This window comes from Staurois parvus, unplaced genomic scaffold, assembly GCF_062004578.1.
Source record: "Staurois parvus isolate SC_StPar_1 unplaced genomic scaffold, SC_StPar_1.0 ptg000058l, whole genome shotgun sequence".
NCBI classification, from domain to species: domain Eukaryota; kingdom Metazoa; phylum Chordata; class Amphibia; order Anura; family Ranidae; genus Staurois; species Staurois parvus.
In genome coordinates, this window is record NW_028317854.1 from 6,065,720 (window position 1) to 6,183,844 (window position 118,125).

Consider the following 118,125-nt stretch of genomic DNA (forward strand, 5'->3'; position numbering starts at 1 on the left):
CCTTAATATTTGCCCAAATAAATTTAGGCAAATAAACTTTTAGTCCTTCCAGGACTGGTGGGATAATGCTCCTCTATATAGTATTCCAGATAGATGTGAAGGCCTGCTCAGATCCTCCTATGATCTCCTCTTAATCCATACAAGTAGCCTCTCATAGATAGACATTTGGAAAATGTGTGAGAATCTCCTATTTCCCCTCCTGGGGACACCTCCTCCTCATATCCACCTTTCCTCAGTATTGGATATATAAATCAGATGGAGAAAAGAAAGACCATGGTGCCTTATCCTTTTAGGTAAGAGTAGTTTATTGCTATCAGATGCGGTGATACAGCAGTTTAAGGCACTTATCTGGTACAGGTATGCAGAGCTTGTAATTCACTCTGCCTTTCTGTCTGCCTCTGCTGGAATCGCCGAGCCTCTCCGATGCAACGTTGTGATGTCAGAGCCCCTCCCCTACGCGTTGCGTCACAGGGTCACGTGACTTCATCAGGGGGAAAATGATCTGGTAGCAATAAATTAGCACAATAATGGTTTGATTTATATATATTTATTTATATGTCACACTAATTAATTAATACATTTTTATTAATTATTATTTATTAGCTTATTTATTTTATTTATTTATATGAGTGACACACACTATATGATTAAGTATTTATAGTAGGAGCGCGGCATTATAAGTATATATAATTGATGCATGTGCAGTAGTTTGCGTTTGCATACATCTTATGCTAGTTGCTTTTTATAAGCAGGTTTTGTTGCATTTTTATGCACTAGAATGCATTTTAGGCCTAACTCACACCAGTGTGATTTTTCTTGTGTCTGTTGCCACGCTGCAGTGCACGACAATGAATATCTCATTATTCTCTAAGGTGCTGTTCACACAAATATTGCAACATGGTGCAGTGCAATTTTTAAAAGGTGCAGGTGCTCCTATCGGTGCAACATAGTGCATTTTGGCCTAATAGACTTCAAGGGGAATACATGAAAACACATGAAAAATGCAAGTACATGCAGGGTTTGTGTCTCCTCTAGCATGAATATGCATCAATAACAGAATTAATTGTGGTACTGGGAATTGCATGACTATGCAGCAGTACCAGTGTGAACCTAGGATTAATATTTATTAATTGATGAGAAATTTGTAGTTCTTTTGCCCACAAACTCCATCCAAGTCCCTTATCTTACAAGAAGGCATGGAATAAATTTTGGGGAAAAAAACCCTAGTCCAAAATGTGGTTAAAAAATGGTGTAATCGATTTTATAGAGCTGCTCAATTAGTCCAACACTACCAAATATTTTCTACAATTTATAGACCTGACTGGGTTGGGCTAGAGGCACAAGTGAGCTGTCCACACCCAAACGACCTCCTTTTATGGCTCTCTCCCAGGGAGCACAGAGCCATTTTGAGCCCTACATTGTCACACTCACTATACCTCTGGAACACAGCCTGCAAACTTTACCTCCTCAAGTCGCATCATATCTTAGTGGTCCCTTCTTTATTACCCCACAACAATTCACAGTAAAGATCTTTATAGAATAGCAGACTTTCTAGACCATGAGGGAATCAGACCATCCACCTGTTTTTTCCAGACCATGGAGATGCCTCCTTCAGAAACATTTTATCTCTGTTAAATTACCCATTATTGGACAGGATATGGGTGACATATTCTCGAGGACCTTTTATGAGAACAAATGTCTGAGGGGTCCTAGCACAAGGGGAGGCATCTCGGAACTGTATTCCTTATTTTCTGGCTCCGCCAGCACAGTTTCCTATTAGATAGCCTGAAAGGTGGACTTGGGGAAAGTAATAGAGGAGGAGTGGGCCCGATGGTGGATTATGGTGCACAAGGGAATTCTTAATACCACATTGATGGAAGTGAACTATAAAGTAGTATCCCATTGGCAAGACCAACTACTTATCCACCCATCAAAAAAAAAAAACTTCAACATTTTTAGCCTGTACAGAGATGCTTTCTTACCTCCTTGCCAGCGTTAGCTCCATGTGGAGACTGACCGGGTAGCTGGGAGGAAGTGATGCTACATGCTGCATGGCTTGTATGGCACCTGAATGGCTGGGAAACTCTTCTTCACAGATTGGATGAAGTTTGCAGAAGATGGCTTTGTCCCCAGCTAACATTATCCAATCCTGTCTGGGGAGAGTGACTCCGGGACCCAGAAGTGATGCTTTACAAAATGCTTCTGGGTCATTAACAGGAAAGAGTGATCAGTGAACAGGTGTTCGCTGATCTCCCTCCCTTCTACTAGAGGCATGCACCATGCAAGTCTGCTGATGGAAGCGCGGAGCCTGGGAAGCATGGCAGGCCACATGGGCGTGTGGTAGAGATCTGGGGGCTGCACAGCTATTGGATTATTTCCACCTGACACTCAGCCTGTCAGACTACACACACTCAATGAGATTAAAATTTGTGGCTGAGGCACCTTTTACCATCCCTCAACCACTTCACACTAAGCTACAAAGGCACTGTCACTGTAGTAGGATAGCGGGGGTTTTTACACAACATCCTACCGTTATTGCCATTCTACAGTGGCAGTGCCTTTGCAGCATAATGGGGAATGGTTGGGGGATAGTAAAAGTGTGCCTCAGCCACACATTTTTAATGTCCTTCAAACACAAGTATAAATAAGAACTAACAGGATGTATCTCACTGTGCTGATGTGGTTGCCAGCATTATCATGATGATGATCACACAGTATAGAAGGTGTTGTACATCTGTCTGTAAACAGCGTATGGCGGTATCTCTGTCTGTGCCTCAGAAAACAGAAATTGTGAGCTTGCCTGTGCACCAGGTTTCCATTGCTGTCTGTGCCCTCAGCCACCTCTCTGTTGAATCACCTCCCACTGCCAGGCTACAACCTCGCCTTCCACCCTCTGCAGCGGGGGAAGAGATAATCACTCTGCCAGTGAAAGAATCACTCCGCCACTGATCAGCATTCCAAAACTCAGTGCGGCTTTAGCTGACTGCGCTCGAAATGAAAGAAAAAGTGTCTCTAGCTCCTCACCTTCTGGGTTCCTCTGATGAACTGATGGGGTGCAGGGAAAATATAATTAATGTTACAGCAGGGCCAGTTGTATTGCCCTATCAGCAGTCCTGGCGGCAGTGTGCCCTAGGCGGCTGTCTAGTTTGCCTAGTGGTAGCGCCAGCCCTGCCCACTGGTACTTAGTCCCAGCGAGGTTAGCTAAAATCTACCCAGATGTCTCTCCCCTCTGCTGTCAGGGATGTAGGCACGAGGGCTAGCTATTACCTAGCTCACAGGTCTAGAGATTTTGGATCAGGACATTCAACCTTCTCTATTCGGTAACTGGGGTAATGTACCTAAAAACGTTAATACAGCACTATTTAACTACCTCTCAGGATGAGATTCCTGGACATCTTAGAACCCTCTCCTTTTTTATTTTCTTGGCCGCTAAAATAACAATAGCACAAGTGTGGAAATCCCCTACTGTTAATCTTCACTGTCCAAACACAAAATATCCTGGATTATACTTTATGAAATATTGGTTAGTATTCTACAGGATAAACAAACTAGTTTTGAAAAAGTCTGGAACCCCTGGATCAGATATCTTCAATCTCCTATGTGACTGGTGGTGCCCTTGGGGTTGGTGGGATCCACTCTTTTCTTTTTTTTTCCTTTTTTCTCTTTTTTTCTTTTTTTCTTCCATCTTCTTGTACCTTTTCTAGTGTTATATTGGGTGCAGGTTCTTGGGTCCTTATACGCTAAGGCCAACTTGACTGATATATGAAATCATGGTGCCCCAAATTCTGGCAATCAGAGTTTTGTATTGAATTATCATATTTTACCCTTCCCCTCCTCTTAGGGTTGAAGATACTGTTTGAACAGAGGACTGAATTTAAAGACACCCTGAAAATCAAACTGTAAAAATGATGCAGTAGGCTAGTCCATTATGCTGAAATTTCATTGCAGCAACTCAAAATGGTACTCAGTAGTCTGTATGGCCCCCATGTGCTTGTATGCATGCCTGACAACGTTGGAGTATGCTCCTAATGAGACGACGGATGGTGCCCTGGGGTATTTCCTCCCAGATCTGGACCAGGGCATTGCCCTGGTCCAGCAGGGCAGAAAGACTCGGACAAATGATGATGGGGTGATGTTGAAAAATGTAAAATTATGAATTTGGACGGCAAAAAAAAAACTAAAGGCAAGATAGTCATTAGGAAGGGTTACACTGGGAGAATCAGTGATACAAAAACATTTGGACCACATATTTAGTAATAGCATGCAATGCCAGGTGGCTACTAGCAAACAAGCTGAATTCACTCAGGAATTAAAAGGGGTAAATGTTGATATTTTTTGTTTCCTGTACAAAGCACTGGTTTGGCCTCAACTTGAGTATGCAGTCCAGCTTTGACCACCAATCTATGGAATGGGTGTCCAGAACTTTATACATTCGTTGACCTTTGGACCTCTCAAGATATTCTGTTTACACTTGACAACCACTCAAGATTCTCTAAGCAGGTAGGTGAGAATATGAAAATAAAGAAAAATAATTGATTAGTCTAATGTCATACAGTCAGTGGATCCACAAGAGTATCCAAAAGCCATGTTATTCAGTGGTGATCTTTGCTGCACACTGTGAATACTCTCCTCGTAGGGAAAAATGCTGATGGAAGAAGCTAAAATCAATTGGACAGGGTGGACTGAATATTTCATGCAATGTTCGGGTCAGCACTGCATGAACCAAAGTTAGGGGTTCTTGAAAAAGCATACCAAGAGTCACACTTTAAGAGTAGTTTTAAAAGGATGGACTACAAAATTATACCTAAATGCTTTCTGCTTGCAATTTCCATGAAACAATATACCAATAATAAACAGATGTTTGAGAGAGCTGCTGAAATCAAAATGCTAGGAGACTAGAAAAAAATTTAGAACTATAGTAGTATAAGTGCATTTCTAAAGTCACACTGCTTCACATTCTATGCTCTACACAGGTTCGCTTTGTGCACTGATATATGTCATATACAGTATCTCACAGAAGTGAGTACACCCCTCACATTTTTGTAAATATCTTATTATATTTTTTCATGTGACAACACTGAAGAAATGACACTTTGCTACAATGTAAAGTAGTGAGTGTACAGTTTGTATAACAGTGTAAATTTGCTGTCCCCTCAAAATAACTCAACACACAGCCATTAATGTCTAAACCGCTGGCAACAAAAGTGAGTACACCCTTGGGCCCAATTAGCCATTTTCCCTCCCCAGTGTCGTGTGACTCGTTAGTGTTACAAAGTCTCAGGTGTGAATGGGGAGCAGGTGTGTTAAATTTGGTGTTATCGCTCTCACTCTCTCATACTGGTCACTGGAAGTTCAACATGGCAAAGAACTCTCTGAGGATCTGAAAAAAAGAATTGTTGCTGTACATAAAGATGGCCTAGGCTATAAAAGATTGCCAAGACCCTGAAACTGAGCTGCAGCACGGTGGCCATGACCATACAGCGGTTTAACAAGACAGGTTCCACTCAGAACAGGCCTCGTCATGGGTGACCAAAGAAGTTGAGTGCACATGCTCAGCGTCATATCCAGAGGTTGTCTTTGGGAAATAGATGTATGGGTGCTGCCAGCATTGCTGCAGAGGTTGAAGGGGTGGGGGTTCAGCCTGTCGATGCTCAGACCATACGCCACACACTGCATCAAATTAGTCTGCATGGCTGTTGTCCCAGAAGGAAGCCTCTTCTAAAGATGATGCACAAGAAAACCTACAGAGTCCAAGATAAACTTATTTTGTTCAGATGGTGTCAAGCGTGTGTGGCAGAAACCAGGTGAGGAGTACAAAGATAAGTGTGTCTTGCCTACAGTCAAGCATGGTGGTGGGAGTGTCATGGTCTGGGCCTGCATGAGTGCTGCCGGCACTGGGCAGCTACAGTTCATTGAGGGAACCATGAATGCCAACATGTTCTGTGACATACTGAAGCAGGGCATGATCCCCTCCCTTCGGAGACTGGGCCGCAGGGCAGTATTCCAACATGATAACAACCCCAAACACACCTCCAAGACAACCACTGCCTTGCTAAAGAAGCTGAGGGTAAAGGTGATGGACTGGTCAAGCACGTCTCAAGACCTAAACCCTATTGAACATCTGTGAAGCATCCTCAAATGGAAGGTAACATCCACCAGCTCTGTGATGTCATCATGGAGGAGTGGAAGAGGACTCCAGTGGCAACCTGTGAAGCTCTGGTGAACTCCATGCCCAAGAGGGATAAGGCAGTGCTGGAAAATAATGGTGGCCACACAAAATATTGACACTTTGGGCCCAATTTGGACATTTTCACTTAGGGGTGTTCTCACTTTTGTTGCCAGCGGTTTAGGCATTAATGGCTCTGTGTTGAGTTATTTTGAAGGGACCGCAAATTTACACTGTTATACAAGCTGTACACTCACTACTTTACATTGTAGCAACGTGTCATTTCTTCAGTGCTGTCTTCACTGCTGTAGAGGCACTCACGGGTCTGGCAGAGGAGATCGATCAAAAACAGCAGTCTTTTTATTTTCAACGTTTCGATGAAACTCAGTCCATCTTTCTCAGGACCTTCTTGAGAAAGATGGACTGAGTTTCATCGAAACATTGACAATAAAAACACTGCTGTTTGTGATCTACCTACTCTGCAATACCCGTGAGTGCCTCTACACCTGTTTTGGATTTATATGGATTTCTTTGTGGGTGAGCACCTGGGCATTTACTTCAAATATAGAGTGTCGTCGCTACCTTTGGAACTATGTCATATACTTCACATCATTCCATTCTGTGCACTGTGCTGTTCATTCATAACTCCACACTATACAGTCTCCTGCCTTTATTGTTGTGGACCCTTCTGTGCCCAAGCAGGCACACATTTTTAGTCTATAAAAACCATCTGTCATGGGTAGAGCAGCTACAAAATGAATAATGGATGAAAGAAAGTGGTTCTGTTACTAAACTTTGGCCCAACTAAGCACTTTTTAGCCCCCGCTTATACTGTAACTATCTACTAAGAACTTGTGTTGTAAACCTTTTGATTCTTTCCTGAACTTTACTGAATATATGAAGAATAGTGATGGGCCGAACACCCCTGTGTTCGATGCACAGTTGAACGCTCATATCTAATGAGCATTCAACCGTGAACTTTGAACTCAATGCAAGTCTATGGGACTCGAAATTGTAAATTCAAAAGTGCCGACCTTGAAGGCTTATATGTAAGTTATTGGCCATAAAAAGGGTATGGGGGCTCAGGTACTGCCCTGTGGGACATGAATCTGAAAAAAAAAAATACAGTTTTTAAAGGACAGTAATTTTTCATTGTAAAAAAAAAAATACAATGAAAAATTCCTTTAATTAACATGCCTGGGGTCCCCTTAAAACTGCCTACAAAGTTGCACATCTGTACAATGTATAGAACCTGCTACAGCAGGACTGACTTTTTTTTTTTTTAAATGACATTTTTATTAAAAAAAATACCAACGTGGGGTCCCCCCGTAATCCTTACCAGACGTCAGTGACATCACCACTTACTCTGCCCAATTGTTTACATCTGACCGGCAACTGTCAGACCTGTCATTCATAGTGCTCGGCAGGTGCAGGCGGGTAAGCGGGCATTGGTTTTCTTTTTTTATTTTGGCGAGTCGGGGTCGTTGGGACAATGCCGGACGCTATGATTGGCGATGGTTTACATCGATGGGACCATATTGTTTTGTTTTTTGTTCAATTAAAGGAATTTTTCAAAAGTCTGCCGTCTTTATTTTTTCTAAATTTAACACTTTAGTGAATAGGAAGGGTTACTCATTTACAAGGGAGGGGGATGCATTAGGGTGCCCCCTTATTTAACCAGTTGCCGCCCAGCCACTGTAGAAATACGGCGGCAGGGCGGCACTGGCAGGCAAAACCACATTTTAAAACGTGTGTTTTGTAAACAAATAGGGGGCGCGTGCGAGGTGCGCCTCTGCCCTATCTGTCCCGCCGATCACCGCCGCGGATGTCAGTCGCCGGGTCACAGCCGGTCCTTAGCGGCAGTTTCCCAGCGATCGGCGGTAAACAGTGACAGAGAGCACAGCTGCAGTAGCTGTGCTGTCTGTCACTTCCTTGTCAGCTCGAGGTCGAGCTGATCGAGACAGAAGAGTTTCTCTCTCTCTCGATCAGCCTTGTCCCGTCCAGTACACACCCCCGCCCCCTAGTAAAACACTCCCCTCACTCAGATAACCCTTCCCTGCAAAATAAAGTTAACCCCTTCCTCCCCATTGCCATTAGTACAGTGTCAGTGTTTTTCTTTTTGCACTGATCACTGTATTAGTGTTGTTGGGGATGTCAGTGACCCCAAGTCAGTACCCCCCAATGTCAGAATGTCAACCGCAGTCCCGCAGTCCCACCATAAGTCGCTGGTCGCTGCCATAAGTCACTGATCGCCGCCATAATTCACTGATCACCGCCATTATTAGTATAAAAAAAAACCTAAAAATCCCAGTATCTTTCCCGCCATTTGTAAACGCTATAACTTTCACGTAAACCAATTAATTTACACGTATTGTTTTTTTTTTTAGCAAAGACATGTCGCAGAATGCATTTTGGCAGAAATTTATGACTAAATTTTATTTTTGCATTTTTTTTTACTGGACATGTTTTGTAGCATAAAGTCCAAAATATTGTTTTTTTTTCCTCAAAATTGTCAGCCTTTTTTTTTATAGCACAAAAAATAAAAACCGCACAGGCGATCAAATACCACCAAAAGAAAGCTCACATTGTGGGGAAAAAAAGGATGTAAATTTCATTTATGTACCATATTGCATGACCGCGCAATTGTCCGTTAAACTAGCGCAGCGCTATATAGCAGAAAAATGGCGTAAGTTGCAGTGTTTATACCATAGTTTGTAGACACTATAACTTCCACACAAAGCAATCAATATACACTTATTGGGATTTTTTTTACCAAAAACATGTAGCAGAATACATTTTGACCTAAATTTATAACCAACTTTGAGTTTACTATATATTTTTTATAGCTGAAAGTAAAAAATATTGTTTTTCTTCAAAATTTTTGGCCTTTTTTTGTTTATAGCGTGAAAAATAAAAAGCGCACAGATGATCAAATACCACCGAAAGAAAGCTCTATTTGTGTGAAAAAAAGGATGTAAATTTCGTTTGGGTGCAGCATTGCATGACCGCGCAATTATCAGTTGAATTAGTGCAGCGCCGAGTAGCAAAAAGAGGCCTGGTCATTAAGGGGGGTAAATCCTCTAGAGCTCAAGTGGTTAAAGGTGTACCCTGGTGCTAATGGCTCCCCTGCCCACAGACCCTCACAACCACTGGACTAGGGCTGTGGGGAAGAGGCCCTTGTCCCCATCAGCCCTTTCCTGCCCTGCCAGGCCTGTGCTCGGATCAAGGGTCTGGTAGGAATTTAGGGGGGACACCACAGTTTCCTCCCCATTTTTGAGGGGTGGGGTTCCCCTTAAAAGTCCTACCAGGCACTTTTAAAAAAACATTTTAAATTACTGTGGGGTCCCTCCTAACCTTTCTAGCAGACCTAAGGGGCCTGGTATGGATTGGGGGGACCCACGCTGTTTCTTTTTATTAATGTATTTTTTTTTTTGCTTTTTGTGTTTTTTTAATTATTATTATTTAGTTATTTATATTATGGGGAAGTATTCTCCCCTCTGTCTTTGGCATTGTCCAGCAACACATTGCATAAAGCTGCAGTATAAGCAGCCTTATATAGTGTGGGGCATTGACTTAACCATGAGCCATGACTGGCCAAAGTCACCATTTCTTTGGTCAATCATGGCTCTCACAGTGCATTGTGCTGTGATTGGCCAAAGCATTGCACCTGACCTCTGGTCAGGTGCATTACTTTGGCCAATCATGGCTCTCACAATGCACTGTGAAAGCACAGTGCATTTTTGGGAATTCAGTGGGCGAATAGCCCACTGAACTCCCTTACTGTTCATATGTTCGGCGAACACACGAATGGCCGATGTTCAAGTCGAACTTATGTTCAACTTGAACATCGGGCCCAACACTAATGAAGATCATACATTGCTTCTGATTCTTAAACCTTAAACGCAAATATAAAAGAAAATCGATTAAAGTAGATATATATTTTACAAACCCCATCATTTGTGTATTTAAGATAATTAATGTATTTTTTATTTATTACAGGTATTTATGCAGTGCCAAACATATATTATACATTTGTATCAGTCCCTGCCCTCAAGGAGCTTACAATCTAAAGTCCCTATCTCATCTTTATACATGCACATACAAGGGCCAATTTAGACAGGAGACAATTAACCTAGCATGTCTTTGGGGTGTGGGAGGAAACCCACACAGGCACAGGGAGAACATGCAAACACCATGCAGGCAGTGCCATGGTTGGGATTCAAACCAGCAACCATAGTGCTGCCAGGCAGAAGTGCTAACCACTTAGCCAGTGTGCTGCACATTTAGGTGTCCTTTTATCATGCAGTGGTAAATGACTGCTGCTCAGTTCTCTGGCATTCTCAGAGGATCAGTTCTCCTCTTAGTGCCTTTTTATGAAGCGGTGTAGATCGCTTCTCCTAATGAAGGGAGAAGCGATCTACAAACACTTTGAATTCTAGAAAACGTCTGCTTTTACTATAATCTCGCGAGATTACAATAAGAGATCAGTCAAACACTGTTTACTAAGCAGTGGTAAATTATCGCTGCCTCATTTGCGGTTCCCCCGATTCTCCACCTCTGGGCTGGAGAACCTGGAGGGAGAACACAGATCGCCAGTAAAGAGCTGACATCGCTCCTTCATACACTGGCCATCTGTGTGCTGAGATGATCAGTGCAGAACATGTTCTCCGCTGATCATCTGTGTTTCCTAAACCACTAATGATCTGGGATCAGCAACAGTCATTAGGATCGACACTGATCTCAGTTTCATAAAAGGACACCTTAGTGTAAATACCTGAATGTGGCTCCCTACACAATGAATTGGGAATGGCAGCATTAGGAACCAATCAAGTGTGCTGTATGGAAATATGCTGACAGGACAACATGCTGACAGGAGTAGACAGCAGGCTACTGAGCTCATCAGTCTTCTGTTGCTCCTTCAATGTCTAGTCACTAGCCAGGGTAGGGAGGTGACCAAGCTGTATTGCAGAACTGCAGTAGAGAAAAATCCAATAATCAGCCTGGTTGTGATGCCTGCTGATATGTCATATAGGGCTACATGAACATAAAATTCTGTCTCTGACAAAACTGCACCCATTTCTGTTATTTACCTTTGGATTTCATGCATGCCTGGAGTTTCGATGTAAATATTGACTGTTGCTTTATCTATAATTCATTTATTTAATCACAATGGTATCTTTTGGCATGTTGTAATGTTTTAGTTATAGAGGGTTTTCTAAATAAACATGTTTGTATATTTCCCTCACCTAGGGTCACCATCACATCTAGAAATGTAAACCTGTGGGCATTATAACTGGAAACTTCCCAAGTTTTCTTTTTATTATAAAATGTTCCTGCATTACAATGCTGTATCTTTAAAATACCCCTGAACTGTTTTTTTTCTTCCTTCACCAGTTCAACACACAATACGTAGGATTAATGTAGCATTCATACTATGCCAGGATCCCAGTGGCACTCCCTGCTCTTATTTACCAGTCATGACATGTAGCCAATACAACTCCATAATAAAGTACTTAGAGTCTGGTAAATCCTGCATTGCAGACACAGCAAGTGAACACATCACCCTATAAAATCAGTGCAGTACAGCATGTATTATGGTCTGTTTACTAGTATTTAGACTACTGTTCACCTTCCCTTAGGTCACACATGTTGCTGTAAGTACACAACAAGTACATGGCAGCTAAGTGCTAACAGCACATGTTAGGGCTTGGCTTTGCTGCTTGTATTCCATCCTGGATGAATAGCAATGTATTTTTGGCAAGTCACTTGCTTAGATCTGCAGTGTACAGAACACAAGCTCAGGGGATGATCACTCTGCCAGGCTGTGTGTATGCAGGATTCTGGGATCCTTGCTGTTAGTGTACATGGGAATACCATCAGGAGAACACTGTTGGGCCCAGCTTCATTAAAGGTAAGAGAAGTGTTATTATTCTGAAAGCAGCAATTGTCTTTATAGTCGTATTTCAAGCTAGCAACGAGCAGACTCAGGAGAAAGATGATTCTTCTACTGAGCATCAAATCTGTGCTATTTTCAATACTGCTATTGAAACTGCATTATGTAGTCTTGACTTTGACAACTAACAGCTAAATAGCTCCATACAAGAAAAAGAGAAACCTTCATTCAATTTTTACGTTTACTCCATAGCAAGGATACATATCTGTTTAAAGTGCCCTATTTTTTCCCAGACAGATTTGGAAGATTATGTAAGAGCTGCGTGTTTAATTTATTCCCATGCTTTATCTTTACTGTCCTCAATATAATGAAAGGTCTTAGTTTTTTTTGCCTTAGAACTACAATAAAATGTATAAGTATGATGAATATTAATTACAAATATATTTTGATTTTTAATGTATACATTTGTTAATCATGTAATAAAGGCTTGCTGGTCATCTACATAGCCACATTATTATTATTATTATAATACAGGATTTATGTTGCATCAACAGTTTGCGCAGCACTTTATAAAATGAAGGCAGACATTAAGGTTACAATACAATTTGGTACAAGAGGAAACAGAGGGGCCTGCTTGTTAGAGCTTACAATCTAGGAGTCATAAGCATTTTTAAAAAATAAGCAAAATCTTGCTGCATTATTTTTACTAGCATCCCAGGGCAGCAAGCAGGACTATTTGTAAAACAAGTGATGTTAGAGCTTCATCAGTGGAAAGCAAGAGAAATGTTAAGCTGAAAGCATATGCAGTATTTATTTATTACAGGTACTCTTATAGCACCATCACACAGCACTTTACATATATACAGTATATTGTACATTCACATTAGTCCCTGCCCTCAAAGAGCTTACAATCTAAGTACCCTGACTCACATTCTCTTATACTAGGGCCAATTTAGACAGCAGCCAATTAACCTACCAGCATGTCTTTGAAGCGTGGGAGGACACCCACAAAGGTACAGGCAAACTCCAGGCAGTTAGTGCCATGGTGGTTAGAATTCAAACCAACGAACCTAGTGCTGCCAGGCGGAAGTTCTAATTACTTAACCACTGTGCTTTCAATAACCCTAACACTGCCAGGCGGAAGTCCTAACCCCTCAACCACCGTGCTGCCAATAACCCTAATGCTGCCAGGCGGAAGTCCCAACCACTTAACCACTGTGCTGCCAATAACCCTAATGCTACCAGGCGGAAGTCCTAACCAATTAACCATTTTGCTGCCAATAACCTAATGCTCCAGATGGAAGTCCTAACCACTTAACCACTGTGCTGCCAATAACCATAATGTTGCCAGGCACAAGTCCTTACCACTTAACCACTGTGCTTCCAATAACCCTAGTGCTGCCAGGCGGAATTCCTAACCCCTTAACCAATGTGCTGCCAATAACCCTAATGCTGCCAGGTGGAAGTCCTAACCACTTAACCACTGTGCTGCCAACAACCCTAGTGCTGCCAGGCAGTATTCCTAACCCCTCAACCACTGTGCTGCCAATAACCCTAATGCTGCCAGGCGGAAGTCCTAACCACTTAACCACTGTGCTGCCAATAACCCTAATGCTGCCAGATGGAAGTCCTAACCCCTTAACCACTGTGCTGCCAATAACCCTAATGCTGCCAGGTGGAAGTCTTAACCACTGTGCTGCCAATAACCCTAATGCTGCCAGGCGGAAGTCTTAACCACTGTGCTGCCAATAACCCTAATGCTGCCAGGTGGAAGTCTTAACCACTGTGCTGCTAATAACCATAATGCTGCCAGGCGGAAGTTCTAACCCCTTAAACACTGTGCTGCCAATAACCCTAATGCTGCCAGGCAGAAGTCCTAACTACTTAACCACTGTGCTGCCAGGTAGAAGTCCTTACCCCTTAACCACTGTGCTGCCAATAACCCTAATGATGCCAGGTGAAAGCCCTAACCACTTAACCACTGTGCTGCCAATAAACCTAATGCTGCCAGGCAGAAGTGCTAACCACATATATTGAAGAAAAGCACAATGTGACCCAGTAATGTGTTTATTTAAATAAAATCACATTTTTTTTTGTTTATAACCAGTACCTGAAACAGGCTTTATAATTCTCCTGTAATCACCTGGGCAGTAGCACACAGATTGGGAGAAAAGGGCCACCACTAGGAATGGGGCAGAACAGTGGCTTAGTGTTTAGCACTTTTGGGATCCTCAATTTGAACCCTGGACAGGACACTATCTCCATGTTCTCCATGTGCTTGTGTGGGTTCCTTCTCACACTCCTAACACATGCTGGTAGGGTAATTGGCTCCTGTTTAAATTGGCTCTAGTATGATATTCTGTGGAGTGTTCCCGAGATGGCTGCCTCACCATCTGCTCCAACAGCAGACAAGAGGGAGACAAAAAAATGGTCTGTGTGTGTGTGTGTGTGGGGGGGGGGGGGGGGGGGTAGCAAAAGGAAGGGGAAACAGGGAAACAAAAGATGTATTTCCCTCCCGGCATCCCCTGTAGCTTTTTGGAGTTTATGATAGCAGTGGAGACCAAAATGTGAGAATAAAGCTGCACATTAACATTTCAGTTCAGCAGGAAACCAAATTTAAAGCGGAATTCCAGCTTACACCTAACTAGCCTTAAAACAGCTCCCCCCCCCTCCTGACACCTATGCTAACTAACTTGAGTAAGAAAGATGTATATACTTACCTATTTTCAGGCTGCCCTGGTCTGTGTGACGGGAGTCACTTTGGGTGGGTGGGTCCATGGAACCCAGCTCACTATGGAGAGGTGGGGAGACCCCTGTCTCAGCTCCCCATATCCCTCTTATGTGTACATCACCCTGTGCCTGTTAGGGGTACAGGGTGATCTGTCCTAATATTGTGTGAGCTTTGTCTCAGACTGTGTAGACATGTTTAGGAGATAGGTGGGGTGGGGGATGTTGATTGTTTAATGTTATGTGGCTGCATCCCATTGTTCTATTGCTTGTCTGGCTTGGGAGCAAACTATTATGGGATGTATGTGTTTATGTGTATTAGCTTAGTGGGGGGGGGGTGTCTCCAGCAGCCTTCCCTCCTGATGAGTCTGTCTGCTGGTGTGAAGTTTGAATACCTGTGTGTCTCTTGTTACTAAATGTAGATTGCCCCACCCTGTGTCATTATGCAGGGAGGGGGGATTGTCCCCTGAGTGTATATATCTTGTATCTGTGTTCAAATAAACTAGTCTACCTCTGGTTTACTTCAAATCTGGATTTTGGGGTAACAATAGCCAGATTCACTGGTCTCGTGTTCCAGAGCCTGAGAAGCAACTTCTTGACGGAGATACCCAGTCGTGGGTGTCTGGGGTCCGTTACAGTCTGGTGACGTGATCGGCTCCCCTGTGTCAGCCAGCACAGCTGCAGGGGAGAGGAGGGATTGCAAAAACAACTGGGCCATTGAAGGTGACATCTTGGTTCTAGGATTTACTAGCCATTGTCAGAGCCTTCTCCCCTCTCCCCTGCAGCCACCACTGCCTGACACAGGAAAGATCACATGACCGGCAGTCTGAAAATAGATAAGTATATACATCTTTCTTACACAGATTAGTTAACATAGCTGTTGGGAGGGGGTGAGGACATTTTTACGGCTAGTTAGGTGTAAGCTGGAATTCCACTTTAGTGTAGGTTCACACCTAAGCGTTTTGCAGTGCATTTTGCCTTTAGCAGAAATGCACTACAGTCCATTTAACATAATTTCCTATGAGACACGTTCACATCCCCACATTTTCACCCGGTGCATTTTTTGAAAAGGGTCAGGGACTTTTTTAAACACAAAACGCTGCGTTTTTGTTTCAATAGACTCCAATGGAGACGCTGCAGAAATGCATGCAGTTTGTTTTTCATACATTTTGTGTTTTAATCTGGCCAGCAACAAGTTGGAAATAAAATGCATCAAAAACGCATAAAAACTGCATGTGCAAAAACGCAAAACACCTCAAAAAACACTGCAAAAACGGATCAAACTTAAACTACGTAAGTGTGAACTTAGTACATACATGTCTGAGATGTGACATAAAGTGTTAGAATTAACATCGGGGGCGGCATAACTGCCAAGTGCTGTTTTTCATCTCAAATGGGTTACAAAGGATCTTGTTCATATTGATAGCGGCAGAGATTTTCAGGTATAATTCCATAGCGCATGCTAGTTTATTTTTAGCAAGGACTGAATATGTATGCACAGCTCACAAAAAGAAACAATGCAGTCAGTCAAAGTCCTTTTCAATGTACATTCAAAGGAAAAATCAAATTCAATGACGTTTGCTCTTAATCTATTTGGAGCCTTGTCTCAGCCCTGCAAAAGAACTCAAAGGTGGGAAGAGTTTAGCTTCATCCAAGTCAGATGATGCTGTATAACGGTGCTGTACATTGCTGTGAGTGGCAATTAGAGAGCCTTCCTTTGAGGCTGGATTAGCCTTAGTGTATTCTCAGAGAGACAAGAATGATGTAACATCCTTCCAGGAAATGATTTATGTAATATAACAGCTGCATAAACAAGCGTAGTCATCTATCAGAGCAGAAAATGGACACAATTATTTTATGATTTTTTTAATTATTAATTTTAGTAATTTTCACAAATTTTAATATAGTACTGCACTGGCAGAAAATTGCATTCACTGAGAAGCAAAAGACAACAAAATCCTGACCAAAATCGGTAAGTTACTGACAGAGGTTTCTGATCTGTGCCTTCTCTGTGTAAATATACAGTGAGGAACAGAAGTATTTGAACACCCTGCGATTTTGCAAGTTCTCCCACTTAGAAATCATGGAGGGGTCTGAAATTCACATTGTAGGTGTATTCCCTCTCTGAGAGACAGAATTTAAAAAACAAATTCAGGAAATCACATTGTATGATTTTTAAAGAATGTATTTGTCTTGCACTGCTGAACATACAGTAAGTATTTAAACACCTGAGAACATCAGTGTAAATATTTGGTACAGAAGCCTTTGTTTGCAATTACAGAGGTCAAACGTTTCCTGTAGTTCTTGACCAGGTTTGCACACACTGCAACAGGGATTTTGGCCCACTCCTCCACACAGATCTCCTCTAGATCTGTCAGGTTTCGGGGCTGTCGCTGAGCAACACGGAGTTTCAGCTCCCTCCAAAGATGTTCTATTGGATTTAGGTCTGGAGACTGGCTAGGCCACTCCAGAACCTTGATATGCTTCTTACGGAGCCACTCCTTGGTTATCCTGGCTGTGTCCTTCGGGTCGTTGTCATGTTGGAAGACCCAGCCACAACCCATCTTCAATGATCTGACTGAGGGAAGGAGGTTGTTGCTCAAAATCTCACAATAAATGGCCCCATTCATCCTCTCCTTAATACAGTGCAGTTGTCCTGTCCCCTTTGCAGAAAAGCACCCCCAAAGCATGATGTTACCACCCCCATGCTTCACAGTAGGGATGGTGTTCTTGGGATGCAACTCATCCTTCTTTTTCCTCCAAACACAACGAGTGAAGTTTAGACCAAAAAGTTCTACTTTGGTCTCATCTGACCACATGACTTTCTCCCATGCCTCCTCTGGATCATCCAGATGGTCATTGGCAAACTTCAGACGGGCCTGGACATGTGATGACTTGAGCAGGGGAACCTTCCGTGCAATGCATGATTTGAAACCATGACGGCGTAGTGTTCTACTGACAGTGACCTTTGAAACTGTGGTCCCAGCTCTCTTCATGTCATTGACCAGCTCCTCCCTTGTAGTTCTGGGCTGATTCCTCACCTTTCTTATCATCAGTGATACCCCACGAGGTGAGATCTTGCATGGAGCCCCAGTCCGAGGGAGACTGACAGTCATCTTTAGCCTCTTCCCTTTTCTAACAATTGCTCCAACAGTTGATCTATTTTCACCAAGCTGCTTCGCAATTGCCCCGTAGTCCTTTCCAGCCTTGTGGAGGTCCACAATTTTGTCTCTTGAGTCTTTTGACAGCTCTTTGGTCTTGCCCAATTGCCCCTTTGGTCTGACTGACTGTGTGGTGGACAGGTGTCTTTAAAGAGCTCAGACAGGTGCTACTAAGTTAGATTAATGAGTGGAGTAGAGGTGGACTTTTTAAAGGCACAGTAACAGGTCTTTGAGAGCCAGAATTCTTGCTGTTTATTAGGTGTTCAAATACTTATGTTCAGCAGTGCAAGACAAATACATTCTTTAAAAATCATACAATGTGATTTCCTGAATTTGTTTTTTATTCTGTCTCTCAGAGTGGGAATGCACCTACAATGTGAATTTCAGACCCCTCCATGATTTCTAAGTGGGAGAACTTGCAAAATCGCAGGGTGTTCAAATAATTCTGTTCCACACTGTATTTACATTCTTGACGCTGTGTTAGATGGAGGAAATGGTGCAAAAGCTGTATACCTGTCAGGATAGAAATATCAGAGTGGCCATTGCGCATTTGTTTTTGAAGGTGGAGCATCTGGGTTCATCCTTATCCGTCTGTTACTACTTAGATATAAATTCACTGCCTCCAACATACCAGGTTTCCCTAAACATTACTGGCTGCACTAGAAAAGTAAACAATACCCAACACAGAGTTGGGGATATAAAATAAATTCCCAAGTGCCACGTCCTAATAAAGCCAGTAATGATCGGCCAAGAGAAGAAGGCTAGAAATTTAGACTTTAGAGGCACTGCAACAAATTTCATTTAAATTGTTTCTTTATTGGATGTACACAATTACGCAACAGTACATAAAAGTTTTTATATATATTAGGAAGTCCTCTTTAGGACTGTCCACGACGTGGTCTATTCTTCTGGGATCCCCCTGTCGACTTGCATGGGCATTGGATGCCTTATCCTCGGTACGATGCCTGTGGTTTAAGGTATATTCAGAATATGTTAAATGATGAATGATGGACAAATCAGCATCTCATGTTATGTTATATCTATACTCACTTTTTTCTTATGTAGTAATGCCTTAAAAAGCGATATTCTCGCAAAACATGTTGAGTCACTATGGTTATTGACATCTGATTCATGTTCCCTGACACCCTTACCGGGATATTTTATATTTGTATGGATCAAGATTTTATATATCATTGAGATTTGTAACTGCATAGAATATACCACTCCAATGGGGGTCCTACATTCTTAGCAGATGTTTGTTATGTACTGTTGCGTAATTGTGTACATCCAATAAAGAAATTATTTTAATGAATATTGTTGCAGTGCCTCTAAAGTCCAAATTTCTGGCCTTCTTCTTTTGGTCGATCATTACTGGCTACACACTTGTCCTAAGTCAGTGACTTACCAAAAAGTACTAAGTATGAATTTTAATCACTAATGATGCCACCAGGAGGAGATCGTTCTTTGTATCCATCCATGGCATATATCTTTAGTTCCATACTGAATAAACTGTGAATGAAGCTTCATAACACCCTAACTTTGGCCTTAATGTGGTTTGGAACATGATTATTCTATTCTCAAGTCTTGGATGGTTCTTCTATATATATATCACCTCAATTCCCTCCTGGCTCTTCTACCATGGTATTTCTGTAAGCCGCATGGCTAATGTGTCCAGTTTGATTGCCTGTTACTTTGCCCCCCATGTTGGCGCCCCTGTATGGCCTTTTGTGAGTCCACATTGAGCCTACTGTGACTTTTTCTCCTGAAGAAAGGGATCATATCCGCAAAACATGTAGAGGAGCTAGTATCTCCCCTAGGGTTCTATCATCTCAGGGGTGTTAATGTGTAGCATTTGTGACTTAGGTATTCCATTATACCATGTTGTTAATTCATGTGTTTTTAAAAATGAATTCATGTAATTGTTAATATAATATGTGTAAGAACAAATATATTATTTTTATATTACTGTGTTGCTTATGGGTACTGAGATAGTCCATTTATTCCAATTTGGGCTAAATCTCACTAAGATACAGTATATATTAACATTTTGCAATTATGTAACTAGTTGGTTTACATAAAAACCTTAAACACATGATTAGGAAGATCATTCCTAGAGTTCAACTTTAAAACCTATCTCCAGGAAACCTACAAATTCTCCCATGCAGTGGTACAGCATCACACAATGCAAGTGTAGCACCCTCCTAGTTTAGCTAGGGGGAACTAGACCCTGATGGCTAGAGAGGAGCTGATTAGCAGCTCAGGTGATGTAGTCAGAGGGGTAAAATTGTGGTCAGGACTGAGAGACTCTGCAGGCCAGCCCCTCTGGAATTTCCCCCTGCTCTGAGTGCCTAGGAGGCAGTGGGTGGATCTGAGGAGTGGTTGGCTGCACTTTTTAGGGACCTCAGCCAATCCCCAACAGGAGGCTTGGCAAGAGACTGAGCTCCCTTAAAAGTGTTGAAACCTGCTCAGTAGCAGGAGTGTGTTGGTGGGAGAGGAGTAAGAAGCAGGAAGATGTGAGGCTAGAGGAAGAAGACTACCATGAGGCCTAGTGGGATGGGGCCTGCCTGCGAGCCTGGAGCTGAAAAGAAGGAAACCTCAGGACTCACTGGCCACATGAGAGAGGACCTCCTGTATGGCAGGAAAGGAGCTGCCCAGATGATAGGCCTGGTAGCAGCCATTCTGCAAGTGATACAGGAGACGATCTGAGTGAATACACCCGCACCCCCTGGGCAGATAAGGGAAGGAGCACTCTGGTGGGAAACCAGATTATCCCTCTGCTAGTGACTGTGCACCTTATTTAAGGGAACAGGAGCCCGATCCCCTGCTCTGTAAGAAAACCTTCAAATTGCTGGATGAAGAAAAGTTCATCTAGAGTCTGTGGTAGTACAGTTGGAGCTGCTGGCTAGCACTCCAACAGAGAGAAGAAGCAATGAATAGTTCTGGAAGTAGTCCTCAGACTTCAGTTCCCTTGAGCATCCTATACACCCCTTTACCCTATCCAAGTTGAATTCCCCTCAATAAAACAACCTAACCAATGCTCAAGGCCTGGTTTCTGTCTGTGGATGAAATCTGTGTGGAAAATGCTAACTGAATGGCTGTGCAGGACTATAGGGGGCCCAAATTCAACAGGAACCGCTACGGGGGTTAGTGCTACACAAGAATTATCTGCTTGTTTCTGTCTAGGGGGTTGAAAAAAAAGATTTACTTACTGTCTCCTCTGCTCCTTCAGACTCTACTGCACTGCTAGATTTGTCCCTGTAGTGTCATCAAGGACTATAGCCCTGCATTGGACATGAGGGTGCCATGGAACATGTGCTGAAATTGATTTTACTGTTCCCATAGACTTAACAAGCAGGGGAGTTTTTTTAGGTTTCCTGGAGTTGGGCTTTAACAATAAAATCTACTAATGCTGTGCTCAGGCAGCTTTAAGAGCCCTGTCACACTCACCTCTCGCGTAATCCTTCTGGAGCTTCGCCCGCCAGCCAATGAGGAGTGATGTTGCTTCCACGCACGTCACCCCTCCAATCCACAGGGGGTTTTGGTGTAATGTCAGGGGTCTAAACAAACCTCTGATGTTTCACCTTTGAGACAGAGAAAGGAGATTGAGGACACAACCTTCTCTGCAGCCTCAGCTGTTCAGAATGAATGGACAGGAATAGCTCTGTACAGATCTTTCTGCTTATTCACAAACCTAAGCATAGTAAACACAGTTTATTATGCTTCAGTTATGAATTAACAGAATCAGTGATCGATACTGATTACTGACTCTGTCCATTCAGAAAAGGAAGGGGCTGTCAAATGACATATTTACTGGCCCCTTCTCAGCTCTCCATTCTGACACATTCCCCGCAGCAGCCAATGGGATAGAGGAGGGGGGAACTCAGAAGCTCTGGCAGGGGAGTCAGGAGAGCACACAGGGGTCCAGGGGCAGCAAGACCTGGATAGGAGGGGCAACATGTAGAGAAACTAATTCCCTCCATTTTCCTTCCTCCTGAATGCCTGTGGGAGGGGGAGGAGAAGAGGTGGACTTTTAGCAGCTGCAGCAGGAAAAGGAAGGACATTGGTTCCTCTATATTGTGCTGCTCCTCCTATCCAGGTGTACAGGGAAACCACACAGGCCCCCTGAAGCATAGGCTTGGGTCACAATTGAGATCCCTGCAACCCATGTAGGTATGCCCCTGCTTTCCCCTGTAATGGGCCAATCATCTGTGGCAAGGGTTTTCCCCAACCCACAGCTGCATGTATACAAGAAGCACATACAGATGTGGCTTCGGGGCAAGCAATGTCCTCACCACAGATGATTGGCCCATTACAGGTGACAGCTTCTGGGTGGGCTCAGCCACATGGGTTTGGAAGCTCATTGGAAAATGCTTCAACCAGGGGTGGACTGACCATTCAAGCACTCGGACACTGCCCGAGGGCCCGGGGTCAGTAGGGGGCCCCATGAAATGCCCCTGGTACCTTTTTTATAGGCTTTTTTCAGTGTGGGCAAGGACACAGGGGCCCAATGATCCCCTATTGTCCGGGGGCCCCATGAGTTGTCAGTCCACCCCTGGCTCCAACTCATCAATACTGGGGAACATATGCGAGTGCAAGGAAGCTCTGATGCTACCAGGAAGTGTTGGATCTTTGCCTAGTCATAACAACATTTGAGTAGTGCTGAAGGACTGAAAGCTGCTGTAGATGCTCAGGCACCTTCATACCTATCAGCTGTTTTTTGGGGATTTTTGTATGTTGTCAGAACACTCAATTAACTGAATTTAATCTCTCTTGAGAAGAGGAGATTAAGGGGGATATGATCAACATGTATAAATACATCATTGGTTCATATAGTGAACTTGGTGCAGAGTTATTCATCCCGAGGTCATCACAGAGGACAAGGGGGCACTCTTTACGTCTGGAGAAAAAGAAATTTAATCTCCAAACACAGAAAGGTTCCTTCACAGTGAGAGCTGTGAAACTGGAATAGACTCCCTCAAGAGTTGGTTCTGGCCAGCTCAGTGGACTTCTTGAAAAAAGGCCTGGATTATTTCTTAGATACACATAATATAACTGGATACTAACATTTGTAGGTAAAGTTGATCCAGGGAATATCCAATTGCTTCCGGGGGATCAGGAAGGAATTTGTTTCCCTGCAGGAGAAAATTGGATCATGCTTTGCTGGATTGTTTTGCCTTCCTCTGGATCAACTGTGCGTGTAGGATTATAACTTTTTTTTTTAATGGTTGAACTGGATGGACTTTTGTCTTTTTTTCAGCCAGACTAACTATGTAACTGTGTAACAATACTTTACCACAAGGACAAGGATCTTTAAGAATATCAATATGTATATATCAGCATTTTAGCTTTGGAAATTGAGTCACTTTAAACACAAACCCAGCTGAGGTCTGCAAAGGAGGATTGAAAGTGCTGCAAAAAGCTCAAAAAGCAACAGTGCTTTATATTCTTGTCTTGTCACATATTGTCCCACACATTACATTGTTGACTAACACACTAACCTTTCAACATATATACCTAACATCTGATAAAAAGGTCACAAAGATACTACTTTGTTGCCACTCTGATCCTTGTGGGGAGGGGGATGACTCAACCACAGGAAAGACTGTCCTGACTTTGCTGGGCCTTATATTGCATGGTAAACTCATATCCTAGGTTATCCAAGTTCTCTTCAATGTCTGCAACTCCTATAATGGTGCACGTTTTCCTTACAAAGTCTGAATGAAGCAATGAAAATATGATAAAAAAGGTATATTTTAAGTCATGAGTAGATGGAAATTATTATAGTAAATATTACTGCAATAATGACACTTTTATCTGTTGTAGGTCCCTGAAGCAGCTTTCAACAATAATAGAAGATGACACTTGAAGAGGAATTACCAGATTGGCAGACCTCTCAAGAGTTTTATGAAAAGTATGAGCCCAAAGAGATCTTGGGGAGGTAAAGTAAATGGTTTTATGTATGAATGTTTTACGCATTCCCCATTCTAGCCAAGATGAATAATAAAAAATGTTTTTGCTTTAGATATACTTTAGGGTAAATTGCACTTATGTTTCAGCTTCAACATAGTTGCCGTATGTCATGTGTAGTATTAGCAGCTCACTCAGTGATCTCACCTGTTGCCTGATGCTGCTCTAATAAAGAAGGGACATTGCACTCTGCAGATATTTAGAGAGGCAAAAGACGAATGCATGATGAGCAGTTTCTGGAGCCTGATGCAGGAGTCAGAGCCAGTTCCATGTAAATAAATCAGCATGGCTTGCATAGAAGACTGTTTTTTGTCAAAAGGCCACAGAGGTCAAGGCACACGAAGCCAACATTTCAAAGGGTGATGGGCTTCTTGAATTTTTATAACCTTATTAAATGTCTTTGTTATGTAAATTGTTAGAAATAAAACAATACTAATATAACATTTAATTTTAGAGGCATTACACATACAAATATTTGATGTGAACGATCTATGTACTTTGCAAAGTGTTCAGGAAAGTTTTAGTAATGTGTTATGACCTTTTTGTATCCCTTGACCTTCCCATTTAGATTGTAAGCTCTTATGAGCAGGGCCCTCTGATTCCTCTTGTATTGAACTGTATTGTAACTATACTGTCTGCTCTCATGTTGTAAATCACTGCTCAGACTGTTGGTGCCATATAAATCCTGTATAATAATAATAACTGAATATATTTCTTTTATGTTAAAGTGTTACTAAACCCAGGACTCTGCATTCACTATATCTGGTCTCACACAGTACACAGAACATGGAAATGCAATTATTTTAGTAAATACAAACTGATAAATACCTTTTCTCATCAACAGTTAGAGCAGTCTTGTGACTTCTATCAGTGTTCAACAGAGCACTGGTTAAATCTTGTAGGAGGAGTTATCTTTCTGCTATAGGAGGATGCAAAACCCCTGACCCCTGCCTGGACAGTGTTGATTGGCCCTGTGCTGATCACATGCACTCTCCCAAGAAAAAAAAAAACCTCTCTATCAATACACACTAAACTGAGCATGTGCAGAATGGCTACTGTTTAGTCTATCTTATCAGGAGCTAAGACTGTGTACATTTGAATAAGAGGAGGAGCAGAGAAGTCAGGCTCAAACATCCTTTTTACACAATGCAGAGAATTAACCCCTTAGGTTCCACAGTGAGTATAACAAGCATGCCTTACTGCATATACAGACTGATTTTACTGTTGTGGGTTTAGTAACACTTTAAGTAAGTGTTACAATATAGCCTCAAATATCTATGGTCATAGGTAAGGTATAGTAAAACTGGCTTTTGGAGGTATAAAATTGACAAACAGACCCTTCAGTTATATAAATATATAGATATATCTTTGTTTTCATGTTTTATTAAATTGTATATTGGATATAATGCTTTTTTATAACTAAATTTCCATACTTCCTACAGAGGAGTTAGCAGTGTGGTGCGGCGATGCGTATATAAGCCATCCAGAGAGGATTTTGCTGTAAAGATTATAGACATCACTGGAGATCACTTGACGCAGCAAGAAATTGAAGAACTTCGAGAAGCTACTATTAAGGAAATTGAAATCCTGAGAAAAGTTTCAGATCATCCTAATGTCAGTGAGTATTGTTTAATTGTAAAAATCTGTCTACTACAGAAACCAACACTTCCTAATATCTCCTGATAAGTTAGTAATTGCAGGGTTTAACTTTATAACGAATACTGAATATGAATTTGAAATGTAAATATTAAAGTTGTAAATGTTACCTACTAAGACATAACTAACTGCTTTAGTTTTGATGGAGAACTCTACCAAAACCTCAGCTCAGCTGTAATGGTTGCCCTTTTCAAGTGTTTACAAACCTTTGTATATAAAAAAGGTGTTATCGTGATCAGTTACATGAATGAAAAGAAATGAACGTACCTAGCTATGCCTCTACATACCTTTACCACTTGCCCTCCAGAGCATTTACCCCCTTCCTGACCAGGCCATTTTTGCGATACAGTACTGTGTTATTTAACTGACAATTGCGCGGTCATGCGACGCTGTACATAAATGAAATGTATGTCCTTTTTTGTCCACAAATATAGCTTTCTTTCAGTGGTGTTTGATCACCTCTGCATTTTTTATATTTTGCACTATAAACAAAAAACATATTTTTGACTTTTTGCTATAAAACATATCCAATAAAAAAATGTAAAAACTCAAATTTCATCAAATTTCATTTGCGCCAAAATATATTCTGCTATATGTCTTTGCTAAAAAAAAAATCACAATATGTGTAAATTCATTGATTTACGTGAAAGTTATAGCATCTACAAATGGCGGTGTATATACTAGAATTTACATTTTTTCTATACTAGTAATGGCGGCGATCAGCGACTTATAGCAGGACTGTGGCAGGTATTCTGACACTGAGGGGGGAACTGAATAACTGCCACTGACATCCCCGGTGACACTAATACAGTGATCAGTGCTAATAGAATGCACTGACACTGTACTAATGACACTGGGCAGGAAGGGGTTAACATCTGGGGCGATCATAGGGTTAACTGTGTGCTGTTTTACTAGGGAGGCATGCTGTTTTGTATCTGTGTGCTGTGCAAAGCTGCATTCTCCCAAGTAAAACACACACAGCAGACAATGTAAAACACAGCACAGCACATTGTTAACCCTTTGAGCACCCCAGATGTTAACCCCTTCCTGAACAGTGTCATTAGTACAGTGTCAGTAGCTTTTTATTAGCACTGATCACTGTATTAGCGTCATTGGGATGTCAGTGGCACTTCCCACCCAGTGTCAGAATGCCCGCCACAGTCCCGCAGTCCTGCTATAAGTCACTGATCGCTGCCATTACTATTATGAAACAAAACAAAAAAAAATCCAGAATATATACAACCATTTGTAGACGCTATAACTCTCACGTAAAGCAATTAATTTACACTTATTGGGATTTTGTTTAGCAAAGACATATAGCAAAATACATTTTGGCCTAAATTTATGAAGAAATTTGTTTTTTAATATTTTTTATTGGATATGTTCTATAGCAGGGGTCTGCAACCTTTAAGACATAAAGAGCCACTTGGACCCGTTTCCGAGAGGGAAAAAAAGACTGGGAGCCGCAAAACCATTGCAACATTTAAAACAAATCCGACACTGCATATATTGCAAAAAGCGCTCTGGTCATGAAGGGGGTTTAAGGGCCCAGTAAGCAAAGGGTTAATCAGGGCCACAGTGTATCATCATAATCATAATCATAGCCTTAGGTCAGTGGTGGGCAACCTTTTTTTTCAACTGAGCCAAATCTCGCCAAAACCACGATTGAAATTTATTTTGAGAGAAACATTTTTAAAACTGAAAATACATCCCCCATATAGTAATTCATCCCCCATATAGTAATTCATCCCCCATAGTAATTCATCCCTCATAGTAATTCATCCCCCATATAGTAATTCATCCCCCATAGTAATTCATCCCCCATATAGTAATTCATCCCCCATAGTAATTCATCCCCCATATAGTAATTCACCCCCCATATAGTAATTCAGCCCCCCTATAGTAATTCATCCCCCATATAGTAATTCATCCCCCATATAGTAATTCATCCCCCATATAGTAATTAATCCCCCATAGTAATTCATCCCCCATAGTAATTCATCCCCCATATAGTAATTCATCCCCCATAGTAATTCATCCCCCATATAGTAATTCATCCCCCCTATAGTAATTCATCCCCCATATAGTAATTCATCCCCCATATAGTAATTCATCCCCCCCATAGTAATTCATCCCCCATATAGTAATTCATCCCCCATAGTAATTAATCCCCCATATAGTAATTCATCCCCCATAGTAATTCATCCCTCATAGTAATTCATCCCCCATATAGTAATTCATCCCCCATAGTAATTCATCCCCCATATAGTAATTCATCCCCCATAGTAATTCATCCCCCATATAGTAATTCACCCCCCATATAGTAATTCAGCCCCCCTATAGTAATTCATCCCCCATATAGTAATTCATCCCCCATATAGTAATTCATCCCCCATAGTAATTCATCCCCCATAGTAATTCATCCCTCATATAGTAATTCATCCCCCATAGTAATTCATCCCCCATATAGTAATTCATCCCCCATAGTAATTAATCCCCCATATAGTAATTCATCCCCCATATAGTAATTCATCCCCCATATAGTAATTCATCCCCCATAGTAATTCATCCCCCATATAGTAATTCATCCCCCATAGTAATTCATCCCCCATAGTAATTCATCCCCCATAGTAATTCATCCCCCATATAGTAATTCATCCCCCATAGTAATTCATCCCCCATATAGTAATTCATCCCCCATAGTAATTCATCCCCCATATAGTAATTCATCCCCCATATAGTAATTCATCCCCCCTATAGTAATTCATTGCCCATATTGTGTCAATTCACTTACCTTTGCTCCGCGCGTTCCTCTCGCTGTGTTCCTGTGCCGTTCTGGTCTTCAGGGCGGACTGTGAGAGGAGAGGAGTTCGTCACGCTGCCCCGCCTACATCCTGACAGCCAATGTTTGCCAGCGGGCGCCCGGCACACAGAAGAGCTGCATTAAAAGAGCCGCGGCTTGCCGACCCTATTGCCTGTCACCTGGTGGGCAGTGTGCTCCGGAGCCGCAGGAAAGGTGAAAAAGAGCCGCATGCGGCTCCGGAGCCGCGGGTTGCCGACACCCGTTCTATAGCAAAAAGTAAAAAAAATTTTTTTTTTTTATTTTTCAAAAATCTTTTTTTGTTTATAGCGCAAAGAATAAACAACACAGAGGTCATCAAATAAGAAAGCTCTATTTATGGGAAAGAAAATACATACATTTCATTTGTGTGCAGCGTTGCATGACTGTGCAATTGTCAGTTAAAGTAATGCAGCTCTGTATTGCAAAAAGTTACCTGGTCAGGAAGGGGGTAAATCCTCTGGAGGGCAAGTGGTTAAAACAGCACTGATTGTAATTAAAGATGAGCGAATCGAACCTGGCAAAGTGGAATTCGTTTCGAATATTAGGAAAAATTCGATTCGCGCCGAATCCGAATCCCGATCGGCCGATTTTCATCCCTTCTACAGCCGGCAAAAAGTGTCCCTGCAGAGAGCTCCGCTATTTCTGACAGTTCTCTGACAGTTCCTTCACATTTACAGCGGTTGAAACATTGTATCTATTTGTTTCCATTTAGGATACAGATGTTTTTATTCGGAAACAAATAGATACAATGTTTCAACCGCTGTAAATGTGAAGGAACTGTCAGAGAACTGTCAGAAATAGCGGAGCTCTCTGCAGATACACTTTTTGCTGGACTGGAATTCTTCTTCATCCTCATCCTACTTCTTCTTCTTCTTCTTCATCCTCATCCTACTTCTTCTTCTTCTTCTTCATCCTCATCCTTCTTCTTCTTCTTCTTCATCCTCATCCTACTTCTTCTTCTTCTTCTTCATCCTCATCCTACTTCTTCTTCTTCTTCTTCTTCATCCTCATCCTACTTCTTCTTCTTCTTCTTCTTCTTCATCCTCATCCTACTACTTCTTCTTCTTCATCCTCATCCTACTTCTTCTTCTTCTTCTTCTTCTTCTTCTTCATCCTCATCCTACTTCTTCTTCTTCTTCTTCATCCTCATCCTACTTCTTCTTCTTCTTCATCCTCATCCTACTTCTTCTTCTTCTTCTTCTTCATCCTCATCCTACTTCTTCTTCATCCTCATCCTACTTCTTCTTCTTCTTCTACTTCTTCTTCTTCATCCTCATCCTACTTCTTCTTCTTCTTCTTCTTCATCCTCATCCTACTTCTTCTTCTTCTACTTCTTCTTCTTCTTCTTCATCCTCATCCTTCTTCTTCTTCTTCATCCTCATCCTACTTCTTCTTCTTCTTCTTCATCCTCATCCTACTTCTTCTTCTTCTTCATCCTCATCCTACTTCTTCTTCTTCTTCTTCTTCATCCTCATCCTAGTTCTTCTTCTTCTTCATCCTCATCCTACTTCTTCTTCTTCTTCTTCATCCTCATCCTACTTCTTCTTCTTCTTCTTCTTCATCCTCATCCTACTTCTTCTTCTTCTTCTTCTTCCTCATCCTACTTCTTCTTCTTCTTCATCCTCATCCTACTTCTTCTTCTTCTTCTTCATCCTCATCCTACTTCTTCTTCTTCTTCTTCATCCTCATCCTTCTTCTTCTTCTTCTTCTTCTTCATCCTCATCCTACTTCTTCTTCTTCTTCTTCTTCTTCTTCATCCTCATCCTACTTCTTCTTCTTCTTCTTCTTCTTCATCCTCATCCTACTTCTTCTTCTTCTTCTTCTTCATCCTCATCCTACTTCTTCTTCATCCTCATCCTACTACTTCTTCTTCTTCTTCTTCTTCTTCATCCTCATCCTCTTCTTCTTCTTCTTCATCCTCATCCTCTTCTTCTTCTTCTTCTTCTTCCTCTTCCTCATCCTCTTCTTTTTCATCCTCTTCTTCCTCTTCTTCTTCTTCATCCTCTTCTTCATCCTCTTCCTCTTCTTCTTTTTCTTCTTTTTGTCTTCCTCTTGCAGGTCACTGCTCATGCGCAGATTTTTTATCGGCAAAAAATCGTCCGATTTGCCCACTATTGCCGCAGGTGCTGTATGGCCTCCCATTGCTGCTGCCTCCACCGCCACACTGTGGCTCCACACTCTGGTTTTGGCCCCGTGACTGCCCAAATGAGTGAAGTGTGCGGTGATTCTAAGATCGACGGCACTCATCTGCATGTCATACTGACTGACAGTATTATTTCTCTTCCCCAGCAGACTCCAAGGGCATTTAAATTAAAGGTACAGTGTTCTGCACTAATATAAAGGCTCTCTGAAGCCTAGAAACCCTTTTTATAAGTTAAATTCGCAGCGAATAAATTCGCATCGAATCGAATTTATTCCACAAATTCGGCGAATCAGCCGAATCGAATTTTTGAATAATTCGCTCATCTCTAATTGTAATAGATACACTTGCACATATTTTTTTAAAGGAAATCAGGAGGTAGTGTGCTCCAAACATCTAGTAGAACTAACAACAGTTCGTTGAATTTAGGCAGTTTCAGTTGCTTTTGTCAGTTTATGCAATCCCAGACAGACCCACTAATGCTTATACTGTATATATTTCTATATTCTGTGTATATACTGTATATATATATATATATATATATATATATATGCATTACTGTGCAAAAGTCTTAAGCAGGCTTTCAGAAATAGAAGTGTTCATAGTTTATTTTTAACAATTAACAAAATGGAAAGTAAATAAACAGAAGAGAAATCCACATCAAATCAACATTTGCTGTGATCACTCTTTGCCTTCAAAACAGCATCAATTCTTCAGTTTTTTTAGTACACTTGCACACAGTTTTTGAAGGAACTTGGCAGGTACGTTGTTCCAAACATCTTGTAGTACTAACCACAGATCTTCTGTGGATGGAGGCTGCCTCAAATCCTTCTGTCTCTTCACGTAATCCCATACTTGATGATGTTGAGATCAGGACTCTGTGGGGGCCAAACCATCACTTCCAGGACTCCTTGTTCTTCTTTACACTGAAGATAGTTCTTGGTGACATTGGCTGTATGATTGGGGTTGTCCCGCTGCAGAATAAATTTGGGGCCAATCACACACCTCCCTGTTGGTATAGCATGATGGATAAATATCTGCCAGTATTTCTCAGCATTGGGGAAACCATTGATCTTGACCAAGTCTCCAACTCAATTTGCAGAAATTCAGCCCCAGACTTGCAAGGAACCTCCACCATGCTTCACTGTTGCCTGTACACACTCATTATTGTATTTCTCTCCAGCCTTTTGCGAACAAACTGTCTTTTGCTACAGCCAAATATTTCAAAATTTGGCTCATCAGTTCAGAGCACCTGCTGCAATTTTTCTGCACCCCAGTTTCTATGTTTCTGTGCATAGGAAACAAGGCTAAGTGACTCAACTATGCAGGAAAACATAGGAATTGCGTTGCAGAAAATTGACAGCAGGTATTCTGGACTGATGAATCAAAATTTGAACAATTGGGCTGCAGGCATCCCATGCTGAGTCTCTTCTTTCCTCTCCTTGCAGTGATGACAGTTCAGGCTAGATGGCATCTGATCTATGTGATGGTGCTGACCAATCAAAAGTCCTCTCGCCAAAACTTTCCTTGCTGCAAGGAGAGGAAAGAGACTCAGCATAGGATGCCTGCAGCCCAATTTTTCAAATCCCCGATTGGCACTGATATCAGTATTGGTGCATCCCTACTTGAGAGCGATAAAATAATATGCCCCCATTTTCCAATTACTGAGTGCAATTTGGAGATTGGTTATGGATTACTAGGGATAAAGAGGTGTACTTTCGTTACACACCTTTTTGGGGTAACCATATATATAAAGAAGCAGCAAATTTGGAGGGATTTGAGCTCTGGAAACAATGTTTTTTGTTCAGTTTTGAGCAGTTGTATTTTAATGATTCGCATAAATAATTTCAGCAGCTACAGGAATAAAATCTTTTTTTAGCAGAATAGTGTTATGCAATAAGTTCCAAAGAGAAGATAACACCTATGAAATATTATAAGATCCCAGTGATGGAGGATGTGGTGTAGTCTTTCCTCCGCACACAACCTATCAATCCATAAAGATTTGATGAAATATCACCTGAAATGTTGACAGCAATAGTCTTGAGACATAGGTAATGTTTAAGAGGATGACTGGTCAGAGATATTAAGGGCAATTCTTTCTTTCTTGTTATCATGCTGCCAGAGAGTAAAGCCTCATATACATGTTAAGAATATTGGATGAATGATCGTCTGTTTTTTTGCATGCTGGTCTCAAATCAGAAACAAACCGGTTACTAAAATTCCAAAAATTCTCATTAGAATACAATTTCAGAAGTAATGTAATGCATTGTATTGTAATGCATTAAATCTCCAAGCATGTGCAGTTTTGGTCACTTAATTTTTTTCATGCAAATACTATACTAATTACACAAAATTTGTTCTGTTATCTTACAAGAAAATGTGCGCTTGTCCTTTTGGATATTTTCGCATGAACTGTCATGATTGGCTCTCAAAAGCTGTGTACTGAGGATCAGATATTGAATGATTGCTCCAAAAGCATTTTTTTCATCCGATTTTTTCATCATTTGTACAAGGCGTAATGCAGAAAATTTTTCATAATAGGACATATTTAACTCCCAATAGTCCTAATGGTACTAGATGTAGACAGGTCCCGCAAAACTTCATTTATCTTATCCAAAGATGTTCCAAGGTGGCAAGATATTGGAATATTATTATTTAACATTAATGATGTCTTTGAAAAGTATAAGTAGCGTAGTATGTAATCCTTATACTATACATGTATGGTGGGGCATCTAGAGCAGTGTTTCTCAGCCTTTGTTTAGTCAAGGCACCCCTTTCATTTACGCACAATCTTAAGGCACCCCATTCTAAAATGTAAAAAACGAATAGCTTGACATAATGCAGCAACAGCCACATACGTAGGACACCCAACGTTAGAGGTGATTTATTCTTCCAAAGCAAATACATCTTTGCACACTGGTACTGACTAGTATTCCAATGTTTCTCTTCTCCCTCACTCAGCTACTGTGACCCCACTGTTGATGGAGAAGGGCAGGGGAGGGGCAAACAAGGATACTGTGCAGGCACCCAAGGTGTTCCTTATCAACAGATGATGTCATTGGTTGTTAGAACACTGGCAGCTAGAAGGTTGTAATGGTGTAACCTTCAAACCTTTGACGAACGGAAATGACAACAAAAAGGCAAGTTTGATCCACTCACTGGCTTCTATACCTTTTTGTTGGGTAATTTGTAGACATTTTGCCAAGGCATCCATGAAGAAACCTTGAGGCTGAAAAAGGCTGATCTAGAGGTTCAAGAAAATCAAGCTTATCAAAGATTGGGGTTTAGGTGAATACTGTTTCTAGATGAAAAATTGGTTGCACAAAGGTAAGTTTTGGCACATCCATCGACAGCGAAGGAATGGCTGATGGCACACATCTGGAATTTGAATTTAGAGCAGTTTTCAGCATAAAGGAAGTTTTAAAGTATTTGTAAACCAATATTTTTTTCTTTAACAAACATGTTACATCTATTTGCTCTGTGCACCCCGATCTTCCTCTTCTCGGGTCCTCCACTGGTATTTCTGGCACCTCCCCCTGCCGAATGCCCACTCTAGCAAGCCGCATGTTATGGGGGCACTTGTGCGGGCTCACTCTCAAGCCAGCTGTGTGTGTCTCTAGACATACAGAGAGCGGCTCAGCCCTGCCCCCCGCTGTCTCCTCACTGGCTGTGGTTGACAGCAGCTGTCTTGGAGCCTATGAGGAGGGAGAGACCTGAGGGAGACTCTGCTCTACTGCACAGTATAAGTGGTAAAAAACCTTCATCCTTTAGAATCACTTTATCACAACCACACAATTGGTTTTAAAGTGTTACTAAACCCACAACAGTAAAATCAATCTGTATATGCAGTAAAGCATGCTTGTTATACTCACTTGTGTAAAAAGGCTGTTTGATCCTTACTTCTCTGTTCCTCCCCTTTTTCAAGCATCCACCACTTATCTCCAGACTGATACGTAGGCATGTACATGCTCAGTTTGGTGTATATTGCTAGAGAGGTTTTTTTTTTCTTGGGAGAGTGCATGTGATAGGCACAGGGCCAATCAGCACAGAGGTCAGGGGATTTCCTTCCTCCTAGAGCAGAAAGAAAACTCCTAAAAGCTTTAGCTAGTGCTGGGCTGGACACTGATAGAAGTCACAAGACTGCTCTAGCTTCTGATGAGAAAAGGTATTTAGCAGTTTATATTTACTAAAATAATTGCATTTCCATTTTCTGTGTATTGTGGGAGACCAGATATGCAGATGGATGCAGGAAGATTTGGGTAGAATGGCTTCAGGGATTTGGTTTTGTACTGAATTAATGAGAATATAAACGATGTTACAATTTTGAGAATGCTGGTGTAATATTTTGTCTGGGATATGTGGTTTTATGTTTCTTTTTTCAGGTCAAAGTGATGGAATGGATTAGAATGTATAATATTTTTGGGTTTAGTTTGGTATTTTTGTTTTCTATTATTTTGAATGTGGTTTATTTTGTGTCGAGATGCTTTTCTATGGTATATGTGTTTGTTGGAAAAATGTTTTTTAAAATCTGGATTAACAAAAAGGAATAACTAATTACAGTGACTCAACCCTGGGTTGGCCTAACCCAAAGCTTCTGTTAGACATAGTGAGGCTCAAGCCAGATCGCTACTGATTTGCTGTCTTTTCAGATAATATATAGTGCCCAGGAAACCCTTTGTCATGAATTAAAGATGGATAGTTACTAAAACGGGTGCAGTCAGAATCCGGTGCAGCAGTGCAAGGTAGCCAATCAGCTTCTGACTTCAGCTTGTTCAGTTAGGCTTTGAGAATAAAACCTGGAACCTGATTGGTTTTCATGCAGAGGTGCACCAGATTTTGCATGGCCCAATTTGAGTAAATCTCTAAAATAATTATCATTATTATTATTATTATACAGTATTTATAAAGCGCCAATAGTTTGCTTAGCGCTGTACATTACAAACGGGACAGAACATGTGACAGAACAACAACAATACAATGCAAAACATGAGGGGATTGAGGGCCCTGCTCTTTCGAGCTTACAATCTAGAAGGGACGGGATGGTGGTACAGGAGGAGATAGCTGTGGGGGATGGAGTGGTAGGAAGAGTGGAGGAGGTCTGCAAGTTAGCAGGGGGTGGGGTAGGCTTCCCTGAAGAGGTGGGTTTTCAGGGTACGCCTAAAGGAGAGGAGAGTAGGTGATAATCTGATGGGTTGGGGCAGGGAGTTCCAGAGGATGGGCGACACCCTGGAGAAGTCCTGGAGGCGGGCATGGGAGGAGGAGACCAGGGAACTAGAGAGAAGGAGGTCTTGTGAGGAGCGGAGGTGCGTGCTGGGCGGTACTTGGATATTAGGTCAGTGATGTAGTACGGGGCAGTATGGTGGACAGCTTTGTACGTCAGTGTTAGGATTTTGAATTTGATCCGTTGCGCAATCGGAAGCCAGTGGAGGGATTGGCAGAGGGGGGTGGCGGAAATGGAGCGGTTGGAAAGGTGAATGAGTCTGGCAGCCGTATTCAGGATCGACTGAAGCGGGGATAGCCAGCGGCGAGGCAGGCCAGTGAGGAGGGAGTTGCAGTAGTCGAGTCGTGATATGATGAGGGAGTGGATGAGCTGTTTAGTGGTTTCTGGAGTTAGGAACTCACGTATTTTGGCGATGTTGCGGAGGTGGAGTCTGCACGAGTTTGTTAAAGATTGGACTTGGGGCTGGAAGGATAGGTTGGAGTCCAGAATGACACCAAGTACTCTGGCCTGCGGGGCGGGTTTGATGGTGGCGTTGTTGGATGTGATGGAGAAGTCAATGGGGGGTGGTGTCCGGGCTGGGGGGAAGACCAGAAACTCGGTTTTGGAGAGGTTCAGTTTAAGGAAGTGGAGCGACATCCAGTCTGATATGTCGCTCAGTAGGTGTGTGATTCGGGTGGAGACCGAGGGGGTGAGGTGGGGGGTTGAGAGATAGATTTGTGTGTCGTCGACATATAGGTGGTAGTTGAAGCCGTGAGAGTGTATGAGTTGGCCAAGGGAGGAGGTGTAGATGGAGAAGAGAAGGGGCCTGAGGACGAAGCCTTGAGGGACCCCAACAGAGAGGGGGAGTGAGGGGGAGGTGGTAGCATTATAGGTATCATTAACTAAACTAAAAAAAAAAGGAAATCCTTCCAAATACTTATTGTAATGTGTCTGTGTACTTTGATTGAATCTAACAAATTCATTTATAACTTAGTTTCCTATTCTTTAGTTTCATAGTGTCACTGCACCATTGCCACCATATTGTGCATTCCCCCTTCTGCTGTATAAGTAAGCCATGTGTACACACGGCTTATTGGGAACACTATTCTTTGAGTACTGCAGACAAAGGTGGAGCTAAGCCAAAGCAGGTCACAAGTCCCCTGATCCTAGTTTTTTCAGGTCTTCCCCCCAGGCCGAACAAAGTGGATTGGAACTGTCAGCCAAAGATCTGGTCCATCCAAAGGCATTGATAGGTGGATCAGATTCTTGACTGACAGCTCAACTCTGCTTTACACAGCTTGGGATAAGGGACTGAAAAAAGCTTGCACAGGTGTCAAATTGGCAGCCCTCCAGCTATTGCCAAACTACAAGTCCCATGAGGCATTGCAAGATTGACAGTTACAAGCATGACTCCCAAAGGTAGAGGCATGATGGGACTTGTAGTTTCGCAACAGCTGGAGGGCCGCCAGTTTGACACCCCTGAGCATCACAGGACATATGACCTGCTCCAGCTTAGCCCCACCTCTACCACAGTCTTCTGCAGGGTAGAACAGAGAAAAGACATGACATCCACTGAAAAGAGGAAAAAAAAGGTATTTAGCAATACATTAAAAAAAGCATTTCCAATGTATATTGCTGGCTGCCAGTGTGCCCCATAACTTAGATGTGGGAGTGCTAGCAGGGTTTAGAATCACTTGAAAAATGTACATATAGTAAAAAAAAAGGATATAAAACTTTTCAAACTAAACTTACCTAAAACTTAAATTATTTCTGATGCCAAGATGTGCCAGGAATGTTCTTGAATGCCAACTCAGTGTACGTTTTAAAGAAAATTGCAAACAGGCAGGTAAGTTGGTGTTATTGCAGAAGAGACGTAATAATGTGTCCTCTGCAATAAAGAGCCTGTCCTACAAATCAAAATGATTTATGTTTGTACTTTAGTTCTGCTTTAATTCAGGGCCTACCCCCCTTTTCCTCCCACCTTCTTTTTGGTCTGTCCTTGTGACGGGCGGCCTCGGTAACCAACAGTAACGCATCGAAAATGTGATATTTGATTGACACCAAGGATGCCAATAAAGTTGTTTGGTGGTACATGTAAGCAGCTCTAGTTGTCAGCATTTATATGTGGTTTATGTAACCAGGTTTGTAGATTATACAAAGTGACATGACGGCTTTACAAACAAACTCCAGCACAGCAGTACACAATGTACATTTTATGTTAAGGTTGCTGTTTTCTGGGAACAAATGAAAAAAGACATTTATAATTCTTGTATAGGCTTCCTCATGAGGTCTGAACTGACAGCAGTTGTCATAGAGATCAATGGAAATCAGATCTCTAACTGAATCACTTTACAGTCATTTTGAAAACTTGTCACCTGATATTATAATAACAAAAGCCATGGAAACATGTTTATGGTCCCTTACAATTATTAAAACAATTTTCTACCCTTGGTACAATCAGCAAAACAGGTTTCAGAATTTACAAGCACTGTGGATATACAGTATATTTAAATACCCAGGGACAGTAAAATGCCTTAAATATTATGCAGCACAGTGGCTAAATGGTTAGCGCTTCCACCTGGCAGTACTAGGGTCCTTGGTTCAAATCCAAAACATGATACCACCTGCCTGGAGTTTGCATGTTCTCCCTGTGCCTGCGTGGGTTTCCTCCCACACTCCAAAGACATGCTGGTAGGTTAATTGGATCCTGTCTAAATTTGCCCTATTATGTGTATGTATGAATGTGAGTTATGGACTTTAGATTGTACACACCTTAGGGACTGATGTGAATGTACAACATATATATATCTAAAGTGTTGCGTAAATTTACGGTGCTATATAAGTACCTGTAATAAATAAATATAAGCAATTAAATTAAACTATTTTTTGTAACTGATAAATATAATTGTAGAGGCAAAGTAGAGCAGCTGCTGATTGCAATCCAACAGGTCCCAGATTTCAAATGAAGGAATCCAGTTTGTGTTAGAAGCACTTTAATGTCAACCAAATTGTTTGCTAAAAATTAATTAAATCTTCAGTTCAGTTATTTTTTTTTAAATCAGCGCAAGGGATGGTATTTACATTGAATGGGAAGTGTCCCTTGTGCTGGTGGCTGCTTTCTTTACTTTAAACTTCATCCCCATGCTCTCCCCTCCTCCATACCCCAGCAGCAATAATCTTTGGATACTGCAGTAGTTAATACAGCTGCTGGACCTGTCATAGGCACTTAGTCAAGAGTTTTCCACCTCCCTCCTCCATTCACAAAAGATGTACTATCAGCTCACTCAATTAACAGTGCTTTATGAAAGAAAGAAGTGGACCTTTCATTCACCATCCTGTCCTCCATTCATAGAGTGCTTGTCATTGCTGAAAGCTATAGTACAGCTTCTATAATTGGAGGAGCAGGGGTGGAAAGGGTGGCATAGTTGTCACTCTTAATAATAAGTGCTTATGACAGGTCCAGCAGCTCATATTAACCCTGTAACACTGAAAAATGACTTCTGCAGTGGCATGGGGGAGAGGGGGCAGAAGAATAAAGATATAAATGAAAAAAGCAGCCAACAGCACAAGGAACACTTCTCATTTAATGTAGGAACCATCCCTTAGCCTGGGTTCACAAATATGCGGTTTATCGCATGTGATTCGCACAGGAACTGCACCACATTCCTGTGCAAATCACATGCGATTTGTGTGCGGTATGATTGGAATCATACTTTTTGTATGGCTCTGATCGCACCGCACCCGCACCAAAAGGTGCAGGACCCTTTTTTTTGGTCCGCACTAGAATCGGATCATATGGGTATTCACACCTATGCGATCCGATTCTGAGCATTGCACCGTGTTTTGCAGACTGATTTCGGGGTGTTGTTAACATACACACCCGCAGCTGTTCGCATGAACTAGGTGCGATTCTGATGCGGAATTGACACAGAAAATGCAGAATTCTGTACCACATCATTGTGAACCCAGGCTTATGCTGATTTAAAAAAAAATTAATTAAACTTACAGTAGAACTAAAGGCAAAACTTGTTTTTTATTTAGGATAGAGCAATGGAGGGTTATAACCCGTCAGATCTTTTTTTCGCCATATGCATCCCATTTCGGAGATTTTCCTTCACTTCCTGTCCCATAGTCAAACAGAAAGTGAGAGGAAATCCCTACAAATTATGGAAATCCTACAGTGACCCCCAGATCACAAAAACTAGTGCCCCCCCCCCCATTGGAAGATTTTCCCTCTGTTTCTTTTCTGGGGACAGCGCAAATGTGGGATTTTATTTACTTTCCGGTTCAATAATAATGGTAAACAGGACAAATAGAGAGGGTGAATCTCCCTAATGGGAGCACAGACCGCAATACAAACCTATACACAGAGATGGATATTCAGAGCATGGCTGACGCATTTCAAGGGGGGATCCCCTCTTCCTCAGAGCCAGGCCATGCAAAGTTGGCTTTCAGCTGAATTAACTCTCAGGAAGATTGGATCCCCCTTGAAACGCATCATTTGTGCTCTGAATGTCCATCTCTGTGTATGGGATGCGCACAGTTCTCCAGACTATAGACCATTGAGGGTCATGACATGCTTGTTTTTACTTGGCATTATACATCTGTTACTTCCAAATAAAAGATTTGTGTGTGAGGTAATGCGCAAGGCTTGTGTGCCCTTTTCTCTTTCTTTTTCTTATCTTCCAGTGGCTTTTTGGGATTTCCCAGCCCTTAGAGGGCTGCACAGCTTTGCTAGACCGAATTGAGTTGAATACAATAATTCACGAAGATCTCTCCACGCATGCCAGATCCAGTCTTGAGAGCGCAGGAGGTTTTTATTCTTCCTATTAAGCAATAAAAACCTGACAGGTGTTCTAATCCCTCATCACTGTATCCAAAACAAAAAAAAGTTTTCCCTTTAGTTATACTTTACGTTTAATATGCAGGTTCAGCAACTCAACTGATTTGTGCTGGGAAACCCAATAGCCATAATATCTGGGTGTCCATATGCTATAACAAGGAGAGTTAGGAAGGGAGTTATGTAAACTCCTGCATCTCCAGAATTACTTCTTCTATTGGTCTTGCTGATCTTATTCTTGCCATATATACAGCACCGTCTAGCTGCAAGAGTAAGAGAAGAGGCACATCCTATTCTTTTTGGGATGGGTTGCAATTGCAAGAGGTGAAAATGTTCCTTATGTATGACTAATATTCCCCATTAGTGCAGTGAAAAATGACAAATCCACACAAGTGCTGTTTACTGCGCTCTTCCTTGAAGTATTATTTCTAAGAGTGCCTTTAGAGCAAGAAGGAACACTATAGAAATTCCGTTTGCTTTATTAAATACAGCTGTTATTACTTAATAGCAAACATCAGAAAAACTGTTAATAAGATTCCTCTTATTGAAATCTCTGGAATCTTTGCTATACACATCAGATGCAGAGAGGTTTTTTAGAAGTAGGGCTGATCAACAATGTTCTGGATGCTGCAGAGAATTATTCTGCATGGTTGCATCCTACATGAGTGGATTTTACTGAAGTATTAATTTACACTTCCAGCCTCAGTAAAAACAAGTTACTTTGAGCTTCATGTATTTTTCCAAAATGCAAATGTTCTTCTGTAGAATACAGACTATCACCCCTTTCCGCTCTGAAATATGTATGTAGAGGCAAAGCTACAGAAAGTAATGGTAGCATTAAAGGGCACGTAAACCCTAACAATGAACTTCTCTTGTTTGCTCACTCTTGGTCAGTAAATATACCATTAAAAGTGTTTTGTTATATTTATTCAATATGTGAAAAAATATGGTTGATCCTGCCAGAAATCCAGATCTGTCTTAGAAACAGAGAAAAGCGACAACGGAAAAAAGAACAAGTGGTCCACAGAATGTGCCCATTTTTTTTATTTTATTCATACGCAGTGCTACTCCCATAGGAATACTTTCCAGGTCCTCCTCAGTTCCTTTGCCCCACAGCCAGGCACATAAGCTCATTCACACATTTCACAAATTAGCAGTCTAGAGGTGTTGTTTTATTTTTTGAGAATTTGGATAGGGATGAGGGCAATTAGTGTAATACTCCAAAAATAGGAACTATGTACATTGAGGACTTTATCTATTCTTCAGGATAAGCTACGTTGGAGTCCTTGCTTGAATCAAACAGTGGACTTCAGCTCTAAGGCAGTAGTAAAAGTTGAAGTAGTAGCAGTAACTTCTTTAGGGCCCCAGAGCAGTTTCCCTTTAAGAAGTAGGTCAGATGGACAAAGCTCTTCGGAACACCAGGCGGTGTTCCCTTTTCTAGACTTGCAGCTTACTTTCTAGCACCCGAGGGGGTTAAGCAGAAGTCTCTGAGATCCTTTAGGGATGTCTCTACTCACAAGAGCAACTGGATGCCTTCCTCTGTGATACCAGACCAGATCTTCAGTAGGCAGCCCCTCAGCCAGCATAGCAGAACCTGGTTCTCAGTATTCAGGCCCTCAGGTCACCCACCTAAGGCCGCATGGCAGTAGATGCCTGCGAGCACAACGTGCCCTCTCCCAAGCTGGATCAGTCCTAAATAGGAAAGAACCAAAAGCCCTGTGTGCTCACTGAATATATATAGTTACCCAGCATGCTTTAGAGCCCATCACTCTGGGATAGGCTGAGGCTATATCAATATTCATGCTGCCATCTGCATAACTCCACACCTATCATCCAGAAAGTCTACAGTTTCCTGGATACAGAGGAAGCTAGGCAGGCTAGCAGCAGCTGAGCACGCAGAGCAGACCTAACCAAATGATCACAGCTCAATCAGTACAGTGAGTTAAAGTTGAGTTCCAGCTAAAAAAAATAAAAATAAAAGTCAGCAGCTACAAAAACTGTAGCTGTTGACTTTTAAAATACAGTTACTTATCTGTCCCTTGGTCCAGTGGTGTCTTCACCACTGCTGATTTCACCGGCTGTCTTCTCTCCCTGGCAACTTCAGTATGGGCACAGGGCTGTGACAGCTTGCGGCTTTAAAAGCCAGGTGCCCACTGCGCATGCATGAGAAGCGCTGCACTTTGTGAATGGCCCTGTAGTCTTCTGGAACCTGTCATGTGTCCCTGAAGACTACAGGGAGGGAAGGGCGGAGGACAACTTTCGCTTCTTTTCGCCTTAGGTGATGGCAGCAGAAGTGGGAGCAGGTACCTGTCAAATTTGAGTACCCGCTTCCCAAAGGTGCCAATTCTAATGGGAGTGGGAGACAAAGGCTTAAAGTGGAACTACCCCTTTTGGGTGGAGCTCCGCTTTAACTATGCTTTTTACTAACATATATTTACAGCTACTCTGACTACAGAGTGACAACTAAATTTACTTATTAAAAATACAACAAATTCTATCTATCTAAACCTAGCACCTACAAAGGAGGGTGCTACACATTATTTGCTTTGTTTCGAACTTTTTTGTATAGATCAAAAAAGTAAAAAAAGCACAAAACATGTATAAAAAACCCCCAAAAAACAAAAACAGGTAAACTCTATGGACCTCCTGTTGTTTTTTATGCTGTCTTGTGTCCTGTGTACTCTTCAGTGTAATCTCAATCACTGGTATCAACCTGACACAGCTCACCTCTGTACACTACAGATGAGGGGAGGAGTAGGTGTCCTGTAGTTCTAATAATACACTTCCTTGCTAGGGTGACAACGCTGTTTCTCCGTTTATACAGTACAGTGAGTGAGCGTTGTCACTGTAGGACAGGAAGTGTGTTATTGACAGAATCACCAAGAGAAATTAAAAAAAAAATGAGAAAGAAAACTAATGCCGTTATCCCATCTAAATGCTGATAAGCCACAATATACAATTTTATACACAATTTTTTACTTGGGTATGGATACACTTGTGTAGAGCCTGAAATTATTCAAGGCTCTGCTTTTGCAGAGTATATATATGCAGTTATATTGGGTGCATGATACAATTATCTACAAGCTAGGATAAAATGACTTTATTTACAGCTAATTACTGCATATTCACAAATGTACTATGTTAGAGCCTGTGCAAATGGATGTTAGTCCTCCAGGCTTCCCCCCATGGCAGAATTGCATGTTGACCCTTGACATGAGTGTGTTCTATTTGCTTTAAGTTCCAGAACCTTGAGATAATGACTTTCTGCTTATACTTTGGAAAACAAAGATTAAAACCACAGATGGCTAATCTTTTTACAGACTTGTTAACGTAAATTTGGTAATATTTGTAGGATGCCTGCAAGCAATCATGCAGGAGATATCAGCATCACATAAACAAACAGAAGAGGTTATCCTTTGACAAATTTTAGCTATTTCAAAAGAGTAGATTTCATGACTGGGTTTGTGCCATATATGTGTTGATTAGTAATTTAGCTTTCGTGCAACTTAATCTGGCTGACTGTCATTCAGTGTAGGAAATGCACTTTCAGTTTTGGGTAAAATTTTCAAGTGATTTGACAATCACTTACCTATGTCATTTAATATTTGAATTCCGCCATGCATGTGATATTAGAGCATTAACCTCATATTGATTAAAACTCTCTGAAATTTAAGCCAGCCTTCCCAGAATAGCTATTCCCACAAGTGTAAAAATATCAAACACATGTAATGATGGAGTTGTTTGTTTTTTTCTTTGTCTTAGTCCAGCTGAAGGACAGCTATGAATCCCACACATTCTTCTTTCTGGTATTTGACCTGTAAGTACAATATTTTGTTATTTGTATTGTGCAATGATTACCATTTCATGTATATTGCTTTTATTTCATGTGTTAAATTGGCAGCTTAATTGTGAAAATGATACATTTTAGGGACTTGTCCACTAATCCGTGTATGTAGTTTAGAAATTGAGGGGAATTTATTTCTGACCCCATTATACATCTTTGTGCTGCATAGGTAAAATGATTCTACTAGTTATATAGATTAAAATGATAATCCCACAACTGCTCAACTAGTTTATGAACTATAAATAAGTGTAACTCCAGCCAAAAGTTTCTTGTTGAATTTTGGATGGTTTTGGCAGGGTTAGAACCTTTGCCAGGTATACTGGATGGAATACCCCCACAGGCATGCAAACAGCAGTAAAAACATGATGCAAATAAAAAGAACATCTGCACAAGAGGGTTTATTAAAGGCAGCAAACACCAGCAATTTTTATAGTATGGGCAACACAGTGGATAAGTGGTTAGCACTTCCGCCTGGCAGTACTAGGGTTGTTGGTTCAAATCCCAACCATGGCACCACCTGCCTGGTGTTTGCATGTTCTCCCTGTGCCTGCGTGGGTTTCCTCTGGGTACTCTGGTTTCCTCCCATACTCCAAAGACATGCTGGTAGGTTAATTGGCTTCTGTCTAAATTGGCCCTAGTATGTGTATGTATGAATGTGAGTTAGTGACCTTAGATTGTATGCCCCTTGAGGGTTAGGGACTGATGTGAATGTACAATATATATGTAAAGCACTGTGTAAATTGATGGCGCTATATAAGTACCTGAAATAAATAGCATACCTTCAAAGAACTAAGCAAAAATGGCAACTTCCCAATTTTTTAAACTAGCTTTTAGAGTGGGGGTTGAGTCCAAACTTTCTAAACAAAGGGCCAGTTTACTGTCCTTCAGACATAAGGGGTGTTGGAATGTGGTCAATGGGAGTGAAAATGGCCCAGCATCAGTGCAAGTCTCAGGCTTGGAGGTCCATTGGAGTAAATACATTACACAGCTCTTGTGGTCAGAAGGCGGAGAAAAAGTGTCTCATTATTGGTAATGGTGGGACCCATAGTGCCCCGTCATTGGTATCAGTGGGAGGAATAGTGCCCCGTAATTGCTATCAGTGGTGGGAATAGTGCCCCATCTTTGGTGTTAGTGGGAGGATTAGTACCCCATCACTGGTATCAGTGGAAGGAATAGTGCCCCTTCATTGCTATCAGTGGTGGGAATAGTGCCCCATCTTTGGTGTTATTGGGAGGAATAATGCCCCATTGTTGTTGTCAGTAGAAAAAATAGTGCTTTATCTTTGGTGTCAGTGAAAGGAATAGTGCCCCGTATCAGTTGACAAAAGAGGCCAGAAAAAGGCACGCAAAGTGCCACATCTGGCCGGCAGGCTACAGTTTGTTTTAGAGACATTGTGTAACCAGTGTACACACGGTGAAGGACGCAGCCTCCATTTTGTTAAGAGTATCCATGTTATTCCCTCATTCCTCCCCCCTCCCTCTCTGAGAGGCACAGTGACATATGGCAGCGTGTGTGTGTGTGTGTGGTAAAAGTGTCACAGGCCAGAGCCAGCAGGGGGGCTATGAGCTATAGGACCCCCAAGGGAGCCGGGGCCTCGCTGTCCAAAGAACCTGTAAAATGTAACACCTCGTATAAGATAAGGCAAGCTTTCCCAGGAGTTCAAAGAACATTCCAAGGAAACACGACCAGATAACATTTGTTAAAATCCATTTTTCCCCTATGTCTCATATCTTGGAATATGAGAGACTTAAATAAAAACCAGACATATCGTCAGATTGGCTAAGAGGAGACGAACACTTTGGTAGGTCACTCGCCTTGTCTCGAATACATAGGAAAGCCGAAAAGTAGATTGCCTGAACCGTTCGATGTGTAATAATTTCATAATTCATATCTAATCAATCCTCAGACGTGTCTGCATAATAATCTACCCTTGGGTGGAATGCCACTTGTGCAGATGGAAAGTTATGGGCCAAAATATGAGTTAGGAGAGATTTTGGCTCTAGTTGAGGTATCCGGCCAGACCTCCATGCCCTAAACGGGGTATTGGTCCTTGACTTCAGAGACGCCCCCTGCTGGGGAACTACAAAATGGGCTGTCAGGCCTAAGAGAGCAAAGTTGAAGATGTCTCCCATTTTAACATCAGTACCACCTGGGGAGACCCGTGCCCTTTCACTCTGAAACTTGGATCTGCTAAACCAGGACTTTGGCAAGTACCTTAACCCTTTCACCTCTCTCTGATATCTCTTTGCTGTGCTGTTGGTCTCTGTATATTTATATATATATTGGTTACATCTTTGTTCTGTAAATATTTTATTGCACCCCCTTTTTGACTTTTCAGTAATAAATCTTTCTTTCTGAAAGTGTTGAACTGTTTCTATAGCTCTTAATTGCACTTTACGAATTCCTGCCTCTAAAGAGAACCCTACTGTGTTTGTTTAACCCTCTGTATAACCGGCCTGCAATGACCATGTTATACAGACGATTACCTCAACCATTATAGTGTTATTGCGGATATCACTGAGTTTCCTCTTTCTCTGTACAAAAAGGAGGTGGTGGCAGTGTGAAGGGTTAATTGCGTAATTAACCTGACCCAGTAACATTCACTCAGGCTGCCGGTACATCGATTGTGGTCCAGTTAGCTGGAAAATCGTTGTGCAGGGTGTGGTATTGTTACGCACGTGATAGCGCGATTTTTGATTGGCTAGTCCTGCAGTCACGAGTTTGGTGAGAAGGGCCACGGTCTGACACCGCGGTCGTCACATACTGGTGACAGCAATCGTGGGATTGTCGCATATTGGTGGCAGCGATCTCGCGTTCTTGACACATGGAAGGGCTTCGCACAGAACAAACATAACAAACATTTTCCCAGCAAACTTACCAACTAGCCAGTCCAACCTCTCAAAAAAACAAAACAATTTACACTTCTAACAATTTGTTTAATAGCTACTAATAATTGTTAGTAGTAGTTAATAATATTTTGTTAATAAAACACAGGTTTTAGTTACACAGCATTTGCCTAAATGACCTTTTTGTTTCAGCCTCATTCATACAGACATACTTAAGCATGCTCCTGGGAGGGCCATGTTAGACAGCCATGCAGGTGTGCGTCCCTAAATGCAGACAGTGTTCATTCAGGACAATGCACCCACATGGCTGTCAAATTGAGAACAGTGGCTATGTCCATGCATCTGGTGCATGTGCATCCCTGTGTGAGTAAACATGGCCCTGCACAGGCTGTATACTATTGTACACCCTGTGTGAATGAGGCCTAAATCATAGGTTCCCAGTCAGGTATGGTTGCTGCTCTGTAACATATAACAAGGTAGATGTTGGCTGGTTTTCATAATGTCAGCTTATGTTTGCCTTAACAGTAAAAACATGACATTGTTTCCAACTCTTCTGCATTTGGTTGCAAAAATTCTACTTTTATTGCTGTATATGTCCCCAATAAGTAGACACCCTATTTAAGGTATTACGGTCACTAAGACAGAATGGGAGGAAAATACTCTTCATTGCCAACACAAATAGCAATAAATATCAGAGAGATCTTAATCCTTCCCTACGCTATGCAAACCTAAAAGGAAAAATGTTAAAACTTTAATATTTGCTGAAATTAAAACTTACGCATATTGAGAAACACGTGAACCCTTAAGACCGTCACCAAATCAACAGGTCAAAGATCAGGGCCAGGAAATGCATGGTCTATTGCAATGTGTGTAAGTATAATATAAGAATAGATAAAAACTGTCATTTGATGTTTCTTGGATATTACAATAACTATTCACTCTGTTATATCTGACACGTTTAGATCACACTGTCCAAACACTCATCCAGCATGATGTTAAGGAACACAAGAAATCTTTGGGACTTTACACATCAGCTGATGAATGAGAAGATTATGAATGTGATTCTAATGAGCTTACAATATTGGTCCATTGCCAGATTACTCTGTATGATTCTTTGCAAGTCATTCTAAGCATTGTTGAGTACAGTATCTGCCATCTTCCTTATGCAACAGTTGCCCTCACAGATCTCTGAGTGACAGACATTTCAGCTCGGATGTCCTTGTACCCTTTACTGTGACCAGTTAAAATTATCACGGGATGTTTATTTTTACTTTCTGTTCAGCCAGACAGCTAGGATGCAACTGAGAACATCCAAGAAGGTCCAAGCACATTTAGATCCTGACATTTTAGATAGGTCTTTATTAAATAACACCAGAGACTGGTCTGTGATAATAAATCACAAGGATCGATGAAAAAACTACAATAAATATTGGAATCCAATTTCTTTTATTTTCTTGAATATTGTAACAATAGAGAGCAATTGAGTACTGTCCTTGATACTTTTTTTGTACTAACATCCAAATTTCCAGGACAAGGTTTTGTGGTGTGTCCTTTCTTCAAGGTCCATGCAGTACTAATAAACACAATTTTAGCAGAATGTTAGGTAGGAAATATATACATTCTCGGAGCACATTTGTAACACAATTATGCATACAACACATGATGCATACAAATGAAAACTGTTGACCTTATGGAGCTTACAGCTCTTGCCAAAAGTTTTGAGACTGACACAAATAATAATATACCTGCAAGGAAACACGTGCAGTCATTATTGCTTTTGCACAAAAAGGGATTCATAGGCAAGGATATTGCTTCTTCTAAGATTGCTCCTAAATTGACCATTTTTCGGATCATCAAGAAATTCAAGGAAAACAAAGAAGCCACTTCTCTCCAAGAAAAACATCAGGGACAGACTGATACTCTCCAAAATGTACAGGGATTGGACTGCTGAGGACTGGGATAAAGTCATTTTCTCTGATGAGTAATTTCTCTGATGAATCCCCTTTCCGATTGTTTGGGGCATCCGGAAAAAACCTAGTCCAGAGAAGAAAAGGTGAGTGTTACCATCAGTGTCATGCCACAGTAAAGCATCCTGAGACCATTCATGTGTGGGGTTGCTTCCAGTAGTGTATTTAGGTTTTGTGCTGCCCTAGGCAACACAAAAATCGTTTGCCCCCACGGACACCGACCAGCATCACCCCTCCTTCCCACTCCCACAGAGAGAACCTGACAATGCTGACATTGACCAACAACACCCCTGGCGAAAAAGACACTCATCTGCACAGCTCTCCAGGAATGAGAGTCAGGCTCTACATACACCATCAAGCAGCTCGCAGCCTCTTTCAGATCCTGCCTGATTCCCATGGCAAGGGCGTCCCTTCTTTCACGTCCCTTCTTCTGGGGGGAGGTGCTGCCCCCCTGAAAACTGCTGAAAACTGCCGCCCTAGGTTGCGCCCCTGGTTGCTTCTCAGCCAAGGGAGTAGGCTCACTCCAAAGAACACATGCATGAATAAAGAATAGCACAAAAACATCCTTCGAGAGCAACGTCTCCCAACCATCCAAGAACAGTTTGGTGACGAAAAATTCCTTTTCCAGCATGATGGAGCACCTTGCCATAAGGCAAAAGTGATAACTAAGTGGCTTGGGGAACAAACCATCAAAGAGATAGAGAACTTGTGGTCAATCCTTAAGACGCGGGTGAACAAAAAAACCCCCCACAATAACTGACAATCTGCAAGCATTGATTCTGCAAGAATGGGCTGCCATCATTCAGGATGTGGCCCAGATGTTGACTGATAACATGCCAGGGCGAATTGCAGAGGTCTTGAAAAAGAAGGGTCAGCACTGCAAATATTGACTTTTTGCATAAACTTAATGTAATTGTCAATAAAAGCCTTTGACACTTATGGAATGCTTGTAATTATACTTCAGTATATCATAGTAACATCTGACAAAAAGATCTAAAAACACTGAAGCAGCAGACTTTGTGAAAATTAATATTTGTGTTATTCTCAAACCTTTTGACCAGGGCTGTATATAATTTTCTTTCTCCATGCTACACTTCTGTAAACAGCATTTTCTTAGCAGTTACTGTGCTTTGTCTACATTTAGCTCTTGCACTTCACTTGAAACAAGTTCTTCTGAAAGTAAATATGTTTATTAGTGTTTTATATGTATATATACTGTATGTATGTATGTATGTATGTATATGTATTTTATATATGTATTATTGTTTCAGAATGAGGAGAGGTGAACTATTTGACTACCTCACAGAACAAGTTACATTGAGTGAGAAGGAAACAAGGTAACTGTTCATGTTTACAATGTTGCCTGTATCAATTTACCAAAAAAAAAAAAACAGAACAAAAAAAACATAACTGCATTGATGTGGTGACAATAAAAAAATGTATATCCTTATGCTTCAAAAATAAGAATATACACAAATGAATGGCCCTGTAATCGATTTTTGTGTTTTATGCCTCCCTGTAACATCCTCCAAGAGCTTCTAAACCTCTTCTTTTCCCTCTGCCTGTCATTGGTTTGGATCAAGCCGTGCACACTAGTTGTGGTGCACTTCTCTATGCACGCTATAAATGCCATTATCCATAGTACATTTTGGAAGTGAGCAGGAGAGGGTGGCTACATTCCTACATACAGTGGGACAATAGAGAATGAATGTAGCCACCCTCTACACCTCTAACCTTTCTTAGTTAACCACTTCCCGTTGGCCCATGTATATAAACAGCCAGACGGGAGCAGTGCAGGAGCGAGTGGCCATTTATAAACGGCCTCCGCATTCACTGCCTCTGCGCGCTCCCTGGGAGTGCGCAGCACTGAAATCCGGTGTCCTCCGGACACAGCGGAACACCAATCACTGTACGGGACCTCTGTGTGAGGTCCCAATTCATGTGATCACTGTTTGGCCAATCAGTGATCACAGGAACAGTAGTAAACAAGATGTCACTTCCTGACATCATTGTTTACTACGTGTGAAATCTGTGAATGATCACAGAGGTCACATGGTACACAGCTATTCACAACAGCCTTGTATTATGTGACAAGCTGTGAACAATCACAGCTCTCACAGTATTTCTCAGTGGCTGCAAGAATGCATCCAGAGAGAAGGAGAAATTATTTCTTTTACAGCCTTTATGGGTGTAAAGCAATCAGTGTAAAAAAAGAAAAAAAAATCTGCATCACCCCCCACAAGTAATACAGTGCCACTATGGTGACACTGTACTGCTAGGGTGACGGTATGTTAAAAAAAAAAAAAAACCATAAATAATAATATAAAAAAAAAAATAAAAATGTAAAAAATGTTTGGAAAAATTATAATTTTTTAATGGTTATAAACTAATTTTGGTAATTTTTTTTTTACTAAAAATATAGATGAATATATTTTGGCCAAGATTTATGAAGAATGATTATAAAAAAATGTTTGGATTTTTCATTTATATAGAAAAAAAATTTAAATCCCAGTGGTGAATAAATACCACCAAAATAAAGTTTTATCTGTCTCAAAAAAATGCTAAAAAATTCATATGGGTACAGTGTTGCATGACCGCGCAATTGTCATTCAAAGTATGATAGCACTGAAAGCTGAAAATTGGCCTGGACAGGAAGGAGGTGAAAGTGTCCGGACTGGAAGTGGTTAAGAGTGCATACATTTACATTTTTTTTTCAACCCAGAGTTTAGTGTCACTATTAAGTATAACTGAAGGTAAAACGTTGTTTTTAGTTTTAGAACACCTGTCAGTTTTGTAGCATTGTCTGTTTCTCAATTTTCCCTCTATATTTGTCCATTATCCTTGAAAGAGCAAGAAAATACCAAATTTTAATTGGTCACCAGGATACATATAGATGGCAACTTTTCCAATGGGAAAAAAATATATATAGTAAATATACACGATTTTGCAGTTACTGGTAGGGGGGCTCTTGAATCCTGTACTCGCGTCCTTGGCTGTCAATAACCGGGTCCCGGCCGGTGATTCCACGCTGGCACCTGGCAATCTCCGAGGATTTCCGACGGAGGAGAGACCTGTATGTAAACAATACAATACAATAAAAGATGGAATCTCTTGGAGTTTTCCAGTCAGGCTTCATTTGGTATGTAAAATGCCTACAGTTATAGCAAGGGCATTATTCATGCAAGGGCATTAGTGTTTTTAGCTCAAGCAATTTTTCAGCCATTTCAGCAATGATGAGAAATAGGAGATGCAAAGTGAGAAAGTGAATGATTGTAATTAAAATATAGAGATATAGAAGTAGTATGGGAACTTTTAATAATCTGAATTACTATTCTTAATTTTTGGTGGTAGTGCAGGCTCAGCTCTCAGAAATAACTGTGTGTCCTGTTATTAAAGTATATGTGAATCCTCCCCTTGTAAAACAACCCATTCAGTTTAAAATAGAAATGAAAGGCAAAACATTTGTATACAGTATCTCTCTCTCTTTCTCTCACTCTCTCTCTCTCTATATACAGCGTGTAAAATAAGTATTGAACACGTCACCATTTTTCTCGGTAAATATATTTCTAAAGGTACTGTTGACATGAAGTTTTCACCACATGTTGGTAACAACATGCATATAGGCTTTCCATACATACAGAGAAACCAAAACAAATAAGTTCAGAAATTGAGTTATGTGTAATGAAATGGAATGACAAAGGGAAAAATATTGAACACGCTAACTGAAATTTATTTAATACTTCATACAAAATCTTTTGTTGGTAATGACAGCTTCAAGACACCTTATGTATGGAGAAGCTAGTCACATGCATTGCTCAGGTGTGATTTTGGCCCATTCTTCTGCAAAAACAGTCTTCAAATCTTGAAGGTTCAATGGACCTCTTCTATGAACTCTGATATTCAGTACTTTCCATAGACTTTTTATTGGATTCAAGTCATGTGATTGGATGGGCCATTCTAGCAGCTTTATTTTCTTTCTTTTAAACCAATTGAGAGTTTCCTTGGCTTTGTGTTTGGGATCATTGTCGTGTTGAAATGTCCACACTCATTTCATCTTCATCATCCTGGTAGATGACAGCAGATTTTTATCAAGAATGTCTTAGTACATTTTTCCATTCATCCTTTTCAAAGACATGGAGTTTGCCAGTACCGTATGCTGAAAAACAGCCCCACACCATCATGTTCCCACCTCCAGACTTCACTGTTGGTATGGAGTTTGGTGGGTGATATGCAGTGCCATATAACCTCCAAACATGGTGTGTATTATGGCATCCAAAGAGTTCAGTTTTGGTCTCATCTGACCAGACTATGTTGTCTCAGTATTTCACAGGTTTGTCTAAATGTTGTGCAGCAAACTTTAAACGAGGTTTAACATGCTTTTTCTTCAGTCTTACGTGGTGACCGTGCATGCAGGCCATGGTGGTTGAGTGCATTTCTTATTGTTTTCTTTAAAACAATTGTACCTACTAATTCCAGGTCTTTCTGAAGTTCTCCGCAAGTGGTCCTTGGCTCTTGGACAACTCTTCTGATAATTCTTTTCACTCCTTTGTCAGAAAGTTTGCAAGGAGCACCTGGTTGTGGCCAGTTTATGGTGAAATTATGTTCTTTCCACTTCTGGATTATGGCCCAAACAGTGCTCCCTGGAACATTCAGAAGTTTACAAATTTGTAGGTAACCAATGCCATCAGTATGTTTTGCAACAATAAGGTTGAGAAGGTCTTGAGAGAACTGAACCAGCTGATATTAATTTGCACTGGCAAGGCCAGGATTGATTTCTAATTACTGATAGATTTCAGCTGGTGTCTTGGCTTTCCATGCCTTTTTGCACCTTCCTTTCTTCATGTGTTCCATACTTTTTCCCCTGTGTCATTCCATTTTATTACTTTTTGTTACTGACATGTGGTGAAACTTTTGTCAATAGCACTCTTAGAAATATATTTACCTAGAAAGATGGCGACGTGTTCAATACTGATTTTACCTGATATATATATATATATATATATATATACTGTATATACAGTATCTCACAGAAGTGAGTACACCCCTCACATTTTTGTAAATATTTTATTATATCTTTTCACTGAAGAAATGACACTTTGCTACAATGTAAAGTAGTGAGTGTGCAGCTTGTATACCAGTGTAAATTTGCTGTCCCCTCAAAATAACTCAACACACAGCCATTAATGTCTAAACCGCTGGCAACAAAAGTTAGTACACCGGCACCCCAATTAGCCATTTTCCCTCCCTGGTGTCATGTGACTCGTTAGTGTTACAAGGTCTCAGGTGTGAATGGGGAGCAGGTGTGTTAAATTTGGTGTTATCACTCTCACTCTCTCATACTGTTCACTGGAAGTTCAACATGGCACCTCATGGCAAAGAAATCTCTGAGGATCTGAAAAAAAGAATTGTTGCTCTACATCAAGATGGCCTAGGCTATAAGAAGATTGCCAAGACCCTGAAACTGAGCTGCAGCACGGTGGCCAAGACCATACAGCAGTTTAACAGGACAGGTTCTACTCAGAACAGGCCTCGCCATGATCAACCAAAGAAGTTGAGTGCATGTGCTCAGTGTCATATCCAGAGGTTGTCTTTGGGAAATAGACGTATGAGTCAATCCATGCTAAACAGCATGCATAGAGGACCGTCGGTTACCAGCTATTATTTAGCAGCCATTGCTCCAGCAGTTGCTGCATACCTGAAGAATTTTCATACCAGCTCCAAATAAACAATCAACTTTTCTGGAGCAGTGGGGTGCCAACAGGGTCATCCATATTTCAAATTTCGAGATTCAAGCAATGTATAGCCAGCATAAAACTTTTCCACTGATAAGGTAAGTATACAAGTATATACCAACACACACAGCTAAAAGGTAAGGGCCCAGGATGGGCCCTGTCTGTCCTTTTTTCAGGTGGACCCGATCAAACCACCATTGTTCTCTATGGGGAAGTGAATGTAAATGGACATGTATTCGTTTACACCCGCCTGCATCTGATCCGCTAAAAACAGACTGATGGGGGATCCGTTCCGTCTAGCAAATCAGGATTACAGTTGGATGTAAATGGACAGGCAGTGTGTTTATATCTGACTCCCCATAGAAAATAGCACAAGTGGAGCAGACATGGACCTGTCATCTGCCTGCTCAGCAGGGATCAGCAGACAGATTCCCCTCTGAGCATTCAGAATCACTTGGCAGAGTCTGCCATTGTGAAAGGGCCCTAAGACTGAATTATTATAGTAGTTTCAGAGTGGAGGTTCAGGTTATTACAAATGCCTTTATCTGAGTGGTTCTCTTTGTATCCAAAAAAAATAGTAGATAATAGAGCTTGTAAAATTCTAACATTTTCCTTTATTGTCATTTCTGGCAGAAAGATAATGAGGGCCTTATTGGAAGTTGTCTCATTCATGCATTCCCAGAACATTGTTCACAGAGACCTCAAACCAGAGAACATCCTCCTGGATGACAACATGAACATAAAGCTGACAGATTTCGGCTTCTCCTGTCAAATACCTGAAGGACAGAAATTAAAAGGTAGACTATGTTCCATTCCTAGCAATCGCATGAATTATCCTCTGCTGAATCATTCCGACTACAGTGACAGAGGATGAAAATGAACAGTTACAGTGAAGGAAATAAGTATGTGATCCCCTGCTGATTTTGAATGTTTGCCCACTCACAAAGAAATGATCAGTCTAAAAATCGAACGGTAGGTGTCTTGTAACACTGAGAGACAGAATAGCAACAAAAAATTCAAAAGAAATGCATGTCTAACAAATCATACACTGATATGCATGTTCATGATGGAAATAAGTATTTGATCCCCTTCACAAAACATGACTTAGTACTTGGTGGCAAATGCCTTGTTGGCAATCACAGAGGTCAGACGTTTCCTGCAGTTGGCCACCAGGTTTGCACACATCTCAGGAGGGATTTTGGCCGACTCCTCTTGGCAGATCCTCTCCAAGTCATTAAGGTTTGGCGGATGATGTTTGGCAACTCGAACTTTCAGCTTCCTCCACAGATTTTCAGTCAGATTAAGATCTGGCTAGGCCACTCCAGGACTTTAATCTGCTTCTTCTTGAGCCACTCCTTACCTGCCTTGGCCATGTGTTTTGGGTCATTGTCATGCTGGAACACCCATCCACAACCCATTTTCAATGCCCTGGCTGAGGGAAGAAGGTTCTCACCCAAGATTTTACAGTACATTGCCCCGTCCATCTTCCCTTTGATGCGGTGCAGTTGTCCTGTCCCCTTAGCAGAAAAACACCCCCAAAGCAGAATGTTTCCACCATGTTTGACAGTTGGGATGGTGTTCTTGGGGTCATAGGCAGCATTCCTTCTCCTCCAAACACGGCGAGTTGAGTTGATGCCAAAGAGCTCGATTTTGGTCTCATCTGACCACAACACTTTCAACCAGTCCTCCTCTGCATCATTCAGATGTTCAGTGGCAAACTTCAGATGGGCCTGGACATGTGCTTTCTTGAGCAGAGGGACCTTGCGGGCACTGCAGGATTTCAATCCTTGTTGGCGTAGTGTGTTACTAATTGTTTTCTTGGTAACTGTGGTCTCAGCTGCCTGGAGATCATTGACAAGATCCTCATGTGTAGTTCTAGGATGATTCCTCACTGTTCTCACGATCATTGACACTCCACCAGGTGAGATCTTGCATGGTGCACCTGACCTAGGGAGACTGACAGTTGTTTTGTGTTTCTTCCATTTATGAATGATTGCACCAACTGTTGTCACCTTCTCACCAAGCTGCTTGGTGATAGTTTTGTAGCCCAGTCCAGCCTTGTGTAGGTCTACATTCTTGTCCCTGACATCCTTGGACAGCTCTTTGGTCTTTGCCATGGTGAAGAGTTTGGAATCTGATTGATTGATTGCTGCTGTGGACAGGTGTCTTTTATACAGGTAACAAAATTAGATTAGCAGCACTCCCTTTAAGAGACTGCTTCTAATCTCAGCTTGTTACCTGTATGAAAGACACCTGGTAGCCAGAAATCCTGCTGAATGATAGGGGATCAAATACTTATTTCCCTCATGAATATGCAAATCAGTGCATAATTTGTTAGACATGCATTTCTTTTGAATTTTTTGTTTCTATTCTGTCTCTCAGTGTTACAAGACACCTACCATTCGATTTTTAGACTGATCATTTCTTTGTGAGTGGGCAAACATTCAAAATCAGCAGGGGATCAATATTTATTTCCTTCACTGTATGTCTTGCCAAGTGCTGGGCTAGAGAAAGGTTTTCAGCGTGCATGATTCAGCAGTTGTTGTTAAATCGAGAAAGATTTAATTTCAATGACCTTGAGGTCTAATAACGCATTTTCAAAGACAGAAATAATTTTTCCTTATACAGCATCTATATATGGAGCTCAGTAAAAAGTACAGAACCTTTTTTTAAAATACACAAGAGAGATACATACAGTTGTTCTTGCTAGCACTGAAAATGTGGCTTCTTTCCTGTTAAATGTAGTTGTGTTTACTCCTAGGTAGGTATGCCAGAGAATCTGTGAGTACACAGTTTTTTCTTCGGTCTTTTAATTTTTTTTTTTTTTTTTTTTATGGAAGGTACAGACATCTTTTCTTCAGGCAAAAATGGATCTCTGTGCTTCCTCTTCAATCATTTAACCACAAGTTATCATATGCATATACCTTTTGGTGCTTTTTCATTTTAAATTAAAACATTTAAGCCAGGGGGCATCCAATCACTGTATATAGGTATACAGCCTTTAAAGATAAGTTCACCTTTGGAACATGTTACATGTTCCAGCTCCTGCCTCCTTTCCCTGTGACAGCGGGCAGGGGATCCTCTCCCCACAGCTGCTGTCAGAATTTAAAAGCATCACCGACATGCAGGGCCCCAGCCATACAGCAGCATCATTCATTCACAGAGCCCTGTGAATGAATGAACTACAAGTACCATCAGCTGCTGATGGCATGTAGTTCTCAATGAACTGTGAGGGCGCTGGTGAGCACTCTCGTAGTCCATTGATTCTTCTTGTCATTCAGTAACTGTCTGTCCATACAGAGGTACAGGCAGAAAGCTAACTGAAAGTCTGCAGGAGCCTGACATTGCACCCGTGATCTGCAGATTGTGGGTGCAATGCCTTAATGGCTGCAGTGTAAAAAAATAATAGATGCTATTTTATTTTTTATCTGCAAAAAGATGTAAATTTTTTTACATAAACATGAAATTGGCCTTTAAATGGACTAAAATGTAACTAAGGTAACAACAGTGTTGAAGAGAGTACGTATATTAGTCTTCAGATCAATCCCAAAGCAGTCCCTTAAAATTCTAGGCCCAGGCTTCACAGGTGACAACATTCATTATATACCAGCACTTAAAATGTATGAAAAATTTATGTAAAGTTAAATTTAAAAGCTAGGGACTTTACTGTTCCTGATAGTAAATATTTTGAATACTTTTATTTTTACAGTCACTCGAAGTACTCTGAAGTCTCCCTCCATGCACACTGGGCTTAAAAAAACTTTCCTGGGCAGAAAAGAAACATTCATATAGAGCATTTTTGTACACATGTTTAGGCGTGTTTAGGAGAGTTTAGCGTTTTTTTCAGCCAGAAAACTCCAATCAAAAACACAAACCACAAGTTTTTTTCTTCTCTGCCATTAAACGCTGAGCTTAGAATATGCCTTTAAATATCCCATTGTCACCCATTAAATGCTTAGTGGCATTTTGTCACGATTAGTGGCTTTTTCCCGAATTTTTCTGTGTTGCGATTTTTAGAGTTTTTTTTTTACCAAACAAAAAAAATTTTGGGGGGGTCAAAAAATGGCCAAAAACACCGCTTTGTGGTGTTTTACTGTGTTTTCCCACGTTTTTCAGCATTAGAGCATTTTTTACAGCTAAAAAACTCCTCTAGAAACCCACTAGTCCTGTTTTTTTTTCCAGCCAAAAATGTTGATTACAGTCTATGTATGCATGGACACATAGGATAGATAACATGCTGGGGGGTTTACTGTAAAAACGTCAAGTGTGCATGAGGACTAAACATCCCAATATGCATGGACACCTAGTTACTTCTGCAGGCAAAACACAAAACTCCTGCAGAAGCAGTGTTTTTTAATCCAGTGTGTATGGACCCTAAAGGGCCTATTGTTGGATATTGATCATGGATTTTAATCCAGTGTGTATGGACCCTAAAGGGCCTATTGTTGGATATTGATCATGGATTTTAATCCAGTGTGTATGGGCCCTAAAAGGCCTATTGTTAGATATTGATCATGGATTTTAATCCAGTGTGTATGGACCCTAAAGGGCCTATTGTTGGATATTGATCATGGATTTTAATCCAGTGTGTATAGACCCTAAAAGGCCTATAGTTGGATATTGATCATGGATTTTAATGCAGTGTGTATGGACCCTAAAGGGCCTATTGATCATGGATTTTAATCCAGTGTGTATGGACTCTAAAGGGCCTATTGCTAGATATTGATCATGGATTTTAATCCAGTATGTATGGACCCTAAAGGGCCTATTGTTGGATATTGATCAAGGATTTTAATAAAGTGTGTATGGACTCTAAAGGGCCTATTGTTAGATATTGATCATGGATTTTAATCCAGTGTGTATGGACCCTAAAGGGCCTATTGTTGGATATTGATCATGGATTTTAATCCAGTGTGTATGGACCCTAAAAGGCCTATAGTTGGATATTGATCATGGATTTTATTCCAGTGTGTAAGGACCCTAAAGGGCCTATTGATCATGGATTTTAATTCAGTGTGTATGGACTCTAAAGGGCCTATTGCTAGATATTGATCATGGATTTTAATCCAGTATGTATGGACCCTAAAGGGCCTATTGTTGGATATTGATCAAGGATTTTAATCCAGTGTGTATGGACTCTAAAGGGCCTATTGTTAGATATTGATCATGGATTTTAATCCAGTGTATAAGGACCATAAGGGGCCTATTGTTGGATATTGATCATGGATTTTAATCCAGTATGTATGGACCCTAAAGGGCCTATGGTTGGATATTGATCATGGCTTTTAATCCAATGTATATGGACTCTAAAGGGCCTATTCTTGGATATTGATCATGCGAAGTATAGGAGCAGATCCATGCTAGTGTGATTTTGTGGGACATACAAGATGTTGTGATGATGCACAGCATTCCTGCAGTCCCGTAGTCAACCAGTGTCAATACAATCCAATGGCATCCTGTGGAAGAGTGGAACACAGGGTGGAACCCAAGGAGCATGAAGGGGAACATAAGTACCTGCTCACAGCTACTGTAGATCATGGCACAGGCCAGACACTTCAACTGCAATGCCACTCAGCAGAAGAGTGTTAGAAAAGGGATGCTTGTGGTCACATGACCACTAGATTAAATGAATATGTTTGGTATTTTGCTGCTTTTTTGTAGTGTTTAAAAGGTTTACCTAATCTGAATCATATGTTATATGATGGTCTGTTATTTGCAGACTTCACATAGGGTTTAAGTGAGTGGTAGAGGTTCTGGTATTTTACACTTCAGTTACATGGTGGTGGCTCAGCACCAGGAGGGAGTATAGTAAAAGGAAATAGAGAAAAATGTTAAGGATAAGTGAACTCAATAATTGGAGATTTTGCTGTCAATGGAGTGTGGGAAATGGGATCCATAAGTAGATTATCTAAGAATAGATTAGGTCACGTGACATGGATGGAAGGGGAAAACAACTGCAGAGATGTAACAGAGGAAAAGTTTTCCTCTTGGGAGGACATGGTTGTTTTTTTGTGTTCCCCCAGGATATGTTGAGTGCCCCACCTCCTAAATGGAGATTTGGAAGATTGGAGTTGATTTGCTAAAAATGGAGAGTGTAAATTCTGGTACAGCTGTGCATGGTAGCCAGTCAGTTTATAACTTTGGCTTGTTCAATTAAGATTTGAAAAAAAAAAACCTGGAAACTGATTGGTTTCTTTGCAGAGTTGCACCAGATTTTGCACTCTCCAAATTCAGTAAATCAACCCCACTGTGTTTTTTGTAGCTGTCAGCACCTTGGAGAGGACAGTGTGTGTACCTGGGATTATTAATTTCTATCCAACTGAGCTAGAGTTGAAATGAGACCTTAACTTGAACCTACCTTCCTTACTTACTATTTTTGTGTAAAGTTTTTCTATTGCATGATTTGCATCCAGTTCTGCCAGGACAATCTTTTCCTGCTGAAAACACTTGGGGCATGTTCAGGGGCGGACAGACAACTCATGGGGCCCCCGGGCAATAGGGGATCATGGGGCCCCTGTGTCCTTGCCCAAACTCAAAAAAGCCTATGAAAAAGGTACCAGGGGCATCTCATGGGGCCCCCTACTGACCCCGGACCCTCGGGCAGTGCTCGAGTTTCCAAATGGTCAGTCCGCCCCTGGGCATGTTTCATGTAACTGGTGGAATCTGAAGCAAACCTATGTATTGGTTAGCACCCGCTGTGATGTTACCATAAGACTTGGGATGCGTATTTCCTGTATCTAATCGTGACTTGAGAAGAGCTGAAGGGAAAAGAACCCTCTGTCTGAGTTGCGTGACTTGGGATACATCTGAGACCCTTTTGTCTGTGTTCTAAGAAAGGTTTCTGACGCCTTGGAACTGAAAGAATGAATTTGGGTCGGTGTTTTACCCTTTTACATACTTTTAGTTTTTATAATTTAATCTAATTTCTACCTGCATCTTGCCTATAAATGTAATTTGCAAAGGGTACTGCTTTCGCTGATAATCAGGAATTTTAGATACATTGTCATCAAGCCTGAAAGCAATGCCTTTATATATTCTCTTCCTGCAGCAGCTGCTTCTGGCCACCTCTAAAGTCAGTTGCAGGTAAGACAAACTTTGTATTGGGATGAAAGACAAATCCCTCTCGTCTTCCCCATAGTTCTGGCTAGTGAAGGCCATAAGTATCTAGTGCAGGAAGAAAAGATGTAAACACACTGCTTCCAGGCTGAAATCACTTCCCATCTACATCACTTTTGTCTCCAGTATTACCTTGTTATATCACCATTACTTCAAGGGGGAATAGAGTTTTTTTGTTGATTCCTATGTCCTGTGTACCCAAAACACTTTGAAACATTTTCTTGTACTCTTCATTCTCACATTGTGGATATGCCATCCAATATGCATCCAACCAGATGGCCACTTCAGACCATCCATCACATAATAGCTGGCTGATTTGTTGATATTCCTAATCAGAGTTTGCCTTATAAAGGATGAAAAATCATACATGCTTGATTATAAAAGCATATATAGCTATTCACACACAGGAACTCACCTGTATTCTGTCTTTTATGATATGTGAATAGAGATAATCAACAGCTGAGCAGTGTTGGCTTCATAGGCACCTGGCCAGCTTTTAGACACAGTACTTTGATGGACTGAATAGTGGTGTCGTTTCCCAAAGGTATTCAACATACACATTCAAAGTAATTTACAATCATCAAACAAATCCATTTGTGCTAGTCCATTATATTCTGTATGATTATTCAGTTTAATACCGTATTAACTATCTTTGTTGTTGACTTTTGTATTTCAGAAATTTGTGGCACACCTGGATATTTGGCACCAGAAATAATCCAAACCTCTATGGATGAATACCACCCTGGATATGGTAAAGAGGTGGACATGTATGTTGCTGTTTAGGTTGCAATAAATGTAGCATTTTTCAAAATCTACTTCTCTGAAATGTGCATGTGTACAGGCAGGATAATGGCACTCCTCTTCTTGCCCTGCAGGTGGAGTAGTGGAGTTATAATGTACACACTACTGGCTGGATCACCACCATTTTGGCACAGAAAACAAATGCTAATGCTACGAATGATTATGAATGGGGACTACCAGTTTGGTTCTCCAGAATGGGATGATCGGTCAGACACGGTTAAAGATTTGGTATAGAATATGCTTACTCTCTTTTCACTGAGCTAAAATGACTTTTAAATGTCAGTACAGTCTTAATTTGTATTTATTTAACATGAACAAACGTTTTTTCTGTTTAGATTGCCCGACTATTAGTTGTGAATCCAGAGAGACGTCTTACAGCAGATGAGGCTCTAGCCCATCCATTCTTCCAACAATATGTAGTTGAAGAGGTTCGCCATTTTAGTCCATACAGGAAATTTAAGGTAAAAGATAAGTATTGTTTGGCATTTAATGTGATCTGTTATACAGTATGTGACTTGAAACCACACTGCTGTAGAGAAGACAGAGAAGTTTGGTTTTGATTGTCATCAACTATTCCCAAAAGTTCATGCATTTTTCTTGTATTTTCTGACATTTTATGAAAATCTGCTTACACCTGAGTATAGATAGTAGCTCTCAACAGTCAACCCCAGATGAATTTTGTATTGCCATTAATTTGGAAACAGAAAAATTAAGTTAAAATGTTTATTTGACTTATTAGTAAACTGCTGTGTGTCCAATTTCCTTTTTTATACAATATTCCTGTAAACAGTGAGATAGTATTTTGCTAATTGCACATTAAAGAGAAAACGAGCTCTGGAAGCTTTGCCTGAAAAGGGCAGACAGAGGACAAAGGACAAGTAACCAGTATTACCCTGTGGTCTCCCTGCAGATGAGCTTTTCCCCATTACTGACTTGCAATGCCTTGTTCTGCACTTTATGTTGAGGCATCCATCTTAGAAGCAGTAGCAGCAGAGTTTTGCTTCCTCATGTCAGAGTAAGGAGAACAGTGGGCAGGACAGTAGTAACATGACATTTCTTGGGGCCAATCAACCCCACCCCTCTGACGCCTCAGGAAAACCTCCTGCCAGAATAAAAGGGACTCCCCTCAGCCTAATGTTCCTCTTTTAGCCTCACTTGGGAGAACCTTTTCTGCATTGGATCCTGTGAGAATTGAAGATTCCCTATCTTACCACGTGGTTCATCTTTTGTAGGTGGAAGACTCACTGGCCGGAGGTCAATCTTTCATAGCAGGAGCACATTTGTGCCCGGGCTAGTTATACTGCGTAAATGGTGCATGTTGTGGAGTCTGGGAGGACTGTTGTGCTCAGTTTTGCTCTCTTCCTACTGTTTGTCTGTGCTTGTGTATGCTCCAGTTCCTGGGAGCTGTCTGCTACCCTCTCTGTCCTTCCTCAAAATGGCACCAATTCAGCTTTCAGTGGCATGTCACTTCCACCGAGAGTTGAGTGGCATTTCCTTTATTACAGGACACCAGGGAGCTGGCACTTGGAGGGGAAGTTATGCTCTCCAAGTGAGTGCCCTCTCTTTCTTAAAGGAGTCAGGGGTGGAGGCTGTTAGGGGATTGGAGAAGTGCTGCATCTGGCCACAAGTTAACAGGGGAATGCAGTGCTGGGCAAGTAATTGGCTAATCTTTTTAAGTCAAATTCATATTTTATCCTCAGATTCATTTCTTTTTGCAATGAGCTCTCGGAGGGCAGAGGCAGAGGCATGAAGATTTTACTCCAGGAAGGAGAGTGTCATCAGGATGCATTTACTACAGGAAAATAAAAAAATGAAGAGAGTGTTTAATGGTAGTATGCTTGCCTGCAAGGGGAAAGATTGGAAAGGAGAAAAGCATTAAGCTAAGACAAGGCATTCCTCTCCAGCTTCCTCCGGCCATCGTTCTACCTTGCAGCATTATGGAAGACACTGGTTGGATTTCTCCAGGAGTTAGTGTTCTGGTTGCCGTTCTCCCTGATAGTGTCATTCAAAGTCTTCCAGGAATTCTTTCACAAAGCCAGCTGCAGGTACCTGCTGGATGTGTGAAGCACCTGCTATGCCTGCAAAATTGGTTTGGGAGAGACGCTTTAAAGAAGCAGAAGTGGATAAGCTGCTGGAATCACAGCAAGTTAAAGAGTATATTTACCAAGCAGTGGAAGATAGTCTGAAGGAGGTTCCAGGAGGTTAGGTACTGCAGCTCAGGTGCAAGATTTTTATTCTTCCCCATAGCAGGGCCATGATGGGGTGGGGTCATTGTCAGAGGGGGAGGATCAGTCGGATGTCTATTCCTTTGATTTTTCCTTGGTGCCCTCTTTCATAACAGCAGTAAAACAGATTATTTCCAGGGAGGAGGATCCATCAGAACCTCTGCGGAAGGTGAGGAAGTACTTCCTTAATTTAAAAAAGGTTGCGTCTACCTTCCCTGTTATGTTTGAAATAAATAAATGATCAAGAAGGAATAGTCAAGACCTCACAAGAAAGTGGGCGTCCAGAACAGGATGTCAAAACTCTATCTTTTCAGGTGAGAGGATTCAGACACATGGGAAGGTACACTAAGGGTGCATGCATCTCTTCAGAGGTTAGCATGACATGTCACACTGCCCTTGGACAATTTGGTGGTTTTCCAAGAGGCAATGGACAGAAGATTAGATGCAGAATTAAAGAAGATCTACTTCACAGCTGGGGCAGCTTGTAAGCCTGCGGTAGCCTTAACATCAGTAGCCAGAGCTGTGAGGGCCTGGGTATCAACAATAGAGGAGATGAAGGATTGTCAGGGCTCGTTCCTTTTCAAAATGGAGGTGCTTAAGTTGGCAGCAGATTTTGTAGGGGAGGAAGCGGTGGACCTCATCTAATTGTCGGGTACTGTGATGGCTCATTCTGTGGCTCAAACACTGGATGGTTGGCTGTGCATCCAAGCAAGGGCTCTATACTGTATGTGGGCAAGATTCCTTTTTGGTAAAACCTGTGAAGAGGCTATTCACACAGTAACTGTTCCAAAGCTGCAAATGGATTATTCTGAAGGTCTGCCCACCCAGACTCCATAAGAGGAAGCCAGACTGTCTCTCTTCGCACGAGTCTGGGCAGAACAGATCTGGGACCCTAGGGCTACCTCGGTGGTAAGAAGAGGGTATTGTCTGGAATGGGAGCCCTATCGGCCGGAAAGTCATTTTATAAGGATGGATCTACCTGCCAGGAAGATGAAGATGTTTGGATTCATGTATTCAGAATCTGATAGCGGCAGAGATGGTGGTTTCAGTGCCCGAACAACGGAGTGGAGACGGTGTTTAATCCCCAATCTTTTTGGTGAAAAAGGCCTCTGAGAAATTAAGACTGGTACTGGATCTAAAGTATTTGAATATTTTAATCAAGCTAGCAACATTTTGAATGGAATCACTTCTAAGCTTTATTTCTTTTGGTCCAGGGACTGGATGTTGTTCATAGACCTGTTAGAATTGTATCTCCATGTGCCAATTCATCCAGCTTTTCATCGGTTTTGTAGATTTTCTGTCAGGGATGCTCACTACAAATTTGTCTCAGTTCATTGCTACAGATTTTTTCAAAGATTCTTATAGTGATTGAAGCCCTCCGTGTAGAAAATATAAGGATTTTCAATTATCTGGATGATGTCCTACTGCTTGCAGATTCCGGGCAGGAGTTATTTGCTCATCGGTCAAGGACTCTCAAAGTGCTCCAAGCCTTTGGTTGGATAGTCAATTTCAACAAGAGCCAGTAGACCTTCACAGAAGTATTCCTTCTGGAAAGGGAGATATCACTGTTGATCTCGACTATTCAAACTCTGAAGACAGTTCAGTCAGTTTCAGCTAGACACTGCATAGGGGTGCTAGGTCTTATGAACTCAGACACCTCCACAGTAATTTTTTCTCTAGCAGTAGGATAAACTATTCCTGAATCAGGAGATTATCTTTCCCCTATTTGTCAGACAGGCATTGACGTGGTGGACGAGGCCAGCCAGCTTCCATTATGGGGTGTTAGCTTTTGGTTACAGAGGTGATCATACTTACTGCTGATGCAAGCCTGAAGGGCTGGGGAGAGCACTGCCAAGATCAGACCGCCTGAGGAGGATGGAATGGGAGTCTTCAGAGTTTCGTCCAATTGCCTAGAGCTGATGGCCACAGGAGAACCATTGAAATGCTTTGCTTCACTGCCTCAGGGCCGTCATGTGATGCTCCAGATGGGCAACAGAATAGAGACGAGTTATACGGCGAATCAGGCCAGAACAAGGCGCATACCTTTGTTGCAGATTGCAGCACAGATCTTTTAAAGGGCAGAGTCCAATCTATTGCCTCTAACAGCATCTTACTTCCTGGGAATAGAAAAATTGCATGCGGACAAGCTGTGCTGCCGCTTTCTGGTTCAAAACATGTGGATATTGAACTGGAGAAATCTCATTCATCTGTTTGTGGAATGGGGTCTACCAGTGTTTTTCTCGCAAAGCTTTCAATGGGCAGAAATCGCACTGCACCTGAATCACATGGGAATCATGGTGTTAACTGGCCCTGAATAAAACTTGTTTCACAGAAAGAAGGTAATTTAAAATGAAAAGCTAAAACCTTAAAAACATCTGACTTCAGTGTTTCCTTGCAGTTGAAGTGCTGCAGAGGATGCCAACCAAGCGTAAAAAAGTAGGTTACTTTCCAAAACAGCTATATCTCACATATTTTTAGTTCTGATAAACTCTGAGATATTTACAAATATAGGAGAAACTGCAGTGTGTGCAGCAATTTCTGGACAGTGGTTTTACAGCATATACATATCTAAAATGTTGCCTATGTATGTCTTTCAAATTACATAAAATATATACACACAAATGCATACGTAAAAAGCACGATTCACATATTTGTCTCTGTAGGTGGTCTGCCTAACAGTTTTGGCCTCTGTGCGGATTTACCATTACTATCGTAGAGTGAAACCTGTTACTAAAGAAATTGTAGCAAGGGACCCATATGCAATTAAGCCCATACGGAAGATGATCGATGCTTGCGCATTCAGGATCTATGGACACTGGGTGAAGAAAGGAGAGCAGCAGAACCGAGCTGCACTCTTTGAAAATACAGCAAAAGCCATTCTATTATCACTGGCAGCAGAGTCCAGTTAATTATAACATTCTGCCTTTTGTCACGTAAACACAAAATTACATCAGTCTGTGTACCTATGGAATATGTGTGTGTATGTAAATATATTTATGAAACAAGTAATCAAATTTATAATAAATAAAATTATTTAAAATACTCCAGATATTAAAACAGTTTATTTTATTTTATAAGTGTGTACAGTATATATACAAAAACAAAAAAAGTATCATAGGAAACATTTAATCATTTAGAACTCTGAACTCCTGTCCAAACATTACTTTATATTTTTTTTAGCTTTGAACAGAGCAGGAAAGAGTTGAGTTCGAACATATGTTGGGTTTTTACTGCTTTGTTGTCTTAAAGCTTATTCTTAGTCTTGTACAGCTATACAGGCTCCTCTTCTGTACTGAAATTGATTAGTCTGATTAAACACTGTGAGCTGCTCAAGGTGTGCATTAGAAGCTGTAGCAGATTGAAGAGAGCCCCTCTCATTAATGAACTAAGTAATTTTTATATGTTAATCCAAATAATGTCCATGCAAACTTTAATGGAATACCCATTTATGTTTCTTTCCTGTGTTACAACATGACTACAAGTACTGTATATTGATGGAAGAGAATAATGGAAATGTACAGCTCAGTTGCTACAGGTCTCCTGGACTAGAACTTGGCAGTGAGAAGGATGCGATGTGACCAGTTTGTTCAATAGTACTGGCAGGTGTAGTTTTACAATGATAGCAGCATGTTCATGATTTTCTATATGTAGCTGGTATACAAAGAAAATTAAAGCTTCAGATACAATTAAGGTACATCATTATTTTGGGATACCAAAAGTTACCCTTGTCTGCTGACTGACATGTCTTTTAAAAGTAATGCACATAATTTACAGTCTAAAAATACTTAGGGAAACCAGTTTGATGGTTGATACATCCTATTTTCAAATGCTAGTGAAAAGATATTTTGCAAAACTGATGTTCATGATTCCTATAGATAATGAATTTGGTTTAGCTTAGTACCAACAGTTTTGACTGGACCATACATACCCTAGCAATTATTCTGTTCATCCCTTGTAGCTTAGGGTATCAAAAATTATCTCCTTATAATCACAATTCACAAAACTCATCTGATCATTACTGCTGGAGCTTATTCATTATGTAGGATCTGATACTGAAAAACATCTGCTACAGGTAATCGCAAGCACCTTGAGGACTTTTAGGGACTTGCACTTTATATTTTGATAACATGAGTACCCACAGAAACTGGCAATCCTGTATTTAGCTCAAAGCAGCAATTGGTTTTAATGCTCCCTTGTTCTACCACTGTTCTGCCACCACTAGTGAAGAAAACACTTGGTACTTCCAGGTATGGAGTATGTGGCTTTATGCCATTTCCTCACATGTGACGATGATGGTGCTTGGGTCAGGGGATTGGTTACACAGGGGGTGGGAAGACTGTTCTCAACCCTATATAAGCTCACAAGGCTCTCAACTTCAAGAAGTTATATGGAGAGACATGGGAGTGAAAGATAAGCACTTGCTACTGGAGGGTGTGACATTATTATTATACAGTATTTATAAAGCGCCAATAGTTCGCTCAGCGCTGTACATTACAAAGGGGGACAGAACATGTGACAGAACAATACCAATACAACGCAAAACATGAGGAGATCGAGGGCCCTGCTCTTTCGAGCTTACAATCTAGGAGATTAGCGTGAACTTGCTGTTTCGCCCTGTGTGGGTTAAGCAATGGTAGCAGCTTACTCTGGGGGCACTCAGCTGGGGAGAGGGGCCTGCAGCAGTGGCGGGGAACCCGAGAAGAGGAGGAAAGGGGCTGCTTTGTGTAAAACCAACATTTTAGGTATAGTTTTAGGTTAAGGTAACAGTATAGGTAAGTATGACATTTTTGTCATACTTACCTATACAATCACTTTAAATAGTTCCCGACCGTGCTATAGCCAAAAGACAGCCACAGCGTGGTCGGCTAGTTCTAGCCCTCGTCCATGGACGTCCTCCCAGAACCACACTCCCCTGCGCGCCATATGTGATTGCTGTGTCCTTCGGACACAGCTGATCACGACTAAGAAATGGGCCAATCACAGCCGCTTTTACCATGTGACCAGCTGTGTCCAATTACAGCTGATCACAGGGTAAATAGGAAATGCCAGTTATCGACAGTCCTCTGCTCACACTGACAGAGCGTGAGGAGTGGGGAGCTAGTAAGCGTCATTTTGCAGGGGGACATCTACACTGCTCATCAGTGCCGTTATGATCAGTGTAGCTCCATCAGTACGGCCAATAGTGCCCATCAGTTGAATCAGTGCCACCTATCAGTGCCCATTAGTGCTGCCTATCAGGGCCCATCAGTTCCACTCATCAGTGTCCCCTAACAGTGCCCATCAGTGCTGCCTAATAGTGTCCATCAGTGCAGCCTCATCAGTGCCACATATCAGCGTAGCCTATCAATGCCCATCAGGGACTCCTCATCAGTGCAGCCTATCAGTGTCCATCAGTGAAGGAGAAAAATTACTTATTTACAAAACTTTATAACGGAAACTAGGAAAAACTTTTTATTTTTCAAAATTTTTGTTTAGCAAAAAATAAAAACCCCAGTGGTGAATAAATACCACCAAAAAAAAAACCTCTATTTGTCTAAAAAAATGATACAAATTTAGTTTGGGTGCAGTGTTGCATGACTGCGCAATTGTCAATCAAAGTATGAGAGCGCTGAAAGCTGAAAATTGGTCTGGGCAGGAAGGGGGTAAAAGTGCCCGGTAGGCAAGTGGTTAAGCAATGCCGAAGCTAGCTGAATTCTGCTAACAGCTTGTTTAAAGCAACAGCCATTGAAACAGAAAGAATATCCCACGATGAAAAAATGCTTAATGTTATTAATCTCTTTCTCTTAGTATATACTGTACATTGCATGGGGCATGTGACATGCAGTGTATATCTGGGCTAATTCTTGGAATATCACAGGAGTTACATCACCACCACATTATGGCAAAAGCCCACACATGGTAGAATTTAATTCTGCTTTAAAGTGTAATTAAACTCAAAAACAAAAATGTATTATAGTGTAGCTTATCAATCATTGGATGTGGCAGCTGCTTTATTTTTCTTTCTGCAGGCTTTTATACCTTTATTTTCACCTGGTGATTGGCCAGTAACACACCACCTTGTCTTAGGGTGACTGCACTCACTCACTCAGTGGTGCATGTGCAACACACTCTGCATTCATGGCCCTTTGAATGTGCCATTAAAATGGAAGACCCAGTATACGAAGTGAGGCTTTGGAACCTCATATTGGTAAGTCAATACACTCTCAGATAGAAGAGCATTATTCATTCTGGACCTCCTCTATTTCCACCCATAGGTGAGCAAAATGATAACATTATATTCTTCTTCCTTAGGAAGAGACTGTATCCCTATGAAAGCAAGCAGTAACCACAATATTTCCTTAAAGGTCCTCTTTTCCATTTTCTTTTGGTTTGGTGACATCTTTGACACAGCGGAAACTCAGGTTATCTGAGGCAGAATCTGGTGTATTGCCCATCCTAAAAAATAAAACACCAGACAAAAGGAGAAATTGAAAAGTTAATAATTACAGTTAAATGAACAGTCACCATTTTAGTATGTTGACTACAAGTCTGTCACTTTGTAACCTGCACTAGAAGACTCAAGTCCTTACATGAAACTACTTGGATACACCAGGACAAACAGAGAGGGTCAGGGGTCTGTTCAGGGCCACACGAGAAACTGGGATTGAATATTGTGGATGGCAGAACTTAATTATACTCAATATTAATTTTGGACCTTGGAAGGTCCATTAGTACATAAACATATAGAAAACAAACACATGGTGCTAGGAATAATAGGTACAACTGCTCATGAAATAGGTCTCTATCAGAGAGGCGGCTGAGCTATGATTTTACCACTCGAACTGTAAAATAACAGCCGGATTGGACTGTTCACATGCCACGGTCACTGTATTTTTAACACAATACCACTTCTCAAACTCTCTCACTAAGTTCAATGGGGTTGGGCCACAACCACGTGCAATGCAAACAATTGAAGCACGGTAGTATGGCATTATAGGGTTAAATTAGAATGTGAGCATATAACATCTCCCCACCACCTATTGAATGCTCTCTGAAAAGAACTGTGACTGAAAGAAGAGAGCCTGAGATCAGTACAGTGGGGATTTCTGCACATCCTGATGTAGGAAACAGGTGCATGGCTCCTGGGTTTAGCTAACAAAGGAAGAACTTGGCTGGGTAGCAGAATGGCGAGACAGAGTGTCAGGACTTCTAGGCAAAGCTCTCCCACCAGAACTGAGCCTTTTCTCTGTACTGAGGCTTAGTTCTCTCCTTCCATTTCTTGCAGCTCTCTACACATCTGCCAGCATGCCTCTCTGAGCCTGTCAGCTTCCTCAGTAAGGAACCAGTCCTTAAGACTACCCCCCCCCCCCACTATATTGCCAAAAGTATCGGGACACTCCTCCAAATCATTAAGTTCAGGTGTTCCATTCACCTCCATGGCCACAAGTGTATAAAATGAAGCACCTAGGCATGCAGACTGCTTCTACAAACATTTGTGAAAGAATGGGTCGCTCTCGGGAGCTCAGTGAATAAAACCGTGGTACCATGATAGGTTGTCACTTGTGCAAAAAGTCCAATCGTGAAATTTCCTTACTACTAAATATTCCACGGTCAACTGTTAGTGGCATTATAACAAAATGGAAGCAACTGGGAACAACAGCGCCTCAGCCCCGAAGTGGTAAAATGACAGAATGGGGTCAGTGAATGCTGAAGTGCAGAGGTCGCCTACTGTCTGCAGAATCAATATCTAAAGACCTCCAAACTTTGTGTGGCTTTCAGATTATCACAACAGTGCATAGAGAGCTTCATGAAATGGGTTTTCATGCCCGAGCAGCTGCATCCAAGCCTTACATCACCAAGTGCAAATGTAAAGTGTCGGATGCAGTGGTGTAAAGCACGCCGCCACTAGACTCTTCTCTGTCTGGCAATCTGATGGACATGTCTAGGTTTGGCGGTTGCCAGAACAGTACTTGTCTGACTACATTGCGCCAAGTGTAAAGTTTGGTGGAGGGGGGATTATGGTATGAGGTTGTTTTTCAGGGGTTGTGCCCATTAGTTCCAGCGAAGGGTACTTTTAAGGCATCAGCATACCAAGAAAATTTTATGCTCCCAACTTTTTAGGAACAGTTTGTGGATGGCCCCTTCCTGTTCCAACATGACTGCGCTCCAGTGCACAAAGCAAGGTCCATAAAAACATGGATGAGTGAGTTTGGAGTGGAGGAACTTGACTGGTCTGCACAGAGTCCTGACCTCAACATGATAGAACACCTTTGGGATGAATTGGAGAGGAGACTGCCAGCTAGGCCTTCTCGTCCAACATCAGTGCCTGACCTCACAAATGCGCTTCTGGAAGAATGGTCAAACCTTGTCAACAACCTTCCCAGAAGAGTTTAACCTGTTATAGCTGCAAAGGGTGGGCCAACTCAATACTGAACCCTACGGACTAAGAGTGGGAGGCCATTAAAGTTCATGTGCGTGTAAAGGCAGGCATCCCAATACTTTTGGCAATATATTGTATATATAGACACAGTACAGTGCAAAAGTTTTGGGCAGGTGTGAAGAAATGCTGTAAAGTAAGAATGCTTTCAAAAATATATATTTTAATTGTTTATTTTTATCAATTTACAAAATACAAAGTGAGCGAACAGAAGAAGAATCTAAATCAAATCAATATTTGGTGTGACTACCCTTTGGCTTCAAACCAGCATCAATTCTTACACTTGTACACTTTGTTCATTTGCACAGTCAATAATTTTGTATGATCAGAGACAGGTGTAGGAATAACCAAATATACCAATCAGGTGCTAATGATCATCAATGTTCTATGTAGGTTGAAACACAGTCATTAACTGAAACAGAAACATATCTGTAGGAGCCCTAAAAGTGGGTGAAGAACAGCCAAACTCTGTTACTAAGGTGGGATTGTGGAAGACAGTTTCATGTCACCGGTCATACATTATGGCAAGACTGAGCACAGCAACAAGACACAAGGTAGTTATACTACATCAGTAAAGTCTCTGCCAGGCAAAGACTGCAAAGCAGACTGGGGTTTGAAGATGTGTTGTTCAAGCTCTTTTGAAGAAACACAAAAATACAGGTATTGTTGAGGACCGTAGACGCAGTGGTCAGCTAAGGAAACTTAATGCAGCAAATGAAAGACACATCATGCTTACTTTCCTTTGACATCAGAAGATGTCCAGCAGTGTCATCAACACAGAACTGGCGGAAACCAGTGGGATCCAGGCACATCCATCTACTGTCCGGAAAAGTCTGGCCAGAAGTGGTCTTCATGGAAGAACTGCGGCAAAAAAGCCATACCTCCGATGTGGAAACAAGGCTAAGTGACTCAACTATGCAAGAAAACACAGGGTCTGGGGTGCAGAAAAATAGCAGCAGGTGCTCTGGACTGATGAGTCAAAATGTGAGATATTTAGCTGTAGCAGGAGGCAGTTTGTTCATAAAGGTTTGGAGAGTGGTACAATAATAATTGTCTGCAGGCAACAGTGAAGCATGGTGGAGGTTCCTTGCAGGTTTGGGGCTGCATTTCAGCAAATGGAATTGGAGGTTTGGTCAGGATCAATGTTGTTCTCAATGCTGAAAAACACAGGCAGATACTTATCCACCATGCCATACAATCAGGGAGGTGTGTAATTGGCTCCAAATGTATTCTGCAGCGGGACAACAACCCCAAACACACAGCCAATGTCATTAAGAACTATCTTCAGTGTAAAGAAAAACAAGGTGTCCTGGAGTGATTATTTGGCCCCCACAAAGCCCTGATCTCAACATCATTGTGTCTGTCTGGAATTACATGAAGAGACAGACTGATTTGAGGCAGCCTACATCCACAAAAGATCTGTGGTTAGTCCTCTAAGATTTTTGGAACAACCTACCTGCCGAGTTCTGTCAAGAACTGTGTGCAAGTGTATTTAGAGGAATTGATGTTGTTTTGAAGGAAAGGGCGGTCACACCAGATATTGATATGATTTTGAATTCTGGTGTGCATTTGATTTCCATTTTGTTAATTGATAAAAAAATAAACTATTAACATTTCTGAAAGCATTCTTAACCACTTCCCGTCCGGCCCATGTATATAAACGGCCGGATGGGAGCAGTGCAGGAGCGGGTTGCCGTTCATAAATGGAGCCCCCCATTTTAGCGAGTGCGCGTCACCGCGATCCGGTGCCCGCTGTGACCGATCGCTGTATGGGACCTCTCTGTGAGGTCTCGATCATGTGATCACTGATTGGCCAATCAGTGATCACATGAATAGTAGTAAGCAAGATGTCACTTCTGACATCACTGCTTACTACGTGTGAAATCTGTGAATGATCACAGGTCACATGGTACAAGGCTATTCACAACAGCCTTGTACCATGTGACAAGCTGTGACCAATCACAGCTCTCACAGTATTTCTCAATGGCTGCTGAATGCAGACAGAGAGAAATAGAAATTATTGCTTTTACAACCTTTATGGGTGTAAAAGCAATCAGTGTAAAAAAAAAATCTTCATCACACCCCACAAGTAGTACAGTATCACTATGGTGACACTGTACTGCTAGGGTGACAGAATGTTAAAAAAAATAAAAACCATAAATAATAATATAAAAAAAAATAAAAATGTAAAAATATTTTTTGAAAAATTATAATTTTTGGTTATAAACTACTTTGGGTTATTTTTTTTTACTAAAAAGATAACTGAATAAATTTTGGCCAAGATTTATGAAGAAAGATTATTTATTTGCAAAATTTTATAAGAAAAACACTTCTTTTCTAAATTTTTGGACTCTTTCATTTATATAGCAAAAAAAATTAAATCCCAGTGGTGAATAAATGCTACCAAAATAAAGTTTTATCTGTTAAAAAAAAATGCAAAAAAATTTATATCGGTACAGTGTTGCATGACCGCGCAATTGTCATTCAAAGTGTGACAGTGCTGAAAGCTGGCCTGACAGGAGGGGGTACAGTTTGTGCATGTATATATATATATATATATATTACATTACATCGAGTTTATATAGCTCCAAAGGGTTTGCTCAGCGCTGTACAATGGGGGGGGGGGGCAATATATATATATATATACACATACACACACACACACACACGTTAGAGACCAAATGAAGTTTTGAAGCTGTGTCAATAATCTGTCCATTATGTCTGCTAGTATCTAGCAATTTAGCTACACTAATTTATGTGCCGCAATACGAGTCCAATGAAGATTACAGGTGTAATGCATTGATGCAGTATGGCTGCTGGGTTTTCCCGTGCCAAAAGGAGAGAGCAGCATGATGCATCAGTCTGTATGCACCTGGGTGATTTGAGTACAGAAATATGAAGTTTAAATATGTGGGACTGCATATTTTGTTGATTTCTTTTATGGGCTCTCCAGAGAAAGACATAGGATGGATATTTAAGAAGTGATATGTAATGTGATCTGACTGGGCCATGTAAACAGCATTTGTGTTCTCAATGTGCTCTCATTAAATGATTACCTTATAAGTTAACCTTTGGGAACATGTTACATGTTCCACCCATTTTTAGGGTGGAACATGTAACATGTTCCCACTCCTGCATCCTCCCCCTGATCCGCTGCCTCACTTTGACAGCAAGCCAGGGATCTTTTCCCCCTGAACTTGTAGTAACAATTTTAAAAAATTGCAGCCGATTGGGGCTCCACCTACAAGTCATTCATTCACAGAGTTCTGTGAATGGAAGAACTACAACTGCTTTCAGCCTTTATGGCTGATGGCTTGTAGTTTCAATGAACTACCAGGAAACTGATGAGTGCTCTAAGTAGTTCATTGATCCTTCCTGTCATACAATTTATGGACAGACAGTATACTGAGAGGGTCTGCAGGATCTAGGCATTGTACCCGTGATTTCATCAAGCTGAAATGTAAAAATAATAAATGCACTTTTTTTTTACCTGAAAATAAATGTGCATTTATTATTATTATTGTTTTTACAAAGGCAAACTTATCCTTTAAAGCATGAACTGTGAGGAGCATGATCATATCGAATCTGGATTTAAGAGCTTGCGCGGACACAAAAAAAGCTATTTTAAACAAATTGATTGTGACAACAGCGAATACACAATGTATAAAGTGTGAGTAATGTGATCATAATTTGTCAGAAGGAACAGTTAGTAAAATTATTTTTAGAGATATTGGAGCAGTGTCTAGACAAGCTAAGTAACTGTGGCTCCATTTTATAAAACCACCGGTTAGCTGAATATTGAAGGAGCCCCCTGCATGGAAAGGCAGATTCTGCTTAAGGATTTCACTTTCAGTGTTTTGCAATTACTTGTCAAATTCCATATGATCCAGAGCATGTAGACATAATGACATGAAAACTGATGGGCTTGATATCCAACATATTAAGAGATAAGGAAGTGTGAAGATCAAGGAAAGAATACATCTGTCCTTTCGATTTGAAGGAATACTTAATATATATCTGTAATCTCATAGTTGTATCAACAAAGAATGGACAATGTATCTTTGTATGTCTGCGCAGTAAGAATGACACAAGTATAACAAATGGATACAGTCCTGTGGAGGACACATGCATTTGTGGATTGTAACATTATTTTCAGCAGTACTATTACAGCCAGGTAGCATTTGTTTATGGGAAGAGGGCAAGGGGGACCCCATTATGTGGATTTTAATTACAGATCTATAATTGTTTTAGCGGTGGAGGGTTAACAAGTGTTTTTTAGATTTTGCAGTGATTTTTGGGTAAGATTTTCTTTAGTTCAGGAATGCAGGTTTACCCTTATTTTTCAGCCTTTTGTATTTATGATGTAATGAAAAGGGTATGCGTCACCCCAGAATAAGTCTTTTTTGATACGTGTAGAACTAATTATTAAATTTAATTCAAACTGAGATGAAGTAGTGGTGAGGTTTTTTATATATTGAGGAATATACAATACTTACCTAGTGGTAACACGTGCTTTATGATTGGCTGAACCATCTTCGGTGTCGATCCAGGAAGCCCCACGCAATACATACATAATCTGTCCACGCTGTGTACTAGCCCCTTTAGGTACTTTGTATTCTGTAGATGTCCATTCCCAGGTGTTTCCCAATATGTCATACAAACCTGACAAAGTAAAATATAACATCAGAAAACAGATTAATACTTCATGTTAGCAACAAAGGGTGGTAAAGCCTCTGAGATCAACAGCTGTGTTACCACAATGAACTTGTATCTCTATACATAATATCCATTTTCATCTTTGTTGGTAGAAGAAAATTATAAACAGGTCTGAGTAAGGTTACTTTACACTTGCAGTCACATCAATAGAAACACCTTGCCAGTGGCAGGTTCCCTAGAGGGGGCAGAGAAATATTTCACATTGGCTGAAATAATACAGCAGCTTCCTTGCAAACTAGAGGAAAAAACCTTGCTGGTTGTGTAACAACGCAGTACAGTTTCCATGTCCTCTCTAATGAGTTGGATTTAATGAGGAGGTCCCATATATGCTTTTGTAATTGGAGTATTACAGATCTCATGTCCTGTCTGTGTGTTTTCCTACCCTCTTTTGTATATCAATGCAGGCAGGTCTGAATCATGAAAAAATTAGATGAAACCTACATCCCTTTGTTCCCTACAAATTTCATCCACTATGTGGCATGATGCATGAATTAAGTGATCTGCATCACCAACAGAAAGTAAACACTTTCCTAAGATGCTGGGATGGTGAAATTCACAAATGCCCTTTCTTCCATCTCCCCAAGGAAAAGGAATGTGTAAGGAAACTAATTATTCAAACTATCAGGATTGTTGAGAATTCATTTGGATATTGAGGATTTAGGTAGATCTAAATAGCCATAAAATATTTTTACTGCATTAAATTTTCCTATAATTACAGTGTGATCATGCTGTAAATTATTCTGATTTGTGGATGAATCTGGTATTCTGCTTTATGTTTTAGCTAACAAGAGGCTAAGGGGAAGTGGGGCTCCTTTTAAATACAGTAAACTATTGCTGTTACTCAAACAATAACAAAAGTGCATAAGAATACTGTAAACACATCTGAAAACAACTATATGGGCTGGTTCATACCGGAATTGCAAGGGAACATGTGCATTCCCATGCAGTGACTTTTGAATGGGCTGCAAAATGCATTGGACTGTGGGAAAAAGTGTGCTTGTACTACTTTTTAAAAATGCACTGCTCCAAACTGCATGGTACCATGTGATCTGGTGCCCACAAACGCACTGTGTTTGCAATTTGCGTTTGGGGTGCCATTAACAATACACTGGCACACGCATGCAACTTGCAAGGGCAGTGCATACACTTGTGGTACAGGCAACACGCATAGAACGCACCTTTCCTGTATCACATTCTGATGTGAACCGAGCCTTACATTTGACAAATAAATAATATATATTTGTCTATTAACCCAAAATCTACAGTACTGATAAAGAAATACAGTGGGTATAGAAAAGAATCACCCCCCTTTAAAACAATTACATTTTGCTGCTTTGCAACCTGAAATGAAGACAGACACAGTTTTTGTTTTATCCAGCTGTATTTACCCGGTGAAACGTATAACATCCAACTGAAAGATATAATACCAACATGTCAGAAAGTAAAAAAAAACAACAAAAATTAAAAACAGAATCACTGAGTTGGAAAAAGGATTACCCCCCTCCTAAAAATGACTTACAGTGGAGTTCCACCTGGAAAAAAAAAATAAATAAAAGTCAGCAGCTACAAAAACTGCAGCTGCTGACTTTTAAAATACAGACACTTACCTGTCCCTCAGTCCAGCGGTGTCCTCACCACCGCTGGTTTCACCAGCCATCTTCTCTCCCTGGCGCCGGCATCTTCAGTGTGGGCACCTGGCTGTGACAGCTTGCGGCTTCACAGCCAGGTGCCCACTGCTCGTGCGCGAGAAGCGTTGCGCTTTGTGAATGGCCCCGTAGTCCTCTGGGACCTGTCACGTGTCCCAGAAGACTACGGGGAGGGAGAGAGGGAAGACAACTTCTGCTTCTGAAGTGGAAAGTATTTTATACAACAGAGACTCTCCCTGGATCAGGGCATCACTCCAAACTGGATGAAAGAGTCAGGAGGAAACTGGTCAGAGAGGCTACCAAGAGGACTACATCAACTCTGAAGCAGTTGCAGAAATTTATGACATGAGTGGTCATTGTGTGTATATGATAATATCACAAATTCTCCACAAATGTGGCTTGTATGGGAGGGATGCAAGGAAAAAGCCACTCCTCAAGAAAGGCCACATACAGTCACGACTAAGCTTTGCCAAAATGCACCTTGAAGATTCTGAGGCAACGTGCAAAAAGGTGTTATTGTCAGATGAGACTAAAACTGAATTACGCTGCTAAAAAAAAATAAAGGAACACTTTTTTAATCAGAGTATAGCATCAAGTCAGTTGAACTCCTGGGATATTGATCTGATCAGTTAAGTAGCAGAGGGGGTTGTTAATCAGTTTCAGCTGCTTTGGTGTTAATGAAATTAACAACAGGTGCACAAGATGGGCAACAATGAGATGACCCCCAAAACAGGAATGGTTTTACAGGTGGAGGCCACTGACATTTTATTTCCCTACTCATCTTTTCTGACTGTTTTTCACTAGTTTTGCATTTGGCTAGGGTCAGTGCCATTGCCAGAAGGTTTGCTGGATCTCCAAGAATCTCCAATGTATCTCCAGTCTCAAGAGCATAGAGGAGATTACAGGAGACAGGCAGTTACTCTAAGAGAGCTGGACCGAGCCATAGATCTGCTCCTTTGTGCAAGGAGGAACAGGTTGAGCATTACCAGAGCCCTACAAAATGACCTGCAGCAGGCCACTGATGTGAATGTCTCTGACCAATCAGAAACAGGCTTCATGAGGGTGGCCTGAGGGCCCGACGTCCTCCAGTGGGCCCAGTGCTCACTGCCCGGCACCATAGAGCTCAACTGGCATTTGCCATTGAACACCAGAATTGGTAGGTCAGCCATTGTCACCCTGTGCTTTTCACAGATGAGAGCAGGTTCACCCTGAGCACGTATGACATATGTGAGAGGGTCTGGAGAAGCTGTGGAGAATGTGATGCTGCCTGTTTGATTTTCAGGGTGTCTTTGAATTCAGTCCTCTGTAGGTTGATAATTTTCATTTCCATCAAACGATGGGGCATCCTTATGTTCCTAACACATTACCCAGTCCATATCAGTATAGATATCCAGCATGATATTTTTCCCCATTGAGATCTGATGTGTTTTCAAAGTGTTCCTTTAATTTTTTTGAGCAGTGTATTTGGCCTCAACACTAAACAAGATGTCTGGCGGAAATTCAATACAGCTCACCATCCAAATAACACCATTCCTACAGTAAACCATGGAGGTAGTAATATCATGTTATTAGTAGTTGAAGGAGAAAAAGGTGAATGTCCTAGTCACAGCCCAGACTTAAACCCCGTTGAAAATCTGTGGAATGACTTGAAGACTGCAGCCCACAAATGGTCACCATCAAAGTTAAATGAACAGGAGTAGTTCTGCAAAGAAGAGTGGGCAAATATTGCAAAGTCTAGATGTGCAAAGTTAGTAGAGACATATCCCAACAGACTAAAGTCTGGAATTAAAGCAAAAGGCGGTTCAACAAAATACTGACACAAGGGGGGATCCTTTTTCCAACTTAGTGATTCTGTTTTTGATTTTTTTTCTGATATGTTGGTGTTATATCTTTCACTTGGATGTAATATGTTGCGCTGAGTAAGTATAGCTGGCTAAAACAAAAACTGTGTCTGTCTTCATTTCAAGCTACACAGCAACAAAGTGTGATTATTTTAAAACGGGGTGATTCTTTTCTATACCCACTGTATAAAAATATAAAAGACTTCTTACCATAAGCATTCTGTGCAGGAAATGCTGTTACTGGAGAAACCCCATGATAACCATCCTCAGCTGAGTCTTGGCTGGGAAACTCCCCCTATAATAGAGAAGACTAGAAGCCTAAGTCTTTAGACATAGAATTTACACAAATTCAGTAAACTGTTTCTAGGTGCAGTAAACGTTGCTAGGACAATTACAGACGCAATGTTTCTTTCCATCTACAGGAATACACTTGCTCCCATCATCATTATCATACCTGTCATGTTAAAACCTGAACCACTCATGGCAATGGTCAATGAAACATTGCCTGTCCTCTCATGCAAAGTTCAAAACCAGCAGATGGATTTGGTGCACACACAGTCAACACTTTAATGCACATAAGCTTTCAACTGTATGAGCATTTCTGACAACTGGAAGAGCTTGTTATTAATTTGTGCTCAAGGCAAGAACAAGACATTACAACCAGACAGTAGACTACATTTTATGAAATGTAAATGCTGACTTTAAGAATTAACAATTCTTTTTCTGCCCAGTGCCAGCAAAAATTGCTGCAGGATACAAATATAAAAGCTCACAGAGGGCAGAGAACGGAATTTGAACTAGAGTGGAAAGAACTTAGCCTGACCCAAGTTTTCCTTTGGTAAATCAGCAAGCAAAGTAAAAATGTTTCGTGTGTGAAATGTTCACCCACAAGTTTCCAAGCTGACCTGGATAGACCAGTTTATACTTAAAAATATTATATTTTTACTTTTATCAGCTCATGCTGTGTAGACAGTGTAGTTTCTTGTTAACGTGGCACCCGGATCTACACTCACTTACTGTCCTTCCTGTAACAACCCCTTTCTATCACAGCTTTCTTATCAACACCTTCTCCTAAGCAACTCAATACATGACAGAAGAAAGAAAGATGAGATATATCCATTCTCTTCTTGCTATCCTCATTCTTTGCCTAATATAAAAATATCTTTCAGATCAGGAAAATAATTACCCTAGGCCAATGACTGCAGTCTGAAGGGCCATTATCATCTTGTCTCAATAAAGATTTTTTTCATGAGTATTTGCAATTTTAAAAAAATGTATTTTCTGGAAGAGGACAAATAGTGAGAATAAACAAGGTCACCGTTAAAATATGACATTACCTGCCAAAGATTGCTTCGATTTGCTTGAAATAGATTCCCCCATGGGTAGGTGTTGCCTGTCAGTAAAACACAGTGCCATATTTTTCAGTTTTTAATAGTGATACATTTTCTCCAAATGTTTTTTAAGTAATGTTAGACATTTTCTCATGTATATACACATACACACACACTAGAATGATGACATACTTTTAAGTCCCCCACGTGCAGCGAACTCCCACTCTTCTTCTGTAGGCAGTCTTTGCCCCCTCCACTTACAGAAGGCCTGTGCATCATTCCAGCTGACTTGCAGCACTGGGTATTCCAGCTTCTCCTTGATCCCTGAGCCTGGCCCTGCTGGCTGGAAAATAACATGAAAGAATATATGTAAGACATATGATTTAATGCTGCTTAAGTGTCTGGGCTTCAGCAAAATGACAGCCTCCAGCAAGAAAAAAACAGGAACAATGCTGGAGGCAATTTAGAGCACACACTAATTTTAGTAGCATAATTATTAACCACTTGACCTCCAGAAGGTTTTACCCCCTTTATGACCAGGGCATTTTTTTGCTATTTTAACTGGTAATTGCGTGGTCATGCAGCACTGTATGCAAATGAAATTTATATTATTTTTGTCCACACAAATAAAGCTTTCTTTTGGTGGTAATTGATCACTTGTGTTTTTTTATTTTTTATTATATAAATGAAAAAAGACTGAAAATGAAAAAAAAAAAAATTCTACTTTCTGTTATAAAACATATCCAATAAGTACACCTGGGTAATATATGTTATGGCTTGTGTAATACTACCCCTACAGAAGTTGTCTACTGGACATTTATTGTTTTTTATTTGTGTGTTTGGACTTTTGGAGTCACTAATTCCATTGATATTCCAACTATGTAAGATTTTGGTCAAGGTTTTAGTTTGCCTATATTATACATTTGATTGATGTTTTCTTGACTGATTGACATATATTTGCTGAAATTATTGTCTACTTTGTATTACTAGAAAATGTTAATAAAGATTGATTGCAAAAAAAAAAAAAAAAAAAACATATCCAATAAAATTTTATAAAATTAAATTTCATAAAAATTTCAGGCCGAAATGTATTCTGCTACATCGGTAAAACAAAACAAAAGAGCCCAGTAAGTGTATATTAATTGATTTGTGTGAAAGGTATAGTGTTCACAAACTATGGTATATAAACTGGACTGTGATAGGGTGACGGGCAAGCTGGCGCTACCACACGCTGGTTGAGAGGCTCGCTAACACTAATACAGTGATCAGTGAGATTACTGTACACTGACACTGTACTAGTGACACTGGCTGAGAAGGGGTTAACATCTAGGGGCAATAAAGGGGTTAACTGTGTGCATAACAAGTGTAAAATGTATATAATCTGTGCTGCTTTTACTTACTTGCTTTTCAGGCAGATGAAACAGTCAAATTGCTGTTTCTATGTATACAGACGTCTGTGTGTTTGTAAATACAGAACTCTGTGTGTGATTGGACACGGCCAATCAGCAGGTTTCAGCCAAAGTCATTGGCTAAAATCTGCTGCCAAACTCTTGCTGTGTTCAATCACAGCACAGGTCAGCTGGGGGGCACACATGTGCGCCCCAAACCCAGAAGAAGGTCGGTCACGTACATGTACGAGACTATACCTGTACCTGCCACCTGCTCGCAGTATATTTACTTTGAGCAGTCTTCAGGTGGTTAATTTGAAATGTATGTTTCTTGCATAATAAAATCATTTTTTAATCAAGTTGTTATGGGTATAGTTCCACTATATTACTATTACTAATGTACTAATGAACATTATTAAGGCTGCCCACGCCAATGAAATAATAAAATAATCTTTTTGGAAAACAAGAACTCATAAACCACTTTCTCTGAAAATGCCCCAGTGTGTATGTCCCAAACAATGTATAGTATAGCAATATACTGTAGATCATATCATAGGTGAAAAAAAGACATTGAAAGACAAAACATAGAGTTTTTATTTGTATGTGTGTTAGTAGACAACCCAAACACATTTTCAGAAAGCATTCTATTATTTTTTTTTAATCTTGAAAACATACCTTTGTATGTTGAAATGGTAGTGGAATAGGAACTCTGAGTAAACATTATAAAGAAAAAAAATGGTATTACAAAGAATTAAAGTGTGAAAAAACCCTGGAGAAAAACTAAATTTGAAGAAACTCCTACCTGACGCCAAAATGCCCTTTCTATAGGAAGCCACCATGGAGCAGACTATGGTAAAAAAAAAAAATAAAATAAAGGTCAGTAGTCAAATAAATTGGAAACCTACAATTTAAATTTGTGTGAGCTTAAAGCCTAAATTCATCTTTAGTAACTGTATACATCTGCATTTAGGGTATAACCCCCCCCATTCCCCCCAGCAGGAATTCTTCTCCCTGCACACGCTGTCATAATTAAAAAACAGAAAGCCTGTACAGAAGTACAGACAGAAAGCTGCAGGAACCTGACATTGTACCCGCAATCTGCTGATCGCAGGAGCATTGCAGGCTCTTGTGGCATAAAACAAATTCACATCTTTTTACCTGCAAAAACGTGCGCTTATTATTTTTGTAAAGATGACTTAGCCTTTAGTCACACCTGACTGTAGTAACAAGACAAAATAAAAACATAATTCCATATCATTACAACAAATCCCTAGTATTCCTTTTAATAACAGGTTTAACTAATATATGCATAGACAGTAAAGGTTATATGTCAAAAAGAACATTTTCATGTAAAATATGATTTACAGCAGTACAATCAGCAGCTCACATAGATAAACTGGATGAGACTAATGCTTGCAACACACAAGACCATTTGTGTAACCGTTACTCCTCTTTTACTTTATGTTCTCCACCCTAAATCCATACCCATGCTTCTAGGTGCATTAATGGTTTAAAACATAGAAATCCTAGAAAAGCTTTTCTAATTAGTCTGGCGGGCATGACAACATCAGGGATCCCATATGGCTCATAGTACTATTGTGTAAGGACCAGTATTAACCTATTTATCTGACATGGATTGCTCGGATCAAACTCTATTTCAGTTTTATTTAAGAATTTCTGGTGTGCTGACCGGTTCATGCATGTATGTCACACATCAATGCCAGCTGATTATTACTCCTGTGCACTATTGAGTGTGTTGGACGCATTACCCTAACCACCCACAAGATGTCACCATCCATATAATCACTATGGGACCATGCTCGTAGTTTTTAAACATTCACTTTTTATGCATTTTAATTTTTAATTTTTACGTTATATCTCTCATGTCCTAAGTTCACCACTAATTAATTGCATCACGAGCCGAGCACTAGTAAATTAAGAGAATTAAGAGAATCTGTGATGCCTCTGTGTCTGTTTAGGATGTCTTCTGGTATGTACACAGTGTGGCACCGAAAAAATGGCATCCGTGAACGCTCACAGCGCAAACGCGAATGCCTTCCCTACTTTGGAACTCTTGGAAAATGGCCGCGAGCGCTCACTGCGCATGCGCGAAAGTCCGTTCTCCGTCCATACTAAAATCACCGGTAAAATGGCCGCCAAGTCGCCAGTGCGCATGCGCGAACCGTAATTGGCGGCGCTAGATCGCTCAAAAGCGCGCCAATTACTTTTCTATAAAAGCAGTATCATTTATCACGGGCACACTCCCTCTGAGGAAGTGTTTTGCACACGAAACGCGTTAGGGAGGTGCCCTTGACCTGTGTATGCATACCACAAAGCCATCCTGATTGACACCCTGGTGGCCTGACCTTGCTTTGATGTAAGTTTTTTCCTCCAATTGTATCTGGTGTAAGTTTTTACTTAATAAACATACTACACTATCAGAGGCTTCTCTGGGTCTCATCTATGTTATGGGAGCCCGCTTTTGAAGGTTACGTCCATTTGGGAATGATGCATGATCACCCCCTCCCCCGCTGATGATCTCTCTGGTGGATGACTTACCCATATACCTGGATTGATGGCATCTGGTGGCCAAACCTGCAGATGACATCCTCCTAATACTACAAGTCCAGAGCACCAGGAGCGGGTCTTAATTGCTCCATGCGCATTGGTTGCGCTATCTGGTTAGTGCATTATTTGTACAAATCACGAGATCACAAGAGTCACGAATTTCTCTGAACATGAATTATTGGGACAATTGCACCTATCACTTTATCGCACCATGCAATATGGACTGAATTTGTCATGCAGTTATGCTGTTCATGTTCTGTTTTTTATGCTTGTTCATATTTAATTTCAAAAGCGCTGCATATTTATTTTTCATGTTTCTATCTGGGTCCCAAGGTTACCTTTTATGCTAGCTGCTTCATTTATGTACTCCCAGCGCTCTATTACCTACTTAAACATCAGGGATTTGCCAGTCAATAGCAAGAGGGCCAGTGTGGAGGTACAAGGAAGAGGGAATCAGAAACAGGGGTGTCACTTTTAATTCTGTAGTTCTAGGAAATCACTTTTAAAAAAATAGCCATTAACTTGTTTTGACCCTTGCTATAACTTTTGGTTATCAACTACCTAGAATAGCCATGATGCGATTTCTAGCTTTGCAAAGCCAACCTTGCTAGTTTAAGACGTTTTTTCTCTCTCTCTTTTTGCAGTATCTTCTAAATTTCCTACTTCGCTAAGTTTTACTAGGAAGCCTTAGTATTTAGTGACCACTTTTATTCACAGAAGTTACTTCAGGGTTCAGCAATGATTTAGTCTTACAACTTCAACGTTCAAAGTTTTTTTTTTTTTTTAATATCTTGGATGAGCTTGCAGTATGTTTCGACAAAATCTATGTTAAACATTAAATAGTCTATTTTCAGCATTTATTTCTGTTTGATGTATTTCCTGAAATTTTAATAGTGGAATTGGTGATGACTGCTATGGTGACCTATTCAACCTGTAATTTTGTAGCGTAGCATTAGTCTCTGTTCATTAGGGGATGATTAATAATATGGTCAATTGTGTGCAGTTGTGTGTGGATGTGCCTTGAGTTCGGTTGTTTTTAATGGTTTTTATGTATGTTTTTATGACTAGAATTGTGTACCAATTGTATTGGTTATTTATAATAGTGTTCATGAGAGTGCACTTAGACTTTGTTCTTGTTTTCCAAAATTTGAAATATAATGATATTCATGGGTCCAAAACATGCAAAAAAAAATACCTGCAACTTCTGAGTAACTTTTTTCTTTAGTTCATCTGTCACAAAATCTTCGAAGACAAAACTCCATCCAAATGTCTCTGCTTCTGACTTATACTTTGTTGCTCGTACATATTCCCTGGAAAAAATAAATTAAGTAAAAACACTTATTAGTACTATATACTAATATGGTAACATGGAATAAAGTGGATGTAAACCCTTACCTACACCCAATAAAGTGACTAACCTCAGGTGATACACAGAGGTGATATAAATCCTCCTACATAAGTTGTACCTGTTTATTTGCAGCCATTTGTCGTTTCAACCTTGTAAAACTCAGAGACGAAAATTATTTTTCACAGACTCACAAAGCAGGGGTCAAGGAGCTGCAGTTACACACTGTAAAAAAACTCTGAGTGCTGACTGGAGGGAAGGTATCACAACCTTCTTTAGACAGCACACAGGGACACAGCAGAGCTTTCAATCACAGGCTAAATATACAGGTCAATTTCCTGTCACCTTTTTTAGCTCTTGGTGTCAGGAAAACATGTCAGAAATAACTCATGCTGACAGCAGAGGAGCAAAGCAGCAGACAGACATGACACTGCTTTGAAGAGCTGCAAGTAAACACTATAGATAAATATGTACATTGTTCAGATTTCATGTCTGAGGTTTACAACCACTTAGAGAATAAATTCAACTTTCCCCATCTTCCCACTTGAGCTTGTAACAGTCATTATTGGTTGGTTATACTGCAAAAAACAAGTGCAGTCATAAGCAATAAGGATATTTTCAAAAGAAAGTGAGGTGGTAGTTGGGTGAAGCTTAGCTTCAAAGTCAGGGAAAGTCAAGCTCTTAGTAACAAAGTAAAACCATTTGAAGAAATGTGCATGAAGCAGGCTCTAGACTCCTATTCATGTATGCAATGTGGCAAGAATCAGAAGATTTGTGTGGTTAGAACTACACAACTGCTGTCATTCAGCCTGTAAAAACAAATGACAGTCTGACAGTGGTCACATCTGTCCATACATGGAGAGAATACCTGCGGTCAAGGACAGATGATCACCCTGGACATAGACAGTTTACTTACACAAGCTATCATTTGTCCCTATCTGCTGGTAAACACTACAAGTGCAATTACATGCGGACAGATGTGTTTGCTTTCAGCCTGTAATTCATTTGTACAAACTGTATAGCCGCAACTGTTTGCACACACTAGCAATTCCACTTGCAGGAAACTACTGCCTGGCCCTAATTGCACATGTGAATGGGGCCTTAGAAAGGACTTTTACCTTTTTTTCAGGACTTTTACCTTTAAAAAAAACTTTCATAGCCCATTTAAATTTTTGTAATAAGATATTTTCAAAACAAATCTCCCTAATACAGCTAGCCTTTATATCAGATTGTCACAATAAAATCCAAGCGCTGGCTGGCATTATCTTGCAGTGTTGAGGCTGATGTAAAAAGTTGCACCATCAAACACACATATAGAGAAAGAGTATGATTGTCATTTCTGCACACAAGATGGGGGAATGGCACTTCAAACATTAGCCAGGATGGTTTGTACATTAAATGATGCTTCTTTGTGTTATTTGCTCATGCAAAAAAAAGCTGAATTTGTTAAAATAAAACTGGACTCTGTTCATAAAAGTGACTTTTGCTGTCAGAGCTCTACTACATGTACCTGGCAGATAGCTTACAATAAACAAAGGGGTGTTGAAAAGTTAGCAAATATCTTAATCCATACACAAATGCTGTTTATGATCATCCCATCTGTAACAGATAGACTCTCAAATACCTTTTTTTCATCCAAAATGTACGTCCATGGAAAAATGCATGCCAGACAAATAGAGTGCTTAACATGGTTTAACAGGACACATCTAAAGACTTTCCAATCCAACCCTGTGACGGCATAGCAGTCTGCTATAACTGTTTTCTGTTCAAACTTACTCAGACAGCTACATGAGTGTGTAGGAATCATTTCAATCACTAAATTCACTGTATATCTATTTTATGAGCCTACTGTGTTGCATTCATGATCCATAATCCCCATGGCATTTTTGACAAACCTTCAACACAAGCAACACCTTAAAACTGTTACTTTCTAGGGTACCTCTCTCTAAATTATATATGCAAACATGAAAACAAACGTTGATAAACTAACCTGAAATCCTGGTTGGTGACTGGATACTTGTCAATGGCAAATGGATTCACCGTGACTTGCCTAGCTGGACCCTCTCCATCTTTACTGTCAGGAGCATTTGTTCCCATCTTGAACATTCCTCCATCGAGTTTAACCACTGAATCATGTTTTTCTTGTCCTGCAATGGCAAATCATATAAATGGCCTCAAAAAGAATTCAAAGCTCAACAACTTATTGACATATAAAAAAATTAGGTTCCTCAAGATTTTAGTAGCAGTCATGTACAAGTTCCTTTGAGCTTGTCAGTAATTAAATAACTATGATAAACCTAGCTATGGATACAAAACGATGAAAGCGGAACTGGAGTCAAAAATAAAAGAATGACAAGCCATTAAAAATTAAATAAAAAGCATTTTTGCTGCAATATTCACCTTTAATCTGAAGCTATGGCTCGCAGTACTTCTTTTCTAACACAACCCACTTCCTCTGCGCCAAGGATGTCATGTCCCAGTTCCCTTCCTATGACTGGACAGTCAGTGTCCTCCTATTAGTATGCTTCTTGTCAGCACATAAACGGATTGTCCCCTTCTGCTGCTTCTCACTCTTCTACTCTTACTGTCACTGTGCATGGAATTAATACCAAATCAAATCATCCCCCTAAAAAACAATTTATACTCACTCAGTGTTCCTACTAGATACACGCTGTGTGACCTACAAGGTGCTGTGGCAAACTCTCCACAGTACCTCACTTATTCTTTGCATATGTGGGAAAAATCCTATTCATTCCTATGGCAGGGCAATCTTACAGACAGCCTCTCCACAGGAATAAATGGGATTTTGCAGTTGGGACTGTGTGGTTTCCCATAGGCTGCACAGTGTTGGATCTGGAAGGAATGTATACAGGTGAGTATATGAGTTGGAAGTGGGTGGCAAATCACAAAAAAGTGCTTCAGGAAACACAGGCCCCTTTTACATGAGGGACGTTTTTCGGACCCTCCATGGAGGGGCAGGTGTAAATGGACATGTGTCCTCTTCCACCTGCCTACATCCAAGCCGATCTGCTAAAAACAGGCGGATGGGGATCTGTTCCCCTTCCGTCTAGTGGATCAGATGGCAGTTGAGTGTAAATGGACAGGTGGTCTGTTTACATCTGACCACCCATAGAAGAGAGTAGGCTGCGTCTGTGTCCACTCTGCATAAGCGGAGTGGACACAGACCAGCGGACAGATGCCATGCTAAGCAAGTGGACTCCTAGCATAGTCCATCCCATGTGGAAGGGGCCAACGGAAGAGACTGCATACTGGACCCTGCTGCCCAGAATCTTCCTGGGAAACGAACATTTCTGGGGGTGTAGATCTCTGTGGTCTCTTGTTCCTCACAGGTTCCTCGTTCTGACCTCACATCACTGCAGGGCACAGTAGTGACACGGAGGTCAAAGTGAAGAATTAAGGCGAGCTACAGGAGACCACAGAGATTGGCACTCCCAGATGTTTTGGTTTTCTTTCAAACTTTGAGGGACCATTTCTCTGCAGAGTGGTTTTGGGCATTGCAGGCGGCAGGAGGGGCCAGTTTTCAATTTCTTTTTAAAAGGTATGTGCTTTCCTGAAGGACCTTTAATATATGATAGGGTTTGTTTAAAGGGTTAGTTACCCTTTATCAAAAAACTGCTTATGCAGATAAGGGGTGTGTGTAGATAAAAACAAATAGTACAGCTTTGCCCAAAGTTAAATAATGTCCTTGTTATAGGTGTAGGCCATTTACATTCCTCCCGTAACTTGGCCAGAAAACTTCCAGAGATGGCATTAGCACATCATGTCTTGTTGCTAGGACACTCCCAGTGGTTTCTACTCATCCCCACCATCACAGGAGCAAGATACGTGTGGTCCACTATCACCTCTGCTGCAGCATCACTGAGCCCAGGGCTACTATAGGAGGGGAGAGTGACTGCATATAAGGGAGACTGAATTGGCTGGGAGTGTCTTAGCAATTATCCTAGCAACAAGGCAGATGATGCCATCTCTGAAAGTTTTCCGGTCAGGCTTCAAATGGTATGTAAATGGCACTTGTAGCAAGGACATTATTTAACTTTGGGCAATGATGTCAAACATTTGCACCAATATTTTGGCACATACTTGGGGCTTGGGATCCACTAGGTGACAAGTTAAAGCGGAACTATACTCACCTCCGATGCACTGTCCCGAAGCTCCCCGCCTGGCCGCTGACATCTTCAGATCCACTGTCAATGGCCAGGCAGAGGTGACTCCATTCCCACGCAGGAGTTCCGTCAAATTCGGCACTGCACGGCTCACTCTACAAGAGTGGACAGGCAAGTAAGTCGATTTAATGCAGAAATGACAAAGCATATCTCTTTTCCATTAAGCCCTGATTCACATTTATGTGGTCTGCGATTTGTGTGGGCATGAGAGCCCATTCATTTGAATGGACTCCCATGCCCTGGGACACGCAGGGAAAAAGTCCCTGCACTACTTGGGAAATCGCAGCCCACATGGGAACCTCTGTTCCCAGTATGGTTGTGAATTCCAGTGTGGGCGATGTGCCATTAGAATTAATGGCATCCATCTGCAGGTCCCGCATTTCTCTGTGTGGGTGGTGCAGCTGCAGGTATTTGTGCGGGTCACACAGCGGCACCATCCGCACAAATTTGAACCGAGGGTAAAAATCTTACCTGTCCACTCATTTTTAATTTTAGACCTAAGAGTCCATTTTTACTACCTGACATGGAAGGCATTAACAGGCATAGAAAATGGCCCTATTTTTATGGGTCAGTTTTTGACCACAATATACGGATACAGCCCCTGGGAAAAGAAGGTTTTATTATTGGAGTTAGTGATGATTGTGGGCGGCCCGTTATATACAGAACAATATTTGTCTTTCAAAACAACAAAATAACTGCAATGGACTGCTGCTTGTAGGAAGATGTCACCCTTCCCTGTTCTATGACGTGTGAAGTGAGGCACATGTATCGTACTCCCCCTACACAGTCCTGTGCTGTCCCCCCGTCTCACCCTGTGACAACACCAGGACACACAGGAGCACCAGCACTAGCTCCGAGCACTTCATCCTCCGGGAACATCAGCTCTGCTTCCTCCATACACGTGACCTCATATACACCCGGAAGCAGTTACCGGCTCCGCCATCTTGGAGAAGGGCACGGTGCCGCCGTCTTGCAGGAGGCAAGTGTTGGCAGATAAAGATAGAAGTATCCTTTTAGAATTAGGGGGTCATTCACACTGTAAAGTGTGTTGTATTGAGAGGAGTGTACGGGATTCCATGCGACGTAAATGATAAACTTTAGTTTAGCACAGACAGACTGCAGCATGCAGGACTTTTTATTCTATTTACAATTACAGTTGGGGGGGGGCTGTATAAGTAGGTGGATGTTTTTTAATTACCTCTTAAATTCCAAATTCAAAGTTCCACGTCCCGAAGTTTGGAGATAAAATATCCAAGCTCCAAATTACAAGGTCAGAATTCCAAACGTTTCGAATTCCAAGTTCCGCTATACAAGTTCCAAGTTCCAAATTCTGAATTCTAACTTGCAAATTCAAAGTTCCAAATTCCGAGTTCTGAATTCCAGTTCCAAATTCAAAGTTCCAAATTCCGAGTTCTGAATTCCAGTTCCAAGTTCTGAATTTTGAGTTCCAAATACCAAGTTTAAAATTCCGAGTTTTGAGTTCCAAGTTTCGAGTTCTAAGTTCCAAGTTTCGATCTCCAAGTTCCAAATTTAGAGTTCCAAATTCTCAGTTCCTAATTCCAAATTTTGAGCTCCGAGTTTCAAATTCTGAGTTCCAAATTCTGAATTCCAAGTTCCAAATTCTGAGTTCCGAGTTTCAAATTCTGAGTTCCAAATTCCAAGTTCTGAATTCCAAATTTCGAGTTCCAAATTCTGAGTTCTGCATTCTAAGTGCCAAATTTCGAGTTCCAAATTCTACGTTCCAAAAATTCCAAGCTCTGAATTCCAAATTCCAAGGTCTGAATTCTGAATTCCAAGTGCCAGATTCTGAGATCTGAATTCCAAATTCCGAGTTCCAATTCTGAATTCTGTGTTCCAAGTTTCAAAATCCAAGTTCTGAGTTCTGAAATCCTGAATTCCAAATTTTGAGTTCTAAACTTCAGTACTGCCTGCTGAACACGACCCATTCAAGTAAATAGAGTTACATCACAACCACCCTGCAATCTGTGCAATGCACATCATTGCAGTGCACTGGTGCATGCTTTTAGGAGTTAAAACAGATGGTGAGGAGGTGACATAACACCTACCAGCTATCTTTCAAACATCCTCTGATAACACTGTTCAACTGGTAAAAAGTTTTGGGCATAAAATTAGCTAATCTTACATAATTTTGGGGTGCTGAAAACGAAAATGACCCTAAAAAATGTTGATTGGCTCTAGTTTCCATGATATATTCACCCATCTAATGACGTAAGCCATTCAAAATTATGATGCAACTTCAGCTGCATATTGCGCAATTGATACTGGTGACCAATAGAAAATTGCATGTATACTGAGATGATGCAATATTAGCCTTTAATTGCATCACTTCACTGCATAAAAGCTGCAGTATCTGTAGCTGATTGTAGTTCGACAGCGTCTTTACATTTCGTTTTATGCTTATATAGGCTACTCAGTAATGCCTCGAACTTGTGTGAATAAAGCAGATAATTTCTGCTATATCTGCGGTGAAATAACTTTTATCTCACAAAAAAGGAGGATAACAGGAATGATTAAGAAAGCCTACAACTTGTATTTTGCCTGCAAGATAGGAGACCAGGACAAGAGCTGGGCACCACATATATGCTGCAATTCTTGTGGGACGGCACTGGAGCAATGGTTGAATGGAAAAAAGGCATCTATGCCTTTCGCTGTGCCAATGATTTGGAGAGAGCCAACAGATCATGTTAGTAATTGTTACTTTTGTATGGTGCCTCCAATTGTAAAAGGGCTAAATAAGAAGAAAAAGTTATCTGTGCACTATCCAAATATTCCATCGGCAATACGTCCAGTTCCTCATGGAGAGGGGCTACCAATTCCTAAAGCACCAGAATCCTTCGTGGTTGAGTCAAGTGAGGAAGAACCTGAAGCGTGTAGTCACGTGCAGTTGTAAGAGATAGCCCTTTCCTCGAATACAAGAGAAAAGCCAAGAGAAGCAAAACCGACACAAACTGAAGACAAAACTACTGAGAATCCTAAGTATTAAAATGATTCAACTTAGCTTATGGCTATAATTTTTCTTGGTAATCCTATGCAATATATTATGCCATTTAGGCTTTGTTATGTAGTCAATATCACTTGCTTTATATTTGTGGAAAGACATCTATCTATATAATTATTGTGCATTATGTAGTCATTACGCCCTATAGTAGAAAACTTTCCGTTTACAGAAAAACTAGAGCCAATTGACAAATTTCATTGTTATATTTGAACTCAGAATGTGAAATTCATTAAGAAATGGATCCTTTTGTTTCCAAAACTGGCAAAAAATAAAAATTTGTTGAACAGTGTAAGTGATTCAGCGCAGATCGCTCTTTAGAAGGCGCACATAAAAAACGTGCCAAAATTCACTGCACTGCAGCCACATTTTTATGTCCAATGTAGTGTGAATATGCCCTTAGAGATGAACATCAGTGAAAACCACGTTGTATATGTCAGGATATCCATGTCCTAAAGAAGCAGACAAGACCCCTGAAATGCATAGACATATGGGATATCCCAAAAGTTAGATTGTATACTGGAGGTTGATGTGTATCTTAAAAAGGCAGTCATGTTATACTTCTAAATGTGATGAGATTTTTACTGTAGATTGAAAGAAAGTTTGATGGACTTCCAGATTTTATGGAAATGATTGTGTATACAAAATAATAAATAATCTATGTTTTAATTGAGTAATAAAACAGTAATTTTTGCAAGTGTTGATTTACATGAAATCCTCTGTTTTTATTTGTTAACATTTGGCCATTTCATATATTGAAGTGACCAACATTGCAAAATAAATGAATCATAATAGGATCATCAAAATGTGATCTTAGTGTACATACATCTAAAATATTAAAATATTGTTGGAAAAAAAAAAAACATATGAAAAATTTGTTAAAAGGAAAAATGTCTCTTCTTGCTCTTAGCAAACAATCGGTTCCCGACGTTTGTTTCGGCAGTTTTCATGGTTTGAAAATAGATAGCTGACTCTGATTGTTTAGTATGGACATTTTCCTGTTGGTACACAATATCAGTCTCCAGATGACTAGTTCTGTTCCATACTCATTTATACCAGACCTAGTTAGTCACTTCCTTTTTTATAGTGTACATATATAGATACCGACTTGTGCAGCTGTATTACAGCATATTACAGAGTTACCAGATTGCCTCTGCTGATCAGCTGCTGTCTGTGGTCACAAATACCCCTAATTCTGTACCTACAGTACAAATGAAAATCTATTGGCTAAGAGAGACCAACCACATACAGTGGGGATCGAAAGTTTGGGCACCCCAGCTAAAAATTTGTATTAATGTGCATAAAGAAGCCAGGGAAAGATGGAAAAATCTCCAAAAGGCATCAAATTACAGATTAGACATTCTTATAATATGTCAACAAAAGTTAGATTTTATTTCCATCATTTACACTTTCAAAATAACAGAAAAACAAATGGCGTCTGCAAAAGTTTGGGCACCCTGCAGAATTTATAGCATGCACTGCCCCCTTTGCAAAGCTGAGACCTGCCAGTGTCATGGATTGTTCTCAATCATCGTCTGGGAAGACCAGGTTATGTCAATCTCAAAGGTTTTAAGTGCCCAGACTCATCTGACCTTGCCCCAACAATCAGCACCATGGGTTCTAATAAGCAGTTGTCTAGAAAACTGAAACTGAAAATAGTTGACGCTCACAAAGCTGGAGAAGGCTATAAGAAGATAGCAAAGCGTTTTCAGGTGTCAATATCCTCTGTTCGGAATGTAATTAAGAAATGGCAGTCATCAGGAACAGTGGAAGTTAAAGCAAGATCTGGAAGACCAAGAAAAATATCAGACAGAACAGCTCACAGGATTGTGAGAAAAACAATTCAACAACCCATGTTTGACTGCACGATCCCTCCAGAAAGATCTGGCAGACACTGGAGTTGTGGTACACTATTCCACTATAAAGAGATACTTGTACAAATATGGTCTTCATGGAAGAGTCATCAGAAGAAAACCTCTTCTACGTCCTCACCACAAAAATCATCGTTTGAACTTTGCAAATGAACATATAGACAAGCCTGATGCATTGTGGAAACAAGTTCTGTGGACCAATGAGGTTAAAATTGAACTTTTTGGCCGGAATGAGCAAAGGTACATTTGGAGAAGAAGGAGCACAGAATTTAATGAAAAGAACCTCTGTCCAACTGTTAAGCATGGGGTTGGATCAATCATGCTTTGGGGTTGTGTTGCAGCCAGTGGCAAAGGGAACATCTCACGAGTAGAAGGAAAAATGGATTCAATAAAATTTCAGCAAATTTTGGATGGTAACTTGATGCCATCTGTGAAAAAGCTGAAGTTAAAGAGAGGATGGCTTCTACAAATGGATAATGATCCTAAACACACCTCGAAATCCATGGGGGATTACATCAAGAGGCGTAAACTGAAGGTTTTGCCATGGCCTTCACAATCTCCTGATCTCAACATAATTGAAAATCTATGGATAGACCTTAAAAGAGCAGTTCGTGACAGACAGCCCAGAAATCTCAAAGAACTGGAAGACTTTTGTAAGGAAGAATGGGCAAAGATACCTCAAAGAAGAATTGAAAGACTCTTGGCTGGCTACAAAAAGCGTTTACAAGCTGTGATACTTGCCAAAGGGGGCAGTACAAGATATTAACTCTGCAGGGTGCCCAAACTTTTGCAGACGCCATTTTTTTGTTTTCTGTTATTTTGAAAGTGTAAATGATGGAAATAAAATCTAACTTTTGTTGACATATTATAAGAATGTCTAATCTGTAATTTGATGCCTTTTGGAGATTTTTCCATCTTTCCTTGGCTTCTTTATGCACATTAATACAAATTTTTAGCTGGGGTGCCCAAACTTTCGATCCCCACTGTATATAGAGTGCCCACATTCCAAAAGAATAATACAGAAAAAAACTGACCCTAGGGATTTTATGGCCACAGAGACAATATGTAAAAACAAAAGTATATAATAGTAATACAAATTCTCTAAGTTTATTAATCACATGTAAAATTCCAACAATAAAAAACAACATAAAACCAATGCCTATATTGTACAGAGGCTGTGTGTCACCTGCCCTCAAATGTGGTGAGCAATCTAATAGAGATTCCCCTATGTTTTTTATCAGTATAAAAATTGTGTGGCACTGTGAACGCAATGAATTTTGAGAAAAAATGTCTTCTTCTTCAGGGGTGTATTCCAGTCTCAAATCTACAAAACAATCACACTCAAAGTAAAGTAACAGGCTGTATGTGACACCCCGGTCACATCAAGCCTGACTTTGAAATCATGCGACTTACAGTGAAGTTGCACGATTACAAAGTTGGAGGAGTATGCCAATTTCAAATGCGATTTGCAAGACATCTGACACAGATGTCTATGGAAATCGCATGAAAAGTAGTGCATGTACTACTTTAGAAATCGGTGCAGCTCCAACCAAGTAGGAACTGCACCAATTTGATAGCTGTAATTGCGGACAAAAGGGTGCGACTTGGCATATGATTTGCAAGTTGCATGGCATGCAAATTGCATGCCAAGTTGCACCCAGTGCGACTGGGGTGTAAATAGTATTTCCTGACAGCTCCATGTCAGCACAGCTGGGTAAGGGCCCCCCCCCCCCATGCTTTCAGGACCTAATTTGAGCCCACCTGCAGCCTCAGTGTTCCTCTTTTTTTCCTCCCATGTGCAGGACCTAGGTGTGCTCCTCTACCTGGCTGGTCTAAGGCTGGCCATACATTATAGGATTATCTGGAGATTTTTGGTTTAGATTTACCAAAAACCATATAATAGGAGGACAAACCTAAACAACACTTTCAGTTGTATCCAATTAGGCAGGCCCTTGCACTACACAGTTGAAGGTAAATCTAAAGGAAATTGGGCAGAAAATTGGAAGATAATTGTATAATGTATGGCCAGCCTAAGTCCTGGTTCACACTACATGCGTTTCAATTGCACTTTTTCTGCACCCTAAATGCACAGAAAGTAAGTCATATGGTTGTCAATGTTATAGTTCACATCAGTGCTTGCAGTTCCAGTGCTTTCCGAATGAGGAAAAAAAGTAGAACAGGCTGCATTTTTTCTGTGCAGAACTGTACTGGAAAATGCACCAAAAACGCACTGGATCACATATGTCCCTATTTAAATTGAAGAAAAAGAGAGGAAAAAATGAACTGGAATGCATAAAAAACGCACTGTAACACATCAAAAACTAGTCAAAAAGCGCATACAAAAACGCATCCGGAACACATCTGGACTGCATTCCTATAGTGTGAAGCAGCCCTAAAGGGCTGGCTGTCCATCCATGTGTGTGGATTTTGGCTAGTGGTGCACTGAAATGAAAATTGGTGCCGAAACCGAAACCGAAACTTCAAAATGCACTTGGCCGACAACCAAAGCCGAAATGAGCAGTTTTTAAAAATGAATATATATTTTTTGAAAAAAAATACACTTTGGTTAAAAAAAACAATATATACCCCAATTTCTTGTAAAATATGAAAGAGGATTTTACGGCGAGTAAATAGATAACCAACATGTCACGCTTTAAAATTGTGCACGCTCGAGAAATGGCGTGAAACTGCAGTACTTAAAAATCTCTATGGGTGATGCTTTAAAAACTTCTACAGGTTAGCAGTATAAAGTTACAGAGGAGGTCTGGTGCTAGAATTATTGCTATTGCTCCGATGTTCGTGGCGATACCTTACGTGTGTGGTTTGAACACCATTTACACATATGGGCATGGCCTACGTATGCGTTCAGGGGCGACGGGGTTACTTTAAAATGTAAAAAAAAATTTTTTTTTAATGTTTTTGTTTTTTTGCACTGTTCCTTTAAAAAAAATGGTAATCACTTTTAATCTTATCACAAGAAATGCATTCATTCCTTGTGATAGGAATAATAGGTCCTCTTTATGGAGAGATATGGGGTCAATAAGACCCCTTATCTCTCCTCTGCAATGTAAAGCATTGGGTAAAAAAAAAGCATTAATCTAGTGCTTTCAAAAAGAAAAAAATGGCCGGAATGGGAAGTGACATCGCTCCTTCCTCCAAGGGCATAGAGATGTGTGGTGGCCATCTTTCCTTCACTCATCTCTATGCCCATCGCTGGGATCGATGGTTTCTCAGGTAAGGCTGAACTACCGAGCGGAAGCCAATGGCAGGCGACGGCGTGCAGGGTTTTTTCGGCACCTGTATCGGTGCTTTTTTTTATTTCAGCCTAAGGCCGAAAGGGGTGTTTTTGGCCGAAACGTTTCGACCACTGAAATTTCAGTGCATCCCTAGTTTCAGCTGGATGCAGTCCCTGGTGTACTGGCTAAATGACCCCTAATCCAGGGAGCCCCGCTGCTGGTCCTGGGGCAGCTTTTATGACGCCTAACAGCCTTATCAGTGGTCCACTGGGTCCATGTGAAGTGGGCAGCAGTGTCAGCAGAGTCTCTCCTAGACACGCACACCCATGCAGTTCCAGTGTTAGCAGTTGGATGCTGGAGGTTGGGTGAGCTAAATGTAAAGATACTTTGTATTCAAACGAATGCTGCATTTCTAGGTATTGTGCCTTGCTCCCTGCAGCCGCTGTGCATACCCTGAGTTCCTCCACAGATTGTACTCTGCATAACAGGTGCACAAAGTAATACTTTGTTCACACATGGTATTAACCTGTTGGCTTCTCATGTTTGCTTTACTATTGTGCTATTATGCCAACCCTCTCAAAAGACCAGCATTTCCAGAGAAAGTAGAGGAGACGCCTGTGGATGACTACTGTAGCCAGCATTTTCTGCTGGAATATAGCACATCATTTTATATTTTGTTTGTGGTTTCCAGTTTCTCAAAAAAAAAAAGGGTTTTTATGATGTCAACAATTCCCTTGGATGGTTTGTGTACATTGCAGAATATTGTTTTAATTCTGTTGCAGATTCCTACCTTTTTGTTGCTTTTCCTAACAAAACATTTTCATTATCTCCTGCTCTCTGGCAAGGCAAAGTTTGGTTCATTAACCACCTGGTGAAATCTGGCTGTGGTTGGAAACTGCAGTATCAATCTCCAACTATCAGTTGTTAACCCTTTATGGTTTGTTACTAAGCAAGCTATTTTCTACTTCATTACATTATTATTATTATTTTTGATTTTTATATGTTCTGGCATCAAGCAGTTTAATAGCCTTCCCAGGCAAAACAGCCTCTTCAGACTCTCCAAAGGGGAAGAGACGGGTGAACATGATAGTATGAATCTTACTTTGTTCAAACAATCAGAAATGAGGATGTTGACACCTAACATGTTGTGACATTAAACGAGTGGCCAGTACACTCAGAAGGAGTTGTTTCAACACACCCTGTGAAAGGGCTATGTGTTCTGGCAACTAGAACTCTCATAGTCATGCCAGGCAAGACAGCATCTTCAAACTCTATGAACAGGAAGCTGCAAACGAACATGACTGTATCCTGCTGGTTTAAGCAGTGAGGGATAGAGATGACACCTAAAAGGATGTCACATTCAATAAACACATTGTTAATAAATCTAAAGGAGTGGTTACCACTTACCCTTTGAAACGGTTATCTGCTTTAGCAATGAGTAGCGACCTAGCCTTCCCAGACGAAACAACCCTCTTCATAGTTTCCAAAGAGGATGATGCAGTTGAACATGACTGCATGAATACTGCTTTGTTCAAGCAACCAAGGATAAAGATGATGACACCTAACAGGTTGTTACATAATGCTAATACACTCTAAAGGAATATTGTTACTCACACTGTGAAAGGGGTTATATGTTCTATCAATGTGCAGTCTCCTAGCCTTCTAGACAAATAATCCTCCTCAGAATCTTCCAAAAGAAGATTCAGGTGAGCATAACTGTATGAGTCTTGCTGGTTCAAGCAACCAGGGATGAAGATGTTGACACCTAACAATTTATCACATTCATTGACCATGTGGTCAATACATTCTAAAGGAGTTGCGTCCACTCTCCTTGTGAAGGGGTCATACATTTTTCTGCCAGTCAGCAGTCTCAGAACCTTCTCAGTCAAATCAACCCTTGCCAGATTCATCCAAAGAACAGGTAGACGAACATGACTGTAGGATTCCTGCTTTGTTCAAGTAGACAGTGATTAAGATGATAGTGACCAAGTTGTCACAATTAATTAAGCATGTGGTCAAGCTACTCTAAAGGAATTTCTGAATTCATCTTCTGCAAGGGCCATCTATTTCTGGCAATGTCCAGTCTTCCTTTTAGGGCCAATATAACTGGTCTCAGAGCCTTCCCGAGCCAATCAATCCTCATCAGTCCCTTCTGAACAAAAAGATGAGGATGACCTTTGTCCAGGTTATTGATTCCTCCTTTTGTAAGGTTGATGAAATTCCTTTAAATAGAAGCAAAGCCATGGAAGTATTGCCTCCAGAGGACAGCTTGACAATTTCCTTATGGTGACTGAGTCAATTGCCTGTTCTACAAGATTGGAGCATGCTGTCACAGCAGGATGTCAAGGGTTTTGAATCACCCCTTTGGCTGGTGTGTCCCTTATGGGATTGGTCAGATACATGACTTTACCATTAGAAGATGTTGTGGCCTTCAGGGACGTACTCAATAACTGCATTGTTCTTGATCTTGGAAGGTGAAGTTTGAATTTATAGTGGTCATTGTGGCTACCTGCCTCAAGATGAATATTTGTTGAGTTAAAGGAGACTGAAGTTCAAGAGTCCGTTTCCATGCCCACTCCAGAAAAGGTAGCTTCTGCATTTCTGGCTGGGAGACAAAGAAAAAGCCAGCACATAATCCAAGAAGTCAGTGAAGAGCTTCATGTCAGGATGCTTTCTGGTATTTTGGGAATTGTGCCATCCATACATGTCTTATGGGAACTTGCTGGTTCCTCTTTGGACATAGGTACAGCTTTGGTGATGAACACATAGTCACTCAAGGCCGGCATTCCAGGACATATTTGGGAATTATTTCATCCTTCATGTCTCAGATCCAGCAGGTCAGGTAGGCTCAGTTGAACTCTCATCCCCTATCAAGTTGGGTTTCTGGACTGGTAGCAACCAGAGGGCCTAGGTCAGAAGACATGGATTACGCCTTGTAGGAAAGCGAGCCAAAACTTGTAGTTGGAGAAGCAGAATTTTCTGCAATGTCATTCCCATCTGACGACCTAGTGGCTGGTGGTATAGTAAGACACCAGCAAAGTAGGAGTTAAGAACTGAATTTCAGGCTCTCCTAGGCTTCATTGACCTTATTGAGGGTGGCCTTGTTCTTGTGAAGTTAGACAGCACAAAAACTGTGGCCTACATCTGGAAATAAGGGGGAACTTGGTGTCTCTTTCTTGAAGGAAGTTTTTCTCTGATTCTAAAGTTGGCCCAAGTCAATATCCTGCAGCTATCTGCTGCCTGTGTGTCGAAGAATCTTTAGGCAAACAATTTGTCCAGGACAATCCTGGATGACAATGAATGTCCCAGACTGCCGCAAGTCTTTGAGAACTAACATGCTTGGTAATCTCTTCCAGAAGTAGACCTGTTAACATCCTCAGGCAACACCAAGTTGCTTTCTATTCCAGGGTCCAGGATCCAAAAATAATCAGGGTGGAGGTGCTAATCGCAGAGTGGATCTCCAGGACAGCTTATGCCTTTTTGCTTCTCCTTCTGATTCTCAGCTTCTTGCTGAGGCTGTGGCAGGGGAAGGTGATAGTTCTGGTGGTGATCCCAGATTGGTTGAACGGGCCTTGGTACCTTATGCCCCTCCTGATGAGTGCCAAGGATCTGCTCCCTCTGCCGGTAAGATCGGGTTCTCCAAATTCACATTCGTCCAACATCTGACAGGCTCAAGCTCATGGCTTGGGTCTTGAGAGGCAGAAGCTAAATATCTTGGGTGCTCTGTAAAGGTTGTGAGTACATAAATTCACAAGATTGCTGCTGATCAAGGTTTTACACTGTGCTCTTCACAAGTCTGTCACATTCTGAAGTTTCTGTAGGCGGGACTTGATTTAGGTTTATGCGTAAGTATACTATGGGACCAAATTTCAACTATCTCTGCCTTCACCAGCATACAACGTGCATTCAACACTCAATTGTCCTTCAAGCTGCAACTTGGTTCAAACCTTCCTCAGGGATTGCTTGTGAAGTGGGATCTCCCATTGGTGTTGGACTTGTTTGCATCAGATGCCTTCATGCCTTCAAAGTGGCCCCTTGTGATAACTCTTGCTTTCCTGGTGGCAATTACATCAACCAGAAGAGTGTCTGTATTAGCGGCCCTGGGGTTTAAAGAACCCTTTCTTACGTTCATCCCGGATAGGGTGGTATTCATGCTGATGCTCAAGATCGTGTCTAAGTGGCCTTCAGAGTCCATATCACACAAAAAAATGTCCTTCCTACATCGCTCTTGGGGAGTACCCAAGAACTTAGCCCATCAGATGTGGGTCAAGCTTTAAAATTTAACATCAAGGCGACATCTGGCATCAGGAAGTCTGAGTACTTTTTTGTCATTCCAGGTGGAGTGTGTAATGATTTTATGGCTTCCAAGATTATTTTCTCCTGGTTGGTGAAGCTCATCTCCTTGGCCTACAAGTTGAAAGGGTTGGCTGTGCCAGGGGGATCACTTCACTGTACACCTGAAGGGTCTCGACCTTGTGAGCAGCAGCAGGCTGAGTGTTCCCAGACACTATCTGCAAGGCAGCTACGTGGGAGTCATTATATACGTTCATGGCTCATTACTGTATAGAACCAGTCTTAATGACAGTTGAGCTTGGCAGAGGCATCCTGGCTTTTGCTTTTTAGCCAGAATTGAGTTGTGTATAGCATTATACCTCCCCTGTGTGGCTAGTTAGTTCCCAGCTGTGCTGACATGGAGCGGTCAGGAAAATAGAAAATTGAATGACAGATACTTACCGTAATCTTCCTTTCCTGATGAGCTCCATGTCGGCACAATTCCCACCCAGCTTGGTAGGACTAGTTATCAGGATGCAGTCATCATGGCGTGCTATACTCACAGGCAATATCAAGGAACTGTGTTTACCTAATATCCTGCATTTGCGTAAAGATGGTATATATGTCAAGTCAGTCACCAACAGGGTGTCGAATGCGCCCCTACCAGGCCACACCACTTCCACATAGGCCGATAAGCCCCGGCTGCACAGAAAAGGGGGAGGAAGTACAAAGTAACAAAATGCCCATGTGAAGTGTCAAAAATGTGAGTAAAAAGGGGTAGTAACTATATATAAAGGGTGAACAAAATATTCTCACATCAACAGCTCTCTCTGATGCATATATTTCACTAGACAAAGGGCATAAGATTATGTGTAGATACCATGCAGGTAGGGAAGGAAGAAGTAGTTTTGAAGATTTGAGTCTTGGATATACCCCTGTTGAAGAGGATGACATTTTTTTCCTCAAAATGCATGCGGTTCACAGTGCCTCACGATTTCTATACTGATAAAAAAAAACATAGAGGTATCTCTATTAGATTGTTCACCCCATATGAGGGCAAGTGACACATGGTCTCTCTACAATATAGGCATTCGTTTGGATACAAAGCATTTTTACATTTAGCTCACCCAACCTCCATCATCCAACTGTAAACACTGGCACTGCACGAGTGTGCGTGCCTAGGGGAGACTCTGCTGACACCGCTGCCCACTTTACATGGACCCAGCGGACCCCAGTCAAGGCTGATAGCCGTGATAAAAGCTGCCCCGAGGACCAGAAGCAGGGCTTCCAGGATTAGGGGTCATTTCGCCGGTACACTATGGACTGCATCCAGCTGAAACCCAGATGCATGGATGGACAGCCAGCCCTTTAGACCAGCCAGGTAGAGGAGCACACCTAGGTCCTGCACATGGGAGTTAGGTCCTGGAAGCATGGGGGGGGGCAGGGCCCTTACACAGCTGTGCTGACATGGAGCTGTCAGGAAATACTATTTATATGCAGCCTGTTACTTTACTTTCAGTGTGATTGTTTTGTAGATTTCAGACTCTAATACACCCCTGAAGAAGAGGAAGACATTTTTTTCTCGAAATTCGTTGAGTTCACAGTGCCATGTGGTTTTTATACTGATAAAAACCATAGTGGAATCTCTATTAGATTGTTCTCCCCATTTGAGGGCAGGTGACACACTGCCTCTGTACAATATAGGCATTTTTTTATGCTAAACGAATAGATACCATATGGACCGCGCATGCAATGAAATATATGATTGTGATATTCAATACACATATATTATATAGATGATAATATTCAGTCCCAGTTCATGCAAATAAGGTGCAAAAGTGCTATATGCTTGATTGTGAACTCTGTTATAAAGTGACAGGTGCTCCACTGTGCCCCACATGGATTTGCACTCACCGTCATCGCATGCCCACCTATCTCTAGGATGGTCTTATGTGCTTTGTTTGGGACTATCCCAATGTGCTGCATAGTAATGATAACCAATAATCCTCCCTGGGAGGGGGTATGCAGCGTTGCTAGTGGTAACCGATGTTATATGACAGGATTTAAACAGCGCTGCTAAAGGTACCAGTGAAACTCCACAGGGGCTGTATCAGAATTTCTCCTCTCCACAGGCACTAAAGCAGGTATTAGCATAAAAATAGAGACAAAAAGGGACATCACATAGTGTAAAAGCATAAAACATTAAATATTGGGGAGAAAATGTAAAAATACAACTCACAAGCAAAGTGCCCATAACCTGGCACTCGGTGTATTCAGCCTTGTTGCGCGTGAATGGAAACAAGATGGCCACCGCATTCCAGCGTGCGTTCCAAAGGGAGGAAGTGACGTCAATGGAAGCCTCGAAAACCTCGACGCGTTTCGATCAATAGCTTGTCATCAGGAAGTGCGCCTTTTCTTACGTAGTGGGACTGAATAATATTATCAATATAATATATGTGTATTGAATATCACAATCATATATAGTTATATTTAATTGCACTAGGTTTATTGTATGCGCGGTACATATGGTATGTTCGTTTTTGTGTGTGTTCACAAATTAGGACTGCTGCTTAACCTCCCTGGAGGTATTCCCGAGTGTAGCTCGGGGTAAAGTTTCAGTACCACAAGCGGTAACCCCGAGCTACACTCGGGAATACCATGCACTTACTACACTTACCTTGTCCTGCGCTCCCGCGATGTCCCTCCTGCAGTGTCCCCGGCAATGTAATCCGGCGGATGCTGGCATCTGTCTTCTGGGTTCTGTCCCCTGCGAGCGTTGGGGCGTACGGGGGACGGAACGGCAGGAATTTTGAAAATGACAAAAAGTGACATTCACTAAAATCACATAGTAAAACGTTACTGTATCAAACCATTTCACATACATTTTGTCCCTAGTGCTTTGTCCTGTGCCCTACCTGCATTTTTACTGTTCTTATTGCCTGGAAACTGAGAAACGTCCATGGCGTCCAAAAAGCGTCCCTTTAGGTCAAAAGCGGTTTCAGACCAGCTAGAGAACAGCGATAGTAAATTAGAACCACTTGCAGAATTGAGTGATAATGATTCGTGGGGAAATTCGTCATCAGACACTGAAAACGATTTTGCGACTTTGCTCAGTGATGTGCGAACTTGGCGCTCTATTTCAAATTTCAGTGTTTTTGGTTTGATTATATTATTGAATAAAATTTATTATTATTATATTTATATTATATTATTATTTTTTATGATTATTTATTAAATTATAATTTATGATTTCGTGTTTCAAGTTTTATCCTACCCAGGATGTTTACTAGACTCTTGTTCGGACAGATTTCAGTGAGTTATTCCTAAGAATTACAGGCCTACAATATAAAACGCCAAATTTCCATGCAAAATGGTACCGCTTTCAGCACCAAAAATCTGAAATAATCATACCGCCAGGGAGGTTAAACACTGTTTATTTGTATTAAGATTTTATTCATAAGTGCAGCAGTATTTCCTTCATTGGTTTTATGCTGTTTAATATTGTTGGAATTTTAGATGTGAAATAACACTGGATAATGTTTATTACTCTTATATACTTGTGTTACATATTGTCTCTCTGCCCACAAAACCCCTGAGGGTCAGTATTTCTTCTGTAAAGAAATACATTGATTATACTGTACCTGCATACATCCAAATGAGATATCACGTTTTGAAGATTAGTGGATTAGATTAGTTACCTTGTATATTTGTACCTTGCAGTAGCACACTAATTATTTAAATGTGACATGGTATTGTGTTGAAGAGGTTGGTTACATAAAAAGAAGTTGGGGAAAAATGGGAAATATGGTATAAAGTGATGAAAGGAAAAATACAATATTTAGTCAGAACAGAGAGAAGCAGAAATAGCAGAAGGTTCACAGAGATACTTAGGCATCTATATTAACTGTCTTGGTGGTCACAATTTGTCCTATGGCACATGCAAGACACAATGGCCTTGATTCACTGAGATGTGAGTGTATTAGCAGAGACTGACCATTCAGGCAGACTCCGGTCAATCAATCAGTGGTCTGACCAGCGTCTAGCAAGCTCATTAACGAGCATCTACTGACTACTTTGCCATTAGTGAATGTGGTATCCCGTCTGGCACATTTTTAGGTGCAATACCGGATATATTCGCTAGATGGCGCACAAGCGCGGGCTTTATTAACATTGGCGTTTTTCTGATAGAAAATTCTAATACAGCTGTACTATTACATTCTGAAAATTCTCTTTTGCTATTTTTTTTTTTTGGCTGTTTTTCCAAAATGATCAGGAAAGTATTGCATTTACTAATGAATGTCATACATTTTATTTTCAAATTTTTCACACTTATATCTCAAATAATTTATATACTTCTAATTTCCCAATATAGTTATATATCTTCATTCTCTTTAATCACATAACTATTCTATGTTAAAGACAAGTGCAGCGCTATAAATGCATGTGATCAATAATGAACGCATGTAAAAACCAAAAAGTGCAAAGAATTGCAATAATGATGTAAACTGGTAAATCGTGCTAAAATAAGTTCATAGAATCATTCCTGAATAATGGAATGTCCTTCGTGTGAGAGTACCAACTCAGAGAGTGCCTATGAATGGCACGTGTGGTCTCTCCGTGACGGACAGTAGTGCATGAACTTGTGAAAGGTAAACCACCCTTGGGACTGGTCTACACTCACCAGAAAAAAAGTATTAATGTGCATGGGTTATACACATCTGGGGGTGCAGTGGTATGCTGGCAGCTATGGGTTAGTCATCCAGCTCCATCCATCCATCCATCAGGGTGGGTGCCCAAATGGTCCTGGGGAGGAATTAGCTCAGCCACAGGAGCCAGAAAGGTGCTCAATAGTGTAGTACACTGTCACAGGGGTGGATGACCTTTCACGAGTTCATGCACTACTGTTCGTGGTTATATTTATCTTGTGTAATACCATTTTACTAGTCTATATCATTTGACCAGCGCTCGCTTTATCATTTTTAAACAATGTAACTATTCTACATTATAGCTCAAACTGTGTTTCCCACAGTGGTTTAGTGGTTAGAGCTCAGAACTTACAGCACTTGGGTCATGGGTTCTAATCCCAGTCTTGGCAACATCCCAAAAAAATGGAGATCAATTTTCTGGGTTGTGGCAGGAATATTGATCAATCAATTATGATTTTGCCTAGTGACTAGAAAGTGGATGAATGTTACTTGCATACTGTTCTTCTGCCAATTAGGTCATGTGCAAGTTTCATGCCGTGTATATTTCATTGTAACTTTTTTCTCTTTTAAATCTGTCTCCTTATACAACTTGACCCCCTCCCCCACCCCATCATCACCTGTCCCATATGCAAATCTATGGATCACCGCCCCACTCTTTAACTATCTATTTAACTGATCAAGTGAATGTGTCTCATTTTCTATCAGCTACAGCTCAGATCTCACATTATTATACAATTGCTGATTGTATCTCACCACTAGTCTGATTGAATTCACAATTCCTGGTCAGTCCTGTTCCCTGACCTCTAATAACCTTTAGGGCCAGTTCACACTACATGTGTTTCAGTTGCTTTTTCAGCATCACAAACGCACAGAAAGAAGGTTATATGGTTGTCAATGTCATAGTTCACATCAGCGCTGCATTGTTTCTGCACAGAACTGTACTGGAACACATTGAAACGTCCTTGAATGTACTAAAACGCACATGTCCCTAACTACATTGAATACAAAGAAAATAGAAAAAAATAAGTGGAAGGGATACAAAAATGCAATGTAAACATGTCCAAAACGCATCCAAAATGTACTGGAACACACTAAACATGCATGCCAAAAGGGCATGAAAAAAACCCATCAGGAACACATCTAGACTGTTTCTATAGTGTGAACCAGCCCTTAGGACTTGTTCACACCATTGGTGGTGCAGAAACGCATGCAAGAACACACATTTTCCAGCACAGCAAAGAAATGCAATGCCCTATGTAGATGTGCGCAGGTACCATGATGAAAACGTTGTTGCACCTACACACGTCTATTAAAAACAGCCCCATTCACAGCCACAAATACGCATGGCACCACACTACTGTGCGGTTAGGTGCGACACACTTGGAAAATAACATAAAAATAAGCCAACATGGCTAAAACATATCTTGAAAATATGGGGACTCTGATATCCGGCGACAGTCCGTTCACGAACGAGAAGCAATTCTGCACCCTAAAACCAACATAGAGGAAAGGGATGGTCAAATTGCTGTGCTGCTTCCAAACCACCTCTGGCATGCCAGGGTCATTATGCAGGTCCTCGATGCCAGTTCTTGCCTGCGGCCACAAAATATCCACTGGCCACGAGTGAAGGTGAGTGGAGGACGTGAAGGTGGATTTCTACCAGCTTCAACCGCAAGCAGTACCACTCCTGAAAAATGAGAGCAAATAATCATTGACACGTCATCATGACAGTCAATTCTCAGTGCAGGCTATCTAGAGTGTCTTTCCTTTTTAACCATTTCAAGAGTTCAAGGAAACATTCTTGGAGCATCTACTGTGTTTGGAAAGGCCAAAGGTCCCCCCCTCCCCCAGGCACACTAATGCTTATGCAGGCCATAGACGGGGAGAAAAACAGCCGATTTTTCTTTTAAAAAATGAAAAATCGGTTGTTCAAGCGGCCGACGTTACCAGCAATGGTAAAAAAAAAAAATCGGCCGATTTTCATCCCGTCTACAGCCGGCAAAAAGTGTCCCTGCAGAGAGCTCCGCTATTTCTTTGACAGTTCTTTGACATTTATAGCGGTTGCAACAATGTATTTGTATCCATTTCGGATACAGATGTTTTTATTCGGAAACAAATAGATACAATGTTGCAACCGCTGTAAATGTCAAGGAACTGTCAAAGAAATAGCGGAGCTCTCTGCAGGGACACTTTTTGCCATACTGGAATTCCTCTCATTTTTCATCCTTCTTCTTCCTCTTCTTCTTCATCATCATCCTCTTCTTCCTCTTCATCATCTTCTTCTTCTTCTTCATCATCATCATCCTCTTCTTCATCATCTTCATCATCATCATCCTCTTCTTCTTTTTCTTCTTTTTGTCTTCCTCTTGCAGGTCACTGCTCATGTGCAGATTTTTTATCAGTAAAAAAATTGGCCGATTTGCCCATCATTGCCGCGAAAATCGGCCGATCGGCAAATTCGGCCGTTTTTTTCCAACTTTACCGAAAAAAAAAATCTGCCAAAATACCGAAAAATGGCCGAACAAATAGCCCACTAACGATCCGAAAATCGGCCGATTTTATTTTCGGCCGAAAAATCGGCCGATTTTCGACCCATCTATGGCCTGCATAAGATATGGTGTGGCCCTAGGGTCAATGTGTGTTTAGAATACTTCCAAAATGCACATACAAAAACACTCCATCCAAATGCATGTTGCATTTCTATAGCATGTTAAACAAAAGAATAACGCACTTCCATAATGTTAACATGCGCAAGTAAAAATAGACAAAATCCACATCCTTTTATTCTGGCTTCACATACATGCATTGTGGTCTAACACCGCACTCCTGGGCAAATCACATGCAATTTGTGTGCGTTGCAATTAGAGACAAACATTTTGCACACCTCAAATTGCACCACATCCGGGCCAAAAATGTGCAGGACCCTTTTTCAGGGTATGCACATGGGTGTGAATAGGCATGCCATCCAATTTGGCAAATCGCAATACGCTTTGTGTACCAATATTGGTGTGTTGGTAACTTCACCTAGAAAGCCGCAGCAGGTGGCATGAAGGGGTTGCGGTTGTGATGCGGTGCAGCGCTTGCACAGAAAACACTGCAAATTTCACATCGCATCTGTGTGACACCAGAATGTGCCAATATGTGGCTTGACAAAGCACAGTGGTCAGTGCAGATTATTTTCAATCCATGTTTTTTTACACTTTTCATTCACTGGTTTAACTCAGGTGATCGTTAATCACAATTATCTCCGGAGATCACATGCAGCCCCTCAACCATCTACACATATCTCTGGAAATCTATACAGATCTCCTTGAAAAAATGTCTCCTCTCCTCTTCGGAAAACAATTGTCCTCCACCTCATAAACAGGGGGACAGAGAAGACTTCTCCTTGATAACTAAAATCAGATGAATTATCTGTGCTTAATAAACATACACCAATACTGCAAATGCATTGTACTGTCCAAGGCATTGCACACTAACGCATTGCACACTAGAAATGTCAAATGCGTTAGTGTGTACAGTGCATGAGTGTAAAATGCTTTAGTGCACACTGCAGTGTACAACGCATTGCACACTGTAATACTCTGTACAAAGTAATACCGTGTACACCCACACATTGTAGACTGTAATGCACTGTACACTGTCATGCAGGCTGGAGCTACGCATTGCACACTGTGATACGCTGTCCACTGTCATGCAGAATCCAGCAACGCATTGCACACTGTTATACCATGTACACCAACACATTGTAGAATGTAATGCATTATACGCAGTATACATGTCCAGATATTCAAAGATTAGCCATGAAGGCCTAGCTGGTTACCTATTTGGCGACCGCAGATAGCCGAATAACGCTACACTGCATCCAGGCAGCTCTGGGAGGGTGTCATATGACATCCTGGCAGAACGCGCTCTCCGTGATTGCTGTGTCCTAAGGACACAGCTGATCACGTGATGTGGTAAAGACCAATCACAGCGGCTTTTTACCATGTGATCAGCCATGTCCAATGACACGCTGATCACCGGGAAATGCATTTGCCGGGTCTTGGCTGCACTTTCATCATGATGTCAGAATGTGTGGAAAGTACTGCCGAGAACCAGCAGTTATCAAAGCAGGGGTCGGCCCCGATGATCAGTGCCCACCAGTGCCACCCAACAGTTCCGCCCACCTGTGGCCAGCAGTGCCGCCTCATCAACGCACATCAGTGTTGCTAAATTACCAGTTTACCAAATGTTATAATATAAACAGACTTTTATTCATTATGAGCTATTTTGTGGTTTATCGAGCAAAAAGTAAAACTCACAGCAGCAAGTCAATACCACCCAAAGAAAGCTCTATTTGTCTGAAAAAACTGATACAAATTTAAGATGGGTACAATGTGGCATGACCGCACAATTGTCATTCAAAGGGTAACAGTGCAGAAAGATGAAAATTGGCCAGGACAGGAAGGGGGTATGAGTACCCAGTAGGCAAGTGGTTAATATCATTGACCCATCAATACCCAGGAGCTAATGTACAGATAAGTAGCATGTGCACCAAGTGAGATTCTGCTAGGCCCCACCCACAAAATTACAATTACTTGTCCCTCACATGTTATAAACATATTTGCAATGGCCACAGTTACTTTACATATAAGGATCATCTCCTCAGTTGAGAACTGTGCTCTCGCCATGTCCAAATGCCAATAAAGTTATCAAAATTTTCAACCAACACAAAACCTCCAACCACTTCTCATCCACTTACACTCCCCACAACCACTTCCGGGTGCGCGCGCACCAGATGACGGACTTCCAGGAGGATAGCTGCTCGTGCGCCATGGGGGACACCTGTTTGGCGTTTATTTGTGCACGATCGCGCATATCTATGCACGATCGCTCATTTCTATGCACGGCTATGATAGCTTTCGCGAATGTGTGTTTTAGTGATTTTTTTCTTTTTAAACCTTGGCTAATATATATTTGTTGCCAAAGGCCAAAAATCAACATACAGTGGGGACTATTTTATTACTGTAAATCGAATTGTAGAAAACCTGTAGCTGGCTGCACAGTGAATGTGACATATTCATTAGTACATAATATTGTGGTGCAAGCAGGTTTTTTATTTTTTTGTTTGGTTTTGAAAAAGCCAGTTTGCACCCACTTGCATATTCACGCTCTTACAAGCTACATTTGAGCAGATTATATAAGTATACAAAGTAACTATTAAGGTTGTTCATATATTGAACATAAAATAAACACAAAAACATCGGTGAAACATTTATTGATCAAATATATCTTCATTTATTTGGTCAGCAGGAACAAGTAGGTACAGTCAATATCTTGGTGAGTCACAAAAATAGGATTGATGTGGCAAAAATAAAACACTCCTGCTCATAAGAGCTTACAATCTAAAGATACTTCTAATGAACTGTGTGTGCTCAGGTTATAGCAGGAAACAAAGGGGAAGATGAATCAAGTAACATTTTCGTGCACATAAGGTTTACTTACACAATCATTTAGTATAAAGATCCATTCACAAAAAAAGTCTACAGATCAAAATATCAAGAAAACAAGACATATGTGAAAAACCCCTCCCACCTCTACAAATCCCCTACACATACATTTGTCAGCAGGTTTGTAAGAAAAATGCATTGGAGTCTAAATAAGCAAGCAAAATTAAAACAAGAGCAGATTTTAAACAAAACGATTGACATGTGTGAGGCTTTCAATGCAAAGAGAAAAAACACAATCATTGTGCAATAACACACAAACACACTTTACAAGGCCAAAAATATGCAAACATTTCCAGCCCACTTCCAAACACAGCCTGAGTGGTGTCTGGGGCAATTCAGCACAAAATCTCTTCCTCCCCCAAACCACTACAAGCAAGGACTTAGTCACAAACCACCCGGCCTAGTAACAGGCCAAATCACTCCCTACTGCACGTCTTTATATAAGCTAGGTTGTATTTGGAGCGTGCCAAACAAGGCCCCACACCCAATGAAGCCACACCCACCACTGACCTTAATTTGGTCAGTGAAAGTGTTTTCACCTGATGAATCCGCTTCCTACCTGCATTAACCCTTGGTATACAGGCCCCACAAATCAGAAAGATATATACAGTGAAATGTACGTGTGCAGCATACAACAGAACATTGAGCAGGGATGTGAAAGGGAACCCCAATTGGAACCTTTATTGCTACTATGGTCACAATTCCCTCCAGATTCTCGCATGAGTTAAGGCAGTTACATGACCACATCTTGTATGCAATACTGAAAATGACAAATCGATTTGACTAGTATGGTGAATTTCCCATCAATTGGTAAAACACTCCAGAAATCAAACATCACCAAACATTACACTCTGGGCAAAGCTGATTTACAAATCATGCAACTTCCAGTAAAGTTGACCATTTCAATGCAATTTTCAAGACATCTGACACAGATCTCTATGCAAATTGCCACTAAAGTAGTACATGTACTACTATAGAAATCAGTGTTTGAAACGCACCCATGTGGTCGCTCTAATAGCAGACAATAGGGTGCGACTTTGCAGACGATTTACAGCTTGCATGTTGTGCAAATCACATGCCAAGTCCCACTCAATGAGCACGCTATTGGAGCGTTCATATTGTTGTGGTTCAAACTTGGTAGGAGCCGCAAGTAATAATAGAGTAATGAATACACTACTTTTCATGCAATTTGCTGAGAGATCGATGTCGAATGTCTTGCAAATTGCACTTGAAATCACCATGTACCCCGACTTTGAAATCATGCAACTTCTATGCAAGTCACATGATGTGACTGTGGTGTCAATAACACCACTTAGAAATCTGCTTTAATGTGACCGGGTAGCCCCCAGTAACATTGTTTGCGATTGCCATGCAATTGGCATGACAGGCGACTTGCAAATCGTAGACCAAGTTGCACCCTATTGGCCACTGTAGGCTCTGTTCACATCCAATTGGATTGTGAACTCGTGCAACTTCACTGTAAGTTGGACAATTGCCGCATCGGATTAGATGTGACAGTGGTGTTGGCCCCCAGTAACATTGGGTGCAATTTGCCATGCAAAGAGCAAGCTGCTGGCCATGCCAATCACATGACAAGTCACATCCAGGGTGTGCAATTTCAGGTGCAATTTGTGCATTGACATCGTACCTGATATTGGATATAATGAATGTGAGTGTATTAACATACACCATTTGTTGCAGCGAGAGTTCAAAGGTATTTGAGAATTGTGGCCATTTATTAGCAATTTAACATCTAGACTCAAATAGAAATCGCAATGCTACACACAATTGAAAACACAACTAGTTAGTAATTCTCTAGAAAACACAGTAAAATTGGCAACTTAAAGAGTAATTTTCAATTGCATATAGTGTGAGCGAAGCAGGAAAATCAACAAAGGAAATAAATCTTTGAAGGCGTGCGGTACCTGCCTGCTGGGATAAGGGTCTGCTATGCATTTGGGGGAAAAATGCACGCCAGGATTTGTGACAAGTTTGATGTGTGGATTCACCAACCGAGTCTTTTCTCTCTCGCTCACTCTTCTGAATGTCTCTCTTTATCACTCCTCAGTATGTATCTCTCGCTCACTCTTCTTCGTCTCACTGGCTCGCTCTTCTCTCTTGCTCACTCTTCTTCGTCTCACTGGCTCGCTCTTCTCTCTCGCTCACTCTTCTGAATGTCTCTCTTTATCACTCTTCATATGTATCTCTCGCTCACTCTTCTTCGTCTCACTCTTCTCTCTGTCAGCTCTTTGCTTGCCAAATCCTTCACAAAAGTGGGTGGAGTGTAAACCATCATTATCAAATCTATTAGTGATTCAGGCCCTTATCTTATACCATTGTATGACATTCACATAAGGTGCAGCTTTGAAGGTGTTTCAACAGACAAGGCCTCATTCTAATTCACATTTTAGGGATCATTTAGACAGAATGCAAAGATGTTGCCAGAACATGTATGTGAAGACAGCCACACACGGAGATCATGCTACTACCTCGCCGGGGTTGGGATTCGAACCGACAACCCTAGAGTTGTGAGGCAGCAGTGCTAACCACTAACCCACGGAGCTACATTGCTAACCCAGCCTGTATTTCTGTGCTGTGAATCAATCCTAGGTCCCTGGGCATGGTCAGTTTAACTAGCCAGATATCTCCAATGTGACACAAATGTTGTGCTATGTTGCCAATTCAGATGTATGTTGGTTCTATGTATCCCAATACAAAGGATTGCAATACTAATACAGGCGTACCTCGGTTTACCAACGCCTCAGGGAACGTCATATTTGGGGTACAAATGCCAAACCATTTCAGTTAATTGGTCTGTTTACAAATGTTTGAATAATTTGGTATGGGCATGTGGCCTGGTATGGTTCAGGAGAGGGGGAGGCGCTCGCTCGTCCCCCCCCCCCCTTTCCTGACCTGCCGGGCTGCATGCTCGGATAAGTATGTGTTATGGATTTTGGGGGGTACCCCATGCTGT

At 41.1% G+C, this 118,125-nt stretch overlaps 2 protein-coding genes across 4 annotated transcripts; one reads left to right on the forward strand and one right to left on the reverse strand.

Moving 5' to 3' along the window:
* The first annotated feature begins 11,914 nt into the window (after nt 1-11,914).
* PHKG1 (phosphorylase kinase catalytic subunit gamma 1) lies at nt 11,915-68,165 on the forward strand. The gene is made up of 10 exons (XM_089668467.1): nt 11,915-12,077; nt 23,771-23,885; nt 25,357-25,532; nt 44,355-44,409; nt 50,521-50,586; nt 55,615-55,778; nt 62,774-62,864; nt 62,973-63,126; nt 63,234-63,359; nt 67,787-68,165. The coding sequence occupies exons 2-10, from the start codon at nt 23,803-23,805 to the stop codon at nt 68,030-68,032; spliced, it is 1,161 nt and encodes a 386-aa protein (XP_089524593.1). The 5' UTR covers nt 11,915-12,077; nt 23,771-23,802; the 3' UTR covers nt 68,033-68,165.
* Nucleotide 68,166: 1 nt separating this feature from the next.
* SUMF2 (sulfatase modifying factor 2) lies at nt 68,167-93,470 on the reverse strand. Of its 3 annotated transcripts, XM_089668468.1 has the most exons (10): nt 93,370-93,446; nt 92,526-92,653; nt 90,365-90,521; nt 88,225-88,339; nt 85,264-85,308; nt 83,266-83,416; nt 83,080-83,135; nt 81,953-82,037; nt 78,036-78,201; nt 68,167-71,558 (listed from the first exon to the last, which is right to left on the reverse strand). In XM_089668468.1, the coding sequence occupies exons 1-10, from the start codon at nt 93,435-93,437 to the stop codon at nt 71,462-71,464; spliced, it is 1,068 nt and encodes a 355-aa protein (XP_089524594.1). In that variant the 5' UTR covers nt 93,438-93,446; the 3' UTR covers nt 68,167-71,461. The 3 variants fall into 3 exon arrangements, with proteins under 3 accessions (XP_089524594.1, XP_089524596.1, XP_089524595.1); XM_089668470.1 differs by lacking the exon at nt 92,526-92,653 and having other exon boundaries at nt 93,370-93,470; XM_089668469.1 differs by lacking the exon at nt 85,264-85,308.
* Between the last annotated feature and the right edge of the window lie 24,655 nt (nt 93,471-118,125).

Coding starts and splice junctions, on each gene's coding strand:
- PHKG1 (XM_089668467.1), top strand. CDS start 23,803: ATGACACTTGAAGAGGAATTACCAGATTGGCAGACCTCTCAAGAGTTT. Junction 25,533..44,354: donor TTCAGATCATCCTAATGTCA/GTGAGTATTGTT, acceptor TCTTTGTCTTAG/TCCAGCTGAAGGACAGCTAT. Junction 63,127..63,233: donor CAGACACGGTTAAAGATTTG/GTATAGAATATG, acceptor TTTTCTGTTTAG/ATTGCCCGACTATTAGTTGT.
- SUMF2 (XM_089668468.1), bottom strand. CDS start 93,437: ATGTTCCCGGAGGATGAAGTGCTCGGAGCTAGTGCTGGTGCTCCTGTG. Junction 92,654..93,369: donor TGTCCTGGTGTTGTCACAGG/GTGAGACGGGGG, acceptor CCACTCTTGTAG/AGTGAGCCGTGCAGTGCCGA. Junction 71,559..78,035: donor AAAGCACGTGTTACCACTAG/GTAAGTATTGTA, acceptor TTTATTTTTTAG/GATGGGCAATACACCAGATT.